Source organism: Theropithecus gelada, chromosome 11, assembly GCF_003255815.1.
Source record: "Theropithecus gelada isolate Dixy chromosome 11, Tgel_1.0, whole genome shotgun sequence".
Taxonomy (NCBI): domain Eukaryota; kingdom Metazoa; phylum Chordata; class Mammalia; order Primates; family Cercopithecidae; genus Theropithecus; species Theropithecus gelada.
Genome location: NC_037679.1, coordinates 114,733,582 through 114,877,760, shown reverse-complemented (window position 1 = coordinate 114,877,760; position 144,179 = coordinate 114,733,582). Strand labels below are relative to the sequence as shown.

Below are 144,179 nucleotides of genomic sequence, written 5' to 3'. Positions count from 1 at the left end.
GCAAGGTTCTTATAGCATTAACCCAATTTTAATTAAAAAAACATTAAAAGGTTATTTAAAGGTTTATGGAAATTATATCTTATGGTCAAAATAATTAAAATTTAATAGATTTGTTTATAAGATTTGAGAGACAGATTTAATTGGCCTTATGCAGTCTTACTTAGGGCTCACTGGGAAATTAAGTCTCCTCTCTCAAAAAATAAAGATTTTTGCCTTTTTTAAAAAAAAGTTGAGTTATCACTTTGACTAAATGATTTATTTTAAAATAACTTATGATCCTATATTGTCATATTAAATATTTTAAACTTCTGACATTTGACAGACTTTCCAAAATCAAATTGTAAAATTAGTACTTTGACTTCATATATTTATTAATAATAGGTCTCCTGAAGTCCAAAAGAGACATATTTGACTTATTTGGTATAGTAAAGTCATATAGGGAGCATTGTCAAATAAACAATGGTATTTAACCTTCTTTGGATTATATTATATTTATGTGAATGTGTTATTAGTATGTGTTTCAAAAATATATGCAATTCCTGTGATTCTAATATGTCTTAGTAGATGTTGTCAGTAGTAATTATGATTATTATGTAAAATTGCTGTATGCCACAGAAGAAACCAAATTTACTTGTCAATGGTGTCTTTAACCATGGCTGTACTAAGATTTTTTGTCATCCACAATTGTTGTTACACTTTAATCCTTTTATAGGACAGTTTGTAATCAGCTATAGAACTCTGAGGAGTACTCCTAAAAAATAAGTTTTTGATAAATTTAGATATAGCATCATTGGAATAGATAGGATAAATTCCAGGCCTCCCATGGAAAGTTCATATATTCGTAAGTCTTGGTGATCCAATATTGAGCAGAACATGGAGTTAACTGCATGGACCAAACTAATAGAAGATTGAAATAATCTTGTATAAAATTTTGTTTAAAACATTTGCTGATTGTTTTTATTTTTCAGAGTCAAGAAAACTTTCGTTTTAAGCTATTTATAGCTTTAACAATTTAATAAAGTGATTTCAGTAAATTTAGTAAAATTTGTTCTTATGAGCAAAATTTAAAATATAATTCCTTTCTCTCAACCTAATTTCTCAAAATTTGAAAACTATTTTGAGAGTATTCTTAATTTTGGCAATATAATTATTTGCATAAGTTTAATAAGAATATATTTCCTTTTATCACAGGACATAATTGGAGACACTAGTTATTTTACCAAGGCCTTGACTGGAATGACATTTTCCGATTGCCTTGAGAAAAGGAGGCTGACCTATAGAGCCAATAAAAGCCCCTTGGAAAAAGTAGCTCCATATCTTATCCTTTACAGGGTCATGACGTGTGGTAAGTAAAGAATATCACTTTTTGACTGGTGCAGGAACTCCAAGTTTTCTTGAGACCTCAGAAAGAGAAGAATTCACCCAATTCACATATATATCTGCAGGCACAGATAAATCCTTGTCTAGGCTTCAGGCATTTACAAAGGTCTAATCTTACATTTGTTGTGCAAAAAGTTCCAGCAAAGTCAATTCACAAAAAGAGAGACAGCCCCTATATGGCAAATGATTATTCTTGTTGTACTTTACACAAATAATTAAACCAAGTATAAAAGTACTAAAATTTATTTTACCAATAAATTGGTCCTACTATGATTTTCTGTTTAATAAAACTGGGGAATTGAGAGAAAAATTATGCTTTTATAAACTATAGTACCTGTTGTTTGATTCTAGTCTTGCCTAAGGTTTATCAGCTTTTATTATTTTCTACAATTTAGACTAAATTCTAAAATTTTTCCTGACTACAAGTCTCTAAATAATGTTTTCAATTTTTTCTTTCTTTTCTCCTTTCCTTTCATTTTCCTTATCCCCTTATTTTCCAATTTGAAATTACTAAATATTAAATTGTGATTTTCTTAAGCCAGGGGAACGCAAACTAAGCAACTTAAACTTCAGAAGAAAATAACAGAAATCTATTTATACACATAAACCATTTTCATACCTGCCTACTGACAATACTTCAGAGTAATATGGCCTACATCAGTTTTCCAGGATTGTTCTTTTTACTATGTGTTTGTCTCTCTTCCTCCTCCTATTTTTTTTTCTTTGCAGGAGATGAGATTTCACAATGAGCATTCCTAATAATATAGGATCTATTGGTCTAGGAATAAACCATCATAGCCATGAGAGATCAGACAAAATTCAAGACCAGGGAGTAACTTTCTTCTAAAATGCTTTCTTCAAAAGGTTTTAAAAGGAAAAAGGCAGGGGTGTGAAAAGAAAATAAAAACTTGAGACCCCAATTCACTACGACAAAAGAAACAAAATTAAGCTAAAAGCTGAGTTCTGCAAAAAGATGCCTTTCCTTAAGCAGACAGCTACAGATAAAAGGTTAAATCTTTCCACAGGTAGCTAGTCTATGTTCACCTTATCTTGTGTAAAGTGTCGATTTACCGAGCACAAGACATATAAACAATTGACCATTCCCTTACCTGCTAGTTTTTCTCTTGTGACATGTGTATTCAGTAATGTGACCATACATTCCCATTTTCTCCTCCAGCCTGCTTTTCCCCTTTAAGTATTTAAGCCCTCAAAATCACCTTTGGAGAAAGGCCCAGGCCTGTCTCCTGGGTGCATCCTTCACCTGGATAAGGTAAACTTCCAAATTGATTGAGACCTATATCAAGTATTTTTTGGTTTACAACCCAATCTCTGTGGCCCTATTCAACTGGATAGGACTACAACTGTAAGTAAATTTATATATATGTGTATGTGTATATATATATATATATATAAAATATATATTTTATATTTCATGTATATATAATATATATTTTATATTTTTTATATATATATCACTAAAAAGTGACTATGATTAGTTTCTTGATTTCTTCAAAGACTTCTCTGTGGGGATTAAAAGGCTTTGACATGGATTCCAGGGTTTTCAATTCAAAACAGAGGTGACTGTAGTCAAATAACTCTACTGAGTCTTGGTTTCTTCATTTAGCACTGTGCTTAGCAGTACTTTTTCCCTGTTTATGAAAATGCCAATATAATTTAACGCCTCATAATTTTGTGACAAAAGCAAAAGGCAGAATTATTACCTTTACCAATTTGCAAATGAAAAATTAAATGATCTTCCCAAGTCATCAACTAGATTTTTGGACTAGGTCTTTTGACTATTACAGATCTCTTTTCCATCAGCCTCCATTACATAGGTTATCAGAATTCATAACAATGCTGTTCTTTAACAAAAGAATATTTAAATAGATCAAGATTGTAAAGTGATTCACAAGATATTAATCTTCTAGAATTATAAGTCAATTCTAAGAAGATTTTTAGATGTTATTTATTGCATATCTTTTTTTCATTTTAATTACATTCATAAGTGTCTCTTGATCTATCAAGAACCAAAGGGAAGATACCAAAATATTTCTAAATGTTCCACATTAATAAACTCTTTGCTTTCCCTCTAAGACCTGGAACACAACAATAATGCCCACTGTCACCACTGTTATTTAACATAGTAGCGTTAACTACTAAAATAACATAGTTAACACTACTTATTATGTTAAATAACACTATGTTATTTAACATAGTTAACATAGTCCTAGTGTCGGATACAAAAGAAATTCCTCTTCAAAGGTTTGGCTTGTTCAGCTCTTTGTTCTTTGTTCCCTACTTCCAAGGCCAAACTAACTTCCTTATCCTTTGTGCCTCCCTGTCTTGGTTTCAGTAAACAACTTTCCTGCCAGTCCTTATCTACAGAGCACACATCTGTTACCCACTCTGTAAATTACCTCTCCCATTGCCACAACGCTTCCCTCCAAAACTGCCCTTCCTGCCAGTGTCACCGTATTCCTATACCTTTCAAGTTAGCCAGTCGGGTTCAACTTAGATTGTGCAGTCCAACTCCAGCCAGTGGAGGCAGGACACAGTAGCAGGGACAAACTACATAAGAAACTAAAACCCCTTCACTCCTTTGTTCAGTGTGCTCTCCTGGTGACCAAACTTGCAAGCAGCACCCTTCTGCAGAAGTAAATTTGCCTTACTGAGAAATCCTTTAAGTGCTTGTTTTCTTTGTGACTCCGAGCTCTACTTTCAACACGTAGCTAGAGCAATCAGACAAGAGAAGGAAGAAAAGGGCATCCAAATTGGAAAAGAAGTCATCAAATTACTCTTGTTTGTAGATTATATGATCCTATATTTGGAAAATCCTGAAGACTCCACAAAATTATTAGAACTGATAAACAAATTCAGTAAAGTTGCAGGATACAAAATCACCATACAAAACTCAGTAGCATTTCTAAATGCCAATAGTGAACAATGTGACAGAAAAATAAAAAAGCAATCTCATTTACAATAGCCACACATAAAATTAAATGTCTAGGTATTAATTTAACCAAAGAAGTGAAAAATCTCTATAATGAAAACTATAAAACATTCTTGAAAGAAATTGATGAAGACATCTAAAAATGGAAAAATATTCCATGTTCATGGTTTGGAAGAATGAATATTCTTCAAATGTCCATAATACCCAAAGCCATCTATGAATTCAATGCAATCCCTATCAAAATACCAATGACATTCTTCACAGAAATAGGAAAATCAATCCTAAAATTTATATGGAACCATAAAAGACACAGAATAGCCAGAGGTATCCTAAGCAAAAAGAACCAAACTGGAGGAATCACATTACCTGACTTCAAATTATACTACAGAGTGGCCAGGCACAGTGGCTCACGCCGGTAATCCCAGCACTTTGGGAAGCCAAGGCAAGCAGATCATGAGGTCAGGAGATCAAGACCATCCTGGCTAACACAGTGAAACCCCATCTCTACTAAAAATAAAAATTAAAAAAATTAGCTGGGCATGGTGGTGGCCACCTGTAGTCTCAGCCACTCAGGAGGCTGATGCAGGAGAATGGCATGAACCTAGCAGGTGGAGCTTGCAGTGAGCCAAGATTGTGCCACTGCACTCCAGTCTGGGCAACAGAATGAGACTCCGTCCCAAAAATATATATATATATACATACACACACACACACACACACACACACACACACACACACACTACAGAGTTACAGTAACCAAAACAGCAATGGTACTGGCATAAACAGACACAGAGACCAATGGATCAGAATAGAGAACCCAGAAACAAATTCACACACCTACAGTGAACTCATTTTTGACAAAGACGCCAGGAACATTCACTGGGGAAAAGACAGTCTCTTCAATAACTGGTGCTAGGATGAAACTAGACCCCTATTTCTAGCCATATGCAAAACGGATCAAAATGAATTAAAGATTTAAATCTAAAGACCTCAACCCATAAAACTACCTCAAGAAAATATTGGGGAAACTCTCCAGGACATTGGTCTGGGCAAAAATTTCTTTAGCAAATTTCTTACCCCAGAAACACAGGCAACCAAAGAAAAACTGACAAACGGGATTACATCTAGTTAAAAAGTTTCTGCATAGAAAAGGATACAATCAACAAAGTGAAGAGACAACCCACAGGGTAGGAGAAAATACTTGTAAACTACCCATCTGTCAAGGAATTAATCACCAGAATATCTAAGTAGCTCAAACAACTCTACAAGACAAAATCTAATAATCTGATCAAACGGTAGGCAAAACATTTCAATATACATCTCTCAAAAGAAGACATATAAATAAAACACAGGCAGAGGAAGAAGTGCTCAACATCACTGATCATCAGATAAATGCAAATAAATACTACAATGAGATATTATCTCACCCCCAGTTAAAATGGCTTATATATCAAAGACAGGCAATAACAAATGCTGGTCAGGTTGTGGAGTAAAGGGAATTCCTTGTACACTGTTGGTGGCAATATATATTAGTAGGACCACTATGAAGAACAGTTTGGAGGTTCCTCAAGAAACTAAAAATTGAGTTACCATGTGATAAAGCAATCCCACTCCTGGGTATATACCCAAAATAAAGGGAACAGTTTATCTAAGATTATCTGTACTTCCATGTTTGTTGCAGCACTGTTTACAATAGCCAAGACTTGGAAGCAATGTAAGTGTCCATCGACAGATGAATGCATAAAAAAAGTGGGACATACACACAATGGAGTACTACTCAGCTATAGAAAGAACGAAATCCAGTCATTTGCAACAAAATGAGTTGAACTGGAGATTATTATGTTAACTGAAATAAGCCAGGCACGAAAAGACAAACATTGCATGTTCTCACTTATTTGTGGAATCTAAACATCAAAACAATTGAATTCATGGACACAGTGAGTAGAAGGATGGTTACCAGAGGCTGGAAAGGGTGGTGTAGGTGTGGGGGTAGGGGGATGGGGATGATTCATGGGTACAAAAAATAGTTAAAAAGAATGAATAAGACCTACTATTTGATAGCACAAAGGGTGACTATAGTCAATTACCTAAAATAAGGTACCTTTTAAAATAATTTAAAGAGTATAGTTGTATGATGTGCAATTCAATGAATAAAGGCTTGAGGGAATGGATGCTGCATTCTTCCTTATGTGCTTATTTCACATTGCATGCCTGTACCAAAGCATCTCATGTACCCCATAAATGTATATATCTACTACAAACCCACAAAAATTAAAAATTAAAAAAGTAAATAAACTTTTATACATCAAAGAACTCTAGCAAAGAAATACCTCAATCAGATTAAAAACTGATTTAAATCAATATAGGGATTATTTTGTTAATATTTTAATGTATGCTTCAGTGGAAAAATTGTAATATGAGATATAATATTCTTTTTGACAATTAGTGGCCTTTCTATACATAAAAATTTTCCATTAACTTATTTTAGTTTGCAAATATAAAACCCATTCTACCTTGAATCCATTGCAGCGTCTTGTTTTCTTTTTCTCTGAAGATTCTGACTCTGCTGTTTTATTCAAATGTTGATGTTGGTCCATGATTAAACTACAGATACCATGTGAATGTTTTTAATTGTTGCTGATGCTTGGTTTGAAATGATCACCTGTTAAAAAAGAAAAAGTATAATTTATTTTACTTTAACAATATACAATTTAAAAATAGGAAAAGTCACAAGCTCAGTATCAACCAATCATTCTCTAATATTCATTCAGGGCCTGCTATTTCCTGACCACAGGATTAGGGCAATGCCGGACACAGAGGAGGAAAGACAGACACAAACTCAGAGCCTAAAGAGATCATAATTTACTTAGAAAAATAATTTTTATAGAGAGAAATTTGATTTGAAACAAGTAAATAATATAAAACCACACACTAGATTATATGAACAAAAATTTTAAATTATAGAAATTAAAATTTTTATATTTTCTACATAGCCAGATTATAAGATTTATGAAGGCACATTTATGTTTATGTTATCCTTATAAGTTTATAAAGTGACAGATGGTGTCTTGCACATAGTGGATACTCAAAATGGGTTGAAAAATAATGTAAATAATAATAATTAGGATAGCCTCTGTCAGTTTCATAGAGGAGATACCTATGGAACCAAGCTCAAAAAGCAGAAAAGTTTGGATTTGTTTAAAAGAGCAAAATGTATTCCAAGTATCTCTCAGAGAGACTTTGGCCATGCTTGACCTTACCATCATCATGATCTTACCATATTTGGGGTTTATCCATTTATTTTTCAAGAGAAAATACATGCATGTAGTTGAAAATCCAAAAAAAAAAAAAAAAAAGCAAAGAGTCTTCCTATAATCTTTGTCCCCTTATCCAGAAATCTGATATGCATTTTTTTTTTTTTGAGATGGAGTCTCACTCTGTCGCCCAGGCTGGAGCACACTGGCGTGATCTCGGCTCACTGCAAGCTCTGCCTCCTGGGTTCATGCCATTCTCCTGCCTCAGCCTTCCAAGTAGCTGGGACCACAGGCGCAGGCGCCTGCCACTATGCCTGGTTAATTTTTTTGTACTTTTAGAGACGGGGTTTCACTATGTTAGCCAGGAAGGTCTCGATCTCCTGACCTCGTGAGCCGCCCCTCTTGGCCTCCCAAAGTGCTGGGATTACAGGCGAGAGCCACCGTGTCCGGCCCTGATATGCATTTTTAAGTAAATACATAATATTTTCCCTTTTAATATAAATGTAAGTATACCAGTACCACTGCACTCTACCTTTTTATCTTCTGTATATACTTTATATTAATAAAAGTCCTCCTCATTTTGCTTATGGTAACAGGGTATTCTGTTCTTCATAATATATGTAACTAGTTCCATATTGATAACTATTTAGGTTATATCTAATTATTTCATATTAGAAAATGTTCTTAGTATGTTATATGTCATTTTATTTATGTGTGGTCATATCTGTAGGATACATTCCTACAAGTGAAGTTTTGAAGTGGAAGCATAAGAGAAATCATAAGTTTGAGAGTTATTAAGCCCCTATTTTAAAGACCAGTAAAATGAGTCAACTTTTTATGTCAGTTGATTCTTTTATATAGAACAGTGGATTATTTATAGAGGTTTAGAGATGTATTGTTGTTCATATATATGTGCATAACACATATTTATGTATATAAAGTATATAAGCAGATACATAACATAGATATGGGTATATGTTATGTATATAGCACATATATGTAGATATATGCTATGTAGTTGCTTATATAGATACCTTAGATATGTGAATATCTAAGTATGTAAATATCTAAGATATCTATATAAGTGTCCAATTTGTAATAGTATACTGATTATACAATACGTATGATATAGGTTATAGGTTATATGTACAATTGATTGTCACTTTCTGCAATAATTTTGTTCCATAAAGTTGCTGGGAACACTGAATTTGCAAATATTAATCTGTCATTCCTAGAAGAGATACAGGTTTAGTTGACTGTGCCTGGGGTCACAACATTTTCATCAACGGATCAATACATAACTTAATACAAAATGTCTTATGTATGCTTTTGTTTAAAGACACTTTAGTATACTGTTGATTCATTAACATTGAATTAGTGGCCAATAGCACTGTAGTTCATGCCTGGAGGAAACTTACATAGCATATGTACCTCTTAGTCAGGCACTCTTGGAGGAAGGAACATGGGACAACACTTCAGGGCTATGCTTGAGGCCAACTTAAAACAGTAAACTCAGCATCACAAAGCACAACCATGGAAACAATGTGGCGATAAATACACTGTGAAGTTTATAGTATGGGAGCTGAGACAGGAAGGCAGAGCTTCACTTTGTTCCACCTCAACCAAAACAGACCAACTCAAAATTTTTCACCACTCTGCTCATGCATGCCAATGATCACAAAAGCCCAGCAGTATTAATTTTGTTGTCACAAATAAATGTTAGTGTTTAGACAAATTTTCTAATATAGAATCTGTGAATAATGAAGATCTACTGCATATTTTATGCATTAATTTACTCAACAAGGGTTTATTGATTCTCTATTATAAATGTATAAAACCCATAATATATATCATGCATATTTAGTGAATAATGCATGAATATGGAAATAATAAATATCTAAAGATAATATCACTTATGTATATGTGACTGTATATAAATATACTCATGAATGCAGAAACCCACACCTATGTATCGCTAAGAGAAGTTCAATTAATCCACTTTTTGTATGTCTTTTGTAGGTGAGGTGAGGAAAAAATCAATAGTTTGGTGGTCTCAAGGTAATAAGCAGCCCCTTAATAAATTTACACCACTTTTTCCATGAATATCTCTTTCTGTTTTTTTTCCCTCATAATTTAAAAGTTGGAAGATACTTATTTTTTACCAATTAATTCTATAATTGCAAATCTTTTTGAATGACTTGCAAGATAGATAGTCTTCCTTCAGCTTTAGACTTTTCTTTTTCTTTATACTAAACAAATATTCTTGATGGCTTGAAGACTATTATCTCATCCCTCAAGCCTTGTTTCTTTCAACTGATTAACTTCTAGTTGTCCTGTCTTCCAGCTTGCTTTGTTTCCTATGCATATCATGTCCATTCTTGGAATCATTCATATATCCCTCTTACAACAAAAATAAAACTTACACTTCCTATTTGAGAGTCTTCACAGCCTAAATCAATCCTTGTTTTCAGTCCCATTCCCAATACAACCATAGGCACTTGCAGACTTATGGAACCACTGTCCCAAGAAGAAAGCTCTCTATCTTCATGTATATGTCTTCCATTCCTGGAATGTCCTTCCCTATCTCTTGGCTGTAATGTGGCTCCAAATCACACCACTTTAATGTTTCCCTATTTACCTCCGGTTGAAATAACCTCTCTCATCCTTCTGTACCACTGGAGAACATACCTGAATAATCATTACTTTTTTCTGTTATTTCCCTACTTTCCAAGACAACTATTACACACCTCTCTCTTTTATGTTCAGATAAAATACTTAGCCAGAAAAATAGGAAATGTGGGCACTTGGTTCCTCATCTCTCAGAAAGGTTAAATTGTATCAAGTAGGCCGAGCACAGTGGCTCACGCCTGTAATCCCAGCACTTTGGGAGGCCGAGGCGGGCAGATCACTTGAGGTTGGAAGTTCGAGACCAGCCTGACCAACATGGAAAAAACCCCGTTTCTACTAAAAATACAAAGTTAGCTGGGTGTGGTAGATTACACGCACATGCCTGTAATCCCAGCTACTCTGGAGGCTGAGGCAGGAGAATCACTTGAACCCACAAGGACTAGGTTGTGGTGAGCCGAGATTGCGCCATTGCACTCCAGCCTGGGCAACAAGAGCAAAACTGCTTCTCAAAAAAAAAGAAAAAAAGTATCAGGTAAGTACAAAGTACCTAGGAAACTGGAATATCAATTTAGTCTTGAATAAATACCACACTTTTTACTTCACTGTAGCATTTTAAGCCTTATTTAGAAGCATTTAATATATTTTGCTCTGAACATATTATTTCTGAATTCCAAATTATTGACATAAATAAATTTTGAGGACACAATATGTTTATAAGACAGAGCCACAGGCATTTGGATATAGCATTACAACTCTTCCCTGAACAGAACAGGTCAGTTCTTCACAGTTTGATTGGGCTGAAGTAGACGGCAGAATCTTACCAACCTCTGCTTATTTCTGTTAAGCTTTTCATATTTAAGGGATTATAGAAAACCAGTGCAGGTCAAGTGACCCAGTTTCTAGCATGTATCTATGGAACTGAGGTGGATAAAAGGGAAAATAGCATTTCTGAACTTCTTATATTGTTCAGAGGAGAGACTTTCTGCATCCCCACTTTACTTTCACAATAAAAACAATTGTGTTATCAGGGAAGCAACCTTCCTGAATGGGTGAAGGGGACCAATATTTACTGAGCTGTTGATTCTTTCCAAGAGCTGTGTTCAGAAGATTTTTTTTATCTTATTTGAACAGAGATAAAAAAGTTATCTAGGATATCTCTTTCCCCTCACCCTAAATCAAACTTGAGTTGAATGGAGGAAAGTGAGGGGATTAAGTGACTTTGAAACACATTTTCCACCCTCCACCCAACCACTCCGACTTATTCAGTTAAAGTGAAATCAAAGAAATAGAGAGCCTGGTATAGTAATTCTACACAGTTTATGCAAATAATTATCTTACAGTGTATCTTAAGAGAGTAACTACAAGTCCATCCTTTCAGACTTCATGTTTCATTTGTTTAGAAAGCAATAGAAATAGGACTTCAATCTTTATTTTTCACTTTATAAAGGTACGATTTACTCTAATTTATCTTTGAGTACATAAATCTGAGGCTCTTCTATTTCTGGAAGGGATAATTACTAGGCTTTTAGGGCTCAGAACACTAAGTGTGAAGAAGATGCAGAGCATAAAATTTGTAATATTTACCATAACTACCAAAACATTTTCACTGAAATTTGTTAAAATTTCTTACATAAAAGAAATGTTTTAGACAACCTCGACAGTTCTTACCTGGACTTTGAATGCTACAGCAACTGCAACAAGTCCATCCTTTTTCTGATGTTAAAGTCTCACTTTAAATGGTTAGTTGGCTTTTTGTTTGTTTGTTTTTATGAGTCCAATGATGATTAACCATCTTATTAGGTCAATGTCCTAGACAAATAGAAAAATATACCTAGCTAATTCTAGGAGTTCAATGCAGAAGCCTATCTTTTAAAGGTTATATCAATAATTTCTCAGAATGTACACATTATTTTATGTTAACATTAGAAAATAAATTATTTCTGGGAATGACTTATTTCTGATTCAATTAAGTTGGTTGCATAAGATTTTTTTTTCTTTAGAAATACAAATACAACACATTATCCAAAGTATTTAAAACTGTTCCAAATAAAAAATAAGTCAAGGCGATTTTTAAAAATATCCCTACAGGTTACATTAGCATTCAGAAAATAAAACATACCCTCTCTGCTTGTTACGTGTGTATGGATCTAATATGACATACAGGGACACTGGATATCTCACACGGAATACTAAATTGCCAATTAACTACAAGACTATTCTTCTAAATGACAAAAATCAAGACTGGTTTGTATGATATGTTCCTTACATCAAAGCTTAAAGGAAGAATGGTCTCCTTCTATTGACTTGGTTTTTAGAAAATGGAAGACCTTGACTCAGTTGAAACTTTTCTTAAGTAAAGATGAAGTCAAATTAATTAATTCAGTAACTCAAACATATTTGACTCCCTACTATATCCCAGGCATATGGCTGTGTTTTAGAAGTGTACCATAATAATATAAATAATAAACAGACTCTTCTCTCACATGAATATATATATACACACACACATGCATGAGTGTATGTATATATGTATGTATGTGTATGTGTGTATGTATAGAGCAAAGAGAGAATGCATGTATGAAAACATTGTTACCCCTTATCACTGACAGGACAGTTGTTGATACAGTTGCAGCAATATGTATTTAATTCTATATCACAGTTATTTGATAGATTAGGTTTTGGGTTTTTTTGTTTGTTTTTTTTTTTGTTTTTTTTTGAGATGGAGTCTCACTCTGTCGCCCAGGCTGGAGTACAGTGGCATGATCTCGGCTCACTGCAAGTTCTGCTTCCTGGGTTCATGCCATTCTCCTGCCTCAGCCTCCCGAGTAGCTAGGACTACAGGCGCCCACCACCAAGCCCGGGTAATTTTTTTGTATTTTTAGTGGAGATGGGGTTTCACCATGTTAGCCAGGATGGTCTCAATCTCCTGACCTTGGGATCCACCTGACTCAGCCTCCCAAAGGGCTGGGATTACAGGCGTGAGACCCACACCCGGCCTACATTAGTTATACACCTGGTTAATTCATGGAAGTATTAGAACAATGAAAGGAACCAGAGTGTGGAGGGAGAGAAGATTAGAAAATGTGGGGAACACTGAAATGTAGACCTGGGGCAGGGAAAATTAGAAGTAGTCTCCCGAACACGCCTCTGTTGAGTCAGAATCTACTGGGCAGCCTTTGTCAAAAGTGCCATCCAGCCCCACACCCAAGAGATTCTGACTCAGGAGTTTGGAGATTATGTTTTTAAATAAGCACTTAGAATAATTTTTACATACTGTCAGCTTTTGAGAACCCTTATAGCAGAGATACTAAACATTTATTATCAATTTTATGGCTTTTCTTTTATTCGGAGTAGGAAGACAGTTTGGGTGTTCTCATGCTAATGGTTTTCTCGTCACACATCCATTTCATTCAAGACACGTCAATTTCATTTGGGACAAATATATGCATAGAATGAAGATAAAACAGTACAAATTAACTGAGAAACTTACTAACTCCTAAACTAAAGCTATCAGTGGTAAAATTCTGGAATGTTTTCAGAAGTCGAAGAGCATTCTCTGTGCCCTTTCTCCTTCCTACGTAATTAGACTTTCCTTTTTGTAGGACTTGTGGAAAAAATAAGAGTGGTCAGAGGAAAGACATTGCAACACTTTTCTCAAGATAAATATTATGCTAACAGCCAGGGATCAATAGAACTCCAAATTTGCTTACAACTATCTGCTTATGTTTGTTGTTGCAATAATCATCACAGTTCTGATGAAATATTATGGGCTTTGAAGTTTGATAAACTTTGATAGCAATGTCTCTGCTACTTAACAGCAATATAAACTTCAGTAGGTTATTTCACCATTCTAAGCATCAATGCTTTCATCCATTAAGTGGGAAGGCTATAGTTGTGATAAGGATTTGCTCTCTGTAAACTGCCTCACCTAGTACCAGACACATTATAGATTCGATACCTAAATAGAGTCATTGTGTGGCGTTTGCATATTGTCAATTTTTAAAGCAGTTAACTCTTATTAAAAGAGTAAAAGTCAAGTCTCTGAGACATGTCCCCAGCAATTTTTCCTAATAGTTTTTAGTCTCAGACTCTCGGATAGGTACTGGGTGCATATCCCAAGAAGGAGACTTCAGGCTCAGAGCAGACCTGCCATTGCCTACCCACCTCACCTTCCTTAGCTGGTCAAGAGGTAATTACAGAAAGCTGCACTCCCTGGAAAGAACCCCTATGTCTCCATACCCACTAATGGTCAAAGTTCTGGCATCATTATGACTAATCTTACGGCAATTATCTCTCTTAATGGCAGTCACCACCGTAAGAAGGCAGGCGCCAGGTGCGGTGGCTCATGCCTGTAATTCCAGCACTTTGGGAGGCTGAGGCAGGTGGATTATGAGGTCAGGAGATTGAGACCATCCTGGCTAACACGGCGAAACCCTCTCTCTATTAAAAATACAAAAAAATTAGCCAGGCGTGGTGGCACGTGCCTGTAATCCCAGCTACTCAGAGCTACTCAGGAGGCTGAGGCAGGAGAATCGCTTGAACCTGGGAGGTGGAGGTTGCAGTGAGCCGAGATCGCACCACTGCACTCCAGCCTGGGTGACAGAATGAGCCTCCGTCTCAAAAAAAAAAGGAACTTCCTGATCACTCATCACCTCTTGTCTAATCCCAGCGTGGCTATGCACATTTTTGCTTTTGCCCCCATCTCCTATCTCTCTCCCAATCCTGAGCCAAAACTCTTTTCTTGAGCTTTCTGGAATGCATAACTAATAACAAATGAAATTCTCCATACTTTCAGCCTCTTGTAAGAATTCTTCTGTTTCTGTTTTTCCCTAACTCTAACTTGGCCCTTCGCTGCCTCTTCTGCAGCCGGGATAAATGTGGGTTGCTTTATGTTCCATATTGCTCCAAACCAGACGACTGGTTTCCAATTTGCCTTACTTTGCTACCTTCTTCTCATTTTCCCGCCCTTTAACCTCAGAATTTATAGTTTTGAATCTCATATCAAAAGATTCTACCATTTATTCTTCTTCTTGAGATCATGAACAAACCCTCAATCACTCTCACTCACTTCACAACAATTTTAGTGCTTGGTTCAAAGGAAATCTGTCAAAATATTACTTCTGTTTTAATTATTGGTGATTTCAATGATCATGAAAATAATCGTTTTAATTCTCTAACTTCTTGGTTTTCTTTTAACCTTCCCTTCTTCAATGATCTTACCTTCTACTTACTCCTATGTAATATGTAATAACAGCAAGCCCTCCTTAATATCAGTTTCAAGGAATGGAGCACTACTGCCTATCTTTCTAGCTCACACTCAGTAGTACCCTGGATACAACAATGCTTTCACTGACTAGTATCTATAATCCATAGGTTAATCTTACCACAGATTTCACTGTTTCTTATCTCATTCTGCCTGTTAACCCGCGGAGTGGATGGAGCTGAAGAAAATCCAGCAACCATGCTGACTTTAAATTTATTATCATAAAGCCAAAATTGACCTTTTATTTTGCCTAGAAGTCACAGTTGTTTTTTTTTTTTTTTTCCAATCCGTGTCATTCGTTTTCTGAGTAACTGTTTTGTACCTTCATATCGCTCCTCAAAATTCTAACATGTGGTTTCCTCTCTCCACCTTCAGCTGATGACCTATTTCACTGCCAAAAATAAAGAAGAAACCTTCCAAAAGCTCCTGGACCACATCTATACAGGCAAAGCTTCAGTACCACATGTTCCACCTTGATGAATGTCCATGTGTAAGCTAAGGCCAACCTACACTTGTGTATCAGATTGCCTCTTTTCTTTGTGTTGGCAAGGATATCACTTTCCCCTTTCTAAAGAAATATCCCCAGCAACAGGTTAGCACGCTGTCATTTTCCCGTCTCTCAACAACTCTCTTTGGCTTCCACTCTTTATATTGATATTGCCCAATTTCTGTGTAATTTTTACAGAAAAAAAAGTCTCATTTATAATTCTTGTTTTCAATCTCTCACCTCACATTCTCTCTTGAACACACACCTATCAGGTTTTTGCCCCCAACTTCCTAATAGAGTTATTCCTCCTAAGTCACAAGTTACCTAAATGCAACATGTAATTATCCTCATCTGATTTGAACTATTCACAGCATTTTTCAGAGCTGAGGATTCCCTCCCCTGGCAATACTTTCCAGGGCACTATTCTTTGTGGTTTGCCTCATCACTTTCACTGACTTCTCCATTTACGTGTCCTTTACTAATTTTTTTTTCTTTTTTCATTTCTTAGGCTTCTTAATTGAAGCATTTCAGTATTCAACTTTTGCGTGTATGTGTATGACCTTGTCTAGTCTCACGTCTTAAAATATCATCTCTACATTCATAATTGCAAAATTTGTATCTGTGGCCAAAGCGTTACTCCTGAACTTTAGATTTATTTCATCTCCTCACCAGTTCCCTGTATATCTGTAATAGGAATCTCATACTTAACATTTTCTGAACAGGTATCTTCATCTTCCTTTCTCAAACCTCTCCTCCTGGAATATCCTTATTTTAGTACAGGCAATTCTATCCTTCCAGTTGTACATACACATGCAAAATATTGAAATAATTCCTATTCCTCTGTTGGTCATGCTCATAGCAGGCTCAAATTTCAAATCATACCCAGAATCTGACTACTTTTCAACACCTCCACAAGTTTTACCCTGGTCCGAATTATTGCCATACCCTTAATAATTGTCTCCTGACCTCTCACAGCCCTGCTTCCCCAACCTCACTCCCCTGTGTAAATCTGAAAACAGCAGCCAGGGTCATCATGTCAAAACAAGTCATATCATGTCACTGCTTTGCTCAGAAACCCATCCCCTCCCCACCAGTGGCTACCCACATGGCTTAGCATAAAATCTAAAGAACAACCTGAAGGCCCTATAAAGTACACCTCCAATACTGAGCATCTTTGATCCTGTTGTTCTTTCTGTCTGAAATGTTCTTTCCCAATAGCTGCATAGTTCACTCCTTCACCATGTTCTAGTACCCACAAAAAAATGACACTTTCTCAGTGAGGATTTCTGTGACCATTTTTTAATAATTACTCCCTCTGACACTCAATATACCTCTCTAGCTACTTAAATTTTCTCATTATTTATCAGACTAAGATTTTTGCTCACACAGTTTGTTTATTGTCAGCCTTCATTTGCCTCAGCAGCTATAAATTTATACTACTGAGTAAGCTCTAGAAGTTCAAGGATGTGTTTTTCTCTTTTTGTGTTCATTGCTGTATCCTCTGTATCTAGAATAGTATCTATCCCCTAACAGATACTCAATAAATATTTTAAAGGAATATATAAATTAAATTTCCATTTTAAACAACTTAGAGCAACTAAGTGATATTAAAACCAAGATTTAATCTGGAATAATATTTAAAATGATAAGGAAGTTGGCTATAATTGTATATGACACAGTTATCCAATCATCAATGGTCATAATATTAAAAAGTTGAAAACAGTCAACAATTCATTTTGCTAAAGAGTCAGACATGATACTGATGCATACTACGTTAAGACACTCTCCAAGAAAATCCTATTCAAAATCTTCCAACGGCTTCCTAGCTCACTTAGAATAAATACCCAAGTCCTTTCTACATCCCAGAAGAATCTATGGAATCTTTTCCCCGGTTATCACTCTGACAACATTTTCTACAAATATTTCCTACTCAGACATTACTATCCAGTCACACAGACTTCCTTAATATTCTGTAAACATTTCATCTATATACTTGTCTCAAGTCCTTTTCACTTATTCTTCCTTCTACATGGACTATTTTGCCTCCAGATGTCCATTTTTCACTTCAATTATTTTTCTGCTTAACCATTGCTGCCTTGCAGATGCTTTCCCTGACCTATATAAAAATGTAATATTTGTAATTCTTTAATGTCTTGCCCTACTGCCCCCTCCATATGTCTTAAAATTACTTGATTTTATAAAATATGTTTGTATATTGTCTTTTCCCCAGTAAGTATAAGCAACAAAATGGCAGGAACTTCATCTTTTTTGTTCCATCATTTTCTAGTATAGTGCTTGTTGTATGATTGAAACAGCAGACATTTTGAATCAATGAGTCAGTTATGCCAGCTGCATGGATCCTGAACATGTCTGACACACAGAAAGAGATTAGCATCTCTCCTTGCTTCTTATACTTGAATGCTTTAGCCCTGTGGTCTTCAATGTGACACATGCATTCTCTCAGAGAAATGACAAGGCTTTCCAAAGGATGTGCAAGTACAGATAAAGTTTTAGAAAAAATTAACAGTTTCATGGAAGAACAATTTATATGCAGTAAAATGCACATACATAATGTATACCATTAACTGAGTTTTGACATATGCATTCAGTCATGAAACAAAGATAATTAAGATAATGATCACCCCAGAAGTTTTCTTCTGTCCCTTCCTACCACTACCCACCTCAGACTCGATCACTGATCTGCTTTTGTCACTATAGATTAATTTACATTTTAAAGAATTTTATATTAAGGTATGTCAAACAATAGGTACTCCTTTCTGCTTGACTGAACTTAACTACTTCCAGGTTCAACCATATTGTCGTAGATATAATATTTCATTCCCTTCAATGTTGATTAGTATTTTCTTTTTTTGTTGTTGTTTTGTTTTTTAGATGGAGTCTCCCTCTGTCTCCCAGACTGGAGTGCAGTGGTGGGATCGCAGATCACTGCAAGCTCCGCCTCCCAGGTTCACACCATTCTCCTGCCTCAGCCTCCAGAGTAGCTGGGACTACAGGCGCCTGCCACCAAGCCCGGCTAATTTTTTGTATTTTTAGTAGAGACGGGGTTTCCCCGTGTTAGCCAGGATGGTCTCCATCTCCTGACCTCGTGGTCTGCCCGCCTTGGCCTCCCAAATTGCTGGGATTACAGGCGTGAGCCACTGCAACCGGCCAGTTTTGCCCTGTTTTTATTGGTATGTTTGTCTTATTACTGAGCTGTGTTTTTTATATGTCTTCAAACAAGATGTTCGTTGAATGTATGTTTGCAAATATTTTCAAAAGCAAATGTTTAAAATTTAGAGCAAGTCCAACTTGTACATTTTATCTGTACAGTTTCCCTTTTGTATTCTCTGTAAGAGGGTTTTCACATAAGGTTTTCACTGCCAGAATGAAAGTGAATATGATTTTCCCATGTTGTTCTAGAGGTTTTATGTTTTACTTGTTACCTTTATGCTCCATTTTTAGTTAATTTTGGCAGAAGATATAAGGCAAGGGCCAAGGTTTTTTATTTGCCTATTGCCATCCAATTTTTTCAGCATTATTTGTTAAACTTGACTTGGAATTTTTGTAAAATAGCCATTAAACATAAATGTTTTGATCGTGTCCTAGACTCTCTATTCTGTTCCATTTACTAATTTGTTCAATTTTATGTCAATATTATTCTATTTTCATTAGTACAGATTGATAATAAGTGTTGGAATCAGATCCTGTATTTCTACTTTTAATCTACTTTTAAGGTAGATAATCACGTTGTATAAAAAGAGTTGTCCTTCTTTCTTTGTAATTTAGATATGTTTTACTCCTTGACTTATTGTGCTGTCCAGAACCACCAGTGCCATCTCCAGACTACCATATCTCAAAATAGAAGTGATGAGAGCAGACGTCCTTGCCTTGTTCCCAAACTTAAGGGAAGAAGTTTTCAGTCTTCCATAATGAAGTGTGATGCTAGCTATAGGGGTTTGTACATTCAGGTTAAGAAAGTACCCTTCTCTTTCAGTTTTATGGTAAGTTTTTGTTCACTTGCTTTTTTAAATCGTGAATGAAAGAATTAACATTTTAAAATCAATCAATTTAATTCACTGTATCAGCAGAATAATGGGAAAACCTTACACTTACATTATCTCAAAAGTTGTACAAAGAATATTTGATAAAATTTAACTACTCATGATGAAAACAATTGCAAACTATAAATAGAAACGAACTTCTTCTAGGAAGTGTATGGGGAAGTAGGAGATAAAGAGAGGTTGGTTAATGGATAGAAATATATAGCTTGATAGAAGAAAAAAGGCCTTGTGTTTGACAGATCTGTAGGGTGACTATAATTTACAAGAATCTGTTTTATATTTCAAAATAGTTAGAAGAGACTAATTCAAATGTTTCTAGCTTAAAGAAAAGACAAGTATTTAAGGTGACAGATATTCTAATTATACTGATTTTACCTTTACAAATTAAATGAATATATTAAATTATTACATGTACCCCAAATTTAAAAAAAAAAAACTTACTTAATGTGATAAAGGGTATCTACCAAAAAATACTACAGAATCATCATACTTCATTATATGTTTATTGATTATGAATGTCTTAATGAATAGAAAGAGAATGAAGGGCTCAATAGACTGGAGGTCCCATGAATTAGAAAGAAGAATATACTAAGATTCACTGAAAATAAGATGAACATAAAAATCTAAATGTATTCTTTTGGAGTAGTTTCAGGTGATGACAAATACCAAAAAGTGTCTACAGGATAGGCTGATTGAAGTAAAATAGAGGAGTAAATTTTTTTCTATTGAGCAACAAGGCATAGTCATTCTACTCGAGGTTGTCTCTATTGAGTCTTTAGGGCAGTGCTGGGCATAGCACTTTCAGAGATGATGAAAATGTAATATCAGTGTATTCTTAAATGCAGTAGCAACTAGCTTCATGTAGCTATTGAACACTTCAAATATGTCTAGGGTGACCAAGAAATTCAATTTTTAGTTTCATTTAATTTATTTAGTTTAGATTTAAGTAGCCACTTGTAGCTAGTGACTACCATGTAGCACAGCATAACTTCCGGCTATCAATTTCACCATGGCTGAGCTGGTAGAACATTTTCTTTCCCCAGAGTCCCGCAAAATTTCACTTAAACCATTTCTAAGTCTTTCACCTTTCACCTATATTTTTTCAAGTTCTGAAATACCAAGTCACTAGGCTGTTAGGAAATAGAGGGACTAGGCCATGCTCTATTACTTCTTTCTCTCATATTATTTCTTTCCTCTCTTTTGTTTTCTCTCTCCTTCATGTCCTGCTTTCAGGGTCAATCACCAAGCACGATGTCAAAAACATTACGATCATTCAATACAGTGTAGCTATTATAATAGTCTTTTTCTAATTATATACACTACCATCATGAGTATATTTTATGTAATTATTTCAATACATCTAGGATTACTTCTACAGTAAACTATCTTAAAACCAAAATTACTGATTCAAAGAGTATACAATTTTTTAAAATTTGCTTTTCAAATTGCTTTCCAGAAAGATTTTTATCAATAATAGTCTTTTAGACAAATTACACCTCTTAATTCCTATCTACTAGTCGTATATTTTTCTATTTTGAAAAATTACTTACAAAATGGAATCTACTATTGTTTTATTTTGCATTTATTTGATTATAGACCACATTCATGCTAGAACCAGTGACAGAGTCCTCTAGTATATTTTATATGATACAGAGTTTTCATCCTTCATCTGTTTCTACTTCTCTAGGGCATAAACTCAGAATACTTTTTGTTATATTCAAATGGCAGGAACATGTGTCTCCCTTGAATGGCACCAGCATGACATTGGTTTTCCCTAACAGAAATCCAAATTAATGCTCAGTTTTAAGATATTTGCTCAATAACACAGCAAACAAAATATTTTTTTTCTGGAAATTTCAACTTTCCTAGAGACTTAGGAAATTATTTGCTTCCACAGGAAATAGCCAAGACCAGGCACAATTACCCAGGTTTTCTTTGGATGACAGTATCCTCCTGCTCTCAACTCCTGATAATCAATTGTCTTGTGAGATTCCAGTTGTGACTATACTTTCTTGGATCACCTTGCCCGTTTTCCTCGGGCCTCTATCCATGTATTCTGTGTGGTATGAACTTTGTTAAGCCTTCTGATGTCCTCTCGGATACCTTGGATATCTGTAGCTTCTTAATATTTTTTAAAACACAACATTCTGGCTAGTTTTATCACTGATCCCAGAGGCTAGACCTACAGAGATCTGGTAGGTTTTGGAGTGAAGGAGAAGGCTTACATGGAAAAGAGCTGACATTATGCCTAGAAATCAGAAACAAATATAAAGATTCAAGTAGAAATTACCTGTAGAGTATTGATAATTGTGAAATTCTCCAACCAGTAGGTGGAAGCAGACTCCTATCTGTAGAGATGGAGAGTCCAAGCAGTTCGCACATCTGAGTATGCTAAGTCATTTAGCACTTGCAGCAAAGAAAACTTTCACTTGTCAGCAATCAGGAATCAGCTGTTTCTTGGGGAAATATTTATGCAACCACTAATCCCTACTCAAAGGAGATTAGGTGCCTAAACAAATTCAACTCATGCCTGAGCTATTGCAATATTTTCCCAGGCAACTCAGGTTAGAGGATATAAACCTAATAAATAAACTTTAAATCATCATCTTAGTAGGTGTTTAATGCTAACAAATTGTGTTACAAAGGTTCCCTGTTAAAATGAATGCTGTTATTGTCTCATCCTCCCCAAATACTGGTCCTATTTGTCTTAGAGTTAGGAAGAGAGGACTGGAATAGGAAGGATAAATTCTGCATACTAGCAGAAAAGGTAGTGAGCAGGATGACATACTTGATTGAGCAAAAAGGATGACATAACCTGTGAGGTCCATGAGGGCAAGAATGTATCTATGAGGTTGGCTTCAAAGGCTAACAAAATTCTAGATACCTGGGGCACAGTTATTAAATATTTGGTGAATAAAATGTTGAATGACAAACTAGAAGTATGCATGGCCTCTGTTCCCAGGATTTGACATATCAGAATATTCCCTTAAAAATTATGCCATGTGTGGTGGCTCACATTTATAATCACAGCACTTTAGGAGGCTGGGGCTGGCAGATCACTTGAGGTCAGGAGTTTGAGACCAGCCTGGCCAACATGATGAAACCCCATCTCTACTAAAAATACAAAAATTAGCCAGGTGTGGTGGTGCATGGCTGTAGTCCCAGCTACTAGAAAAGGAGGCTGAGGCAGGATAATCTCTTGAACTCAGAAGGCAGAGGTTTCAGTGAGCTGAGATGCACCAATGTACTCCAGCCTGGGCGACAGAGCGAGACTCTGTCTAAAAAAAATTAATAAAATAAAAATTATGCATTATATAAAAGAAAGGTGAAGAGCAGTGAAGATTGGTGGTATGGTAGGCCCAATCCCTGGAACCTGTGGATATTAATTTATATGGCAAAAGGAACGTTGCCGATGTGATTAAGCTAAGAATCTTAACATGGGGAGAGTACCCTGGATTATCTGGTTGGGCAAACTTCTATTTTATCATTCAACATTTTTTTTTAACATCCACAGGTTATAGCTCCAATCTGTGCAATGCACTTTGAAAATGGAGAAATGGAACACGTCAAGGAATACAGGAAACCTCTAGAAGCTGGAAAAAAGCCAGGAGACAGATTTCCCTCCCAGATCATCCAGAAGGAATGAACCATGCTAAAACCTTGACTTTAGCTCATTACAAAGGATTTCAAACTTATAGCCTCCGTAAGGGTAAGACAATACCTTTGTGTTATTTTAAGCCACCAAGTTTGTGACACTCCTACAGTAGCAGCAATAGGAAAATAATACAGATGGTAACTGGCTTCTTTGTCCCTAATCATCTCTCTTCCTTCACTAACTCCCACACTCCTATCTCTTTCAGAGACTGTCAATAGTGAAATATTGAATCAAGTCCCCCTGAATATTTTATACACCCTCTTATGAGATTAGAGTGTGTGATTACTGTTGTTATAATACAGGATTCAAGTCTAATAAGGTGGGCTCCAGGGACCTACACAACCAAGAACTGGTATTTCCACCATTAAAAAGTATTCTAAACTCTTTCCTTTTGTTATGATTATTATTATTCTAAGTTACTATGCTTTCTTTTGGTCTTGGTGTCCTTCAGAATGCACCTCACACAACTCTAACAACATGAGCATAATTGACCAATGGTCTCAAGCACATTTAATCCCATTTTGTTATTTCCTAATTCTTAGAGACCTAATATATTTGCTATCTTAAACAGAATCCAGTTTTATTTTTCATAGCACTTTATTCTGGAACTTTTCCTAGTCATCTAGACTATTGACCATAGTTCTGTTTAGCCCATTTTCTTCCAAGAAATTGAATATGTTTTGTTCACTGTCACTTCACACTGAGATTCTTCGCTACACTAGGGTATTATAATAATATTGTTCACTCAACCATAGATATTCTATTTTCCCACAGACTCTGGTTGCTTTTCTGCCCATCCTTGGTCACGCTGGAGATAAAGTTTGATGAATCTCCTTAGATGAGGAAGAAATTGTGTGGTGGTTCAGAACACAGACTCTGAATACAGATGGTCTGGGCTTAAATCCCAGGTCTTTCATTTATGAACTGTGTGACTTGGTCAAGTTACTAAATCAGTCTCAATTTTTCTATCTGTTGAATAGTAATAATAAAATATGAAATAAGAGGCTGGGCGCATTGGCTCATACCCAATCCCAGCACTTTGGGAGGCCAAGGTGGGCAGATCACAAGGTCAGGAGATAGAGACCATCCTGGCTAACACGGTGAAACCCCATCTCTACTAAAAATACAAAAAATTAGCCAGCCATGGTGGCACTCCCCTATAGTCCCACTTACTCAGGAGGCTGAGGCAGGAGAATTGCTTGAACCTGGGAGGTGGAGGTTGCAGTGAGCCGAGATCATGCCACTGCACTCCAGCCTGGGTGACAGAGTGAGACTCAGTTTGAAAAAAGAAAAAAGAAATAAGATTATTGTGAAGATTAAATAAGTGAGCTATTTAAAGCATTTAAAACAGTGCTGGTCACAAAAGATCACATACTTGATAATAGCTTTTGTATGAAAATCCAGAATACTCAAATTTATAGAGATGAAAAGTAGATTTGTGCTTGCCATGGGCTGGAAGAAGGAGAGAAAGGGAAATGACTATTAATGGGGACTGAGTTTCTTTTAGGAGTGATGAAATTATTCTAAAACGAGGTAGTGGTGATGGGTATACAATTCTGTGAATATATTAAAAACACCACTGAATTATATACCTTTGAAAGGTAAATTTTATCATAGGTAAAGTATATATCAACCAAAAAATAATGCTGGCCCCTTGTATTGTGGTTATTTTAAATTATTATTGAGATCAATGTTTCTAGTCATCCTCTTCAGGGCCTTCTTCAGAAGGAGGTGCTACATACTGAATTGCATTTCTCCAAATTCATATGTTGAAGCCCTCATCCTAAAGTGACTGTAATTAGAGACAGGGTCTTTAGAAAATAATTAAGATTAAATGAGCTTATGAGTATGCCCTTACCTGAAAGAACTGGTGGCCTTACAAGTAGAGAAAGGAAGTGCTCTCTCTTTCTTCCTCTGTCTCTCTCTTTCTCTCCACGTGATCACAACGAAAAGGCCATGTAACAACTCAGGGAGAAGGTAGCTGTCTCCAAGCTGAGAAGAGGGCACTTACCAGGAATTGTATCAGCTGTCACCTTCTTCTTGGACTTCTTAGCCTGCAGAATATGAGAAATAAATTTCTTGTTTAAGCCATCCAGTATTCGGTATTTTGTAACAGCAGCCTGAATACTTTAGTACATAGTTTGTTGCCATAGAATAGGGTGATGCTGCAACAGATACCTAAAAATGTGGAAGTGGCTTTGGGGACTAGGTGATGAGTAGAGCCTAGAAAATTTTGAAGTGGCACTAGAAAAAGCCGAGATTACCATGAAGTGATTGTTGGTAGTAATTTGGACAGTAACAGCAATTATGGTGAGGGTTCAAAAAGAAAAGAGGAGAGTTGAAGAGAAAGCCTACATATAATCGTAAACAAAATTTTGATAGAAGTACGAGCACGAAATGTCATTCTAGTAAGGTCTCATAAAGTAATGAAGATCAGATCATGTGATTGGAAAATGGAGAAAAGGGTTTTTTTGTGTGTGTGTTTTTTTTTTTTTTTTTTGGTTTGATGGAGTCTTGCTCTGTCACCCAGGCTGGAGTGCAGTGGTGTGATCTCGACTCACTGCAACCTCTGCCTCCCAGGTTCAAGCCATTCTCCTGCCTCAACCCCCCAAGTAGCTGGGACTACAGGTGCCTGCTACCACGCCCGGCTAATTTTTTTGTATTTTCAGTAGAGATGGGTTTCACCATGTTGGCCAGGATGGTCTCGATCTCCTGACCTTGTGATCCACCTGCCTCGGCCTCCTGAAGTTCTGGAATTACAGGAGTGTGCCACCACGCCCAGCCAAATGGTTCTTATATTGTGTCAGAAACACTGCCAACTGGGGCAAAGGAGAAAAAAAAATTGAACAGAATGAAAGAAGTATTTTGAACTTCTTAGATTCTATAGGGTAAGATTATAGAGTTATTTGGTTCAAAAAAGGCAAGAGTGACCCTAAAGGCAATTCAGAGATCATCAAGGATACCACTCCCAAAGCTGGCAGGGCTAGTTCCTCCTTAGATTCAAAGAGTGGGGTTTTCAAATCTCTTCAGTTTTAGAGGGTCAAAATGCCCCCACCTAGCACCTCAGGGTGGGGATATCCTTCCAGAGAGCCCTAGAAAGGCAGGTAATGCTGTTGTTCAAGTGGGCCTGGAGGGCAGAACACTGAACCACAGAAGATTATTTTTAAGCCTTCAGATCCAATGAAATTTACCTTGCTAGTTTTGGGGCTTGTTTAGGATTTGTCATCCTTTCTTCTAATTTCTTTCATTTGGAATGGGAATGTCTATCCTATGCCCATTCCACCACTGTATTTTGGAAGCTCATAATTTGTCTGACATTACAGGCTCAAAGCTGGATGGGAATTTGAGATATCTGTAATTCAGTAGAGATGTATTCTATCAGCAGCACAGAATCTCAGCCCAGGAGAATATCAATGAAAAGAGTTGAGCTGAGTAAAATATTTGAAGAGATTCATTCTGAGCCAAATATGAGTGATCGATGGCCCGTGACACAACCCTAGGAGATCCTGAGAACATGCATCCAAAGTGGTGGGGTTACAGCTTCGTTTTACAAATTTTAGGGAGCCATAAGACATCAATTATAACATGTAAGATTGGCCGGACGTGGTGACTCACGCCTGTAATCCCAGCACTTTGGGAGGCCGAGGAGGGCAGATCACAAGGTCAGGAGATCAAGAACATCCTGGATAACACAGTGAAACCCCATCTCTACTAAAAACACAAAAAGTTAGCCGGTCATGGTAGCAGGCACCTGTAGTCCCAGCTACTCAGGAGGCTGAGGTAGGAGGATGGCATGAACCCGGTAGGTGGAACTTGTAGTGAGTTGAGATCATGCCACTGAACTGTAGCCTGAGCAACAGAGTGAGACTCTGTCTCTTAAAAAAAAAAAAAAAAAAAAAAAAAAAAGGCAAGATTTACATTGGTTTGGTCCAGAAAAATGAGACAATTGGAAGTTGGGGCTTCCAGGTCACAGAAGATTCAAAGATTTTCTGATTGGCAATTGTTTGAAAGAGTTATTATCTAAAAAACCTGGAATCAGTAGAAAACAATGTCTGGGTTAAGATAAGGGGTTGTGGAGACCGAGATTTATCATGCAGATGAAGCTGTAGCAGGCTTCAGAGAGAATAGACTGAAAAGAGTTTCTTCTGTCAGTCTCAAGGTTTCTGTGTTGATGCTAATGCTGGTCAGCTGTGCTTGAATTCCAAAAGAGAGGAGAGTATAATGAGACATATCTGATCCCCACTTCCCATCATGGTCTGAGTTTTTCAAGTTAACTTTGGGATGCCCTTGGCTGAGAGGAGGGCTCCACTCAGTGGTTAGGGGGTAGGGAGATTAGAGTTTTACTTTTGGGTTATAAGAAAGTTCTGGGTTAGAGATGTCACTTTTAGCAGTCATCAACATATAAATAGTAAAAGAAATCTCTGAAGATAAAGTAAGTCTCCCAGGTGAGGGTATACATATGTATGTAAACACATGAAAATTCAGCAGATATGATAATGAAAAAAGACAGAGAAAAAACAGATTACAGTCACAGAAGCCAAGAGAGCAGGTAATATCAAGTTTAAAAAAAGAATGAAAAGGCCAGGTGCGGTGGCTCACGCCTGTAATTCCAGCACTTTGGGAGGCCAAGGTGGGCAGATCACAAGGTCAGGTAATGGAGACCATCCTGGCCAACACGGTGAAACCCCATCTCTACTAAAAATGCAAAAAAATTAGCCAGGCGTGATGGTGGGCACCTGTAGTCCCAGCTACTCAGGAGGCTGAGGCAAGAGAATGGCGTGAACCCAGGAGGCAGAGCTTGCAGTGAGCTGAGATTGCGCCACTGCACTCCAGCCTGGGCAACAGAGCAAGACTGCATCTCAAAAATTAAAAAAAAAAAAAAAAAAAAAAGAATTAAAGATAGTTCTGAAGAAAGATTGAAAAAATGAGGCCTAAAATTTATTTATTGAATAGGAAACTTCATTATCTGGAAATCAGATTACAGTGTTTTGTACAATTAACGTGTGTTGAGTTCAGGTAGACAGCGTGTCTTGGCTATCTCAGAATATGGCATACTAGAGTGCCACACCTCTTTTTTGTACATTAGCAGCTCTTGATACTCCTGGGTAGCCGAGAATTTCCAAAGAACTATAAAATGTTTTGATGTTAGCAGCTCTTGATACTCCTGGGTAGCCGAGAATTTCCAAAGAACTATAAAATGTTGGAGGCTGAATGTTAGAAAATACAATCTATTAAAGGATCTTATGTGTGGATCCACCTGAGTAGCCTCAGCAGTAAATTCAAATTAATTGTAAATAATACCTTAATAAGCCCTTTTTGTAGGAATCCGTCATGTAAAACTTATGAGTTAAAAGGTTGTTGCTGAAGTGGAGCAAGATGTGGAATAGAAGCCTGCACAGTCCATCCTCCTTGCTGGAACATTGCATTTTAAAACCTATCTGCACACACAAAAGCACCATCACAAGAACCAAAATTCAGGTGAGCAATCACAGTATCTGCTTTTAACTTTGTGTCATGGGAAGAGGCATTGAAGAGGGCAGGAGCAACAGTTTCAAATTGCCAATGCTACCCCGTCCACATTTCTGGCAGCAACCTGAGGGAAGCAGAGAGAACCTGTGCACCACGAGGAGGGAAAGAACAGCAACTGGGGGACTTTACATTAAACTCACTGCTGCTCTGTCACAGTGGAGAATAAAATCATGCTGAAATCAGCCTGCACCAATGCACAGAGGGAAAATTTGGACCAGTTCTAGCCAAAGGGGATTCAGCCATCCCAGCTGTTGGAAATTGAGTTACTCAGCAAGCCATGCTACCACAGAGTGAAGCGTTCTGAGATCCTAAGAAAACTTGAAAGGCAGCATAAGATACAAGGACTGCAATTTCTAGGCAACTCCTAGGGTTAGGCTGTGCTTAGAGTCAGTGAATTAGGTTGCCATATGACCTAGGTAGACACTAGCTGACACAGCTAAAGAAGGGCTTGCTCCATCCCTTCCCCAACTGCAGGCAGTGAAGCTCATAACAATAAAAGTGATTCCTTCCTCTTAAGGAGAAGAGAGTGAAAAGTAAAGAGGACTTTGTCTTGCATTTTGCACACCAGCTCAACCACAGTAGGATAAGGCACCAGGCAAAGCCATGAGGCCCCCATTCTATGCCCTGACATTTGTAGAGACATCCTGGGACAAAAGGGAACCAGATAACCTTGATGGGATGGACCCAGTCCTACCAGGAAAAATCACCCGCTGACTAAAATGCCCTTGGGCCATGAATAACCAGAAGCGATACTGAGGAAGTACACCACGGGCCTTGGGCTCTGAGATGTGCTGCCTTCAGGGGAGACCCAGCATATTCCCAGCTGTGGTGACCAAGATGAAGGACTCCTGCTGTTGAGGAAAGCAGGGGGAAAAGTAAATAGGCCTTCATCTTGCATTCTAGGACCAGCTCAGCCACAGAGGGATAGACCAACAAGCAGGCTCTTGGGGTCCCCAAGTACAGGCCTAGGCTCTTGGACAGCATTTCTGGACCTGCCTGGGCCAGAGGAGAGCCCATTGCCTTGAAGAATGAGACCTAGGGCTTGGCATTATTCACCACAAGCTGATGGAAGAACTCGTGGGCTTTAAGCAAACATGGGAGGTGGCCTAGGAGAAATCCCTGTAGACTAGCAGTGATGGTGGCCACAGGGAGAGGCAACTCTGCCTGTGGAAAGGAGAGAAGAGTGGAAAGGACTTTGTAGTGTGGTTTGAGTGCCAGTTTTGCTGCAGAAGAATAGAACATCAGGTAAATTACTAAGATTTTTTACTCCAATTCCTGACTCTCAAACAGCATCTCCAGACATGACCACAGCATTGGGTAACTCACCACCCTAAAGGAAAGGGCCTTGCACAAAGCCCACTGCTGTGCTGTCTTCAGGTCTGAATAGGCACAGTCCCAGTTGTGGCAACAGCATGCTTGCATCACCATAGCTTCAGTTCCAGGTGACTCAGCACAGAAAGAGAGACTCCATATGTTTGGGGGAAAGTAAAGGAAAAGAACAAGAGTCTCTGCCTGGTAATCCAGAAATTCTTCCAGATCTTATCCAAGGCTACCAAGGTGGTACCTCTCTGAGTCTGCAAACACCACAGTGTCATTGGGCTGGGGCGCAAGTCTGTTCAAACACCTAGAAAGCCTTCCCAAGAAGGACAGGCACAAACAAGCCCAGACTGTGAAGATTACAATAAATACCTAATTCTTCAATGCCCAGACATCAAAGAACACCTACAAGCATCAGTACCATCCAGAAAAACATAACCTCACCAAATCAACTAAATAAGACAGTAAGGACCAATCTTGAAGAAACATAGATAAATGACCTTTCAGGCAGAGAATTCAAAATAGCTGTTTAGAGGTAACTAAAAGACATTCAAGATAATACAGAGAATGAATTTAGAATTTTATCAGATACATTTAACAGAGATTGAAATAATTAAGAAGAATTAAGTAGAAATTATAGACATGAAAAAATGCAGCTGACATGCTGAAGAATGTACCAGTCTCTTAACAGCAGAATTGATCAAACTGAAGAAAGAATTCGTGAGCTAGAAAATAAGCTACTTGAAAATACATAATCAGAGGAGACAAAAAATAATGAGAAACAATGAAGCAAGCCTACAAGATCTAGAAAATAGCCCCAAAAGGATAAACCTAAGAGTTATTATCCTTAAAGAGGAGGTGGAGAAAGAGATAGAAGTAGAAAGTTTATTCAAAGGGAAAATATCAGAGAATTTTCCAAACATTGAGAAAGATATCAAAATACAAATACAAGAAGGTTATAGAACACCAAGCAGATTCAACCCAAAGAAGACTACCTCAAGGCATTTTATAAGCAAACTGTCAAAGGTCAAGGAAAAAGAAAGGATCCTAAAAGCATCAAGAGAAATGAAACAAATAACATACAACAGAGCTCCAATGTTTTGTTCAGCAGACTTTTCAGTGGAAACTTTACAGGTCAGGAGAGAATGGCATGATATACTTAAAGTGCTGAAAGAAAAAAAACTTTTACCTTAGAATAGTATATCCATTGAAAACACACTGTAAGTATGAAAAAACCCAAAGACCTTCCCAAGAAATGAAAGCTGAGGGATTTCATCAACACCAGACCTGTCCTACAAGAAATGCTAATAGGAGTTATTCATGGTAAAAGAAAAATGTGTCAATGAGCAAGAAGATATCATCAGAAGGTAAAAACTCACTGGTACTAGTTAACAGACAGAAAATCACAGATTAGTGTAACACTGTAATTGTGGTATGTAAGCTTCTCGACTTAAATAGAAAGACTAAATGATGAATGAATAAAAAATAACAACTACAACATTTCAACACGTAGTAACAAAAGACATAAAGAGAAACAACAAAATGTTAAAAATTGGGAAGACAAAGTTAAAGCGTAGAATTTTTATTAGTTTCCTCTCTACATGTTTGTTTGTTTAACTAATCAGTGTTATGTTTTCATCAGTTTAAATAATGGGTTATAAGATAGTATCTGTAAGCTTCATTGTAAACGCAAATGAAAAAAACATACAACAGATATGCAAAAAATAAAAAGCAAGAAATTAATGTGTACCACCAATGAAAATTACCTTTACTAAAAGGAAGACAGGAAGGAAGAAAAGAAGAAAGAGAAGACCACATAGCAATCAGAAAACAAATAATAAAATGATAGGAGTAAGTCCTTACTCATCAATAATAGCATTGAATGTAAATGAACTGAACTCTCCAATCAAAAAACATAAAGTGGCTGAATGGATGAAAGAACAATACCTAATGAACTGTGTCCTGCAGGAAATACACTTCACCTATGAAGATACACAAAGACTGAAAATAAAAGGGTAGAAAAAGATATTACATGTCAATGGAATCCAAAAAAAGAGCAGGATTATCTATACTTATGTCAGACAAAATAGATTTCAAGACAAGAACTGTAAGAAGAGACAAAGAAGGTAATTATGTAATAATAGGGGGGTTAAATAATAAGGGGGGTCAAAATAAGAAAAGACAAAGAAGGTAATTATGTAATAATAAGGGGGTCAATAAAGGGGTCAATTATGATTTTGCATAAATTAAAAATCATGCATATTTATGATTATAAATATATATGCACCAAACACTGAGGCATCCAAATCTATAAGTAAAATATTATTAGAGCTAAAGAGAGAGATAGACACCAATACAATAATAGCTGGAGACTTCAATGCCTCACTTTCAGCATTGGGCAGATCTCCCAGAAAGAAAATCAACAAAGAAATATTGGACTTAATCTGCACTATAGAATAAATGGAACTAGTAGACATTTAGAGAACATTTTATCCAAGGGCTGCAGAATACACATTATTTCTTCAAAACATGGTTCATTCTCAAGGATAGATTATCTGGTAGTTCACAAAACAAGTCTCAAAACATTCTGAAATTAAAATAATATCTAGCATCTTCTCTGTCCACCATGGAATAAAAGTAGAAATCAATAATAAGAGAAATTGTGGATATAATACAAACACATCAGAATTTTTTATAAATGCTTCTGAATGACCATGAGTCAACGAAGATATTAAGAAGGAAATTGAAAAATATCTTCAAACATATGATAATGGACAAACAGTATACCAAAACGTATAGGATACAGCAAAAGTAGGAGGAGAGGGAAATGTATAGCTATAAGTACTTACATCAAAAAAGAAGAAACCAGACAAACAAACAAACAAACATAAAGAAAGAAAAGAAAAGAAAGAAAGAAAGAAAGAAAGAAAGAAAGAAAGAAAGAAGGAAGGAAAGAAAGAGAAAGAAAGAAAGAGAGAGAAAGAAAGAAAGAAGGCCAATATCTCTGATGAATATTGACACAAATGTCATCAACTAAATACTAACAAAACAAATTCAACAATACATCAGAAAGACCATTCATCATGACCAAGTAGGGTTTATCCCTGGAAGGTAAGGATGGTTTCAACTTACTCAAATCAATTGATACATTATATCAACAGAAGGAAGCACAGAAAACATATCATTTTAAATGATGCTGAAAAAGCATTTATAAAGTTCAACATCCCTTCATGATAAAAAAAAAAAAAACCTCAAAAAACTGAGTATAGAAGGAATATACTTCAACACAATAAAAGTCATATATGATAGACCTACAGCTAGTATTGCACTATATGGGGAGCAACTAAGGCTTTTTCTCTTAGATCTGGAGCATGACAAGTATGCCAATATTCACCACTGTTATTCAACACAGTACAGATAGTCTTAGCTAGAAAAACCAGAAAACAGAAATAAACAGAGGGAGAGGGTATCCAAATTGGTAAAGAAGAAGTCAAACTTTCTTTGTTTGCAGATGATAATGATCTTATATTTGGAAAATCCTAAAGACTCCACCAAAAAACAACTATTAGAACTAATAAACAAATTCAGTAAAATTGCAGAATACAAAATTACCATACATAAATCACTACCATTTCTATATGCAAACAATGCACAATCTGAAAAAGAAATTTTTTAAAATTGCATTTAAAAATAGGCACAAATAAAATTAAATACCTAGGAATTGACAAAGTGAAAGATCTCTCCGATGAAAACTGTAAAACACTGATGAAAGAAATTGAAGAGGATACTAAAAAATGGAAAGATATTCCATGTCCATGGATTAAAAGAACCAATATTGTTAAAATGTTCCTACTATCCAAAACAATTTACAGATTCAATGCAATCTCTATCAAAATACCAATGACATTCCTCACAGAAATAGAAAAAACAATCCTAAAATATATTTGGATTCACAAAAGACATAGAATAGCCAAAGCATCCTGAGCAAAAAGAACACAACCAGAGGAATCACATTACTGACTTAAAACTATACTACAGAGATATAAGAAGCTAAACACCATGGTACAGGCATAAAAACAGATATAGAGATCAATGGAAAAGAATAGCGACCCCAGAAAAAATCCACACAGCTACAGTTAACTCATTTTTGACAAAGATGTTCTATTAGTTCATTTTCACACTGCTGATAAAGACATACCAGAGACTGGGTAATTTATACAGGAAAAAGGGTTTAATGGACTTACAGTTCCACATGGCAGGGGAGGCCTCATAATCATGGCAGAAGGCAAGCAGAAGCAAGTCACATCTTACATGGATGGTGGCCGGCAAAAAGAGAGAGCTTGTGCAGGGAAACTCCAATTTTTAAAACCATCAGATCTCGTGAGATTCATTCACCATCACAAGAAAAGCATGGGAGAGACCCACCCCCATGATTCAATCCAAAATGTCATCTGAGACTAGACAAGTTCCTTCCACCTATAAGCCAGTAAAATCCAAAGCAAGTTACTTACTTCCTAGATACAATGGGGGTAGAGGCATTGGGTAAGTACAGATGTGCCAAATGGGAGAGACTGACCAAAATCAAGGGGCTACAGGCCCCAGGCAAATCCAAAATCCAGTGGGGCAGTCAAATCTTAAAGCTTCAAAATGATATCTTTTGACACCCTGTCTCACATCCAGGTCATGCTGATGCAAGAGGTTGGTTCCTATGGTCTTGGGCAGCTCCGCCCCTATAATTTTGCAGGGTTTTCATGGGTTGGCATTGAGTGTCTGCAGCTTTTCCACGTGCACAGTGCAGCTGTTGGTGGATCTATCATTATGGGGCCTGGAGAATGGGAACCCTCTTCTCACAGCTCTACTAGGTGGTGTCCTAGTAGGGACTCTGTGTGAGGACTCCAACCCCACATTTTCCTTTCACACTGCCCTAGCAAAGGTTCTCCATGAGGGCCCTACCCCTGCAGCAAACTTCTGCATGGACATCCAGGTGTTTCCATAAATCTTCTGAAATCTAGGCAGGTTCCCCAAACCCCAATTCTTGACTTCTGTACACCTGCAGACTCAATACCATGTGAAAGCTGCCAAGGCTTGGAGATTGCACTCACACCCTCTGAAGCCATGGCCTAAGCTATCCCTTGGCCTCTTTAGTCATGGCTGGAGCATCTGGAGTACAGGGCATGAAGTCCCTGAACTGCACACAGCAGGGATGCCCTGGGCCCAGCCTATGAAACAATTTTTTCCTCCTAGGCTTCTGGGCCTGTGATGGGAGGAGCTACCTCAAAGGTCTCTGACATGCCCTTGAGACATTTCCCCATTTTTTTTCTTTTTTGGAGATTAACATTTGGCTCCTCATTATTTATGCAAATTTCTGCAGCTGGCTTGAATTTCTTCTCAGAAAATTGAATTTTCTTTTCTACTGCATTGTCAGGCTGCACATCTTCTGAACTTTTATGCTCTGTTTCCCTTTTGAAACTGAATGCCTTTAACAGCACCCAAGTCACCTATTGAATGCTTTGCTGCTTAGAAATTTCTCTGCCAGATACCCTAAATCATCTCTCTCAAGTTCAAAGTAGTACAAATCTCTAGGGCAGGAGCAAAATGCCACCAGTCTCTTTGCTAAAACATAACAAGAGTCACCTTTGCTCCAGTTCCCAAGAAGTTCCTCATCTCCATTTGAGACCACCTCAGCCTGAATTTCACTATCCATTTCATTATCAGCACTTTGGTCAAAGCCATTCAAGAAGTGTCTAGAGTATTCCAAACTTTCCCACCTTTTCCTGTCTTCTTCTGAGTCCTCCAAACTGTTCCATCCTCTGCCTGTTATCCAGTTCCAATGTCACTTCCACATATTCTGGTATCTTTTCAGCAGCGCCCCACTCTACTGGTACATCTTACTGTATTAGTCCATTTCATACTGCTCACAAAGACATACCTGAGACTTGGAAATTCATACAGGAAAAGGGGTTTAATGGACTTACAGTTCCACATGGCTGGGGAGGTTTTATAATCATGTTGGAAAGCAAGGAAAAGCAAGTCACATCTTAGATGGATGGTGGCAGACAAAAAGAGAGAGCTTGTGTAGGGAAACTCTGTTTTTAAAACCATCAGATCTCATGAAACTCATTCACCATCACAAGAATAGCAAGGCACAGACCCTTCCCCATGATTCAATCATTTCCCACTGGGTTTCTTCCACAACATGTAGGAATTATGGGAACTACAAGATGAGATCTGGGTGGAGACACAGAGCCAAAGCACATCAGATGCCATGGAAATACAATGGGGAAAAGACAGTCTTTTCAATAAACTGTGCTGGGAAACCTGGATATCCATAAGCAAAAGAATGAAACTGGATCTCCATCTCCCTCCTTATGCAAATATAAAATCAAAATGGATTAAAGATTTAAATCTAAGACCTTATACTACAAAACTAAGAACAGAAAACAGTGGGAAACTCTCTGGGACATTGGTCTGGTCAAAAATTTCTTGAGTAATACCCCTCAAGCACAGAAAACAAAAGCAAAAATGGACAAATGTGAACACATCAAGTTCAAAACTGTCTGCACATCAAAGGAAACAATCAACAACGTGAACAGTCAGCCCACAGAATGAGAGAAGCTATTTGCAAGATACTCATCTGACAAGGGATTAATACAATATATAAGGAGCTCAAATAACTCTATAGGAAAAAATCTAGTAATTTGTTTTACAAATAGGCAGATTTGAATAGACATTTCTCAAAAGAAGACATACAAATGGCACACAGGTATATGAAAAGGTGCTCAACATCACTGATCATCAGAGAAATGCAGATCAAAACTACAACAAGATATCACTTCACCCCCATTAAAATGGATTTTATTGAAAAGTTAGGCAATAACAAATGCCAGTGAGGATGTGGAGAAAAGGGAACCCTTATACACTATTGGTGAAACTGTAAATTAGTATAAACACTATGGAGAACAGATTGGCAGTTCCTTGGAACACTAAAAATAGAGCTAACATATGACCCAGTAATCCCACTGTTTGGCCTGTTATACCCCCAAAGAAAGTATATAGAAGAGATATCTGTATTCCCACGTTTGTTGTAGCACTGTTAACAACAGCCAAGATTTGGAAGCAACCCAAGTGTCCATCAGCCAATGAACGGATTAAACAAATGCGGTACTTATACACAATGGACTGCTATTCAAAAGAATACAAAAAGAATGAGATCCTATCATTTGCAATAACATGGATGAAACATGGATGAAATGAAAAGTCATTATATTATGTGACATAAGCTAGGCACAGAAAGACAAATATCACGTGTTCTCACTTATCTGTAGGATCTAAAAAATCAAAACCATTTGAACTGATGGAGATACAGAATAGAACGATGGTTACCAAAAGTTGGTGGGGAAGGGGGAGGGAAGGAGTGAGGTGGCAATGTTTAATGGTAGAAAAAAATAAAAAAATGAAGAAGACCTAGTGTTTGATAGCACAACAGGGGACTATAGTCAATAACAATTTAATTGTACATTTTTAAATAACTAATAGATTGTTTGTTAACACACAGGATAAATGTTTGAGAGGACAGCTGTTCCATTTTCCATGAGGTGATTATCATGCATTGTATGCCTGTACCAAAATATCTCACGTACCCCATAAATATATCTACCTACTATTTACCCACAAAAATTAAAAATACATTTTTAAAAACCAGTTTTTACCTTCTATTTTGTGACATCTATACACAATTTTAAGGGGTAAGTTGATTCTTTGTGTGTGTGTGCTTGTGTTGTATTTTTATATTTTTTATTGATACATCCTAACTGTATATATTTATGGCATATATATGATGTTTTCATACATGCATATCATGTGTAATTATCAAATCAGAGCATTTAGGATATTCATCACCTCAAACATTTATCATTCTTTGTGTTGAGAACATTTCAAATCTTCCTACTAGTTATTTTGAAACATAAAGTAAATTATTGTCAACCATAGTTGCCCCACTGTGCTATTCAACACAAACTATATCTGCATGCTTGCACCATTTACCAACCTTTCTTCAGACCCACCACTGCAAACCCTTCCAAAAGCCTCTAGTAACTACTAATATACTCTCTACCTTCATGAGATCAACTTTTCTAGCTCCCACATGAATGAAAACATGCGGTCTTTGTCTTTCTGGCCTGGCTTATTTTACTGACCATAAAGACCTTTAATTCCATTCATGTTCTGCCAATGGAAGATTTTCATTCTTTTTATGACTGAATACTACTCTATTGTGTACATACACATTTTCTTCATCCACTCGTTTGTTAATGGCCACTTAGGTTGATTCCATATCTTTGTTATTGTGAATTTAGTGCTGCAATAAAAATGGGGTACAGGTATACCTTTGATATGACTACTTAGTTTCCTTTGAATAAGTAGCCAGTAGTTGAATTGCTGGATCATATGGTAGTTCTAGTTTTAGTTTTCTTGAGGAAACTTCACACTGTTTCCATAACAGCTATACTATATTTATATTCCATTCCTACTAATAGTGTATAAAAGTTCCCTTTTCTTTGCATTCTCATCAGAATCTTTTACTTTGTTTCTTTTTAGTAATAGCCAGCCCACATGGGATAAGATGGTGTTTTTGTTGTTCTTCTTTTTATTACTGTTGAGTTGTTTGAATTTCTTGTGTATTCTGGATATTAGTCCCTTGTTGGATCAATAGTTTGCAAATATTTTTTCCATTCTATAGATTTTTTCTTCACTCTGTTGATTATTTTGCTGCAGAGAATCTTTTTAGTTTAATATAGTCTAGTTTGTGCCTCTTGTCTGTCTTTCCTTTTGTTGTTTTGTGTTTTTGAAGTTTTAGCCATAAAATCATTGCCTAGAGCAATGTCCTGAAGCACTTCCTCTACATTTCCTTGAAGATGTTTTATAGCTTTGGGTCTTATATTTAAGTTAAGTCTTTAATACATTTAGTGTTGATTTTTGTATATGGTGAGAAAATTGGGTCTAGTTTTATTCTTCTGTATATGGGAAATCCAGTTTCACCATTACCATTTATTGAGGGGTACCGTTTCCACAGTGTATGTTCTTGGCACTCAAAAATCAGTTGGCTGTAACTATGTGGGTTTATTTATAGATTCTCTATTCTGTTCCATTGGCCTATGTGTCTGTTTTTTATAATACCACGCTGTTTTGACTACTATAGCTTTGTAGTATAATTTGAAGTCAAGTAGTGTGGTGCCTCAGCTCTGTCCTTTGTGCTCAGGATTGCTTTGGTTATGTGGTATCTTTAATGGTGCCACAGGAATTTTAGAATCTTTTTCTATCTCTATGAAGAATGTTATTTAGGGATTACATTGGATCTGTAGATTGAATTGGATAGTAATGTCCAATATTAAGCCTTGGGATGTATTTCCATTTGTATCCTCTTCATTTCTTTTGTGGTTTTCTTTGAAGAGGTCTTTACCTCCATGGTTACATTTACTTCTACAGTAGTTATTTTTTGTTGTTGTTGTAGCAATTGTAAATGTAGTTGTTGTCTTGATTTATTTTCCAGCTAGTTTGTTCCTGATATATACAAATGCTACTGACTTTTGCATGTTGATTTTATGCCTAGGAACTTTAGTAAATTTGTTTTATTAGTTATAAGAGTTTTTTGTGGAATCTTTAGGGTTCTCTATATATAAGATCATGCCATCTGCAAAGAGTGATCATTTGACTTCCTCTTTTTGAATTTTCATGTCTTTTATTTCATTTTCTTTCCTAACTGCTCTGGTTAGAACGTCCAGTCATTACTATATTGAATGGGAGTCTTGAAATTAGACATTCTTATCTTCCAGTGCTTAGACGAAAGGCTTTCTGCTATTCTCCATTCTGTATGATGTTAGCTCTGGGTTTGTCATATATGGCATTTATTATGCTGAAATATGTTCCTTCAGTGCCTAATTTGTTGAGGTTTTATCATGAGAAGGATGTTTAATTTTATCAAATACTTTTCTGCATCTATTGAGATGATCATTTAGTTTTTGTTTTTTGTTCTGTTGATGTGATGTATCACAATTATTGATTGGCATATGTTGAATCATCCTTGCATCTCTGGGACAAATCCCACATGATTATGGTGTGTTATCTTTTTGATGGGCTTTTGAATTCAATGGACAAGTATTTTGTTAAAGACTTTTTTGTCTGTGTTCATCAGGGATAGTTTTGTGTAGTTTGTTTTTGTTGTTTTTTGTGCTCGTGTGTGGTTTTCAAATGTGAGTAATGTTAGCCTTATAGAATTACTCAGTAGGAATTCCCTCATCAATGTTTTTTGAAATACTGTGAGAAGAATTCCTTTTATTTCTTTACAACAGTGTGAAAAATAGCTGTTATTTATTAATTGCTATAAGTTGACCTGTCTTAGCACTGCTTTTGCTGTATCTCATAGATTTTTGTATGTTGTGTTTTCATTTTTCTTTCAATAATTTGTTTTAAATTTTCTTCTTAATTTCTTCACTGACCTAATGATCAGTCAGGAGGATGTTTCTTAATTTACATGTGTTTGTACAGTTTCTAAACTTCCTCTTGTTATTAATTTACACTTCTAGTTCATTATGTCCTGAGAACATACTTGATAAGATTTTGATTTTTAAAAGTATGTTGAAACTTGTTTGATGGACTAACATATAGTCTATCCTAGAGAATGTTTCATGTGCTAATGAGAATAATGTGTATTCAGCAGCTGCTGGAAATAATGTTCTTTAAATGTCTGTTAGGTCCATTTGGTCGGTAGTGCAGATTAAGCCTGATGTTTCCTAGTCGAATTTCTGTCTAGATGATCTATCAAATTGCTTAAAGTGGGTTATTGAAGTGTCCAGCTATTACTGCATTGAGGTCTGTCTCTCTTTTTAGCTGTAATAATATTTATATATCTGGGTGTTCTAGTGTTGGGGGCATATATATTTATGATTGGTATATTCTCTTGCTGAATTGAGCCCTTTATCGTAAAATAATGACCCTTTTTGTTTTCTTTTATATTTTTATTTTATTTTATTTTTGCTTAAAGTCTTTTTGTCTTATATAAACATAGCTACTACTGCATGTCTTTGGTTTCTGCTTCATTGGAATATTTTTTCTGTCTTTTTTCTTTTCTTTTTTGAGACGTAGTCTTGCTCTGTCACCAGGCTGGAGTGCAGTGGCGCGATCTTGGCTCACTGCAACCTCTGCCTCCCGGTTCAAGTGATTCTCCTACCTCAGCCACCCAAGCAGCTGGGACTGCAGGCACCACACCCAGCTAATTTTTGTATTTTTAGTAGAGATGGGGTTTCACCATATTGGCCAGGATGGTCTCGATCTCTTAACCTTGTGATCCGCCCTTGTTGGCCTCTCAAAGTGCTGGGATTACAGGCGTGAGCCACCACCCTTGGCTGGAAACTTTTTTAAAAAAGAGACAGTGTCCTGCTCTGTTGCCCAGTCTAGAGTGCAGTGGCATGATTATAGCTCACTGTAACCTCGAACCCCTGGCCTTCAGTGATTGATCCTTCCACCTCAGCCTCACAAAATGTTAGAATTACAGACATGAGCAACCATGCCCAACCTTGGTACTACTAGAACCTGAAAAAATAATCTTGAATATATCCAGAAGAAATAAATATGAATGAATATATTTAAGAAACTTTTGAATCATTCAAAGGAGGATACGAGCTGCCAGAAATTAAAATGTATTTTTATAATTTACATATGTAATTCTTACATGGTATAACCATGGTCAGAAATAGGCATATTGTTGAGATTCATAAGTCTCCAAACACTCATAATATAGTAGTTCTTAAGTAAAGAAAACAGGGATTTTTCAATAATCAGATCTGGGACAAATGGCCAACCATCATCCAAATAATGTTTCCTTATTTCAAAATAGAATGTCAAAATAAATCCATGTGTATTAAACATCTTAATTTTAGAAATTATATCATAAAATGCAGATAAATGTAGGTAATTATCCATCTAAAGGTAAGAAAACAATTTTAAGCACATATGCAAATATAAAATCTGTTTAAAAAGGAGATATAAAATTATATAAACATTATTAAAAACTGTGAGTCAAAATTACATAAAATAAAATTTTAAATTAAGCTTCAAATTGGAAAACATCATTATGATACATGGGACCTGCCAAAGGCTAATATCATTGATAAGATAAATACTCAAATAAAAATATTTTAAAAGACAGTGAACTTATTTATCAAAAAAGTAGATATGACCAGTGCACTAATAAAAGTTCAAACTCACTATTCACAAATTGTGTATTTGTGCAAATACACAATTTCATGTATTTTCATGCAAATACATGAAAAGTAAAACATTGAAATGCTATTTTTAACTTATAAATCCGTAACTTGGTGAAAGTTTAGGAGAAGCTAATCTTTTAAATGCTGTTTGTGTTATACTTTATTACCATTCCTTTCTTGAATGCTGTTGGTTAATCTGTTTGAAACAGTGTCTCCAGGAATCCATTTTAAAGAAATAAATGAAGATAGGAAAAAAGGCAAGTGCATAAAATATTCTTTGTAGTTTGTTTATATAGCCAATAGAAAACATATAAAGTAGAAATAATTTATTAATAATTTAGTTCTTAGATTCTTGATTATATTATCAAAAAATCTTGGCATTGTGGGTAAAAAAGGAGACAGGAAGTAAAATACTTAAGACTTTTAATCTTATACAAAGGGAATCAATAGTATTTATTATTCAATTCTTGGTATTTCTAAGTAGAGATAGTTATTGTTAAGACAGATTTTTATAATTTGTGGGTCATTAATTACAAAATAATTTTCAGTTTGCTAAAATACTTCCACATTTCTAGTAAAAAGATAAAAAGTAATAATATAGTACATTTAGCATATGAAAGAATAAAAGAAAAACCATAATGAAACATTTACAAAGTAATAAACAATAAAACAGAAGTAAAGGCAAACATCTGATATGACAATTAAACTTCTTTAATAATAGAGAAAATTTTAGATAAAGATAAAATCAAACTTCTTGCTGTTAAAAAATAACTAACCATGAACAAAACACAGAAAAATTTAAAAAGTAAAGGGAGGACCAAAGATACATAGAATTTAAAAAATTAAGAATAACAACAGTTTTTAAAATCAAATCTATACATAATATGATAGTTACAAGACATAATATTAAATTCTACAAATAAAAATAACTTTTTAATGGAAACAATTCACAAAACTCGATTATATTGGAAAATTTTAGCATATTACTACTCTCAAGAGAGAAAACAGAAAAGAATATAAGTACCAAATATGCAAATAGTATAATTAGATTTGATAAATATATTTCCATTATTTTCCTCTATGATAAGAGAAATACTTTTTCTTCAAAATCCAAAACATTTTTACAAATTGATGATTTTAAAAGGCAAATTTAAATTAAAATATCCAAGCACAAGAAAATTTTTAAATATTCTCCTTCTAGAGTAAATAGAAATTTTCAATCAAATAGAAAATCAAGAACCCATTTGTAAACAATTCAAGAAACATCATTGCTGCTATAGCATGTTTAACCTTATGAATCATAAAGCTGCACATTGCAGCAAATTAATGTTTGAATTACTAAACTAGAGAATACAGTTACAAGCCTACAAACCAATCATTTAGGAAAATAGTTTTTAAAGTATGTCTAAAGAAAATAGAAGAAAGAGAGTAACAAAATTAAACAAAAAATTAATCAATTAGGTAGCAAGGAAACAATTTAAAAGCCATTTCTTTGAAAAATTCAATGAAATAAGTAATTGACAAGCATAATGCACAAAAGACAAACTCAATACACCAAATTAGGAATAAAGAAGCACCATAATAAGAAATACTAAGTTTGGATGCTCCAAGTTTATAAAGCTAAAATTATTTTTTTGTAAATCTAAATTTTTGGCCAGCACGGTGCCTCATCCTTGTAATCTCAGCACTTTGGGAGGCTGAGGCGGGCCAGATCACAAGGTCAGGAGATCAAGACCATCCTGACTAACACGGTGAAACCCCATCTCTACTAAAAATACAAAAAATTAGCTGGGTGTGGGGGCGGGTGCCTGTAACCCCAGCTACTTGGGAGGCTGAGGCAGGAGAATGACGTTAACCTAGGAGGCAGAGCTTGCAGTGAGCCGAGATAGCACCACTGTATTCCAGCTTGGGTGACAGAGCAAAACTCCGTCTCAAAAAAAAAAAAAATATATATATATATATATATATATATATATGTAAATTTTTCTAGAAAAAGTACAAATTTTCAAAGTTAAATTAATAAGCATATACTTTTGAAAAACCATAATGACCAATCAAAAGCTTTTCAAAGTATTATTTTTCAAAAAGACTAAGACATTCTTTCCAACATAAAAGGAACAGATAATTCTTATGCTATAAAAATTGTTCCAAGATATTAATTAAGTAGTTTTCTAGTTAATTTTATAAAGCTGTATAATCCTGATATCAGAATTTGACAAAGATGGCAAAATACAAAAAAGGATGAAATTGTATTTTTAAATATATTTTATTGAAAATTATGTTCAAGACTTGTTATAGAAAAATGGATTCAATGCCAAAGAAGTGTGAGATAATCATCCCCTGTAGAAGTTCAACAATGTACACCATCATATTGAAGAATCTATGATTCTGCAGTTATAAGTGTTATTAACTCAACATATTCCAAAATTATTTGGACAGAAAACGTATTTTTATATTACACTTACTAATATTTAAATGTTATATGTCTCTAATGCCTGATACGTAGTAGGTCCTCAATAAATTTTAGTTTGTTTGTTTGTTTGTTTGTTTTACCCTCTCTCATTCTGTTTTCAAGTGCTGAGCTTTCACACCTTGGAAAGTGAATGGCATTGATCTTCATGGTGACTATTCAGGCCTTTCCTAGATTAGTATGACTGACTACAGAGCTGACTAAAAATGTTATTCTCGACAATGTAAAAGTAAAGGTACAGCTAGCATAAAGAGGGAGATAGAAGAGAATTTGAAGACCTGGAGAAAAGTTAGGAAGTTCTAAGTTCTTCATTTTGCAAAATGCACATAGTGACCTGTGTACTTAGTGACCTTACTATGTACAGAGAACAGAAGAACAACGGAGGATTTATGAGTGACATTAGTACCAATCTATCAGAGTAGACAGTCAACAGACATTGGCCAAAGTTGGTAAATCAAGACTAGTCATATGAGCATACATTTAAAGATATGAAAGTGACCTTCGAAAAACCAACAAACAAGCCAGGCACAGTGACTCACACCTGTCCTCCTAACTATTTAGGGGGCTAAGGCAGGTGCATGGCTTGAGCCCAGGAGTTCAGAGGCAACATAGTGAGACCTTTGTTTCTAAAAATAATAATTTAAAAAAAAAAAAAGAAAAGAAACAGGAAAAGAAAAGCCCACAACCGAAACTAGTGAGTAGTTAGTTGTTGCCTTTGAGGAATAGAAGTCAAGGTGGGGTAGAGGGCTATTACTTCTCATTTCAAATTTTTTTCATTTTTTAAACCATGTATATGTTTTAGTGTGTTAAAACTTTTCTAATAGCGATGTCCAAATTTTGATTTTTAGCAGAGTTAGTGAAAGCCAGTGATTTAGGGTATAGATTAATGAAGGCACAACATGGCTTTTTGAACCTGATAACCTTCAGTTTAAGTCTTGGCTCTACCAACTGCTAAAACTGATTGGCTTTGGACAAACCACTAACTCTTTAAGACTCAGTTTGTTTCTCTGAAAATGTCAGTAATAATACCTTACACATAAAGCTATTTTAATCTTTAAAACTGAGAATATCTAAGGCATTTAGCACACATACAGAGGGTACTTAATATAAATTGTTTCATTTAATATAATAGTGAATATGTTATTATCAAGTATGTGTCAATTCTCAAGTATATGTCTCAAGTATATGTCAACTTATCTCTTGAATCTCTCTTTATGCACAAGTATAGGTATAGGTATGTAATATTTAAGTGTAAATTCTATAAATTCTATAAATACTAATGGTCCAGCAGTTTTTAGAGGCTTCAGAATGTTTGTTTTTTGTTTGTAGTAGGAATCATGATGTAATGAAAGAACCCAGTATTGGCTTTCACACACCCACATTGGGAAAGTCATTTAATCCAATTTAAGTCACTCCCCCTATAAAATGACATTGCTGGAGCTTTACCTGTAGGAAGGTTATAGTGAATCAGATGTTCAGTGGGGATGCTGGTCACCTCTAGGGCCCATGGCTGCAGAATAAGAGAATAATGTTGCCCATTAAACTTGGAGAAATTGTAGGATCCTACACATCAATTACAGCTCTACCTCAAAAGTTTGGTCTTGGAACTGAGGGAATTTCCTTGACTTCTGAAATGGAGCTTGGTTTGTTGAAAAAAAAGAAACAAACTAATCGTGCTTTCTGAGGCATAACAAGTCTGCTTACCTCTGCCAAATGAGTTTACTTATCTAAAATATGAGCATTCCTCTTAGTAAATTCAATTTCCTGCTAAATGATACCCTCATTTGTTATACAGCTGAGTTTAATATGTGTAATTCCACTGTAAAATTAATGGTTGTGCATAAAAATATGCTTCCTTTAAACTGACCTTCAGTTCTTTCATAAAAATATCATTGTTTATTCATCCTTTGTGTTGTTTTTTATTTTTCAAGTTATTCAAGAATAAATTGGAAACTATTCTGTTTGGAAATTTACTTGCAAAGAAGTTAGTTTTCAAGGTATTGTGACAAAAAGCCTTGAAAAATAACGAGGATGTAGGAGGCAGGATTAAGACTTTGAAGTTTAATTATATCTCTACAAAGAAAACTCTTGGCAAGTGTACTCACTCACCCATTCAGTAAATATTTATATGGGTAAGATTCATACAGGGATGACAAAAAGGATTCTTGCTCATAAGCTAGCAGGGGAGCAGCAGGTCTGAAGTAGGCCTGCTGGAAACGAAAGTGTAAATAAAAATTTAAAAGTCTTTATTTTCAAAAATAGCAAAATACAAAACAATTGAACATCACCAATTCAAATAAATTGACAAAGTTAATATACATTTAGAGAACATTTCCTTCTTTCTCCAATTCCAAATTTTCCATCTCCTTTTTTCCCATTAGTATTTGCAAGATTGATATAAAATTAAAAGAATGCAAATGATTTTGGTTGTACTGTATGATCACTTCACCTGAAGGAGCAGTGGCTTGCACCTGTAGTCCTAGTCCTAGCTACTGGGGAGACTGAAGCACGTGCATCGGTAGAGCGCAGGAATTGGAAGGCAACATAATGGGGCAACGTGAATGAGGCCCCCATATTTTTGAGCTGGGCCTTCTTGTTGAATTTAGGCTTCAAGAAATGCCTCAAACCGACTGCTCTGGTTGGAGTGTTCTGTTGACTCGTGCTGATTGTTCTAAAGGCTACTAAAATTGTGTTGCAATTCCAAGTTTCCATAATTCTAAAGGATTATCTTTGATCATCAGACTTAAATGTTTTGGGCTTCTTTGTTAGCACTACAGTATTTCAAAATATAAATCAACAACATTTGGAGAAAACAATATGCTAAAGAAATTATTTGTGTGGTTTATAGTAGTTGTTGATGACCTGCATGGTACTGAAATACGCAATGAAGACAACTATAGGAGCAAACTGATTCAGTGAAATAAAATAATGCAGAGACATTACAAATGACAGTAGCAGTTTAGTGTAACATTATAGGGTCATGTTGGTATGGTGGAAAGATAACTTCAGATTCAACCTGGTTTTAATCCTCTCTGTGCCCCTCCAAGGTTAAGCAATGTATCTAACCTCTCTCAGCCTGTTTCATTGCAAAACGGGGATTCAGATACTAAGAGTGCTATACAGATTAAGTAACACAATTTTTGGCGTGGCTGGTACATAGCAGAATTATGGGTTCCCATTGTAACCTTGAAAATCTCCTAAGCAAGGGTCCTCCTGTGCATTTGAAGGACTCTGTGGCCTCACTTAGGCTGCAGTGTCCTTCAGGTTATCTTTTCTAACCCAACTTTTCCTTTCATCTAGTCTTCTCCGGATTGTACCGGACTAACAGAATGCGGACAGAATTGGATGGTGAGCCAGTAGTAGCTGAACAGGATACCTCACCAGGGTGGTCTCTGTCTTAAGTCTGCTTTTCTTGGAAGGATTAAGCCTTTCTTTACAGCTATGGTGGAGGAGGAAACATATAGTACATAATAGAGCTAAAGATTAAAGATTTTTGACTGCTGAACCTACCAGCCCCCATCAGAAGAGCACCAGGAAGTCAGGAAAGAAGAAACTCTTGGCCGGGCGCGGCGGCTCACGCCTGTAATCTCAGCACTTTGGGAGGCCGACGTGGGCGGATCACGAGGTCAGAAAGTCGAGACCATCATGGCTAATACGGTGAAACCCCATCTCTACTAAAAATACAAAAAAATTAACCGGGCTTGGTGGCGGGCGCCTGTAGTGCCAGCTACTCTGGAGGCCAAGGCAGGAGAATGGCGGGAACCCGGGAGGCGGAGCTTGCAGTGAGCCGAGATCGCGCCACTGCACTCCAGCCTGAGCGACAGAGCGAGACTCTGTCTGAAAAAAAAAAAAAAAGAAAAAAAAACTCTTGGCTTGACTTTTTCAGTTGCAGAGAAACTGGGCTATCTGGCAAGCTGTCCCCGTGGCAACTCCCTGCGCAGGAGTCCCTCGGCCCTGTGATGCGGGCAGGTGGAGCACCAAAAGGTACCACACTCAGACTTCCTATCACTCATTCATCACTCTCTATTCCTGTTGTAACACCTACATTTATTGTAGACGTTCAGAAATTCACCTTTCAAACATGTTTTAGGAACACGTCATGTATATAAGTAGGAAGTTGCTTACATATATTAAATTAGGGGCAGCATTATATTTTACAATAGTTTTAAATTCACTGAATTCATAAAAGAACAATAAGGCATGTTAACATCAATTTTATTACTTTACAACCGTAGTCACTTATAGCGCCACACAAAAAGCACATGTAAATGAATAGTAGGAGAGCTATTAATTCCAAATTCTAATCCCCAATATAATTTGCTGCTATACATTTCTATATAAATTACTGTATTTCAAAGAAAAGGAGATGCTTAAAATGAAATCTTCCTCTCCATGTTCTGCTCCATCCTAAGTTCATTATTAAAATACACAGATGAAGACAGCTATGGGAGAAAATACTATAGAAGTAATACTTGAAGGAGCCCAAAGTATGAGTTAATTTTTAGCAGTATTTTCGTACTCTAGACACATGACACAGTTCAGAAATTACTTTGAATATAACCATGTGTGACAATAGAGACAATTGTTCTTCTAGAAGTACAGCTAATATATATCAATAAGCACAAGGCAAAATAAAGTGAAATAAGTAAATGATATAAAAAATTCATATAAATTAAAAAGTTCAAAATTAGTTTTATCATCTGCATCTTCCATTATATGTTTCAGTATATTTGTTATCAGTTATATTATCTAATGCCTAGGGCCAAAAACAAAGTAGACATTTTTTGAAAGGAGAAAGAAATTACAAATTTAGAGCTCTTTTGATTACAATTTATTTGTTTGCAAAATGTCCACCAATTAGAACACATGACTTCCAGTTATCATGTTTCTAAAGTTGAGTTTCCTTGCCTGGCCAGTATTTGGGTTGTAGCAGATGATCACTTGTAGTGCAATTTTCCTTTTGGAATCTTGTAGACACCATTGTTCTTTCTCTCTTCGTTATAAAACTTCTGTGTTTTGAAACATAATTTTTCTTTAAAATGAAAAGTACTGCAATGCTTAGGAAAATTGACACTGTGCCCAGTATCACAGTTAGTCCCAGATATATATGTCTAGAAGAAGAGAGAATCTCTGTTAGAATTATTGCAACTACCCAACTTCAGAGAAAATTTAAAAGGTAGGTAATAATATCATTCTGATGCTTTTCTTTAAGAATGCAGATTTGGTGGTTTATATAAAAGACGATTTTATGAATACTGACAGACCGTTGAAGGCAGTTTATAAAATAAAGCAATGTCTTAGTAGCACCATCATTTTCAGTTACTACTAATTACATAATCAGTTTTATCCTTTCTGTAAATTATTTCCTTAGACCAGGTAACCATATCCCTGTTTGCCTAGAACAGCCCCGGTTTATGCTGGTGTTGGCCCAGTGTAATTTTCATAGTGCTCCTTTTCACATTCAAAAGTACCCAGTTTTGAATGATAAATTATGTGGCTACCCTATCCTCAGACCTTTCCCAACTTCATTTCTTTGGAAAACTTGCATGAAGCAATGCTAAGGGGAACTGGAGCTCTGAGTAAAGCAGAGTGATTTCAGAATAAACCAGTTATTTAAATCAGTTTATTTCATGAGAAACCTATAGTTCTATGCTTTGTCAGAAGATGCTAAGATATGGAAGGGCAGGTTGCATGTCTCATTCTGGTTACCTTGAAAACATACTCTCAATCTCTGATTGAGTTGCATTGTCTCTACATTACAGTTAATACAGCCTTAGCAAAAATGTGAGGAAATCCTAAACTATACTCACAGATTGGGTCCCTTTCAAAAACCAAAATAAATTTCACGCATAGCATCAAAACCTATTAACTCAAACAGATTTATTTGAAATGGTGTACCCAATTCACATCCAACTAAGATGGTTCAGTACCAGGTTTATTTCTCTAGAAAATGCTCAGCTTGTAAGTCTTTTAAACAATCTTCCTTGCTTTTAAGCCATTGAAGCATTGCTTTAAGCAATAAGGGACTAAATGTTTGATGAGCTGAACTGAATGACACCATAGTGAAAAAGCCATGCCACCCAACCCCCATATACACTCACCCACACAGAGAAAACCTTTTACTTTTGTGCATTTCAAGTACGAGAATAATTGAACATCAGTTTGGCAATAAAAGCCGGACAGATTTAGAGCCAAATCCAACTCTTGCCCAGGGGGATTATATCTGACGTAAGTGGTACAGTTTGGCTCAGTTTGAAAAAGAATAAAATCAAACCCAAAATGTGACCTAAATTTAAATGCCTCTGAATTTCAGGGAAATACTTGCCCATTTGTGTGCATAAACTTTCAAAATTCTACTCTATTCTGGACATTTTTGTCATATTTTAAAAATGATTACTCATTTAAAATGGGAGTCAAGGTAATGAATAGGGACAAAAATCAAAGATCTAATCAAATAATAATATAATTATTCTATGATTACAGATCACACTTTTTGATTAGACTATTCTTTACCTTACAAGCAGTGAAATGACATGAAAACTTGTTAGTGTCAGTGGCATTGTGTAAATCTGGGATGCTGTAGCAGTGAGATGCGGGAATGCTTTTGATTTGGTACCTGAAGACATTTGAATCATATAATCTGCATGATCCTCTACTTCCACATCTTTTAAATCCCCATTTGAGGCATGAAGTATCAATCAAAACTCCAAAATATACTGGAGCTGGGATTCCTGCTGTGAGGAAAACAACTGCTGTTAAAAAACATATGCACATCTTTTTGTCTATGAATGATTATCTGAAACCACTTACTTTAATTTAATTACTGTTTTGGAGATGAAAGGCCATCAATTACATGCTGAAATCTCCAAAACCTCTCTCTAATCCAGTCTTTTCTCATAAGCTCCAGAATCATGCAGTAACTGCCATTTATTTTTCTCCAGAAGCATGTCACTCAGGTACTTCAAACTCAACATGAGCTCAACTTCTTCCCCTACAGACCTGTCCCTTTATCAGTGGAAGCCCAGTCATTAAAGCAGACTTGGGAGTCATCATTGAGCCTTCTTTCTCTCCTCTGTCTGGCTATCACTATATTTAATTTATCCCTCAAACATACCAATTCTACCTACTAGGTATATCTTAAACAGTTTCTCTTCTTTCCATTCCCACTGCCACTCCTTCTACCCTAACATAAAGCAACAGCCAATTCATGATTTCTTGGCTTCCTTCATTAACCTTCTCGAATCTAACCATCATACAGAGATTGCATCACTGAATTAAGTAGGTGACTTCCCAAGACATCGCTTCCAAAAGAAGAGTAGTTAACTGAACACTGGGTTATTCTACTTTTGTGGCCTCGCTTTGGGCAAGATTGTTGTCTTATATTTCAGAATGCAATTTTCTTGGATTTCTTTCAGTGACTAAAATGTTCTCTCTTCTTGTCTCAATGCCTTGTGTAGTTTCCTTTATCCCAAGCAATACTTTTCTCTTCTTTACCTTCTTAATACACACTCACTTTTAAAATCTCAGTTTGAACGTTTTCCTTCATGGTAGGTTATTTTGATGAACTAAACTTGTTTTACATCTCATAAAACTTTTAATACTCCTGTAATAGCTTGTCGAATTGCCTTCTCTGCTAGACTATAAGCTCACCGTGGTAGGAAACCTGTCCTTCTTTTTCAAGCTATAAACCCTCAGAAAATGTTCAGAATTTAATCCCTCCTTAAGAGAAAAGGTATCTCTAGTGTACAAATATTAATGAAAGTATCTTAAGTAGTTGTTCATAGCTCAGGGTATATTTTATGTGTTCTAAATTGGTGGTTCATTAACATCTGTTATTTAGTTCTCTTAAGAACTATATTGTCTGGCAGTTCATGGTCATAGTTGGCTGGAGTTGAGCAGGAGCTGCCTCCATGCCTCACTCCTCACCCGCTGCCTACACTTGGAGTCCACCGCGAGTCCATACAGCTTTCTCTCTGCCTACATCACTCATTTCCATCAACAGCCTGCTTGTTTCTGGCATTTGAGTTTTAACCTTTTTATATGTTTTCTTCGGTTATAAAATTGCTTTGTAGGTTTATATTGAATAAAATAATCTCACTAAATTTTTTAAATCATCTAATAATATTTATGACACTTCTAAATTCCAGAGATTATCCATTTGTTATTTGAAAACAAATGAAAATATTTAAAAATATTTTCTGGCCAGGCGCAGTAGCTCATGCCTATAATCCCAGCACTTTGGGAGGCCACTTTGGGAGGGTGGATCACGAGGTCAGGATAGAGACCATCCTGGCTAACATGGTGAAACCCCATCTCTACTAAAAATACAAAAAAAAATTAGCCGGGTGTGGTGGCGGGTGGGTGTACTCCCAGCTACTCAGGAGGCTGAGGCAGGAGAATGGTGTGAACCTGGGAGGCAGAGCTTGCAGTGAGCAGAGAGCGCACCACTGTGCTCCAGCCTGGGCAACTGAGCAAGACCCCATCTCAAAAAAAAAAAAAAGAATATATATATACACAAACACACACACACATATTTATGTAAAGGTTTACCTAAACTTTGCAAATACTCATGTAAAAATTGATTCAATCCAGACTCATGGGTGGCTGCCAAAGTTTTGAGTGAAAGATTTTTGGGAAACAGAATGGTGACATAATCTCGAAGTGTCAAATTATAGATAACTTATTAACTGCAGAAGGATTGTTACAATGGAGAAAACTGGTGGACACCACCTTCACCAAGGGACCAAAATTAAAATCCCAGTGATGGCATAAACTGAACTGATGTGCTTCCTGATGTGATTTACTAAGCATCATGCAAATCATCTGTGTAGTATTGCCACCAACAATATTTTACCTGGACATGCTCAAAAGCAAACACATCCAATAGGTGGGATATTTTACAAAACAACTGGCTTTGCCTCTTGAAAAAAAAATGTAAATGTTGCAAAAGAACAAAAAAATAAGAATGAGGAATTTTTGGAGATAAAAAAGGTAACTAAACACAATATGTGGTCTTTGATTTTGGATCAAAAGAGATAATAAAACACTATAGAAGACACTATTGTTATAATGAAAGAAATTTGAATGAGGAATTATATTAGACAGAGTAGCATATCAATGTTGAATTTCTGAAGTGTGATAATGGTATTGTGGTTATACAGGACGACAGACGTGCTCTTGTAGAAGAATACAAGTCGAGGACTTTAGGACTGAAGTGTCAGCATGTTCACTACTTATTTTCAAATGATTCAGCAAAATATTTGTATGCTCAGAGAAACAGAGGAGAGAGATTTCTGGTTTTTGGACACAGTTGATAAATCCCAGTAAGAGTTTTACAATTATTCATTGTCATTTAAATTTTTGTTTTGTAGATTTGAAATTTTCACAACAAATGGGAGAGAAAGAAAGAGGGAAGTGAAACCTATGGATTAAAAAAGATTCTAGCAATATATCACCTAAATGCAATTGTGGACCTTGTTTGGTTCTTGATTGAAACGTGCATGTATAAAGAAACATCAGATACTTTAAAGAATTTGAGCAGTAATTGGGTATTTGCTAATATTAAGAAGTTATTTTTTAAGATGCAAGAATCACCAGATTAAAACAAGTCATTATGGTTTTGATTAGAAGAGCACACCAAACATGTTATAGAAGAAATGCAGTAGTCTGAGACTTACTTCAAAATAAGCTAGTTGGGGTAAGTACTTAGGCACACAGATGTCCTAAGATGAGCTGTGTGTTGATAACTGTTGAAATTGGGTAATGGATAAATGGGAGTTCATTGCTATCTTTGCTGTATACAAACAAAGTTCTTGCTATCTTTGTATATGTTTCCATTTTAAATAACAAATGATTGTAGGAATATCTAATTTAATCTATTTTGCATGAAACCCCATGAACAAGAAGAGCAGAAAATTTATCTAGCATTCAGTTTGGATTATTTGGTGCCTCAAAAACCAACCAAATAGATGATTTACCACTTAAAAACTTCTGGTGATAACCAATTTTACATTACCTTTAATGATGTGAAGACAAGCCAAAAGATTCAAATGTTCGCCGTTTTCTATACATGGTTTAAGATTATTGTAATAGAACATTTTCAAAGATTCACAAAAGCAGAGAGAATGATATAATTAATCCTCATGTACCATCATAGCTTTGACAATTATTAATGTTTTGCCATTGCTGTTTCCTCTCTCTCTCCACTCTGAAGTCTTTTTTTTTTTTTTTTTTTTTGAGACAGAGTCTGCCTCTGTCACCCAAGCTGGAGTACAGTGGCACAATCTCAGCTCACTGCAACCTCTGCCTCTTGGGTTCAAGCAATTCTTGTGACTCAGACTCCCTGAGTATCTCGGACCACAAGCGTGCGCCACCATGCCAGGCTAATTTTTGTATTTTTAGTAGAGATTAGGGTTTAGCTATGTTGAAACCAGGCTGGTCTCGAACTCCTGGCTTCAAGAGATCCACCCGCTTCAGCCTCCCAAAGTGCTGGGATTGTAGGCATGAACAACTGTGTCCAGCCTGAACTCTTGTTTTAATATTTTAAAGGCTATCTGAGACACCATGTCATTTCAATTATGTATATTTCAGCATGCATCTCTACTGATGACATTTTTTAAAAATGTGACTGCTATGTCATTCTCACACCTAACACGTTTTGTAATACTTTCATAGTTTTATATAAAATGTAGTACATATTCAAGTTTTTGGATTGTCTCCAAGGATTTTTTTAATTCATTTGTTTTTATAAGGATCCAAACCAAATAAATACATTACATTTAGTTGATGACTCTTTATAGCAATATACACTCTTCACTTTTTTTTTCTTACTAATGGTTTTTGAAGAAAAGACACCACCAAGTCCTATAGGATATGCCACAGTCTGGATTTCATTGCTTCTTTATAACATTATTTAATTTATTCCCCTATCACCCATCTTTCCTAGAATCTGGTAGTTAAGTCTTGTTAGATTCAGGTTCAATTTACTTCAGGCAAACGTACTGTGTATTTTTTTATTCTGTCCCAGTTAGAAGGCACATGCAACTTAGTTGCCACTCTTAGTAATGCTAAGATGGGCATGAAGTTCAGACTAGGCCAGTCTGATCCCTCCATTATGAAGTTGTTCATCAACTTTCATCTAAAGCTTTTAACTATTTTTAAGGCCACAAGACAGGATTTTTTTTTTTTTAATCTATACTTCTTCAGAAAGTATTTTTGGGTTTTTCTCTAAAAAGGTATTTTCCTTAATTGACTAATTTGGATACTTTGACATACAGTTAATAGAAGAAAGGCAGGATAAATCATTTTTTTCTCCTTTATTTATCAATTTTCAGAATAATGACTTGATGTCCTGATATTCTCCAAATTTTAAAAATATCATTATAAACTCATGTGTTTTAATATATTCTATGTATTTCAATAAACTGCAGCCATTATTGTTACTACTGCTACAACTATTTTGAGTTTCAATTTATCTCACCTTGAGGCCAATCTCCTCAAATTGGTTCTGTTCCCTTGTGATATATCCTTCTTAGGCTGTGATAGCGCATTCATTTTCTAGTATAAAAAGATGTCCCATAACCATCTTATGCATTTTCTACCCTAGGCCTTGAACCAGTCATTTCTCCAAGGTGCCATATCTTTTACTGTGAGATTATATTTAGATATCACAGATTTAAGTGTTGTGGTGTTCATTTCTTCTGGGTTTCAAAGTTTCCAAAGTTTTCAGGAGATGGAGCTATAAAATACACATTATTTTAAAATAAAAATATGTGAGTTCAAATTTAAGAATGAGATTTATTTAATTTTTTTTTTTTTTTTTAGATGGAGTCTTGCTCTGTCACCCAGGCTGGAGTGCAGTGGCATGATCTTGGCTCACTGCAACTTCTGCCTCCTGGGTTCAAGCGATTCTCCTGCCTCAGCCTCCCTAGTAGCTGGGATTGCAGGCACGCGCCACCACGCCCAGCTAATTTTTGTATTTTTAGTAGAGATGGGGTTTCACCATGTTGGCCAGGCTGATCCGAACTCTCGACCTCAGTTGATCTGCCTGCCTCAGCCTCCCAAAGTGCTGGGATTACAGGCGTTAGCCACCACACCCGGCCTTTAAATTTTTTAATTTTATTCTTGTATCACTTTTCTGTTTTACTAAAAATATTGATTCCAAGTAATCTTAACATATTTCAATTGCTTTATCTTAAAAATATAATAGTTTCAACATAAAAATATTGATATTAGTACTAATAATAACTACAAATCCAGTTAATCTATGAGGATTTGGTAAAAACTTTTATCTTTTAAGGCATTTAAAGTTTTTCATGTATGCTTATTTAACCAACATATGCTTACGTTAAATAGTTTCAGTTTAATATTTGGTTATTTTAAATTTTATTTTCCGTTATATTAAAACTTTGTATAATTTTGATTAAACAATTACATAAAAAGTTACATTTACAAAGTCTTACTTCCATCCTGAACTTTATCCCTCTTCCCTTTCTTCTCCTACAGGTATAACCATTTTTTAAAATTTGTTTTTAGTTTATGCTTTCATTTTTTTTAATAAAAAAGAGCAAAATGCCTTTGCACATGCATATAATGTTTACACGGTTCCACACATAACACCAAAAACATCATACAATAAAAATTGTTCTCCATTTTGCTTCTTTTTACTTAATACGATATAGTAGAGATCGGTTGGTAACATTAGATAGATTTTCCCCATTCATCCTTACAGCTCTGTTATGTGTGTGTACTACAGTTTATTCAACCAATCTCCTACCGATGGACATTTAGGTCACTTCCAGTTTTTTGTTATTATAAAAAGTCACAATTATTGCACCTATTCATAATGATTAAATTTATTTTATAATTTTTGCTAGCAAATTTTTGGTATAATTCTTAGAAGTAAAGATATTAGGTTAAAAGGTAAATATATATATATATATATATGTAATTTTACCTGTTATTGCCCAATAAAGAACATCATTTTCCCAACAGCAATGTGTAGGCATAATCTATTTTTCCATACATTGCAAACAAAATTTGGCAATTTGTCAACCTGATAAGAAAGGTGGTTCTAACTTGGCTCTTTTTATGAGTGGATTTGAGCATCTTTCTATATATTAAATGGCAATTACATTTATTTTTCCATGAAAAATTCACATCTTTGGCTCGTTTTCCTACTTTGTTGCTTGTTTTCTTCTCAAAACTTAGGAGTTTTCTTTATAATAGGAATATTAGGCAATTGTCTGTTACATAAATTGCAAGTTCGTCATTTGCCATTTGACTTTGCTTATGATACTTTTGCCAATTTCAAATATTATTTTTGTCAAATCAATTTTGTAAACCATTTGTTTATGTTGGAACAATTTTTGCTCTGTAGGCTCCATCTGTATTCCCAAAGACAGGTAGATATGGGGACCAATTCTTGCCAGGCATATACTACAGGCTCAATATATGACACTTTTCTAGCTAATACCTATTTTCATATTGTAGAATTAGGGCTAGTCATGATGCCACATAACCCTATTTTTGTTTCTTTTTCAATGTTGTCAGGATTCTATTATCTTGCTATGCAACCATTTTACAGCAATATCTATGTAAACCAAATTTAATTTCAGATTTGTAAAGCTTTGAGTTTGTTCTTGTTTCTGGGTTGTTCCTTTCTGACAAATGGCAGTGAAATATTCAAAATTATTTTATTTTATTCTTTAATATATAAACTCTTTAAGGATAAAACTTTAAGGATAAAAACCTTATTTGTCTCATTCACTGTTTAAGGATAAAACTCTTTAACAATAAAACTGTTTAAGGATAAAACTCTTTGAGGATACAAACTTTGTCTCATTCACTGTTTCCTATGGGTTTTAACCAATATATATTTAAAAATTTGGTAGTCACAAAAAACATTTCAATTGCAATTTAAAGTATGACCTACTCAAATTTATTTGCTTGGTTTAAATAATACCTTATCTTTCTCCCTAATGACATAAGGGATAAGCATTGAGAGTAACTCAAAATAATTATTTCCATTTTAAGAATTGAAAAAATTATATTAAGGCTTCAGCCTTTCTTACTCATTAATTTCTGAGAGCTGTCTTGTAAAAGCCATGGGTTTTCTGAGAACACACAAGTGCTAGAAAAGGTAAGATTGTTAAACAAAAATTGTGATTAATTATTATTAATCTCACAAAATCTCTGTTATATCTGGAGCACAAAATAGGCAATACATTTCTGTAACAAAAGAAGAAAGGAGTCAAGAAAAGGAGGAAGGGAATAAATAAATGAAGAAAGAAATAAAAAGGACTATGAACTTTGCTACCTACAACATATATTTATGCATGGCAATTCTGTAAAAATATTTAGAAAAGTCTTCAAAATACACTTACGGTGGCTACCATAAATTAAAGCATAGGTTAACTTACCAAGAACTCTTATTGATAATGTGTAGATACCCAAGGCAAAAGACTTAAGCTGTGGCTTAATACACCTAAAATCAACAAAAGCACCATTACAAGAAATATATAATCCATTAAAGCAAATAGAAATTTGAATGATAATCTGCCTAACATGCATGAAATCATGTTAGAATTCAAGTGCCATTTATGTTGAACCCATTGTTGTGCTAACATAGGGAGGGCAAAATATGTAAAAGCCATATTCCATTTCACGCAATGATATAAGAAGTTTATAATTAATATTTCTAGAAACTAAATCACCCATACATGCCATATTCATATGGTGCTGATAAAGTCAAAATTTAAGTTTAATCACCAAAATAGCAAAGATTCAGAATAAAACTCAAATTTCTAAGAAATTGTTAGAATTTGAAGCAACAATAAATAATTAATAGCCTACAATTTTTATGGTTTTTTGTCTAAAAGCACAGGGCCAAATTGATCAGAGTTGATATAATCACTGTGGCATGCTAAAAAGTTGTTGCTAAATAGAGGGAATTTTAAAAAATCAGAAAAGTGCAAAACACCTAAATAATAAGTGTCATTAATCTGACTGTAAAGCTTAAACTGATTGGCCTATGAAATTTAATAGTAATAGTCATGGTGATATATAAAATAACTGCTGAGTGTTAACCATGGTATTAACTACTTCTTACATATTATATCTTTTAATTTCTGTTTAAAAGAGGCAAAAAAAAAAAAAGACACGCCTTTTCTTCTGACATCAAAATTCACAATAGTTAATATGACGGACTAGTGGTTAGAAAGATGCTTTCTGTGGTAAGTAACCTGATTCTACACTTGGCACAATATAAGAAGATGTTGAAGAAGTAGCCACAATGTTCTGGAAAGTCTAGGACAATGTTTTGCCATTTTGTCAAACTCAGGCTGCCATTTGTAAATGTAACTATCTCATGTTCTCCATGCTGTATTTCCCATGATTTGATGAAAGCTGTTTTGAGAATAGCAGATTTGTGGTTAATAAGTTCTATTTTCTGTTTGTCATTTCTAAACAATTTCCATGATAAAAACTGTGGGAAATAAAAAAATGTACACAATACTTTGCTTAGTCTTACTTTAGGAAAAAAATTAGTATTCATCCTTAAATATATGAATTAATTTGAAAATCACCCAGTCCATCTCATAAATATATAGAAACATTTGCAAAGCTAAAGCTAGCTCAATTAGGTTGAAAATATTATAACTGAGGCTCCTGTTTTCAAAACTATTTACAATTTGGATTCATATAATTTTTACAGATGTATGATAGCATAATCAGTAAAAAAAAAATTCGAGCACAAATTCTGCTTTAATATAAGAAAAACATTATAGGGAATTTGAATGGAAATATAAATACAGGAACAAGGAAATATGTAGTGCTTGTCACTATTAAAGTAGTTATACAATTCTCACTCAGGTGATGTTGGTTAACAAATCACTATGTTTTAGATCCCATTAATTACATTAGAAAGTGACTTACATTTAAAACCGTTATTTTTAAAATAGAAATATTTATAATATACCAGAAATCAATTTACTTACTATTTAAACTTATGATAAAGATTTTATGTGTCAAATTATAAATATGCAAGAAGCTACATACTGTTACAAATTTTTTTAGGGTTTTATAAGCAAAAATGGTTGAAGTCATTGATATGGTCTGGCTTTGTGTTCCCACCCAAATCTCATCTTGAATTGCAATCCAAATTTTAATCCCCGCATGTTGGGAGAGGGACCTCTTTGGAGGTGATTGGCTCATGGGTGTGGCTCCTCCATGATGTTCTTGTGATAGTGAGTTCTCACAAGATCTGATGGTGTTGTAAGAGGTTCTTCCCTCTTCACTCTGTACTTCTCTCTCCTGTGCCTTGTGAGGAAGGACTTGTTTCCCCTCCCCTGACTATTGTAAGTTTCCTAAGGCCTCTCCAGCCATGCGGAACTGTGAGACAATTAAACCTCTTTCCTTTATAAATTACCCCATCTCAGGTATTTCTTTATATCAGTGTGAAAATGTAATAATACAGTCATTAACATCATGGATTAGGAGCCTCAATTTACCCAAAAGCCATGAAATCCCCCACAGATAATTCTAGTCATGGCAAAAATATACAGATAAAGCAATATATAGATATATATAATAAATTCTAATATTATTGTATTAGATGAGCCTTAAAATATTTTATAAATTGTATTTCCCATGATTCGGTGAAAGTATATTTAATCTAAAACGCATGTTACCTATGCTAATTAATATTATCACCAGCGTTAGAAGTTGGATACTACATTTATTAAGCAATTCTAGTGATGTAGGCACTAACATTGCCTCCTAGACCAATAGTTTGCAAACATTTTTAACCAAGAAAACTTCTATTCAGCCACATTTTTGTATAAATACCCAAAGTGCAATAACATATAAAAGTGAAACAAGGATATGGGACAAGTTTCTTGAAAAAAACTAAGAGGAATCATAACGATTCCACAGAAAAAAATTTAAATCATTGCTCGAGATGATTGTGTCTTATATTAAAGTTAGAATAGGGAGAATCAGTGCTCACCTCAGAAGTAATATGTATCCAGGTATGCCACCTAGGGATAAAGTATAGGATGTGATGACTGAAATTACAAGGAAATACAGAAACATTTGGGGACATCCATTGTCTTTCTGACATCTTCCCACTATGCCTGAGGAATTTCCGGATTTAGAAGCTGCAATTCCCACACATGTGCAGTTGTAAAATATCTGTAACACAATAGGGAAAAGTCCAATTATTTCAGTAACATTTAAATAAAATTAAAGATAGTCACTTTAAAAATTTTTACAGCACCATAGCCATGCGTTACATAAACAATGAGGAAATATTCTTTTATTTTTCTGTTTTAGAGTATATTGAGCAAAGCAAAATCTATACAGATACAACATTTCATTATCTAAATAGCAGATGGTTGATCTACAAACTACTAATCCTATACAACAATCTCAAAGCAAATCCTGCCTAATCTAACCATACCTTACCTCCTTCACTACTACTTCCAATTCTAAGTAACCATTATTTCTTGCCTAGATTGCTACAATGCTCCCTTTATGCTCAACTCGTTTCCACTCTTACCATGCCTACTGGCCCTGCTATTTTCTCTGCCCAGGCAGCTCTTCTCCTTGGTGATTACACAGCTGGCATCCATACCTTAGTTCTCTTTACAGAGGTTTTAATAGAGAACTTCCATGACTACCCATTAAAAAAAACAAAAACAAACAAACAAAAAACTCCCATCTCTCCATTTTCTTATTCTAATTTACATCTTTTTTTACAGGGCTTCTTGCTGCCTATCAGGATATCCTATATTTACTTATTTTTAAAATATACTTTCCCAACAGAATGTAACCTCTATGAAAGCAGAAACTGCTGCTTTGTTATTATGCAACCAGGGAATGGAATAGGCTCTCATCTTAGGCATTTGACAAAACTTGGTTAAGTAAATGGGCACAATTTGAGGATATGACATAATTTACAGTGGCTATGAGAAAAAAATGATTCTGGTGCATAAAACTAAACTAAATTTTGACTGAAGAGAGACAATTTGTATAACCCAATAGTTTATTATTGAGTAAACTCAATAGTTTATTTCTGTAAATTTTATTTATGAATGTGTACATATAATGTTATCATTTTAATCACAAAAGAGTTTGTGAGTTTTTAGACAATAAATAAAGCTGGAATTTCCTTTTCTAAAATAGTAGTAATATAGATTTTTTGTAATGTCAAGTTGAAACCTTTGAATCTTAATTCTGGTTGCCCACTAGGTAGATGAGTTAAGCAAGTCCTTTGTATCTCAGTGCCTCAGTTCTCATATGAAGAAAATACTGAAAATAATGCAAATTATTTTAGGACCATGAGATTTGAATGTAATTTTGTTCTTAGAACACCAATCTTTAGCCCTTCCTTATAATGTCTTTTATAAATGGTAGCTCTCATTACGAAAAGCCTTCATGCAGCTGTGAGCAAAAATAACAGTAGCTGAAAGAAAAATAACAAAGAAAGAAAGCAAAGACAGGAAGAAAAGAGAAGCATGAAAACGTATTTCAGATGAGTAGGTAGTCTTATTCATCGTTGCTAGAAACCAATCCTTTCTGCTCTAAATAAGTCAAAATAATAATACAATGAACAGAGTCAATCAACAAACATAGCTGTATATCTGTGGATATACAGCCTAAGCATTCATATCTAATATGTAAATAAATGAAATATATGTGTGGTCTAATTTTCTGCCCTCTAGGATTGTCAAATAAAGGCATATGTAAATAAATGAAATAGGATTTGTAAATACATGAAATATATGTATGGTCTAATTTTCTGCCCTCTAGGATTGTCAAATAAAGGCATATGTAAATAAATGAAGTAGGATTTGTAAATACATGAAATATATGTATGGTCTAATTTTCTGCCCTCTAGGATTGTCAAAGAAAGGCAAATTTAATCAGTCACAAATAGGAAGCAGTCTCAAAGAGCAAGGATAAGGAAGAGTCTGGGACAAGAATGGAAAGGTGTGCTTAGAAGAATGAATCTGTTAACGATTTAAGTACTTTATATCCTTCACAATTGCTGTCTGCTAAGGATTGAATATTTGTCCAAAGTTCGTATGTTGAAATCCTAACCTTCAATGTGATGGTATTTGGAGTACAGCGTTTAGGAGGTAATTAGTTCATGAAGGTGGAGTCCTCATGAATGTGATTTTAGTGCCCTTATAGAAAGAGACAGGAGACCTGTCTCTCCCTGCCTGCTCTCTGCCATGTCAGGATAGAAGGTGAAGATGGCCATCTACAAACCAGAAAGCGGGTCCTCGCCAGGCACCATATCTGCTGGCACCTTGATCTTGGGCTTCCCATCATCCAGAACTATGAGAAATAAATGTTTGAAGCCACCCATTCTATGGTATATTTGTTATAGCAGCCTGGACTGACTAAAACAGATTCCTACCTATATTTCCTACCTCTTCTCCCTCTCCTGCCCTATGGAAACCTTCCATTCCAGCCCACCTGCCCTTTCATTATTATACAAATTGGCTTGATTTTCCAAACAAAGTTGTCCTAGAACCATCAATCTCCTCATAATCAGATCCCTGACCCCAAGGTCTAGAATCTCTGGACCTAAGCCTCCTAATACTGGCATCTATTTGTCCATCCCCAAAAACCTCCAAGGACCACTGGTCTTGGGGTCAGAAGACAGGGACCTGAAAGCGTATCTTATATGATCATATGACAGACATTCTCATTCAGGGCTAACACTTCTTAAAAGCAAAATGAGAGAAATAGACTACATAATTACAAAAGCTCTTCCACCCTATTTCGTGACTCTAATTCTCACTCACTCCAACTTTTTCAGCAACTCCAGTACTACTAGGAATAGTTATAACATTTTATTTTTCTACATAAAAGGACCAGGCAGCAGAGGGGTAAGCCTCCCACTAGTAGTTGTCTGCTGTGAGCCCCCATAGAGTTTTGTTGTTTATTTTGTAACAGGACCATCGCCATATACTTGAGAGGTGATTTCTTACAATATTTTTCCCACTCCTGTTGGAGGTTTGACAACCAGCAAGACAAGCTGAAACATATGTGATTCCATTTTCACCACACATGGGTTCCCATTTTGTCTCTGAACATTTGCATCTTGAGTTGCAATCTGAAAAGAGAGCTCGTTCATGATAAGAGACAGGTTTGGTTCTGAAAAGAAATATAACAATATAAAATATTACCTCTTGGCAGGTAGCACCCGAATATTTTCAAAAAAATCAATGTTCTTGGGTGATATAAATGATACTACCAACAAAATTTGCCTTTTAGAAACACAGTGGTCATCAGAAATGCCAGCTTCTGGTCATGAAATGTAAGTTTACTAATAAAAAACTTTCTTTTGAAAGTTATCTTTAGAGGTTTACAAATTCACATGATGTCCAATTCTTAGCTTATAGGTTTTAGTCTACTGTCCCTAGGATCGTCTAATATATTTCTGTGCAAAAGTGTACAAAAATAGCTAACAAGGTAGAAAAGTAAAATTTTAGAGCAATTTATGACATTACTTAAATGCATCACAGGTGGTGTGTGTGTGTGTGTGTGTGCAAATTTCATTCAGAATTGTTGTCTAAGTGTGAGTGCAATGGCTGTTGCTAATGGTCCAGTAAAAGCAAAAATAGCCAATCAGTTATCAGGTAATTCTCTTTTGGTGTTTACAGGAGTTACATGTCCTCTTGCATATGTGTTACCAATAAGTGCATTCCCAGTTCATTCAACCTTTCTCCCGTGTGTAGTGCTCTTTCTTAGAGAAGAAAGAGCAGTGTGTAGTGCTCTTTCTTAGCTGATAGCATCCTTTCTTGCTCAAATTCACAAGTAAGTTCAATGACTTACACATTTATTTGTTCATAAAATTTTACTGGAAGCCTACTAAGTGCTAGCTCTGGGAGAATAGGAGATAGTTACAAATATTAATGAGACAAAATTTGTCCCCTTTCAATGGACTTTTTTGAGTTATTACACAAAATTTTGATTGCATTCTTTCTTTTCTCCTTCATTTTTTTTTGTTCTCTGCCATTTGCTCTTATATTTACCCTTCATCTCTCCCAGTATTCTCTCTCCCTCACTTTTTTTTTCTGTCACATGAATGGCCTAATCCTTCTGCTGTTATCCTTTTTATTATTCATATCCCTCTATTCTTCTCAAAGGGAACTTTTGCAATGGTAAGTCATTTCTATCTGCACCATATATGCCATTCATTGGTCCACCATACTTCATTCTTTCTGCTCCTTAGTTTCAAATGTGTTTATTTATTTGTTTATTCCTCCTCTTCCCCCCACCATTATTTAAAAAAAAAAATATTTGAGGAGCTTAAACAAACAAGAAATACACTGAAATATACAATCAACAGAGGTAGGAACTACTTTTTTATTCACTCCCATATCTCCAGAACCAAGAATAATTCCTGTCACACAGCTAGCTAAGAAACAAAACTTCTAGTAAGTTAGTCAATTAAAAAAAAAGATACTTTATTTTGGAGAGAGAAATTAATCACTTGGGATTCTGCCTCTGAGAAGTATTGTCATTAATGATGGCAACCATAATTTCTTAATCAATATAATACTCCGTCTAGTAGAGCTGGTATGATGAATTCTGTCACCTCAAAAGTACAAACCAAAGACCTCTGAGATGTCTCCAAATAGTGTGAAAGGGTACTGAACTAGGCCTTCCGAGATGTGCTATAGGAATATTTAATCCTACTCCCTTCCATAAAATTTTAATTGTTAACTGAGACTGTTTGTAATATCTGAAAGTATAAAACTTGCTCAAATTCACACTGCTTGCTAGTGACAAACCTGGAAACAGAACCCTGCAAGCCCTCTTGATTCTAAATTCTTATGTCACATCAGAGTTATCTTCGTTATTGCAGAAGAGAGATTTCCTCCATTATCATATCTAAGGCTTGTCTTCAGTTTTCCTGTTGACTATCCAGGTCAAGACAGCTTTTGGAATAATGCAACATGGAAAAACCCATGGGAACCATTTTATATTTTATAAAGAAAAATATTTTATATTATTGAGAGTAAGTTTAATTTATCACCAGGAGCAGGAATCAACGGCATACATGTTTTCTGAAGGATGTGCTGACAGTAGATTTGTAATTTAGAATTTTAATTATAAGAAGAGTTTTGACAAATATGCCAGAATGTTTATATCCAAATGAGATTTTCTTTCAAAATAGTTATTTTGAAAGATGAGAGCTTTTCCTTAAAGGTTAAATATTTGACCTTGTTAAGAATATTCTCAAAAATATACAAAGAAATTTCAAAAGAAGAGCCTTAGAATATTTTAAACAACAATAGCATTACTGCAATAGTTATAGTCTTTCAAGGTGACTGCTTTGAAGAGGCTAGTACTCACTCAATGAAAATGTTACCTTTTATTTCTTTAAAATATTTAATCTTTGATTATGTAGGAATACTTTTAATGGGAATCTCAAAGTTTACTTTTGTTGTCTGCTTTGTGTTTACTTTTGGCTTAGAAATTATAATGTAGAAAGAACGTTCTACTTTGAGTCATGCCTGTGGTCAAGTCCCAGATCCATGCAGTTGCCTTTAAACAAGGATAACAAAACTAACCTCATCAAGGTGTTCTGAGGATAGAAATGAGATCATGAAAGTTAAGGTGTTTTGGAAATCACAAACTATAAAGTCCTCAACAACTGTCCCTCTACTGTGAGGATTTCTGGGACAGTTAAAGATGGCGCTGGGCTTCTGCTGTCTCCAAATGGAAGAATCTTCTTCCATTTCATGGTTACAACTAACTTTCTTAATCCACATCACTGACTTTCACTAAGGCAGCACTACACTCAGCTGAGTCTAACAATGTGGCTGTGATAACTCCCAGAAGCCATAACTTATGAACTTTGCATTAACCAATTTTCCTGAACATTGTAGATGGCCAAAACTATAACAGGTGCTCATTTAGCAGCAGGTGAAATCAGGTTAATAAAGGTGATGGAAGTTGGAACATAGAGACAAGACAGATAAGCAGTGAAGCAAGAGTAGGAAGGGAGATGGACAGCAGGCTGTAAGCAAGAAGCCACAGAATAGGCAGGAAACAGAATATAGTGTCAGGAGTGTTTGCCTTTGAGCCACAGGCAGAGTTTCAGGTGGCTAGGCAGATACAGTTGGAGAGGCCTTCCTGGCACAGGATGGAGGCTTGATATTTTTTTAGAAAACAAATAATGCATAGATAGGTGACATGATGAAGAAAGTTACCTCTGGAAAATCACATTAAGTAGTAGAGTGATGGGAAAGACTCTCAATGGGCAAGGGCAATATAGTCCCTACAAGATCTAACCTTGTATTGAGAGAGACTCGGGAAACCAAGCAATGTAATCACCCACCTCATACAAGATGACAGGCCTGAGGGCATCACTAAATATTCTCCTGGCCAATTGCAAGACACTCAGCTAAAGAGAACTTTTATGGGGAGCACTGGGTTGAAGGACAGACACTCTTTCTTGAAACTTTACATGATTCAAGCACAACAGCAACTATGGAGGATTGCAAAGAGGTAACTCCAGTTCCTCAGATGTCCAAAGGAGAAAAAAACTATTGTTTCCATGAATGGCACATTTATTTTGTGTCAGGCAAGTAGTATTCACTTTCATGTATGTCAGCTTGCTTAAACCTTACAAAGGTTTAAAAGGTAGTTATTCTGTTTTTAAGATGGGAAAATTGAAGTTGGATTAGTTTAAACCATATGTACACCATTTCATTAAGAATAGACAGAGGCATGATTCAAGGTTTGTATTTCCACTATCATGTTGTTTTTCTAAATTAATCAGGTTGGTTCTCTAGTTTAAAATATGGGTTTAGCAATTTTTGTGTTTCTCTAAAATCAAAGGAGATGACAAATTCTGGTGACAATAACAGATTCTAAATATTGTCAGTTATTCCATAGTTGTGATGTTTAAAAATCAAATTCCTTTTTGCAGCTCCACCAATAATTGATTTAGTTAAACAAACCAATATCCTCAAACTATTTAATGAGGGAACATACCCTTGGTAGGAGACAGTGAGTCCTGCCACATCAGAATTTTCACAGCCCAGTGCAAACAGGGAAAGGAATAGGAGGTAACCAAAGACAGATGATCCCAAGTAGAGTTTTGCAGCTCCACACACACTGATTCTGAATTTTTTCATAGCTATCCCCCCAGAGAATATTCCAAGGGCCACTGCTGGAATGTTGATGAGCCCTGAGAAATGAGAAAAATATATCATTTGTGAATCTCTAAAAAAGATCTGAGTGCACTAACACAAACTTTCTAAAGACTATTTTGTCACTTTAAATTATAGAAATATTCAGTCACTATCATCTACTGACATATACAAAGGGTGTATGATGAGTGTCTAGGTTATAGATTAATGGTGGTACAACTGTACAGTCTCAGGTTCTGTCTAGCACAATGTCTAGCACAGAGTATTAAATTAATAAATACCAAATGAATCAATAAATCTTTCTGGTCTTTCTGGTCCAATTCCAGCATTAACAAGTACAATTAGGTGCCCATTAATGTTCTTTAACATTGTATATAAAAAATAACAGGCACATAGAATATAGAAAATTTTTTTTTTTAAGTCTTGGTTTCTATTTTCTGCCTCCCACCCTGGCAAAATTTGTTTTTGTTGAGCCAGCTTCTTAGCTTTGAGTGTGGTATCCTTCCTAATAACAACCACTACCACCTATATTTATTTGCTTATAATGTACCAGTCACTGAACTGAGCATTTGATATGTTAATATTATCACATTGAATTTTCACCACAACCTTAAGAGTAGGCATATTATTAGCTTCACTTCAGAGAGCTATTTGTTCACAGTCACAGTTAGTAAGTGGGCAAAGCAGCTTTGAATGCAGAGAGTCTGATGTCAAGTCCTACGCTTTCAATCACTGCTATGTTGCCTCTCCTTCAGGGGTTTGGGAAATAGTATCCTTGATAAATAGATGTATGTTATCTTTTTTGATAGATGTGCAACCTCACTAGTAATCTAATAACTGTGAGCTGTAAACAATACTAGGAAGAGGTTCAACTTAGTAGTTAAGAGCTTAGACTCTGGAATCCCAGCTGCCTGGGTTTAGATCTCAGTTCCACCGCTGCACAGCTGTGCAACTGCAGGTAATTCTTTGAATGTCTCTAAACCTGTCTCCTCACCTACAATATGGAGGTAATAATAGCATTGTAGAGGTAACTAAATTCCATTATTTATGAAGAGTTATCAGCACAACGTTTAGCACAAAAATATCATGCAATTGATTTCTATCCATTCGATTTACGAAGATGAAAATATTGGAGGTGGGGTGGGGAATGGAACCCTTGTATTGCAAAAGACTTGGGAAAAGAGGCACTTTGGTGCCATATGTTGGATTGTAAATGGTGTAACTCTAAAGAAGAACAATCTGGCACTCAACAATAAATAAATTCTCTGCTAATTAGAATTTATTTCTCATATTGTCTACCTATCAGTCATTGATGTCCACGTTTTCTTGAGGTTTTGAGATAATCCATCTCTTTCAAATAATGAAAGGGCTAAAGTTTACATGTACTCTAGTCAACAGATAAGGTTCAAAGACAAAATCAGCATTTGCTGTAGTAAAAAATAATCTCAAGAACACAAGTCTGACTTACAACCCAATGTGAAATTGTAAAATAAAAATGAAAACACTGACATCTAGTGATAATGACATGCAAATTTTCTTCTTTCTTTCCCTTTTTTTGTTCTTTTTAAGTTTATACATTTAGTTTCTTAACAAAACATCATAGAACCCCAAATATCAACATACAATGGTCTTTGGCTTGCTATTACATTATTTAAAAAAATATATTGTGGGAGATCAGTCAGAGTGGCAGAAGAAATTATAGGAATAGAAAGAAGCAGACCCTCTTGGAAGACCGAGCGTGGTTTGCATAACTTCAGATAGTTTGGCTGAAGGCAGCCAGATTCTCTTTTCAGGAACCAGATAGCTTAGGGCGCAGATACAAAGGAATATAGGGGAGTTTATCTAAATAGCTTATTTACTCATGTGGTCCTAAAATCAACCTTTGATCGCGGGCAGGATGGCCATCTCCGGGGTGGGGGGCAACCAGGTTAATTACCCACAGGCGTGTTGACTCAAAGCCTTTGCCAATTAAATCTGTGCTAAACAAATGCAAGTGTTACCAGCTTGGAGGGGCAGCAAACTCTCTTGGGCCCCTAGTGCCGGCAGCCCCCTGGCCCACTGTTATAGTGATTATCTGTGTCTGAGTACGTGTCTCAGCTGTCATGCAGCTGGGGACTGCAGGACCGACCCCTGCAAAATATTCCTAACATGTACAGATGATAACAAAGGGACATTTTGATTCATCTGTTTTTATTTGACCATAGGTTGTATAAGTTAACATTTAAATTATCATATTAGAAATCAGCCCACCTTAAAGGGGGCATGATCATTAAGTTAGCCAAATGAAAAAGAGAAGAAATGCTAACTTTTGCTTTTCCATCTGAACTGAGGTTCCTGGGTATGGTAAAGCAGCAGAGATGAAAATCTGGAAACCTTAACAGCCAAAAGTCAACTTAGAGGCACCTGATTACTATTTTAAAAACAATGAATAGATTATAGAAAATATATCAACAAACCCAGTTATTTAGGGCCCAATTAATTAATGTTAATGTTTTCTCCTAAATTTTCTGATTTTTTTAAATGTGGAAGTAGATAAAATTAGTTTTCCCTTTGTTTCAGGTTTCATCTTCCTTCTCCCGAAGTAAGTGCTGCTATGAATTTGATATATATCCTCGAAGTGCCTACTTTTACACACACACATACATGCAATGAATATATAAAACATAGTACCTGACTATGAATGCCTTCCACAAAGCCAAAGCTGACACAAACAACAGAGTCCTACATTTTCACTCTCAATTCCGTCTCCAAATTGGTTTATGAAAAAAGCATCTTCTGAAAACCAAACTCCAAACTGAAACCTTCAGAGCATCTTTCTAGCATTTTATTTTATTTTGTAAAGTACCAATTGAACCTGGTACTTAAGGAGTAATAACACAAGGTGTAGCCTTGTCTGTAGCTATGTGCCATGTTGGATTCCATTGACATCCCCCACCCCCAGCAGCCTAGAATAGCCTGAGAACTGAAATGAGATAATCCTAGGGACATCTGCACCCTCAGTATAAATTATTAAAAATCAGGAATATCCTTTCCTGATTTACCTCTTTTTGGTGGACAGTGTTTCCTTGAAACTTCCAGAATATTTCTTGACTCCAGATCCTTCCGCACAAGATATTTGCTTTGTCTGATATAAACCTCTACCCTCTTTCTTACATTTTCATCTTTTAATACTTTCTTATCCTTTTCTCTTGATTTAGGTATCATCATCTTCTGCTTGAGAATTCTTCCTGGCTCCAAGATTAGGTTTGTTCTCCCGAGTACTCTGAGCTTCCCCCAAGTAAAGGTCCTCCTCACAGGTTCCACCAGTCATATGGGGCTTCCAGGAGACACACTTGGCACCAGGGCTCACAACTTGGTCATCAGAACCTCATTTTCTCGCTCATCAGGTGTTCCTTGTGCAGGGGCCCATAGGCAGCAGACTTGGTGCTTTAACAATTACCTGCTAGTTTTTTCAATTCATGTATCCCAACCTCCAACCAAACCCTCAAAGAAAGAATGGTGAATTGAACTGAATCCCATGTTCCTTCAATGGTTTCCAATAAAATGTGCTAAATGAATAAACCTTAGTGTATTAATATATAGCATTCTCTTGATATCTTACTCTCCTATTTCAAGATAACTAAATTATAACACAATTCCAAAAAACATTAGTACATTTCAAATATAATGTTGGTTTGATTCTCCCTTTCAAATTTCACAGGATGTATTAAGTTGTCCATGGTGGGTCAAGTTGATAACAAATTTTCTTTACATCATATAAGATGTGTTTCTTCCCTCCCCAGGCTTCTCTTTCATTTTAGGTATTTTTAAATCATTTAGTGAGATAGAAATTAAACTTTGATTTATTCTCCACCCATAACATAAAATGTGTTGATTGAAAAATTTTTACCATCTACCATTAAGGAAGTATTCAAAATGGAAATATTAATTTACACTAGTGTCTAAAATTTGTTTCAATTTATTTTCTGTGTTTTCTTTTGAATTCAACATGCATATTTACCCAAATATCAGAAAAACTTAGAGAAATTTAAAAGCGAATTTATTATTATATTGCTATATTTTATTACATAATTATTATTGTTTTAGCACACTCATCAGGTTAAAGATCTTATTCCTTGAGACTGATGTAAAAAGGAGTTATAAGGGATGTGTAAAATGTTTGACTAGATTACAGTAGACTAGGAACTAGAAACTTTGATTTCCATACCGATGCCTTGGATTGAAATAGTTATGAGTTATAATAATAGTACTTGGAGATGTTTTAGAATTTCTATCCTAGTAAACTTCATGTTATATCCTGGACTTTCACAAAAATAATAATGTTTTTTATAAGCAACTGTCCTTCAAATAATTCTCTTAATTTTTTCTTACTTGTCTGTGTAACACCTCCAAAAATTGACAGTGATAATCATTGTCATAAATGATAGTTGATATATCTTGTCTACTAGAGGTCTACAAAAGGCATTCTAAGAAATTAAGCAAAAATGACTAAATTATTACAGTCTCTGTATTGAGAAGGAAAAGATAAGATCATTTGTATGTAACTTAATATTTATAGGAGAAGCTTAAATTGAAATAAAGTCACACACCTACAACTATTTCATCTTCAACAAAGCTGACAAAAACAAGAAATGGAAAAAGGACTCTGTGTTCAATAAATGGTACTGTGATAACTGACTAGTCATATGCAAAAGAATGAAACTGGACCCCTTCTTATCATCATATATAAAAATTAACTCAACATGGATTAAAGACTTATGGGTAAGAGTCTAAACTATAAAAATCCTGAAGAAAGCCTAGTAAATACCCTTCTCAGTATCACACTTGGCAAACAATTTATGTCCTTGTCCTCAAAAGCAACTGCAACAAAACCAAAAATTGGTAAGTTAAACTAAAGAGCTCTGCACAGCAAGAGACACCATCAAGGAAGTAAACAGAAATTCTACAGAATGGGAGAAAATATTCATGAACTATGCATTTGATGAAGATCTAATATCCAGACTTAAAACAACAAGAAAATAGCATATAACTCCAAGTACAGACACTTCACAAAAGAAAATATGTGGCTGGGTGTGGTGGCTCATGCCTGTAATCCCAGCACTTTGGGAGACCGAGGCGGGCGGATCATGAGGTCAGGAGATCGACACCATCCTGGCTAACACGGTGAAACCCCGTCTCTACTAAAAATACAAAAAATTAGCCAGGCGTGGTGGCGGGCACCTGTAGTCCCAGCTACTCAGGAGGCTGAGGCAGGAGAATGGCGTGAACCCGGGAGGCGGAACTTGCAGTGAGCTGAGATAGCGCCACTGCACTCCAGCCTGGGCAACAGAGAGAAAGAGACTCCGTCTCAAAACAAACAAACAAACAAAAACCCAAAAAACAAACAAACAAACAAAAAAATATGTAAGCAGCCAACAGAGATATGAAGAAATGCTCTTCAGAAATAATCATCACAGAAATGCAAATAAAAACCACAATGAGAAACCATCTCACACCAATCAAAATGGCTTTTGTTAAAAAGTCAAAAAATAACAGATGTTGGTGAGGCTGAGGAGAAAAGGGGATACTTGCACATTTTTTGGTGGGAATGTAAATCAGTCCAGCTATTTTGGAGAGCAGTTTGGGTATTTCTCAAATAAGAGTTGAACTAACATTTGACCTAGCAATCCATCAATGGGTATAAATCGAAAAGAAAATAAAGTATTCTATCAAAAGGACACATGCACCCATATGTTCATCACAGCTCTATTCACAAGAGCAAAAATGTGGAATCAGTCACCCATCAACAATGGATTGAATAAAGAAAATGTGGTACATATACACCACGGAATATTATGCAATCATAGAAAGAATGAAATCATGCCCTTTGCAGCAACACAGATGGAGCTGGAGGCCATTATCCTAAGTGAACTAACTCCGAAACAGAAAACCAAATACTACATGTTCTCACATATCAATGGGAGCTAAATATTGAACACACATGGACATAAAGTTGGGAACAATAGACACTGGGAACTACTAGAGAGGGAAAGAAAGGAGAAGAGAAAGATTGAAAAGTTACCCATGCTCAGTACCTGGGCAACAGGTTCAGCCATACCCTAAACCTCAGCATTATGCAATATAGATTTGTAACAAACCTGCACTGTACATGTACTCCCTATTCCAAAAAGAAAGTTGAAAAATAAAAATAAATAAATAAATGACAAAAGAAAAAATGCAAATCTAGCTGTCTATCCAAATTTCTTTCGTTAAAAATCTTTTTAAAATTCCACAAACTTTAAAAAGCCAAATCATTTCACAATATGCTTCCCAGCCTTTGAATTTAAATTTTATTGTCATTTATTTTCCTTTAGTATTTTTTCTACAAAGTTAAAGTAATTAGCATGAGAAAAAATGCTATCTCTAAATTTTAGAAAGAATGTGGCTAACGTTTAAAAACATGTACAGCAAGGCTAAGTTATCATTGTAACAGTTGGCCCTTGAACATGTCAGGAAATTTCTGTTTATTCTCCCCTCCATGGTATATCAAATGTCTTCTCTCAAATAAGTAAAGGAAGTGTGCTTTTTTGTGTCTATCTCATATTTTATTGCAGGAAGATCATTATTCCATAGCTCAAGTTAAAAAAAAAATTAAGAAAAAAAGAGGTTAAAGAAGAAAGACAGAAATAATATTTATTGAATGAGAGATATATGCATTTACCATGCATTTTATCTGTATACTTTCATCTTTATTTCAACCTAGTGATATATTTATTTTCACCATTGTACAAATATAATCAAGGTAAGAGTGAGAGGATATTGAATAATTGGCCCGCTTACCCTTAGTCGGCTGCACCCCATACTTACTAATGTGAAACCAAGATGATCTCAGGAACAATCCTAGCTATAATGATGTGAAATTGTTAAATACTATTACTTATCTCTCACAAAAGTATTTGAATTATCTGTAGACATGACATGTCAGAAACTTTGAAGAATAGAGTTTTAGGTAAATGCAAATTAAACCACCATGAAATACCACAACCCACCCATAAGAATGGTTACAATGAAAAGAATTAACAATTCCAAGTGTTGATAAGGATATGGGGCAACTGGAATGCTCTTACATTTCTAATAGGAGTATAAATTTGCACAACTTCCTTGTGTTTTGGTAATATCTACTCTATTTAAACACATATTCTCCCTCTGACTTAGCAACTGCATTTAGCAATATAATATATATTATATATATTATATTATCTATTATAATACTATAAATAACTCTTAGCTAAAAGCAGAAAACAACACAAATGTCCATTGCACTCCAGGGTATAGCCATGAAAAATGAGCATAGTGGCCCACCAATAAACATGCGGAATGTTGTTTTCTGCTTTTAACTATTATAAATATATTATTTATAATAGCATTATTATTACACATTATAGTATATGTAATATACTATATGTAATACCATATATTATTACTATATTACTATAGTATTACCATATATTTATATATTATATTATATATATTATATATAATATACTATAAATTATAATAGTGTATATAATACTATCTTATTATATAGTGTAATATGCTATAATACATTATAAATAATATATTATATATTATATTAACATATTAAAATGCATAATATTTTATTTGTATTTTTTCTGCCTTTATATTTAAAATACTATTATAAATAATAATTATAATATGATTTATAATACTATTATAAATAATTGTTATAAAAATAGTTATAATAATTATAAAAATAATTATAATAATTATTTTATATATTATATATAATAGTTATAGATCATATTATATATTATATTTATTTTATATAATTTATTATTATATATTATAACATATAATATATACAATATATAATTAATAAATATTACATAATTAATATATATTACATGGTTTAAATATATATTTTATAATGTAATCATTTATAATACTATCATAAATTTATAATATAATCTATACATATACATATAAAATCATAATTTCTAATGCTATTATAAATAATTGTATGTATAATTATTTTCATAATACATAAAATTGTATATTTTTAATAATACATATTATTATATTACCTATTATAGTATTATAAATAACTATTAGTTAAAAGCAGAAAACAACAGAAATGTCCATCAACTATAAAATGAATAAACAAACTGTGGTATATTTATGTAATAGGCTATGACATAGCATGAAAAAGAATATACCACTGCTATATACAATAGAAAATAATCTCATAGATTTCACTTCAGTTGAAAAAAGCTAGACACAAAAGAGTATATAATATACTATTTAATTTATATGAATTTCAAAAACAGGCAAGGATAGTCTATGATAATATAGTTTAGGATAGTTATTAGCTTTGGGGAAAAGTATTGACTGATAGGAGATTTAAGCTTTCTGGGGAGCTAAAATATTCTATATATTCTGAATGCTGGATGTGACACACGCACACATATATATATACACACACATACATATATATATATATATCCATCTGAACTGTTTAAGGTCTGTAGACTTAACTCTTGATAAGTTATATCTCAGTATACACATAAAAATGAAATAAAATAAAGTCTTTCTTAAACTTTAAATCCTCATCTATTCATGTTAAAATCAATATAAAGCATTGATTAGCATGCATGGGGTATTGGAGAAAAAAGCCACAAAATATTTCTTTAGTAATAAAATTAGTAATAAATAAGCCAATAAGAAATAAAATTAATTTGAACCAATTGATGTTAAAAGTAAAAATGTTCAGTGATGTAACCTTAACATCAAGAATTTTGGAGAAAAATCTTTTAAACTAAGAGTCAATTATATTAGCATGTGCTATGTGCCCATTACCAAGATTATCATAGAAAAATTATATCTCCTAAAATACATTTGGCTGTTTGTTTTTTTTTTTTTCTCCTTCCAGGTCTCTTTCAGAGGTAGAAATATAAAGTGATTTTTTACAATACTAAGAGAAAATTATTTTTTACCACTGGAGTCTCCTATCATAAAGGAGTATGTCCCAAGAAATATGCCTTGAAACAGTAACATTAAATGATATCTTCGTGGATTAAAGAAATGAATCTAGATTTTTTTTTTTTATATCTAATTACTTCCACAGTGGTAGTCATCATGTATTTGTAGGTTCTGGTTTCTCTTCTTTCATTTCTTCATACTTTTCTATCTTTTTATTGACCATGTTGCTAGAAACACAACCCTTTGAACTAACCCAGTTGCCAGGAGTCAGAAAAGTTTTTTGACTATGAAAACACAAGCTTTGTTTTGGAATGAACATCTTTTAACCTATCTCATTGTCCATTTTCTATAATCCTGGAAACTGTTCATGTAAAATGGTCACTGTTTTGAGGCTTTCACTACACTTAAAAGACAAATATCCAGTATTATTAACAAATTCCTCATAAAATGCATGTTTCGTCTCAATGATATCACTTCAAGAACTGCGTGCTCTCTAGGTTACTTACCCACAGATGCGAATAATTCTTGCTACAAAATTCTTGCTACTTTTTGAGCTCATCTAAAATGTCATAAATTACCTAAATCTTGGAACGATCTTCTGTAAGATTCCCGAGTTAATCAGGTACATCTAAGAGAGTCCCTCTGAGGAAGCATGAAAGGCAGATGAGCCTACCGATCACAAAGTTGGCCCTGGAGGATGACTGTCCATACTGCTGCTCAATGTACTTTGGTTTGTATGTCACCATGCCGAACAGAGAATTGAACTGAACAGTGCTTGTACATAAATAGAGGAAGTATACTGGATTTCCGAAAAGATTCTTCAATGATGGAAGAAAATCTATAAAACAAAAATAACATAGACTAATTAAAGTTGCTGTCATGCATGGAAGAAGAGGTAGCCGTGGTGGCAGGACTTTCCATTGTCACAGAGTATGGGAGTAGTCACAGCTTGGCACACACATACACTATGTATAGTAAGCCACTGGCATGCATTAAGCCTGCGATCTGGCTAGGTTCAAATCCAGACATAGGCACTCATTTCTACAGATGTGCAGTATAGGTTATATTAAAGGTAAGAGTCAGAAAAGAACAGATTCCTCCAACTGATGTGGGCAAAAGATGAAAAGGATGAGAATACTCCCTCATCATCCAGTTGGGAGTCACAGGCAGGACATAAAGACCTTCACTTTTCTCGTCTCTATTCCTCAAACTTATCTTGTGGTCAAAGAGAAAGAAATATGAGAGTTATCTCCATTTAATATGTGAATTTTAGTGTGAGAAATGAGCATTGATCTTTTCCCTTTTTCCTATTATGTAGACTACCAATTAGACATGTGAAGAGTTTCTGCAAATGTAACTATTGCTTGAAGGGACACGAAGAGGGGCTGCTCATTTCCATGAAGGGGGTTCATTAGAACACTAGGTTTTTGCCTACAGAACACTCACCCCTCTGATCATTGGTGACAGACATGCATTGATACACATCTCTCAAATGAATAGATCTTATCTGTAGAAAGGCTGCCAACCCTGAAGATTAAGCCTTTTATTTTCTGTATACACAGTTACAGGAAGCAGCAATCCTACAGACAACTGTAGGATCTAAACTGAGGAGATGTGAGAGGGTGCGGACATCAGCAGGAAAGGCTGTCAAGCCTTTGGTCTTTGGTCGTGTACTGCAATCAGTTGTTCAGTAATAAAGCTGACATCAGTTTCCAGTTTTGCTTCTGATATGGTTTCTCAATTTTTTTAATACATGAAGGGAAGTGAAGGATATAATTTATAAATCTCCTTAAGTCCCAACAGAAAAATGAAAATACTTCAAAATCGAGAATTTTACTTACCTCTTGCCATTTCCATTATTTTTGCATTTTCTCCCTGGGGTGTTTGGTAGTCTGTGTGATCATCTCTAATAAACTTGGATTTCTCAGAGGAAGAATTAGAATCCTCTCTACTTTGGGATCTTGGTAAACTCTTTGGTAAATACCAGAAAGGCACAGCTGCAAGAAGACTTATGATTCCTGCTATTAGATAGCCAAGCCACCAGGCTCCTACCCACTGGGGATCTTTTGGGGTAATGGTTATGTGATCTGAAAGACAGAGGGGATGGCTAAGTAATACAAACAGCAAAGCTAATATGTTAAAATAATCTACTTAAAAATAAATTATTGCAAAACTCTATAACATCATAAAAATACCTAATAATTCATCTATGCTATTTTTTTTTTGATCTGGATATTATCACAGGCATACCTTGGAGATTTTGCAGGTTCAACTCCAGACCACCACAATGAAGTGAATCTCACAATAGAGAGTCACATGAATTTTTTTGTTTCCCAGGGCATACAAAAGTTATGTTTAACTACACTGTAGTCTATTAAGTATGCAATAACATTATGTCTGAAAAATGTACATACCTTCATTTAAAAAAATGTTATTGCTAAAAAATGCTAATGATCATTTGAGCCTTCAGTGAATAGCCATCTCAATGTTGATGGCTGCTGACTAAAGAGGGCAGTGGTTGTCAGAGGTTGAGATGACTGTGGCAATGTATGAACATAAAAAAATGATGAAGTTTGTCACATAGATCAACTCTTTCCTTCATGAAAGTTTTCTCTGTAGTATGCAACGCTATTTGATAGCATTTTACCCACAGTCAAACGTCTTTCAAAATTGGAGTCAGTCCTCTCAAACCCTGCCACTGCTTTATCAACTAAGTTTCTGTAATTTACTAAATCTTTTGTTGTCATTTCAGTAACGTACACAGCATCTTCATCAGGAGTGGATTCCACCTCAAGAAGCCATTCACTTTGCTCATCCACAAGAAGCAACCCCTCATCTGTTCAAGCTTTATCACGAGATTGCAGCAATTCAGTCACATCTTCAAGCTTCATTTCTAATTATAGTTGTCTTGCTATTTCTACCACATATGCACTTACTTTCTCCACTAAAGTGTTAAACACCTCAAAGTCATCCAGGAGGGTTGAAATCAATTACTCTCACACTCTTGCTAATGTGGATATTTTGACATCCTCCTATGAATTACAAATGCTTTTAATGGCATCTAAAATGGTGAATCCTTTCCAGAAGATTTTAAATTTACTTTGTCTAAATTCATTAGAAATCACTATGGATTGTAGCTATAGCTTTGTGAAATATGTTTCTTAAATAATAAGACTTGAAAGTCAAAATTACTCCTTGATCCATGGGGTAGAAAATGGATGGTATGTTAGCAGCCATGAAAACATTTATCTATTTGTACAACTCTGTCAGAGTTCTTGGGTGACTAGGTACATTGTCAATGAGCAGCAATATTTTGAAAGGAATCTTTTTTATAATTCTGAGCAGTAGATCTCAACAGTGGGCTTCAAATAGTTAGTAAACTATGCTACAAAAAGATGTGCTGTCATCCAGCACATCTTTATTGATCTAGTTGTAGAGCACAGGAAGAGTCTATGTGTAGGAATTTCAGAGTGTTAAATGAGCATTGGCTTCAACTTAAAGTCACCAGTGGCCTTAGCCCCCCAACAAGAGAATCACCCTGCCCTTTGAAGCTTTAAAGTCAGGATTGACTTCTCCCCTATGGCTGTGAAAGCCCTAGATGGCATCTTCTTCCAGTAGAAGCCTATTTCATCTAGGATGAAAATCTGTTATTTAGCATAGCCACTTTCATCAATAATCCTAGTTAAATATTCTGGGTAACTTTCTGCAGCTTCTCCACCAGCACTTGCTGTTTCACCTTGCACTTTTGTGTTACGGAGACAGCTTCTTTCCTAAAACCTCATGAACCTATCTCCGCCAGCTTCAAACTTTTCTTCTGCAGCTTCCTCATCTCTCTCAGCCTTCATAGAATTAAAGAGGGTTAGGCCTTATTCTGAATTAGGTTTTGGCCTAAGGGAATGTTGTGGCTGGTTTAATCCTCTCTCCAGACTACTAAAACTTTATCTCAATAAGGCTGTTTCACTTTCTTATCCTTCATGTGTTTGCTGGAGTATCACTTTTGTAATTTCCTGCCAGAATTTACATTCACAACTTGGGTAACTGTTTGGTGCAAGAGGCCTAGATTTTTGCCTGTCTTGGCATTCAACATACCTTCCTCATTAAGCCTAATCTTTTCCAGTTTTTGTTTTAAAGTGAGAGACATGCAACTCTTCCTTTCACTTGAACACCTAGAGGTCATTGTAGGGTTACTAATTGGCCTAATTTCAATATTATTGTGTCTCAGGGCATAGGGAAGTCCAAAAAGAGAGACAGGGGAATGGCCAGTGGAGCAGTCAGAACACATGCAACATTTATCAATTAAATTTGCTGTCTTATATGGGCACAATTGTGGTGCCCCAAAACAATTACAATAATAACATCAAATATCACGATCACAGATCTCCATAATGGGTATCATAATAATAATAATGATAATAAATAACAATAAAAGCTTGCGATATTAGGAGAATTACCAAAATGTGACACGGAGACACAAAGTAAACACATGCTGTTGGAAAAATGGTGCCTATAGACTTGCTCAACACAGGGTTGCCACAAACCTTAAATTTACTTTATGACATTTGCAAAATGCCATAAAGTAAAGCACAGTAAAACAAGCTACGTCTGTATTATCTCTGTTATTGAAGGAAAGAGAGTGCTTTTTGGAGCAAGATACTTGCTTTTGTTCATTAGATTAAAAATAAAGAGTCTAAATTCTGGAAGAGGCCTTATGATTTTCTTTTTTTCTTTTTTGAGATGGAGTCTCGCTCTGTCGCCCAGGCTGGAGTGCAGTGGCGCCATCTCGGCTCACTGTAAGCTCCGCCTCTCGGGTTCACACCATTCTCCTGGCTCAGCCTCCCGAGTAGCTGGGACTACAGGCGCCCGCCACCACGCCCGGCTAATTTTTTTGTATTTTTAGTAGAGATGGGGTTTCACCGTGTTAGCCAGGATGTTCTCGATCTCCTGACCTTGTGATCCGCCCGCCTCGGCCTCCCAAAGTGCTGGGATTACAGGCTTGAGCCACCGCGCCCGGCCTGCCTCATGATTTTCAAACCGTGCTCTCAGGTTCTGCAGAGAGACCCCTGGTAAAAGGAAGGCAACCCATGGGGAGAACTTTGAAGGCTCAAAACCTCACGTGGTGGCTCCTCTATATCAGCACCACTTTCATTTGATTTGCATATTGAATATCTGTGTGAGATTTTACTCGAAGAGTTATGCCCTGCACCCTCCAGTCCAAACCCCGTGGAAACCTCTCACTATGATACTAAATTTGAGATTCATTCAAATCAGTGGAATATTTTTTAATAAATGGTGGTTAATACTACTTCAGAGCTATTCTGGATACGAAGCGGTATTTGTATGTGTAACCAAAACTTTAGTATTTTATTCGTCGTAAAAACTTTGTTTTTGAAATCATTTCTGATTTGCCTAAAAATAAGTATTGACAGGTTTTTGAATCAAAGCAAGTGGGTGTTGTTTTCTTCCTAGGCAAGAACCTAGAAAACATTTCATTATATTCTATCATAACATTCTGTGAGAACAAAATAAACACAGGTCCCTTGAGAAGCAGGCTCAACTGCCACTGAATTATACTGGATAAAATGCTTATACTAGGTTATTACTGCATGTGAATTGCTTCCCCTTAACAATTTTCCTCTGTGCTGCTCATTGCATCTATACTTTCTTGTCTTTAAAATCCATCAGTGGATTTTAAACTTTGTGAAGTCAAGGAACTCAACTGATTTGTTCAGAGCTGTAGAATAGCACCTGGCATAAAGTAAATGCAAAATAATTGGACGGGAACTAATGAATGAGTAAATAACATTTTTGAAGCTTGCCTTGTAGTTTATTTGATTTAAATGCAAGAATTTTGCTTTCTGTTTTAACATGCGAAACTTCAAAATGCAATTCCACATTTGTTTTTTAAGTGAAACTTGTTTAGTTTGTAACGGATCTCTTGGAATTCTTTAAAAAAAACTGACAAGTGCCATCTATTTCTAGAGGGTGCATCTCACAGAGATAGAAACAAATTATTTGCTATGAAAAGATCAGTGTCCCCTCTGCCATTTATTTCCTACACAAGCAATATCCCAGAAGAAAAGCCAGTCTTGCTCGATAATATGCTATAATATGTTTCCACCTAAAAATGACTTGTAGAGTAAAAACAAAAAGAAGGGCTGTTTGGTTGCCAGTAGACTTTAAATCCTTGGTCTTTCTGTCAAGTCCCCAAATACATTATTAATTGACGTAACTGTAATAAATGTTGACACACCTGAAGCCAACAAGAACGAACAAGTAGCTACAGTTTTCAGTCTTAACTATGCTGGAATGCATTTAAACTGACAAATCAGATGTGAAAAAGGATACATCTTAATAACAAATCATTGGTCATCCAGTTCTAATCATCACCTATTTTTTGTATTCCATTTATTAATCTGTGTAACTATATTAATAATAAATTTTTAGTTTATGAAAGATTATGACTGCCATTTTATAAAAAGGCAATTTGATAATTTCCACACCGTTCCCATTAAAAAGTTACAGTAACTAAAATAAATGAATAAATAAAAAATAAACTCCCTTACCTAGGTTTACAAAGCCAATGTCAACATATAGTTTGGCACATAATGAGCCTAGCAGGAAACCAAAAATTGGTCCTATAATTGCAACCGTCTGCACACACCCTGCACCAATAAAAGAAAAGGAAGAAAAAAGCTGTCATTTCTTTACTTTGATAAATTAATACAATTTTAAACAAGAAATGTGAGATCCAGTCAGTAGCTCAAAATGTTTTAGCTCATTTGCATGTGTTTAGTCAACTTTAAAACCACATTGAATCAGAAAATAATCCTTCACTGCTTTGGGAGAAGAATGAACAATTTTAAGGCATTAAGTATGTCTTAGTAAGAAAATAACATTAATACTCTGAGGAAGTTAACTTTCCAAAATGGAACAAACTGTATTTCCTAGGATTAGATTGCCCATTGATAAAAATTGGAATTGTATTAATTTTGATAGTTTGTCAAAAACATTTTACATTCAGTTAAGCGTAAGACTTGTCTTGACATTCAAATGGATTTCTTCCACTTTAGTAAAAAATTGCATCCATTCACTCCGAGATTCTGTGGGATCATTAGTGAGAGCAGGACCTATGCAGATCCCCAGATCCAGCTAACAAAGGTACTAGGATTTGGAGCAGGAAAAGTGCTCTCTGGAACCCTCTTGACCATTCAGGTCAACCTTCATAGATAGGTGGAACAGATGGCCTAAAGGACACCATTTCTAATAACCAGAAAGGTACTTCTTCCCTTCCAAACATCTCCAATCTGTCTTTCATTTCACCACAAGGTTTAAAACACACATATTCATGGGAGATTAAGTTAACTGGAAGAGTAAACAGCAGTTACTAGATACTTTTTACCAGAGGGAAAAGAGAACAAGCCCTGAGTTCCTAGAGAAGAAGGGGACACCTACGCACCTGTATGCTTTTCCTGGCTGTGACCTTTCCTCCAGTCTCCAGAGTAATTGCCTAGTGCAGGTGATGAAGTGTTTGTTGCAGTTCCAGTTCCTGATTTTACTGGAGTTTTCTGTTAGAATAAGAGCTGTGATCTTAACTATAGCCTATCTGGGTGTAACCAGCACCCCTTGGAGTCCTGCAGAGCATAGCCCGGGCAAGATTATCAGTGGACCTAGCTGTAGCATCCCCTCAATGAATTTAAATCTTGCCTTTCTGTCCCTGAACGTGAGACCTTTAAAAGATCAGAATTTCAAGAAATCAAGACTGATGTGTGTCAACACCATAGGAAAGGGTACAATAAAAATTTAAAAAGGAGAGACTGACGTGTGTTTCTAGCTTAATATTAAGACATCAGAGGAAACCAAAAAATGCTGTGTAGATGCATCTTACCTTAGGAGTTTGCCTCTGCTATATTATTTTGGTTTTTGAGATTTTTAGCTACTGGTCTATTTACTGGAATGTGTTCCAGAGATGAGGTAGCCTCATGCCTTGCTTCTATTTTTTTTTTTTTTTAATAATTCTCTTTATCCATTTCTACCTGCTTTTGAGATCTCAAGATTTCTCGTTGTCTATCCCTCATAGCTTAAAATAATTAGGGCTCATCAAATGGAAAGCAGTTTCTAGGGCTCAAGAAACAAACTTTTAAGTAAACTAAAATACCTAAATGCTTTAGCTGTATAGTTAACCCACTAAAAATCACCTATGAAACCTGAAGCCCACGAAGCTTCACAAGGTCATACATCATTGCAGTTGAGCTCACAGTTATTTTCTTTTAATCTGATGCTCCCTTTCTAATGCAATATGTCCCTCTAACTGTGGCGTCTTCATCATCCAAATCTTAAGTGTGCACTTCAGAAATGTGTGAGCTAAACAAAGGAGTTGGATATGAAGTATACAAAGCTTCCACATTTAATCTAGCATAGAGTGGAATTCAGAAAACTAGACACCCTTCTTCCCAAGAAGCTAAGTGAAGCAATATGTCAGTATTACCAATATAGAAAGCTGCATTGTCTTCACTGGCAAAATCATCCAGGTAGGCAATGCCCAGAGGCTGAATGGGAGTTTCTCCTATTCCGCGAAGAAGATTGCCCAGGAAAACATAAATCCACATGGAAGAGCTAGTGTCCACTTCACATTCTTGAAAGAAAGGCAAACCAGAGGATTGAAAATAGATCACTTTAAAAATTAAATATTTATTCTGCATTTGTACATTTCTACAATATATCTTAAACTGAACTAGAACGCAGGAGTTTTTGTGCAATAGTCATAATTTGATGGGAGTTTGGTCAAGTTCTAAAAATGTTTTATATCTTCAACCTTTTAGGCAGAGTAAATCTCCGAGAGACTTCACCGAGGAACTCTACTGCTTCTTGCTCCTCATCCCTTTACTTTTTATTCTCTCCTTTCCATTTCATTCCTGCCCTGAGCTATCTGAGTTCCCACACTACAATGACATTCAATATCTATCTGGCGCAAAACAGAAAATTTGGAACAAAGTCTTTCTCACCTTAATTTTTAGTTCTGTTTTTCAGCAGAAATCACTAGTAATCTTATCGTTCCCTCAGTTTTATCTGAAATTCGAATTTTTATATGGTTGATATTCCAACATTTTGGCAGTATTGCCTACATTTTATATTTGTTTGTTAGTGAATAACCATTTTTAGGACTCTAGAAACAAATTTACATAAAAATGATAAATCCCTATACTTTAGCAGTATAGTTATTCCAACAAAAACGTTTTGACAGCATTTTTAGAGTAAAATTCAATGCTAACCATTTTAAAATGCTTTTGTAAAACTCATGTCTTAATATGATCATGTGCACTAGGATAATTACCCTCATATCATAAATGAAACATAGCTTTGAAGGTTTAGGTGTTTTAATAAAATTGATAATGTTAACAACCTCCAACAATCATCACTGCTGAATGTTCTTTCTCTGCCACGTGCTGAACTAACTGGTTTGCAGGCATTTTTTAATTGAATCTTCCTAACAATCCTATGAAGTAGGAGTTATCTTTACCTGTTAATAACTCTTAAAGTAATTTTTGGCTGTGAAGAATAGATTATGCGAAGATCCAAGGTGAACACCTTTGGGCAAGTGAATCAGACTGCATAATTAACAGAAAAGACTCCTTTGCACTCATGTGGATTCTATCTGACTCTGCTTCTTCTAGAAAAGTTCAAATGACCATGGAATTTTCACTTGTCTGGATTTCTATTCTGCTTCCAAAAATACTATATGAATTCGTTTTCTAAAATTAACTCTAATGTATATTCTAGCCCTAGCAATTGTATAATTCTAAGAAGCTTGTTGGTAGGAGAGTCTTGTAGTAGAGAAGTGTAGACATCTTAGGTGTGTGCTTTTTAATACAGTAACCATAAGCCACACGTGGCTATTAAAATTGAAATTAAATAAAATTAAAATTCAGTTTTTCTGTCACACTAGCTGTATTTCAAATACCCAACAGTCGCCTGCAGCTAGGGGCTACTGTATTGGACAGCAAAGATATAAGACATTCCCATTATCACAGATAGTTCTGTGGACAGCTCTGCTGTAGAGTGTTGTAGGGGAGATGAGGATTGTATGTGGAGCACTTTTGAGAAGATCCTTATTATCAGCTTTAGGGTGAGCCTTGTGTCCACTATGCTTAAGGAAACAGACGTTAAGGGAACAGGACCTCACCTGAAGGAAAGAAAATAATTGTCTGTTTTTCTCTGTATCTGTCTGCTAACTTGTCCTTTTATTAAAAACATTTTAATTACTGAGTCTCTGTTTCACCTTTCACCTTTTTTACATTACAGGTTTAACTATTTCCTAACTAGTTGTGCTGTCATTATATCATGTCTCTTTCAAAACAAACCACCTTCCCTGACTGTACATTGTATACAGATGAAACTGCAAGCCCTTAAGTCAGCTCCCTGCCTTCTTATTTGAACCTAAGCCATATTTATTATCCGTTACATTTTTACATAAACAAGGATGCTGTTCTTGTCCATTGATTTGAATGCATCCTCCTGAACATATCTATTACCCCCTTTCCTATTCTCCTCTTTGTCTAGAATGTGTTCTTTCTTTTGATACAGCAGGAGAGGGTAAATTTTTTACATTTCTGTGCTCTTCCCTTCCTTCTCCTTCCACATTTCCATATGTTTTTAGTCCTTTGTCCCCTCCCTTCATTCAAACAGACAGGGTTCATTGCCCAGAAAAAAAAGACATCTCAACAGAAAGTACTAATGAGAATATTAGGGGAGTGAAAAGGTCTTGTGGAATAGATAAGAGATTTGGATGGATCACAGGTACATATTAATTTTAAAAAGGCTTCCATTCTGCCTGTATACAGTGTGGTTCCTCCGGTTAGGAGTAGGGGGTGAAATCGGGAGGTGGCAGGGAAGGATTGTGGAGCATATTGATGCTGAAGGGAAGCTGAAGGGAGAAGAGGGGATTTGCTCTCCCTGCCTGCACTGAGTCCTAGAGACACAGTAAACACCTGTGGATAAATTCATGGCTACTCTGAGTAAGGAAAACCTGTGTTACCTTGGCCAGGTGAAGCCCAGGCAGGAGGCAAGACTCTATTTCAGTCTGGTTCAGATCCCTGCCTTTGACTCACGGGACTTCCGGTGTCGACAGTGATATAGAAGAGAGTATCCTTATGTTCCCAAGGGTGTCTCAGACAAAGCATTGCTGTGCCGTATGCATCAGCCATCTAGAACACTAGACGCTTTGATAAAATTCCTGCATCCTAGCTCAGGTGAAAAATATAATTATTCCCATGTATCTAAGATGGCCACTTCCGCACTAGAGAGAGCTGCTGTGAGAAAAAAAAGTATGAACATGGACATAAGATAGCCCATGGTGACAAGTATGACCAAATATTGTGACCACAAGGGTTTTAGATATCTAAGCTGGCAGGGAACTGATAACACCAGGAGCTCCCCCGACAGGTGTCCATTTTACTCTTATGTAAGCTCCCTAGATTGTAAATAACCCCTGGGGACAAAAAGGGAGGTTAGGGACAAATTGAGATTACATTTTTTGTCAGAATTACATTTGTACTTCTGACAAAAAGTAGCTGAACACAGAAATTAAATTGACTTATGGGAAAAATTTTATTTCTTTCATAGCTGAGCAATGGATTGAGAGTTGTATGTGCTAAACTAGCTTCACCCTGCTTTCAAGACCCACTTATTCAGAAGCATTGAAAGACTTTCCCAGGCACTATCAATTAATGCTCCTTTTTTTCCAAAAGATTTGATCATCTGGTATATTTTCTTAGGATCTAATCAAACATTGCTTTATATTCTAGGAATTTTTATGGCATTGTGATATCTCAATTTAAGTAGTAAAGCTTTTGGAAGCAAAAATCATAGATACTTTTGTCCATCCTAAAGCACATATAAAGTCTTTTTTTAAAAAGCTTGCTTAGTCAAGTCAAAAAAATGATCTTACCGTTACTTATTTTGGATTTTGATTTTTCCATCACTGAAACTGGTAATTGACTGCTTGACTCTAGGAGACATGGAGAGATGCTGAGAGTAGAATTGGAGGAAGGAGAATATATTTCATATTTGTACCTGTATAAGAAGAATGTTTTCTTCATGATAGACTCATTAACATCATACTAAGAATATTATACGTATACTCTATGAATCGTTAGGGTGCCAGGTTGAGCTTGCAGCTGTCTCTGAATCTAATTCACCAAACCAAGCCAGCATTTAACAGCAGATTTTGCTGAAGAGGTAGCCAGAAGATCTAGCTCATAGACTCGACACCAAGCTTGTCCTACCCGCGGTCTGTGGGCCGCATGTGGCCCAAGATGGCCTTGAATGCAGCCCAACATGAATTCATAAACTTTCTAAAAACATTATGAATTTTTTTTTTGCAATCTTTTTAGCTCATCAACTATTGTTAGTGTATTTTAAGTATGGCCCAAGACAATTCTTCTTCTTCCAATGTGGCCCAGGGAAGCCAAAATTTGGACACCCGTGCTTTGCACCATACCTGGGCCAGTCAATTAATGACACAAAATAAAAGTAAAAAGTACTCATAGAGGCTCATCTTAAAGCAAACTAATGACTATAAATCACCTCCCCCCAGGTGAAAAAGTATTCGACTTGATAAAAGCATGATTTTTTTCTGAGTCAGAGAAAGAGCCATAATTAAACAATGTATGCCATGAGCATACTTTAAAGTTGTAAATGTAGTCGAATTACAAGGCTGATTCTGGAGAATGGAAAATGACACACTTTGTACCCTTTATCCTGATGATATTCTGCTTTTTCTCTGCTGGTTACTAGTATAGCAACAAGTTACTTACTTATTTATTTATTTATTTTTTTAAGACACGGAGTCTTCCTCTGTCGCCCAGGCTGGAGTGCAGTGGCAGGATCACTGCTCACTGCAAGCTCCGCCTCCTGGGTTCACGCCATTCTCCTGCCTCAGCCTCCCGAGTATCTGAGACTACAGGCACCCACCACCATGCTCGGCTAACTTTTTGTATTTTTAGTACAGACAGGGTTTCACCGTGTTGGTCAGAATGGTCTTGATCTCCTGACCTCGGTCTCCCAAAGTGCTGGAATTACAGGCGTGAGCCACCGTGCCCGGCCACAAGTTACTTCTAATTCCACCCGTTCCCCTGTTTATAAGGTTATGATAGCAGCTGGGATAAAGGGCCATTGCTTAGTGGGCGGCCTGTGATAATGCTAATCTACAATCCCCCAGTTCTACTCTTGCACTCAAATTACCCTTCATATGCCACATTCTCCACACTCTTTGTACCCCTTGGGGGAGAGGTATCTGGTAAGAAAACATCCCAGTATCATCTTGATTCTCATTTTATTCAGGCACTATTTGGCCAAAGGCTAGTATTCATAGGAATATGCACTGGCATATTAATAGTAAAGAACAGTTTGTTCAGCATAGTAAAGAAAAGATGTATTGCATTATTAAAATACTCAAGTTGATAAACAGGTTACCTTAAATCTGTTTTGTGCAGTCTACACTTCAATGGGTTGATGAACCCCACTGAAAATGTAAGAACATTTTTGTATGTATGTTTTTATGTGAATGCTTAAGAGAAGAGGGTTACAGGTTTTATAATTTTATCAAAGGTTCCCTGACCATAGTAGGTTAAGAATCACTCAATGAGGTTGACTGTTTTCGATTCTTAAGTACACATGAAACATTTACCATTGAAATCATGGTAAATATAATTTTATTTTGTTAATAATTACAGAGAAACTATTGACTGTTATGATGCTTCAAGACTATTGAAGTAAGTACGGATGGTGATCATGGAGTATTTTGAAAAATTTTCATTATTTTAACTCAGTTCCTGCTGACAACAGGTTACTGTTGCAAGTATCATAATTATTTTGATTTCAAATAACTGGTACCTTATCTAAGTGCCATTTTTGTTACTAACTGCTATCTGTGATACTCTAAAAAAATTAACGTTTAGGTTTTAATTGACTTAGTTGTAAAATGAGAGTTATGGATGTGGTCTGTACCTTAACTCTGTTGAAGAAGAGACAAAGGTGTAATTATGTAAATCTGGGACTAATATTATAAATGCTTTCATATTAGGGGCTTTAGCTTTAGCTCCGACCTGCATTCAAATCCTGACTGATGCACTCTTGACTTTGATGTAGGAAATTTTACAGTAGCCTCCTAAATAGTCTGCCTGCTTCCAAGCTTGCCCACCAGAGTCAATTCTCCAAGCAGCAGTCAGTGTGATCCTTTAAAAATATAAGTAAGATCATGTCACTCTGCTTAAAGCCTTCTCACAACTTCGCATCTCATTCAGAGGACAAACTAAATACTTGTACTTGTCTTAACCTTACGACTCAAAGGATGGTCTGCAGACCAGCAACATCAGCTGAATCTCAGCACCAACCCCAGGGCCATTGAATCACAATCTGCAGTTTACCAAGAGCCTCAGGTGATTCAAATGCCCATCAAAGTGAGAAACAACGTTGACATATTCTCTCATTCCCTTTTACTTCTCAGCATTCATCTTCTGTGCTTTCCCCGTGGTCATTGCCTTTTAGCCACACAGGCCTCCTTGCAGGTCATCCATGCGCCACACTTCCTCCTACTAAAGAAACTTTGCCTTCACTGTTCACTCAGGCTAGAAGTCTTCTTCCCCAGATATCCACATGACTGTCCTCTTTACTATTATCAGGTCTTCTTCAAATATCATGAACTCTGTGAGCCATACGTTGACTACCCTACTTGATACTGCAACCACCCCCAACCCACCACACATACTCCTTATGTGTCTTTACTGGGTTATTTTCCTCTGTAGTTCTTACCATTCTCTGACATACTGTATTTATCTGTTTATTTTCTGTCTCCTCCTCAGAAGATCTATGAGGGCAGGGATTATTTTGTCACTACTCTTTCTTGACCACCTAGAAAAATTATATATATATATGTGTGTGTATATATATATATTTGAAATGTATATATATGTGAAATATATATATGTGTGTATATATGTGTGAAATATGTGTGTATATATATATTTCACATATATATATGTATACTTGCTAAATTAATAAGTTAAATGAGCTAACACATAAAACTAAACAGCCTATTAGGAATAGGCCCTCAATAGTTGCTATCCATGATTAATAGCTTTTGTTGGACATCAAGGATATTTCTGTAAAGGAGACAGAGCACAGTTATCTCTTAGAGAACAAAAATCACATTTTGGATAAGTACCCAGTTAGTGACTAATGTTGTGTAAAGATGGAAAGAAATTAGAGTGATAGTCCTCAGTAGAGAGCAAGCCTCATGAAGGAAGAATTGTGTGTGTGTTTGTTCTATTTTGTTTTCTCACAGAAATAGCTCCATTACCTGCCATTGTACCTGGCAAGTATATTAAATAATAAATAAACAAATATATCCTCTAGCATATCAAAAATGTTGGATAAGAATCTGTCTCTGTCCCTTTGATATCCTTTGTCAACACTAGCCTGTCTGGTTGTCCGACCTTCTTTTTAATACATTTTTTCCTCTGATTTTCTTATATGGGTATTCGATATTTGTCACTAACTTAAAGTAATGAAATCATCTGTATACAGCAGCTTTAAGACAAAACCATTGCTGGTTAAAACCAGGTGGCTTAATTAGCTAAAAGGATTGATAACAGACAACAATGATGACACAGCTACTAGTTAGGCTGGTAACCTTTATAAGCATTTTACCTGTGTCATCTCACTTAATATTTGCAATGGCATTATGAGCTAGGAATTATTTTTAATACCTGTTTTAAGATGCAGAAAGTGAGACCTAGAAAAATTAAGTAATGTAGCCATTGTCACATGGAAGAGCTACTGATCCACTGTAGAGTGATTTAAGTCTAGAGTAATGGATTTATCTATCCTATGTGACTACTTTCACGTTTTTAATTGTTTCAGTAGTGGAACTACTTTTCCCCCTGAGTAAACTGTCACATAGAGGCTCAATGAATTGGCAGATAACAGCAACTAAGATCAAGCAGGAATTAGGCAGGTTGGAGACGCATTTTTCTCATTCTTCTTTCCCATTCTTTCTACAGGCTGAACACATATAACATTTCTGTGGAATCTCAATGATCAAGGAAACTTCTGACCTAGGGAAGGAGGTTGTCCAAAGAGCAGGCAGAAGCCCCAAACCACAGAACCCCCCCAACTGAAAATTTAGGGTCCCAGGAATTCACCCCAATGGGTAGAAAATTCTCAAAGAATTCTGGGCCCTACCTTGATAGATTGGCTAGGGAGGTCAAAATCTGACTGTACTTATATAAGTGGTCTAGAAATTCAAGAAAAGGTTCAGACTAGATCATTTCTAAGTCTCTCCAGCTTTAAACTGTCCTGATACAATGATCTAGAGTGGACAATAAAGTATCACTTGAAATATAATTTTCTAAAATATTCTCTTACTTTGAAACCTTTTGGTAGTTATTTCCTTTATCAGCAATAGATAAACACAGAGAAAGGCAGTGACATGGGTATATATGCAGACTGCTGCTTGATAAGTCAACTGACCTGTTTTAGGGTTCTGGTTCCATAATTACAAGACACCTAAATTTACAAAAGTCATAAAACTCTTCAAGTCATGGTGTCTGGTCCTTAGCTCTAAAGTAAAAAAGATAAACTATGTTCTCTTACCCCACAGGTTACTATAAGGGTAAAAATGATATAGGTAAAAATCTTCGGAACTACTAAAGTCATGTGCATGTATTAACAAAAGTACCAAAAGTAGGCTTTAGGGTTAGAGGATACAGACACCCCGCTTCCACTGATAAAGGTCTAAGAGATACTGTTGAGACACTGAATAGTTGTTTGAGTTGATAATATATCCCTGAGTTAATTATCTACCAGCCAGTGTTCCCTAATCCAGAATTTATTATCTGTAGTGTTCATTAATTACCTATTTGACATTTACCACATGTTAATTTATTTTCAGTTACATATTTTGCCTCCACAGCTCAATTAAAGCATTTGACTCAAAGCATAGTTGGTAAAATCTTTCTTTAATCTTGTTGATGTCAATATACAGTAATCTATCAGTTTTTTTACAGTTTATTGTCAGAAGAAAAATTATAAAATTGTTCTGAAATTTTATCCAAAGAGAATGTAATAAAAGTAAGACAAAGTTATCATGCATTAAGCTTAAATTTACATAATTAATTGTCATCATAAAAAGGAGAAATGCAGTTGTTTGGAAAGGCAAGGAAAAGATGATTGCTTTAGACTTACTGCTCCATGAAGAACTGAGGCATTGCAATGAGCAATGTTCCAACTCCCATTATTAGACACCCTGCTCCAATTATTTTTGGCCTGTGAAGTTTGGCTCCAAAGTAGCTAACAAATGTTATAACTAAGAGATTCCCTTTGAGGAAAAGAATAAAACATCATAAATTAGAGAACTTAGAAAGAAGTCAACAGCATAACTGAATGAATGTATATAGCAGATCAAGCAATGTTTTCTTTTGACTAAGCCATCTCTGCATCATTTAATTTTTTTCCTTTAATCCGATATGACTCTTGAAATTCTCATGTTCATTACTTCAATCACCTCATCCCTTTATCGAAATATTTTAATTCAATCCTTCTACCTCACTTCACCCAACCTAATTATTCTAATTATTTGTCCTTGTAAAATATTTTATCAGTAAGTCAAATTCTAGAAGGTTTCCTTTAGTTTCTCTCTTAAATATTTTTTAGTAATTTTGAAGTAAACTTCATATTTTTTCTTTATTCATTAAAATTTCTGTGAAAACTTCTATTAGTGTTCTAACTGCTTGTGAACTACATTACAAATTATTTAGCTGATATCCTTTATAGAAAAATTAAACACGACTGTACTTCACTTTAAATGAAATAAAATGATGAAACACATTTACACAAATGATATTTTATGATTTGTTAATAAACTTTGTACAAAAAGATTAAGACTCAAAATAGAAATAAAAATTATTCCACATAGGCAACTTCAGGTATACATCAATTATATAACTACAACATATGTCTATAACACAAATTTTATGAAATACAAAATCTCCATAAAATATGCCCATCTATCTCTTTTGTGAAAAATGGTTTAAAACTCTTGGGGTTTTTTTGAAAATAGAAATTATGGTTTCCCAAAATGTCTCTACTGAAGCACGTGATACATTACTTTTAGTTGATGATGGTGATAAGTGATTAAACACGCTTCAAGTAATATCTCTCAGGCTTTGCTATGCATAAAAATACTGAAAGGAAATGGTTAAGCAAATGGAAACTTGTTAAAAATGCAGATTCTTGGCAAATACCAAATGTTTCTGAGTCCATGGCTCTGGGGTCAGGCCAAGAAATCTGCATTTCTAATACTAACTCCAGTGTGTTGATGGAGATGATTCCTAGAACATGCTTTGATAAACATTGTTAAGGTTTTAGACTTCAAGGGACTTTAAAGCTTTAGCTGTATTTATTTGAGATATTTAGTTTTTAAGATGTACAGTGCTAGATAGAGTAAGATCTTAACAATTTCCCAGCAATTGATTGTGATGGCTAATACGTGGCCTTGCTTTGAAGTCCTCCTCATTTCCAATTTTGGGGCAAAAGCATGTTTCCCTATATCTGTAAGCAATCATCTAATTTAGTACTGTTCACTCACATTGCCAGCTTTAGTAAATTGGAAATAAAGCAGTAATTTTTGTGGGCTTGAGGATAATAAGAGTGATAGTGAGAAACATGACTTGAACAGTGGTCCTAGTCTTTATGGCTCCAAGAAGAATTAAGCTCTTCTTAATGTTCATATTAAAAAACTAATAACTGAGCACAAGATTTCTCATTTGAAATTTAAGAATTTAGTAGAAGACATTGTACATCATATTATTTTGATAATCTATCTATATGTTTGTTAATTTACCACAATAAACAAACCAATAGAAAATGAAAGTTGACTGTGACTTTATAGGCAATTCTCTCCTATTCTCGCCTACACTTCACCAACACCACACAATAAAGGACTCCTGTTTACAGGCTATTTCTGTGTTATGTTAATGGGCATATCATATACAAGACAATATGAGTTCAGTATCTGTAATATATATATATACACACACACATATATATATATACACACATACACACTGTATCTATCAAAGTTTTTGCTTCCTTAATATCTTTTCTGAGATCTCAGGAGATACACTTGGAATGTAAATGATGATACAAAATCTTTAAAAAATGAAATTGGATATAAAAATTTTTCCGTATCTACCATCATTAGCCTCTCACAAAAAAACAGGTACAGAAAGTTTTAGAAATATGTCTTACCAAACTTGAAAGTAACATATTCTTGCTCTCTTCTCTCTTTTTCTCTCTATGCACACACATGCACGCGCGCACACACACACACACACACTCTTCAGATAACAGAAAAGAAAGAAAGCTATTCAATTCATCTTGTAAGGCTACTATTTTCTTAAAACCAAAACTGGTCAAGGATAATATAAGAAAAGACAATTAGAGCCTAAACTTGGTTATGAAGATAGATGTAAAAATCCTAAACAAAATATTAGCAAACTGAATAGTATATAAAAATAAAAATATCCTAACCAAGCGCAATTTATTATACTAGTACAAGAGTAACACCAAGTAAAAATAAATTATTAATTAAATCACTATATAACAAATGGAAGGGGAATAATTCCATAGTTAACTTAATAGACATCGTAAAAGTACTAAATAAAATTAACCATTCATTTATGGTAGGAAAAACAAATCTAAGCACACCAGCTTTTAAAGTGTATCTATCAAAACCACAAAGCAAGCATATTGCTTAATGCTAAAATTTTAAAAGTATTTGCATCAAGGTCAAACAGAAGAGAAAGATGTCCATTGTAAATGCTTCTCTTCAACATAGTACTGAGGCTAATGTAATAAGGTAATAACAACAACAACAACAACAACAAAAAACAGATCTAAGAGTTGCAAAGAAAGATACGAAATTATATTTTGTTTCAGACAATTTGTCCAGAAAACTCTACAGTTTCCATGGAAAATCAATTAAAACTAACAGAATTTCAACAAAGTTGCCACATACAAATAACATAAAGATGGAGGATGATGTTGGTTCCAGAACCTTGGAAGGAAGGAATGCAAAAAGAGGCAAAAGAAATAAATTAAGATTATGTTCAGGAAAGTCATTTGTCTGGAAATTTATGTAATTCAAATAATTAGGGCAAACCTGTGATGTTTGGGATGAAGGTTTTCAATGGAAGTAAGAGAACTTTTAAGCCATTTTAAGGCAACTGATCCAATAAAGAATTTATATACGTAGAATAGTCTAGAAGAATTAATGTGAATTTGGAGTCATGGGTTTCTGCTACTTCTGGTGAAAACTTAGTACTCTCTATCGACTTTTCTCTCAAGTTGCATCGGAACCTGGGACCCCAAACAAAGCTTTGGACCAAATCATTTATATGACTCTTCAGCTCTGAAATATTTTTATATAATAATCTAGAGTGAGAAAAACATCAAAACATCATGATATGTAATGTTTTGCCTGCTCATATCTGCTCTATTCTTTTATCTGCACCAGTTACCTCTTTCTCCTTGTTTCCTCTCATGATATAATGTGTCAGCCTTTACCTTGATTCTCTTTGGCCCTTCATTCAGCGCAGGGCCATCAGTAGAACAGGGCTCAAGGAATAAATCAACCATCTGGGCCAATCTAAGCAAATTACATAAAAGATTGATGTGATCAGATGTTTCGGAAACCTGCTACACAAAGTGTGATCAACTGACTAGAAGCATCAGCATCATTTAGGAGTTTATTAGAAATTCAGAATTTTTTTCTGTTCCTACCGAATCAGGTTTTAAAAAAGATTTTTAAAAGATTGCCCAGTAATTTGTGTGGACATTAAAATTTGATTGGCACTAAGAAATGTCATTCTGGAAGGATGACAAAAGATGAATTTGGGAAGCAAATGCCTGAAGGCAAAAGGTTACTTACTCATTTTATTTTTTCTGTGATATTCAGAGTGAGAACCAAAACACATAGTATGTACAAAAAGAAATAAATTGTTAAGGGGTTGAAAAATATGTATTCACTGTTCTGAAAGTTCACCAGGTAAAGTTAAAATTGGAGCAGTTAGAGGTTTTACTCTAGCGTATATCTGAATCTAAACAAGCCTTAAGGACCAGAGAGGGTACTGTTTTGTTTATTTCAACAAAAAATTAAAGCCTTTTAGTTTATCAATTCAGGAAGCAGACTAACTAGGATTATCCTCTTTAAATTACTTCTAAAACAGTGACTCAAATTACTCGGTCTTTTTAATTTCTAAGGAGTCTATAGTCAATTGCTAACCAAAGACACCTGAGATTTGAATTTTTATTGCCTGCTCGAATCTTGTGCTCTGGGTAATAGAATTCCTTTATTCTTCTTTCTTGGCCACTGGGTGGAAAAATCCCTTTTATGATGTAACTTCTTTCATCATTGCAGTAAATTCTTGTAGAGCGCATTTGGATTATTCCACATCTCTAAAATTGAATCATAGGGCTCCCAGGGTGTATTGCTCTTCTGTAAAGACACTTCTACATATTTATAACTCAAAATACCAATTAGCATCTCACCCTCTTCGCCAAGAAAGTCACTTACTCTGATGTGGAACTCTGAATTGTGTGAACCATACAATACCGAACACCTTGGGAGAAAAATTTACTGTTGATTTCTCTGAGAAAATTGCCTCTCCTGTAGAATAAGATCATGGCAAATTCTGTCCCCCCAAAAAAAGATTTTATGAATAGAATCAGATCCCAGCAGACAACAGAATGCAGAAGATGTCCTGTAGCGACGCCTATAAGATCTTGGGCTTAAAATTAAAGTCAGGCATCTGTAATACCTACCGATTTCAAAACTACCATCAATAACTCCCACCAGTGAAGAAGGGATATCAAACCTTCTCTCTATCTGAGTGATGGTGCTCTTCAGATAGCCTTCTGCCAATGCTTTGGCAAAGTAAACAAAAGACAAGGCACCCAAGAACACCTGGAAAATATGACAGGTCACACTTAGTCTGACTCCAGCTTGACACACAGTTGGAAACTAAGTAAACAGACAAACAAATACAAAACAAACAACAAAGAACAATGTATGATATCAACTTTATTCTCGCTGAAATTCAAACACTGATCAAGGTTTCCACCAGCCTTAAGCACATGTACATTTTCAAAAGTTCAAATTCTCTTGGAATTTAAAATATATATTTGATTTTTATGCGAAATGTGTATTGAATTCCCTTTGTCTTCTTCCACTCTGGTCCAGAGGGGCACTCAAAGGAGTCTTACATCAAAGAGTCAGTGTATGGTGAGATATTCATTGGTAAGAAAGTAAATGAAACCATAAGCCACACAACTGACATCCTATAACACATCCAGCATTTGAGAGTATGTATTTCACAGGGTGGTGCGTGCACCAGCAGGGAACATAATGTAGACTGAAAAAGTGCAACTATTATTCCTTGTGTTTATGTTTATGCTTATTACATTCATAGTCCAATATTTTTCTCAATGGAAAACATGTCTTTGATATCCAGCTTATATATTTTGCTAGACATGGAACTGTGACAGAACATTCATAGGGAAGGTTAGCATTTATATGAAAAAAACAGATTTGTTGAGCGAATATTTGTATAAAGAAAGAATAGGAGCACACAAAGCTGCATTAAAAAGCAGCTTTTCTCCTTACTCTGTAACATTATTCCCATTTTTATTTGCAAAATGGGAGTAACGTGATGTTTCACAGATTAAATGTTATATCTGTGCTTGGCGTAATATCTGGCACATGGCAGAAGTTCAATAAATAGTAGTTTCTACTATTTCTGTCTTTTCTGTTTAGGAGGGGCATTTAAATGAGCCCTGGAAAGTAATTTAACCCACATGGTCAGGTCCAGAGATTGCTTGCACCACCTGGCAAGGTGTGGTTTTAGTAAATTGCATCTAAGATCGTTTTTTAAAAAGGAGAAAACAATGCTCATTCTAACTTCATATAGAAGATATCTGGACAGAAAACTAAGAACATCAACCCTATTTACTTCTTGGTTGCTCTACCTTTAGTTCACCACAGCATGGTTGCTTTTCCTCTGAGGAGGGATATTCTGTTTTAAAAGAAGGCCTTCCAACAGGTTGCACTGAAGTTTTGCAGAATAACTGGATATTTTCTTTGGATGAAGTGTCCATTATAAACACATTCCTTGACTCTGATCTGTCAAAGTTAGTTTTTAAAGTAAAAATAAATAAATAAATAAATAAATACTACACAATTTATTAAAGTTTTTTATTCAACAGTATACCACAATTCTATGGACCCAATTTAAAGTGAATCTACCTTTTGTTGTCACAGTAAGTTGGCAAATGTTTTCAATTAAAATCAACCAGGATATCTGATTAACTAATCCTGCTATTGGAACTCTGTAGCCAGCATTCTTTCTCAATCCCTCCAGTTTAAGCCTCATTATGGCAAAGAATAAATTTAAGTGTTGCCTTTGGAATAAATAATGAGGCAGAATTTTGCTAACTTTGTGGTCTTGCCAGTTTAAACTAGGAGCAAGCAGGAAAGGGAGAAGAGGAATTCAACTATTTGAATATTGATTCATTAGAATAAAGTCTTTAAAGCCTTTAAATCTGTCTTCATAGCAAAACAAATAGAAAAGTTTTACATTCATTATAGATCCTTATACCACCTTATGATTCCTGTAGCACCCAAAGTGAGCCTTAAAATGGGACAAAAGAGAAGAGGTCCAATTTGTGTATTGTTTTTGTTTGACAAATAAGGGAGCAACATGATTTGTGCCTCAGGCTTAGATTGAATTCAGGTGAAAGAACAGTCTTTGATCAGTCTTAAAAAAGACAGCCTTGCTTCCCATGCTCAATTTCCCACCGCCCCTCACAGGACGGGATCACACATTGAACCTATTTTCTCCCTGTTCACATCAATATTTACATATCCTGTGCCCCTACTTCTTTAGGATTCCACATGGCTCAGTGCCTGCCTGCTAATCTAACCTAAATCAAGGAATTCAACAAAGTAATTTCTCAGTCTCCCTAATATTGTCAGATGATACAATTGTACATTAATAGAGAACTTCTATATCCACATCATAGAAGTGGAATAATATTATTCCTAAAGGAATAATGTTATGAGTCAAATTTCGTGTATTGTGGCAGAAATTTATTCTGACTATGTGTATATCACCTTGACTTTATGCAATGCTTGTTTTGTGTTTACTAAACCTCATCCAACATCATTTCAATTCATACTTTCTCAAACTGAAAAATCAAGTAATAGTAGTATAAACGGTTTGCTTTGTGTTAATAATAAGAAGGTAAAACATCAGAGGACTTCAACAATTTAAAAGTTAAGTAGATTCCTCCAGGGAGTGGGAAATGAGTAAAGAAAGGATGAGGCAAAGGTCTGGTTTCAAAAAAATTATTATTAGGCTTTTAGATTCATTTTATAAGCATGCATAACTTTAATTTTTTAATTGAAAAAGAAGAGTGAAACAGAAAAATTTAAAAACAAAAAATAAGCAAAACAAAGAGCTAATAACGCTAATCAAGACAAAAAACAAAGATACAAATACATATTAATGAGATAAAACAGATATTTAGGAGTATAAAACATAAGAAGATGCATCAAATGTAGAAGTAAGTTTAATATCTTGACTTAATGGTTAAGTTTCTAGCAAATACTCATTACCTTTATTGATAAAAACCAGAAGAGAAAATAGTCAGGAAAGACATTATCAAAAATACTCTGAAACTATTCCCTAAACAAAGATACTAAGGATAGATGATGTACCAGAAGTGCTTTATCAAGGGATATTCTTTGAGGAAAGATAGCAGATAATGGAAACAGATAATCTTTGTCTCCATTAGTTTGACAAAACTAAAATTATCTTGGTAACAAAACAGCACAAAGATAGCACAGTAAGGAAAACTTCAGATCAAGCCCACAGATTACAAAAACTCTAAGTAAAATGCTAGCAAATCCAAATTAACTCTTGTTCTATGGTTAGAATTATTTTAGAAGATGAAACAATTGGTTAATTACAGGAAATTTATTCACGTAAATTACCACATGAATAATTCAAAATAAAAAATAGAATTTCAGTACATGAAAAACATGTTGATAAAATTCAGCATCTATTACTGATTTAAAAAACAAAGTTTAAGAAATGAAGAATATAGAGATTCTTCCTTACCAGTATCTGATACCAAAGGCCAACTTCCTATATCTACTGAGTCACTAGGACTACTTTTCTAGAACAATATTTTGCCAGGACAAGGAAAACAGGGTTTGGGAAACACAGAGCTATACAATGACAATGTTAAATAGATATCTTTACTACAAAACTATGAGTAAAAACATTGCCAAGCAAGAGATATACAAACCAGAAAGGTTTTAAAATAAGAAATGGATAATTACTAAATTTATGGCTTAAATTGCAATCTTCTTCAAACAATTAAATTATATAATTTAAATTGGCCTTCTGTTTTGGGGATTCAGATATCATATTATTTCTCATCAGTCATAATATTAAAGCCAGTGGCCAGAAAATACAAATAAATTGTTTAATAATAAAATATGCTATCACTTATCCTAAATTTATCTTTAAAAGATCCAAAGTGTTACATCTAGAATGCTAATGCCAAAGAGAAAAAATAATTATGTTAAAAACACTACTGAAAAACTTGAGACACTATAGGACATTTTAAGTTATCTAATATATGGAGGTATTGACAGAAAAATCACTGTAACTGAAATTCAAAAGTGATAACGAAAGATAAATATAGTCATCTCAGTTCACTTTGTGTTAGGGCAAAATAGTATCCAGCTTAAACTATTGGCACTACATAGCTTTACTGAAGTGTCTTGATGGCTAATGCGCAAATTATTGCAAGTGTAGTATGTTCCAAGGAGGCTACAGTTCATCTCCTGTAAAAAGAGAGGGAAGGAAGCTCAATGACATGAATGGAAAGATCCTTGGGGCCTGAAGGCTCTCTCTCTTCATTTGCAACTGCAGAAGTAGAGCAAGAGTACACAGTTATTCAGAATGATTTGCATTTGGCAAATCCTTAATTGATCTCTGGCCACTTGAATAGATTCTTCCAGGAAAAGACATATGACAGTTTTCATCCAATACCCTGGGTTTGGAGCATAACTTATTCTGGAGGCCAAAGAAAAACAAGCCAAGCAGTTTCTCTTCCTTTAGTTCAAAAACATTGAATAATCTATCCTCATGAGTTTCAAAATCAACCCTTCGAATTTTAAATATAGAGAGCAAGTGGCTTATGAAGATTGTAGTTGGATCCCACAGATGTACTCAACCCCTCCGCTCTGCAACTGATTCGGACTCTGTCCAGCAATCGGTCCCCAAGGACTGCCACAGAGAAAGTCCTAAAGGCAACCAAGCTCCTCCCTGTCTTCTCTTGGCCATCTCCCATGAGGAAAACCTCTGTCCGGGCTTGACTTCTGGGCACCAGGTTGCCTCCCTTCAGACGAGCTAAAAAATAGCCTCATGGCAGTTGCTGGAGAGGAGTGTGTGTTGTTTAAAAACTAATTTCCCAAACAATACAAATTATTTGTGTCCGATTCAGATTTAATAAGTACTATTTTTGTGTTGGGTGATGTATGTACTTTTTGTAATCCTTAAAACAACCCAACAAGCATAGTATTAGAATTCCATTGTTTAAATTAGATGGCCCAAAGCAATTAAGTGACTTGTCAAAAGCTAAACAACTTACAAGCATGAGATTCAAAATTTGAACTCAAATTTGAGTTTATCTGATTTCCTTAACCAATCTTCTGTCTTATTTCCATCAAACTAACAAGGGGATCATCATCTTTCATTGATAATTTTTATGGATAAAACATAAATAGCACATAAATTAAGGGTTAATCTCCCATAAGAATCTGATGTATTAGTCACAAAATATAAAATGAGAGAACCAAGTCTTACCTGGAGGTAGAGATCAAAGATAGCCAGTTCCTTTCAATGTGCTCAGCAAGAAGATGGACCACACACCACAGGCTGAAAGAGGAAACTGAGGTAAACTCCACAGCAATTTTGAACAATTTTGCCAGGTGGGGAGAGCGTGGGTGAACACAGGCAGAGCAGATTAGGGGAAAGAAAAGATGAAGGGCATGGTCTCACCCCTGAGCAATCTCTTCTCTTTCCTCTTTCCTCCTGGCCTCTTTTTTCTGGCAGTCAGCAGAGAATTGGCCACGCTGGCAAGGCCACTGACGTGCATCTCAGCTCCCAGGGCACAGAAAGAGCTGAAGCTTTTGAGCCATTTCTTTGCAATTTGCTGCAAGTTTAAGGCCACACGTGATAAAGCTTTCTTTATGGGAGAGAGTGAATAAAAGAAAAGACCACTTGTGATCTTACTTGCTGATTCCCAGAAAACACAACTCCGCAGGGGGCAGAGGGTAAGGGAACAGAAGCCAGAGGAGGGCGGAAGTTTATACCAGAGACCTCTCCTCCTTCCAAAAAGTTTTTAAGCCAACTATTCCTTAGGGACATCACTGGGATCCTTGTGTTTTCTTTGTTTGTTTGTTTTTGTTTTGTTTTGTCTTTAATGGTTCTTGGGCTAATTTGCTACATGGTTTTCTTTTCCATTGGTATTCTAGACTCTTTAGGGACGAAGTATCAGGTCACATCAAAGCTCTGCAGTGCTCTGTACAGAAAGAGTTAATTCTCAGAGACATGATCAATTGCTCATATTTACAATTTCTATGAGTTTTGAAAACAGAAAAAAAAAAACACACATTGAATTTTTGGCATTGTTTATTCTGCCTAATTCCAAGCATAAAGAAATCCTTGCACTGAGAAAGTCTACAATTCTAATAAATTCTTTTTCCAAGAGAAAAACTTTAGAGGATCTTAAGCAGTATTAGTTTGCATTTGTTTTCTACCAACAAATAAATTTGCTACAAGAATTATCCAAGATTCACCCTACTCTTAAGTGGCTGAGACTCTGGGATGGTCACTTAATTTTACTGAGTCTTAACTTCTTCCTTTGTAAAGCAGAATGTTTTTGTTTAAAAAAAACAGTTTTATAGGGTTGTTTTAAGGATTAAATCATGTAATGTATTCAAAAGCACGTTGCAAGAAAATGACTGCAAGGTATCATCATTTTATATATATATAGAGAGATATATATTTGGTTCACATAATGGTCAGGATAGTTAATCAATATTATTCAAGCACATTTTACTACAAAAGAAAGAAAAGAAAAATGGGTTTATCTTAAACCTTGCAATGAAGCAATGGTGTTTTCAGACTCTGAAAGGCCAAATATTTCACTTTAACAATCAAACCAGACTTTTCCATTGGAAATAGTGAGCAAACATCCGAATACATTGAGTGTTAGTCTAGACTTCTCAGTGTCTAACAGGTGTCCAGGCCACTGTTTTATTAAAGAGGAGATAATATTTACCAACCCAAAGGGCATAATTTTCCTCACCAAGAAATGAAATTCTCCCCTGAGAATGTAATTTGGTCTATTCCCAACTGGCTCAATTTCACTCTCCAACATGATTCCTTTTCTTATTTCCAGAGTCCACAGTTAATGTTACTGTTTTGAATGCACATAATTTTTACACTTATTCAGACCTTCTTATATGCACCTTTGCATTCGATTGTGGCCTACTTTAGCCTTTCATTCCCATTTCCAAACTCTAGACCAGGGGGTTAACAAACATCTATAAAGGGACAAATAATAAACATTTTAGGCTTTGTAGGACCATGTGATCTCTATCACAACCACCCACCTCTGCCATTGTGGTGTTAAATTAACCACAGACAACATAAAAATGAAAGCATTTCCTAAGACTGCAGTAACAAAGTACCACAAGCTGTGTGACCTTAAATGGAACTTTATTGTCTCACACTTTTGAAGGCCAGAAATCCAGGTGTCAGCAGAGCCATGCTCCCTCTGAGACTTGTAGGGAAGAATCCTCCTTACCTCTTCCACCTTCTGGTGTTTGCTGACAGCCTGAATTCCTTGTTTTATAGGTATATCACTCCAACAGCTGCTTCTGTTACCACACGGCCATCTTCTCCCTTTATGTCTCTTTCTTCTGTTCTTAAAAAGACACTAGTCATCTTTGACTAAGGCCCACCCTAATGACCTCATCTTAACTTGATAAGGTCTGCAAAGACTCTCTTTTCAGAAAAGGTCACATTCACAGGTACAGGGGGTCAGGACTTGCTCATATCTTTTTGGGAGATACAATTCAAGCCAGGACACTCATATTCTCATTTTCCTCCTTACTTGAATTTTTTCCTGCAATTATTTTACTCATTTCCTTCTGTATAACCTAAATTCTTCTGTTTCTCTTTCAATTTATTGATCTTCCCAGGCAAACCTCACCTCAGTTGAATCCACTTTCTTTCTCCTTAGTATTTCCATCCGCACTGTTTTAAATGAATGATTGAAGAACAACTGAGTAACATGACCTTAGGGCTTATTTTATATTTATAACCACTAAACTCACTGAGTCATAGAGGCATTGCTAGACATAATACCTTTTAATGACCCAATCACTTTACCTCTCTCAAATCTTCATTTCTGTTTGCACCCTGATTATTAGCTGATGATCTTGTCTAGGAAATTCACTAAAAAAACCCCAGAAATATTGGGAGAAATATTACACTCTGTCCTCATGACATCTACTCTCTACCCAAATGTACATTGCTATTAGCTGTCTTCCTTCCTGCTCCTACAGTCCATGTTTCTAAGCCCACATTTTAGTCATATTCCTTGTATATATTTCCTCTCCTCCAGTTCATTTTTCACCAACTCTAATCAGTTTTTTCGTTTACCACTCCAATGCAAATATTTTCATCAATAACATTAAAGGCATTCACAGTAATAAATCCAGTGATCAATATCCAGACCTCCTTTTAATTGATGTATTAGCAGAATTATATGTCATTAATGTGCCCTTCTCTTGGATACATTTTATTCACTTGGTTTCACCACACTCCCCTGGTTTTCCTCCTACTTCAGTGGTCATGTGCTCTTAGTCTTCATTGCTGGAGTGTTCCAAAATTCAATCTGTAGAATATCTTCTTTTGCTGTCTATATTTACTTCCTTAATGACCTTATCTGGTGTCATGGCTTTAAATGTAATCTATAATACAAGATCCAGTGAGGTTAGGCAATATGTTGTATACCCAAATTTGAGTTAAGAGTTTTTCAGTCTGGAAACATGTATACATATATACAGTAGATACACACACACACACACACACATACACAGAGAGAGAGAGAGAGAGAGATAGATATCTATGTGTGTGTGTGTATTAGCACTCTCCACTGAAAAGGTCTAGAAACAATGATCAACTAAGTAGCAATCAGTGCAACTAGCACCATAAATAAAGGCACCATGGGTCCTTGGTAAGTGACTAATACCAGCTGTAAAGACATAAGATGGGCCTGGAATATCTTGTCATAAAAAGGAGCTAGGATGCCTTGAAGAATACATTGTGCCAATAGGAGTCAGAAGCCAGCCTGAACAGGCTCCTGCTAATCAAATATAGGAAAGTTTGAGCATCAGTAAGAATGACTGTAATGGTTGAAACATATAAAATAGTAATGGTTGAAACATTATTTTAATAAAATTTATGTTAAAAAAACACTATAAAAACATCACATGGTCATTTTGGAATAATTCTAAACACAACTTAAATATTAATATATTTAAACATATTAATATTTATATATTTATATTATATATTATATAAATATTAATATATTTAAAATTAGCAGTATTTAGGGAGAAATTGTGTGTTTATCCTAGCTTTCCTATTCCATTCTTTCCTTAGAGTTATTACAGAGTAAAGATAAATTTCTCTTCATAGAATTCCAACTAATAAAAAAAGGATGAGAGAATAAGAATATTATAATTTTCTTTTCTTTCTTAGGGTAATTAATATTTATTGAAATGTAATTCAATCTTAAAGTATCCTGAAAGGATTTTGGTAAGGTTTTGAAGTTTTACTGAAATAATACCAGTGCAACCTTGGTTCAGTCCAACAAATAGTCTGAAAATAAAGACTATTCTCCAGAGATGACAAATTTATTTGTAGAACAGTTTTAATAAAAACAAGATTAAAAATACAAAATCCTTAAACTTATTTGAGTCAAATGCAACAGTTAAAGGAAAAAATGTAGAAAATATACTATAATTTTCAATCGCTTTTAGATTGGTAGAACTCTAATGGGTTTTATTTGCACAGCTTGGTTTTTGTGTCACAGTAGAGAAATTGAGAAAGTAGTTATTGTATAGGGATAATTCTTAACGGTTTTGAAAAATTTCTGTTAATATGATCAGTTCAGACCCTCTCTGTAAAGTTTTTATAATTCTATATTATATGTAAGTAGATTAATTTCTAGTAAGAATTAAGCTATTACATATTTAAATTTATAATTTTAATTTTTATTTAAGATTCAGAGAGTATATATGCAGATTTTTTACATGGGTATATTGTGAGACACTGAGTTTTGGGGTAAAAATGATTCCATCCACTAGATAATGAGCATGGTACCCAATAGGTAGTTTTGCAGCCCTTGCCTTTCTCCTCCATCTCCCCCTCAAGTAATGTGTCATGTCTATTGTTCCCATTTTTATGTCCATGTGTACTTAATGTTTAGCCCCACTTATAGGTGAGAATAGTGTAATTTTCAAATCCCTAATGAATTAATTAATTTAGCAAAAGGCGATCAATAACCAATAATATCACCAAAAATCTCAAGCCATTTTGAACATACTGGTGGAAGTTAAAAGCTTGAAACACCACCTTTGAAATAGTCCTCCTTTTTACTTCCACAGAAAACTAATCTTATCGAATCTCAGATTAGATTTAAATACCAGTACATAAGAAATATAGGGAAGAGAAGAAGACGCTAAATGACACTGCAAAAGATACAATTAGCAAAATTGAAAGTAAAGAATCTCTTTAGGACAAATAACTCAATATTTTTTCCAACCAAAAAATGCAAGGAGAAAAGGAGATGAGGGAGAAATTTTATATTTTAACTTAAGAAATGAACTCACCAATTACAATGTATGGACTTTGTACACCTATTCAAAGAGAAACAAACTATAACAAGACTTCTTTGTAATCTTCTTAGAAGTTTTATAACCTCAGAAATGAGAACACTGTGGATATTTGTTGTATTGAGTAATTTGTGTTAGTTTTTTTTAGACATGATAATGGTAGTGTCATTGTTTTAGAGGTAAATATAGCATTGCTTTTTTTTTTTTTTTTTTACAAATCATTTACTAATAAAAGGATATATTTATATTTTCAAGATAATTTAGAGGAGATGCACCAAATATTAGGAGGTATATATGGAACAGATTGGCTGTATATTAATTGTTTGAGCTAGGTGATAGGCATCTGGTGTTTACTCTACTATTCTCTCTGGTTTGAATACATTTGAAAATTTTCATATTGAGTTTTAAATAAATGATACAGAGACAGATATATATATGTGTGTGTATGTGTGTGTGTGTATATATATATGTAAATAGATTAAAAAGTGTTACTGGATAAATTCCAAATTTCTTTCTATATTTGGCTACGAAGCCATTGTTGATATAAAAACTTTTGTTTTCTACTATCCATTCCATGTTTTCATTGCCGTCTGCTAGGACTTCTCTTGGTGGAACATTTTTACTGACAGGATGACCTGCAAGTTATTTCTTGCCAGGTCAATTTTCTTCGTAGTTCTGTTTTTGTTTGGTGACTCCAGTGTCCCACTATACTTACTATGTAACCTGGAAGCATTAAGGGCTCCATGGAGAATTCTTTGTGTTCCAAACACAATCTTTCTTGCCACTATTTTGTATCAGAAACCATACTTCAGCCTGGTAAATTGGGATCAATCACTTCCTCCTCTGATGGTTCAGTAATATGAGACAACAAAATATCCAAATAGTAGCCTTGGTTCCAGGGTACCATTACTATTACCATTGTGTATTCTGGTGAAAGTCTCCCTTACTTGGAAATTATTTCATCTGGACAAGCTGAATCAAAAATTTTAGAGATAGAAAGCACCCCCAAACCTGCTGAATCACATGGGGTAGAATTTATAGACTTGGGGGTGACCTGTAAAGCTGGACTAAGTGTGAATTGGTGTGAACAAGGACACATTAATCTGATGTCTGAGGCTTCCTATTTTAGGTAATGATCATAGTAATCCCTCTCCTCTGACCTGGATGTTAGTCTCCATTAGAACTTACCCATTATGACCCCTCACACCATGTAATTTAAATTTTCCTTCCTTAAGACTTGTTTTGAGAATATTTAATTGAAGGATGACGTTAAAGGTTCAGACTAGACTGCCAAGCAATCATCTCCCTTCCACTCAGAGCCATGGCATGACTGTAAGAGGAAAATCCTGAGAGAGGAGTGAAATACACACCTGAAGAAGAGATAGTCAAACTCGTCTTCTTGTGCTGTGTATAGTTGGAAGTGTGTGTGTGTGTGTGAGAGAGAGAGAGAGAAAGTATATGTATATAGAAAGTGTGCATTAACTCAACTGATGTATTTGCCCGAGGTAAATAAATATAAATGATAAGTGGAAGGTTCCTTTTGGAGCAGGAAGCTGGAGAGGGTAGTTTCAGGCCAGAGCAAAGGGAGATTTGAAAACACCAGGCTAAGGAGTTGGGATTTGATATCACAGGTAATGGGGAAATAATAGGTGTAGATTGAAGAATCAGTTCCTTAGGAAACTTAGCTAGAAATACAACTGTCTATTTTATAGGACTCTAAAGCCGAATGCCAGAAATGTGGATATTTTGGCTTCGGTGCTATTTGATTAAAGAAAGGACACAACTTAGTTGCAGAAAGTTAGATGATGACTAAATGTGGCTATGAATTCATTAGTGATAGTGAGAAAGATGTGACCGTGAGAATATAAGCCCCATAAGGTTCTTTGGAGACTGTAGGAAGGTCAGGAGATGTCTGTCTCACCTACAGTTAGGTACCACACCACCGTATTTACATATAAGAGGAAAGGATGCCTTCAGAGGACTGGAGGAAGTGGATTGTACAAATACTACATAAATCATAATACCACAGAATTATTTTTATATTATACATTATCTTCACTCATAACATCGACAGATAATCTATGACATAATTTTAATAATTTCGAGTATATATTTACTATAATATTTATATATTATATATATAAAACCAAGAGGCACTTCCAGTAATTTTGGCAAAAAGGGAGCATCAACATAGTATCTAAGCTAAAAAATAATAAAAATAAACACAATTGATATAGTTTTTTCTGTACAGATTCTACTTTTTACAAACATTTCTCAGCCACTAAGTCAGTCGCTTAACAATACTTGTGATGGGATGATACTAAGTATTGCTATGTATATTAAATGGAAGGTACAGGCGAAAGGATAAGATTTATTTCAATTGCAAAATGATTACTTAAGTTCAAAAGCCTCACTCTTGTTGTTTTAGAAGTTGAAAAATTTGGCAAAGTTATTAGTTAGTAAACATATTCAGGTTCAGGTCAGTTGAGAATGGTAAGAATTACATTGTTAAAAATTGTCATGTACAAATGACATTCCTACAGTGTCACTTTGGTTGGCAGTTATTTGAAAATATTGCTTTTCAGAAACAGTAAATTCAGCTAATTAAATACTCTCTGGTTTACAAATATCCTTCAAGGTCAATTTTTGGGCCATATTTATTAAAACTTGCCAATGTCATTTTTTTTTTTCCTGTCAGGAAGAGGTAATGACTGGTCAGAACAAATGCCTGCAGAAATCAGAACACATTTTAATACCAAAATGCAAATCAAATTATTCAAACCAACCAAAACCCAAAACATTCTAAATTTAGATTAAAGTTCCTTCAGTCACATATCCTAATATATTATAGACAACCAGGGAGAATCTCACTTTTATAATTTTGCATTGAGAGCTTCTGAATATTTATAAAAGCACCAATTTTCATTTTATGACTTGCATGATAGAAATCTTGAGGAAGAAATATCAGGGGTTGGGTGGGTTCAGTGATATTTATTACCAATGCTTATCAACTAACAGATTGTCCTTGTTGGAACAAAAATGGTATGCATTCTTCTGTGACAATATATTAAGACATAAACTGACAGTCATAAGTGAAAAAAACACCAGTTAAGCAAACATAATATGCTAAAATTCCCATGCAAATATTTTACAGAGTATAAAAAATTTAGTGATTTTTTAAGCTGATGAATATGTATTAAGTAAAGCCATTAAAACTTCACTAACAGGTAATATATAGATATGTTAGAATTATTAAAGTTAGCGATACTACAATACTAAATTATACTTATAGTTAAAATGAAATCTCTGATATAAGATGGAGTTTTGGACCCGTAATCAGTTGGGAATTTTAAAAAGAAAAGGGACAGGGAAACTGCTATCAACCAACACTTTATATACACAAATAACTATTTATTGAAGTATATATACTTCAAACAACTATTTTTAATTTCACATTTAACATCTGAGTATTTTGCCTTTTTAGGGAGTAAAACTACTGGAAAGAAAATTTTTCTCTTCAAAAGTTATTCAAGTAGCAGTTTTCAAACTAATTCAAGGGCTAATTCACATTTGGAAACATGTATAAGTGCTCCTTGTCATACAGAAAGTAATGGTTGAACCGTGTATTCACAAGTCATTTCACTCCAGAGTAACTAAATTGGTTTGTATCAAAGATGGAGGGGTGTCCTGGATACCCTGCAAATTTGACGTAGTGTTCACTTCCAATCCACAGCTCTGCTTTTTTTGCTTCTTAGTACCATCGGTTTTACAAGGAAAGCAGGCTTGAGGAACTAGAACTTAAGTTGAAGGCCGTTCTTTCTTTTTATTATGGCAGAGGAGAATTTCTGCTTATTTTTTTGGTTACTAATATTGAGTAAGAGGAGTATAATTGAAGTGAAGCCATGCTTTCCTCCTATGAGTTTGTCTTTGTTTTTTCTTCATCTGGTTTTTGTTTTGAAACAGGAAAGGAAAATTATCCTGCTGTACTTTAATTTGAAATAGGAACTTTCAATGACACTGAAATATTAAACCATTAAGGCTTACAAAGTTTTGTTATTAGTTTTTTATTAATGAATTTCAAATTCTAACCTACTATCTGATCATGCTGGGCAGATTAATGCAGTGGCTGTTGTTTATTGACTGGTCAGTGTTTCATCTGTGAAAGTCAAGATGAATAAGGTTTAATTTTTCATAGTAGGACAGATAAATATTTGGCCTTTTGTGTTAGAACTTAGTAAAATAAAATATACATTAATAGAACATTTATAACAACACAAAACATAATAAATTGCTGGATAATACACTCCTTTGTCTTATGAAAACTCAGAAGATCTCAGACTATAATTTGTACAAAGTTAAATTACTGACACTAATTTTTATCTAATGTATTTGAATAATTCATAAAACATTTCCCCCATGAGGCTCGTAGAATATTAGAAAAAAAGAATTAAATCTTCTTTCTAGTTTTCTGTTATATGATACTAGTTCTTATTATATCAAAATATTCAGCCTCTGATTATATGAAAATAATCAGTAGTTTACAGTTCTGATTATATGAAAATACTCAGTACCATGGAATGTCGTTTTGTGGGTTTCATTTTAATGGAAAAATTTTAAAATTAAATAACTTTCAAGAAAAGAAATCAAATTTAAACATTCTTGAGAGTACTTACCTATGGTGATTTATTATTACTCTTTGAAGCATTTTTGGTTACACTGAATTATTTGCATAATTAAAGAACCACTTCTTAATGCGAAGCAATGAGGAAATCATTGCTTCATTGTCAGAATATGAACATGTTCAACATTTTTATCTGTTAGGAGAAGGCTTTTCTTCTGTGCTCCACAACTTTTCAAGGAAGCAGAAACCCAAGGATACCAATGTGTGTCAAGGCAATCAACCTTTAAAACATGTGGAGAAAAACTAGCTGTCCCTAGAAAGAAAATGTGGATTCCTTCTAGAGTCTTACACATATGTCAAAAGCCAATTTTGTTTTCCATTTATACATAATTCCATATAGTGTATTTTATGGTCTTACCTACACTAGTTGATACTAGGTCAGTATTTTTGAATCAGCAGGTGAACATTGAGTTCCACTATGGAAATGAAGCCTTAATCTTCAGCAGTTTTGTGTCTTCAAACATATTTTGCTGAATTTTTTTTTTTTTTTTCTGAGGCAAAGTTTAACTCTCGTTGCCCAGCCTGGAGTGCAATGGTGTGATCTCAGCTCACCATAACCTCTGCCTCCCAGGTTCAAGCGATTATCCTGCCTCGGCCTCCCAGGTAGTTGGGATTACACGCGTGCACCACCATGCCCGGATAATTTTGTATTTTTAGTAAAGACAGGGTTTCTCCATGTTGGTCAGGCTGGTGTCGAACTCCCAACCTCAGGTGATCCACCCGCCTTGGCCTCCCAAAGTGCTGGGATTACAGGCGTGAGCCACCGCGCCCGGACCAAAAACGTTCATTTTATTTCACCATTGTTAGCCTGCTGTTAGAATGATTTGCTAGTGGGAACACAAAGAGCAATTCAAGTTAGGTAAAAGCACCATTAGGTAAGGTAAAAGCAACATTTATTTTAACAAATACAATGTGTAGGCAATAACACACATTGCCTAACATCCATGGTGCATAACATAGACTGGGAAACATGTTACTGTTCTCTGAGCATGGTTCATTGGTGTGAAACATACAAATAAGTATGGAAATCTCAATTTAAGTTATATGTAGTTTTAGCTTAACTCATTGTTTGTAGTGTAATTCATTCCCAATAAGAATTTGAGTATCTTCCAGATGAACAAATTGATGTGTGAATAAAGGACCTAAAACTGATATATTTCTTAAAAAGAACAATTTAATTTTGGAATATTCTTTACCTAAAATTTCTGATTTCTTAATCTTAAAATTGAATTTTGTTGAAGATTTAAAAAATGGACTGACAATATCAGCAAATTCATAAAGACACAAATGACCTAGGACAATGGTCATAAAATGTGTTGCTGCTTGTTCGATCAATGAAATAAACACAGTTTCGTTTCAAAGTACATAAATATTTTAGCTTTCAATTATCTGGAATTGAGCTATTAGCATTTGAACTTTTATTGATATTTCTTCCACACATTAGCTAATAATCGCTAAATAAGGGGGATCTTGTTGGTGTTTCTAGACTATGAAAGTTCATAGAACTTTGTTTTATTGGCGTGTTCTAACAGTCTGAAAGGCAGTTGATTTGCAAATGGCATATAAGTCAGCAAAGGCATTAAACTAGAATCAGGGTTAGGATGACAGAAGAGGACAAGACCCTTATTGAGGTTTCCATTATTATTTTAGAAGTACTATAAATGACGAGGACAATGGAGAGCCCCTTACTGACATGGAAGCACCAAGAATACCTCCCACAGTAGAATATAAATGATTTTTAGATTATTCACTTCTCATTAATCAAGATTTGATAATCACACAATTAGTTCACTTTTATAAATTAATAATTTCAAACTTTAGACTTTATTTATAATGATAATTTTTATATTTTTATTACTTAGAAAATAATTTATATTTTTCCATCATTTAAACAAAGAGTAGGCCTGAGTCTCATGCCTTTTGCACAGCTTTTACCTTCAAAGAAAGTTCTCTGGGTAAGATAGGCAGGGAATATGGGGAAACTGCAAATTAACAATCTACATACATCTAATATGAACAGTCTGTAAGATATTCCTTTGCTTTAGTTTAACTGGGATTGCAACGGTAAGATTTGTTCTGGTATTCAACCAAAATAGACAGAATTTGGTATTCTGTTTTTAGGAAGTAAATACTTTCTTGAACATAATATGAGAAAATTTCTTCGTTCATCAGATGAAGACTAATATAGATATATCCCTGTACAGAGCTACTGTCTTCATCTTTTATTGAGAGCCAAACCAGGTCTTATACAAATGACAAAAAATATTACAGCTAACAAAAGCAAAAGTGGTGCTTTTATCAAGGAAACCAATATTTTAAAGGTTAATTTAGATATATAACTGGAAAGACGTTTATTAGCATGCTGAAAATAACACTGATGACACTCAGAATATACCTGGTTTTTACTTAACAGAGAACCATGGCATCCAGGTAACCAGTTCCAACTTTTCCTACCATTGATTTTATGGTTTTCTAAACAATTATCTTTTTCCCTAGGTGGGCTAGAAACTCTTTCATTTGAAAGACCTGAGTTTATTTAATGGCACCTATAAATAGGCTCATATAAAAATGTAGTAAATTGCAACAAATACATTGGCACCACAGGAAGTAAGCTCTGGATTTGGATGTGAACATAATAATATTGCTGTCACCTAAACGGGGGAGAACTCTACTGGCAGAAAATGTCCCTTAGCATCCTTTGAGATGTACTGGGTGTGTACGAAAGTCACATACTTGGTGGATCTTCATCCCTTTATTTATCCCAATTGACTTCTAGCTGTAATAGTAATTTATTTTTAAAGAAAAATGTATCAATCTTCCTGGATTGATGAACACAGTTCTGGAATGAAGATGTTCTAATTGCTTTGGCCACTATTATTCCTCTTATTTCCTGTACCTTAAAACAAAACAAACAAAACCAGGCAGTTTGCTGAGACTTCCACTGTAGTAGCCAAGATGCCCTGCTAATTGGACTATACAGCTTTGATGAAACTGCCAACAGACTGTGATGGGCTTCCAACTGTCCTGCCAGTCCACTCACTCCAAACGTAGCTTTATGTTCAATTAATATTTATGTTAGAGATGGACAGGCTTTGGAAGATGGGAAAATATTGGCTTTGTTAAGTAATTAGACACAAGGGGTATGAGAAGATAAATGCTTTTCTCCCCCTTCTCTTAATTGCAATGAAAGGAAAATAGTTAAATTCACTGGCAAAATTTGACTCATAGTAATTTTTGCAAACATAGAGACACACAGGCAAAACTAAGGAAATGAAAACAATTAGGTAAGTTCTAAAAAATGAAGACCTGGTGTTAATTCAGAAATCTACTGAAATATATTTTAATTATTTAGGTAGAGGCTGCATCCACTTGATCCTTTTTACATTTTCCTACTTATTGGAGAATTTGCCTTGAAACCATGAATATTTTTTGTTGTATTATCTTTGCCTTATTTTTTAAAATGCCGTGAATTACTGTAAAATAATGCTTCGAAAGGGGAGAGTACAATATCCATTTATGAGAAATAAAAGTATTTTTAATGTAAACATTCCTTTCTACTACGTCAGAGAAAATAAAAACTGGAAATCACAATCGAGGTTTACATAGAAGCTAAGATTGTTTAGATAATGAGTAGGTCTATATATAGTACTGAAGGAAGAATCATAACCAAACAGTGTTGGAAAGAAATGGACACCAACTATAAAAATATGGTATTGGCTAACAGTCTTTCATCTGGGAGATATGGACCCAGAATTCATTCAGTTAGCAAAAGTTACTAGTGAAAAAAACATTCTTTGCAGCATCCTCATTTAATTGGCGCAAAAAAAAAAAAAAACTATATCAGATTATCATTTAAATTATAATAGGTAGATGATTGGCTGTCCATCGACCTCCATGCAAATGAATCATCATTCTCTTACTGGGCTTGGAGAGAACTACAATGTATAAAAATGGTGATTAAAGTATAACTTTATAAAAATGTTTCCCTTTTCCTTTTTTAAAAAAAGAGTTTACTATCTACAGAAACAAAAAAATCTTCATATTTACATCAAGATAACTATCATGACATATATAATAATACGAAATAAAATATTGAAAGTGAGTATCAACTTTTTAAATAGAGGTTTGGCTCACAGCATAAACAAGTGTAGATAACAAACAAACCAAAACAAAACAAACAAAAAGACTTTCAATAATAACCCGATCCTCAAACAATCTCTCTATAATCTCCCCTGCCAGAAGAAGCATGACTGACAATGGGCCAGATTGCCGATGGAGGCTACCCCGACAAAATGACTGACAATGGGCCAGATTGCCGATGGAGGCTACCCGGACAAACAGCGTGTGGATACCACAACAGGGGTTGTCAGCGGGACCTTTGCCCCTGAAAGACAAACTACAACAGTTGCCAAGAATCAGGCTTTTCCTACATCAACACAAAAACCCTGGGTTGAAATAATCTCCTTCCTCTCTTGCTATATAACCCAGAGTGATTTTTCTGTTTCCTTTTCTTCCTCTACCACACGTTTTGCAGCAAATTAAGAAGACACAGGCGATCACACTGAAGTACAATTTCCCAAGCCTTCTCTGGCATCATTTAGAATTCTAACCTGACTGAAAGACCTGACTCCAGCTCTTTCCTAGGTGTTTATGGATAAAGAATGCCATCCCCTTAAATGGTGATTTGATCTCAGTTGAGTGACATCCATAATCACAGACAGCTCCTATACATTCATTAGGCAAGTAGACTGGAAAATGCCTCGGTCTTCCAGGTTTGAGGCTGGTGATAGAGCTCCTTCAAGTGGTGCATAACAGTAATGTAATACCAAACATGTGGCCCTCTCACCCAGCCCTTCAGTGCCCTCCAACTGCAAAAGGCCCTTTATTTGAAGCTAAATGGAGGAGGGCATTTGGAATGGCTGCCTCCCAAAGACACTCCACAGTGAACTTCCTTCTGTTTGTTCACATGTACTCAGTCATTTGCTACAGCTATTCTATGAGTTACTGAAACCACAAAAATCTCTTTACATATGCACACACATGCACACAAGCACCCTTTCAAACCGTTCCCTTCTGTCTCTCTTTCACACACACACACACACACACACACACACACACACACACACACAGTGTTGGCAGGATGTATCAGAATTCAAATAATGCTCTGGAACTTTCATCCCTCAGTACTAAGAGCAAAAGCTGCTTAGTTGGTAACCTACATTTCCTGCACTGTTTCCTTGCTAAGCCACACCATCTCCTTTGTGATTTGGTTTCCTTTATGATTTATTATATCACAGTGACCACTATATATCTTAATATAAATGTTACTAAATTGTGGAGCCAGCAATCCTGGCCTTCAGTGTGTATGTGTGTGCGTGCATGGGTGTGAATATGTTTTACATGTATCTATGTGGGAGCTTATATACACACACACATATATATTCCCTCCTTAAAAAATCCTTAGAAGCTGGTGTTGCAATGTGAAAGCTTCTTTGAGCAAAGAGTTTTTAACATGTACCTCACTGTAAAAATATACACACAAAAGGCGAAGAATCCCAAAATGCAATAGCCATTTGCCCAACTTCTCAAATTTCTACAGTGTTGTGTCTAAATGTTGTGCTGGCTTGAAGAGAGTCTTTGACAAGTCAATCTGTTTGGAAACACAGCCCATTCTATCCATTGTCACTGGTCTGGCTTTGGGGTTGGTATCTCCTCCCCTCTTGGTTTCCCTTTCTCTTCTTCTTCTTCCTTGATAGCCTGGATCTGTTCTGAAGAGTGCGATTGAGGGGTCGGGTCCAGGGATTGATTTTCAACACCTGCCAACCGTTGCTCCTCTTCAATGACTTTCTTCCACATCTTGTGGTTCTGTAAGAGGTGCTGAGTTATTTGGCAGTAGATTTTTCTCCTTTTGAAAGTCTTCTTTTCTAAAATAAATAAAATAAAATGCACTAAATTAGACTACTTAGTTGTGTGCTGAGCACACAAATGTTGTATCTTTTAAGATAATTAAGAGGAGGTAATCCATAACCTTGGTTTGTATATTATAATAATGCAGTTTTGGAGAATGGGGAAGAAAGAGGAAAATGGCAATAATCATTAAAATATCACTCACAAATAACTAGGGATGGTATTTAATATTTGGCAATGTCCAGAGCAAGATTCTGCTTTTATCTTGGTATTATTCTCCTTACATTCAGGCTCCCAAGGCTTTTTACATAGATCATTGAAATAACTTCTTGCTATGTCTGTCTCTGTCAGTCAATTTAATTCACAAACATCTACAAGACTGATATATTTAAAGATGGTTCTGATGTTCCTCATCTGCTTCATGTGGACTAAATAATTAATTTCAGGCTGGGCGCAGTGGCTCAGGCCTGTAATCCCAGCACTTTGGGAGGCTGAGGCGGGCGGATCATGAGGTCAGGAGATTAAGACCATACTGGCTAACACGGTGAAACCTCATCTCTACTAAAAATACAAAAAATTAGCTGGGTGTGGTGGCGGGCACCTGTAGTCCCAGGTACTCGGGAGGCTGAGGCAGGAGAATGGCGTGAACCCGGGAGGTGGAGCTTGCAGTGAGCTAAGATTGCGCCACTGCACTCCAGCCTGGGAAGACAGCAAGACTCCATCTCAAAAACTAAACTAAACTAAAATAAAATAAAAAAAAATAATTTCAAAATGTAGTTAACTATACTTTACCCTGCTTTTTTAATTTTTAAAACATCTACACTTAACTCATATTTTCAAGCTGGTACTACCTATCCTGAAATGTTCTTTGCAACCACTGAGAGTATATATCCATTCATTTTTCAAAGACTCCATCAGATTTCACTGAATTCTTCTAAGAAATAATCTCTTTCTTCTAAATTTCTATGTTACTCCATATATGCCTCCTAGAGTATATACTGTTTCTGTTTTTATTTTTTCCCTTTTGTTCTCCTTATTATCTCTTCTTTTGGTAACTGTGCATCCAAAATCATTTAGAGAGAACTTTTCTCCCTCCCTTCAATTATGCGGTTCTAGAAAAGGTTTTTAAATTCTACTTCCTCACTCACAACCGGTCTACAAAATTGTATCACAGTGACTGGTCAATAGTTGCGTGGGTGACCCAAGTTGGGCCTGAGTCCTTCCTTGAGATATTTCCCATTTGCACATAATGAATGTGGGTTTGAGAGGTGTAATTGGAGATCCTTTCTCCTTTGCCTATGCATCTGGAATGAAGTGAACTTACAGCTGGCTATAGTTCCAGCCTCATGAAGAAAGCAAAGCTGAAAGAACAAGCTGTTAGGCAGGTGAGGCAGAGACAAAAGCAAGAACAAATAAGCACTGATAATAGCCAACATCATGTTTACATGAACCAATAATGTTCACTTTTTGTATATCCTCATTCCATTGGAATTTTATAACTTGTAACAACAAAAAAAGTTCTACCTTAGTATACCTCCTTTAAGAAACTAATCTTGGGCCAGGCGCGGTGGCTCATGGCTGTAATCCCAGCACTTTGGGAGGTCGAGGCGGGCGGATCATGAGGTCATGAGATCGAGACCATCCTGGCTAACACAGTAAAACCCCGTCTCCACTAAAAATACAAAAAATTAGCCAAGCGTGGTGGCAGGCACCTGTAGCCCCAGCTACTCAGGAGGCTGAGGCAGGAGAATGGTGTGAACCCGGGAGGCGGAGCTTGCAGTGAGCCAAGATCGGCCACTGCACTCCAGCCTGGGCGACAGAGTGAGACTCCGTCTCAAAAAAAAAAAAAAGACACTTATCTTGGCATCTTCAAGATGGTAGGCTAGAGACATCTGGTACTTGCCTCCTCCACAGAGAAGAACCAATGGACTGAGTAGGTAATCAGACTTATCATCTAAAATATAATTTTGAATTCAACAGAGAAATGACAGGAAATACCTAAGATAAGGAAGAAGAAAAACAATTCGTAATATGAATGAGAAATTTACTAAAGAGACAGGTATCAAGAAAAGAAAAAAGAGGAACCAAAGAGAAACTCTGGAATGAAGAATTCATTGAAAGAAATACATATACATTCAAAAGTTTTAACAATAGACTAGATCAAGTTGAAAAAAGAATCAGAATTTGAAGATGGGTCTTTTGACATAACCCAGTCAGATGAACATTAAAAACATAAAAAATAATAATAATAATGAACAAAGCTTGCATAACATATTTGAATTTTCAGTGTCCCAGAAGGTGAAAAGAAAATGAAAGGGACAGAAAACCTGTTTAACAAAATTATAGGTCAAAACTTCCCAACTCTAACAAACAGAGATTTAGACATCTAGATGCAGGAAGCTCAGAGAAACTCATAAAAATACAATTCAAGGTCTTCTCCATGGTGCACTGTAGTCAAACTGTCAAAAGTCAAAGACACAGAGAGTTCTAAAAACAGTAAAAGAAAAGTATCTGGTAACTTATAAGGAAACTTCCATCAGACTAACAGATTTCTCAGCAGAAATCTTTCAGGCCAGAAGATAATGGGATAATATATTCAAACTGCTGAAAGAAAAAACCATAAACCCAGCCAAGTTATCCTTCATAAATGAAGGAAAAATAAAGTCTTTTTTCACAGAAGCAAAACTCAGAGAATTAATCACCACTAGACCAGCACTACAAGAAATACCTAAGGGAGGCCTACAAGTGAAAGCAAAAGGATGGTATCTATCATTATGAAAACACTTGAAAGTGTAAAACCCACTGGTGGAACAAACATGAATAAGGAAATGAAAGGAATCAAATGTTACCACTACAGAAAACTACCCAACTGCAATGATAAACAATGAGAGAGAGAGAAAGGAACAAAAGATATACATAACAATTATAAATCAATTAACAAAATGACAGGAATAAGGACTCATATATCGATAATCACCTTGAGTGTAAACAGACTAAGATTTCCACTTACAAGACACAGAATGGGTGAATTGATTAAAAAACATGACTTAATTATGTGCTAAGAAACTCATCTCTCCTGTAGACAGATACAGACTAGAAGTAAAAGAAAATACAGATATAGACTAGAAGTAAAAGAAAAAATATACTTCATGCAAACAAAAACAAAAAACAATCAAGAGTAGCTATACTTATGTTAGATGAAACAGAAATTAAGTCAAAACAGTAAAAAGTGGACATAGTCATTATATAATGAAAAAGAGATCAATTCAGTAAGAAGATAAAACAGTTCTAAACATATATGCACTAACACCAGAGCACCCAGATACTAAATCTGATCTTAGCCAAGAGGCCAAGAAGCAATATCACACCCAGATATATGCAAAGCAAATATTAATAGATCGAGAGAGAGAGAGAGAGAGAGAGAGAGAGACACTTCAACACAAAAATAGTTGAGGACTTCAACATCCCACTCTCAGAACTAGACAGGTCATCTAGACAGAAACTTAATAAATAAACATTGGATTTAAACTGCATTTTAGACCAATGGACCTAACAGATATTTACAGAACATTTTGTTGAACAGCTACAGAATACTCATTGTTAGCACATGGAATTATTCTCCAGGATAGACCAGATGTTAGGACACAAAACAAGTCTCAACACATTTTAAAAAAATCTAAATCATATCAAGTTTCTTGTTAGACCACAATGAATAAAACTAGAAATCAGTAACAAGACAAACTTTGGAAACTATATAAATACACGAAAATTAGAAAATTTGTTCCTGAATGACCTTTCGGTTAAAGAGATAATTAAGGAATAAATCAATAAATTTCTTGAAACAAATGAAAATGGAAACAACACAAAGTAGTAGTCAAAGGGAAGTTTAACACAATAAATACCAACAACAAAAAACTAAAAATATTTCAAATAAGCAACCCAATAATGCACCTCAAGGAACTTGAAAAGCAAGAACTAATTAGGCCATGAATTAGTAGAATAAAAGAAATAATAAAGATAAGAAGAGAACTGAATACAATAGAAAATTAAAGACACAATGTATCTAGGAAACAAAAAGTAGGTTTTTTGAAAAGATAAACAAAATGAGTAAGTCACTAGGTAGACTAACCAAGAAAAAAGAGAAGGCCTCCAAAACTAAAATCAGAAATGAAAAAGGAGACATTATAACGGATACCATAGAAATACAAAAGATTATCAGAGATTATTATCAACAAGTATGTATTAGCAAACTAGAAAACCTAGATGAAATAGATAAATTCCTGGAAACATATGCCAAAATTGAATCAGGAAGAAATAGAAAACCTGAACAGACCAATAATAAGTAATCACATTAAATCAACAATAAAGACTCCCAACAAAAAAAAGTCTACTACTGGATGACTTTGCATAAAAATGCTTTTTCTTCATCTATCCTCTCAATAGATGCAGAAAAAACATTTGATAAAATTCAACATCACTTTACGATAAAAACTAAAAATACTAGGAAGGAACATGCCTCAGCATAATAAACACCACACATAATAAAACCACAGCTAATATCTGAATGTGGAAAGTTGAAAGCCTTTCCTCTAAGAACTGGAAAAGGACAAGATGCTCACTATCACTGTTGCTATTCAAAATTATACTAGAAGCCCTACTCGGAGCAATCAGGCATCCAAATTGGAAAAGAGGAAGTTAAATTGTCCCTCTTTGTAGATGATATAGTCCTATATCTAGAAAAACCTAGACTCCACCAAAAAACACTTAGATCTGATAAATACATTGAGTAAAGTTGCAGGATACAAAAATTAATATACAAAAATCAGTAGTATTTCTATACACCAATGATGAACTAGCTGACAAAGAAATTAAGAAGGCAATCCCTTTTACAATAGCTAAAAAATAATTAGAAATAAATTTAACCAAGGTAGATAAAGACCTCTACATGGAAAACTACAAAAATCTGATGAAACATGTTGAAGACAACACAAACAAATGCAAAGACATTCCATGATCATGGATCTGAAGTATTAACATTTTTAAAATGACTGTTCTACCCAAGCAATGTATAGATTAAATGCAATCTTTATTTAAAAAAAAAAGACCAACACATTATTCAAAAAAACAGGAAAAACAATTATAAAACTTCTATGGAACCAAAAAAGAGCTTGAATAGCCAAAACAATCCTGAACAAAAAGAACAAAGATGCAGGCATCACACTACCTGACTTCAAAATATACCACAAGGGTATAGTAAACAAAACAGCATGGTGTTGGTATAAAAACGGACACATAGACCAAGAAAACAGAGACTCCAGAAATAAATGCATGTACTTATAGCCAACTGATTTATGACAAAGGTGCCAAGAATATATATTGAAGAAAGGACATATTTTTTATTAAGTGGTGCTGGGTAAATTGGATATTCACATGCAGAAGAATGAAACTAGACTCCATTTCTCACCATATACAAAAATGAGCTCAAGACCGATTAAAGACTTAAGTAAGGCCAAAACTAAAAAATGGTTAGAAGACAACATAAGGGAGATTCTATAGGACATTGACCTAAGCAAAGATTTTATGATTAAGACCTCAAAAACCCAGGCAAATAAAACAAATATAGACAAATGGGACTAAACTAAACACTAAAACCCTCTGTACAGCAAAGGAATCAACACAGTGAAGAGAAAATCTATAGAATGGAAGAAAATATATGCAAATTTTTCTTACAACAAGAGACTAATATCCAGAATATACAAGAAAATCAAACAACAATTAAAAAACAAAAACAAAAAATTCTATTAAAAAGTAGGCAAAGACACGAATAGACATTTCTCAAAAGAAGACATAAAAATGGTCAACAGGTATATGAAAAAATGCTCAACATCACTAATCACCAGGAAAATGCAAATCAAAACCACAATGAGATATCATCTTACCCCAGTTAGAATGGCTATTAGTAAAAACAAAAAAAACAACAGATGCTGGCAAGAATGTGGCAAAAAGGGAACTCATAACACTGTAGGAATATAAGTTAGTATAGCCACTATGGAAAACAGTATGCAGATTTCTCAAAACCTCAAAAGAGAACTACCGTATGATCTAGCAACCCCACTACTGGGCATTTATCAAAAGGAAAAGAAATTAGTATATTAAAAAGATAATTGCACCCCCATATTTATTGCAGCAGTCTTCACAATAGCAAAGGTATGGAATCAACCTAAGTGTCCATCAGCTGATGAATGGATAAAGAAAATGTGGTATACATACACAATGGAATAATATTCAGACATAAAAAGAATAAAATCATGTCATTTGCAGCATCATTAATGGAACAGGAGATCATTACGTGAAATGAAATAAACCTAGAAAAGAAAGACAAATATCTCATGTTCTCACTCTTATGTGGGAGCTAGAAAAGTTGATCTCATGGAAGTGAGAGTAGAATGACAGACACCAGAGGCTGAGAAGGGTATATGGTTGGGGGTTAGGAGGAATGAAGAGGTACTGATTAATTAGTACAGACATACTAGTTAGAATAAATAAGTTCTTATCTTCGATAGCAGAGTAAGGTGACTACTGTTAATAATGTATTGCATACTTCAAAATAGTGAGAAGACGGGACTTCCCAACACATAGAAATGATAAATATGGTCGGGTGCAGTGGCTCCGGGCTCATGCCTGTAATCCCAGCACTTTGGGAGGCCGGGGCGGGTGGATCACCTGAGGTCGGGAGTTCAAGACCAGCCTGACCAACACAGAGAAACTCCATTGCTACTAAAAATACAAAAATTGGCTGGGCATGGTGGCATATGCCTGTCCTAGCTACCTGGGGGGCTGAGGCAGGAGAATCACTTCAATCCAGGAGGTGGAGCATGCGGTGAGCCGAGAATGCACCACTGCACTCCAGCCTGGGCAACAGAGTGAGGGATACTCTAAATATGCTGATTTAATCATTACACATTCCATGTATGTGACAAAATATCACATGTGCCCCACATAAATACGTACAAATATGTATTGATTAAAAATACAAAAAGTTGCTTATAAGACAGGGAAATGCAAATGAAAACTATGCCTACTTAGAATAGCTAAAATGAAAATGATTCTAAAAAATCAAGTGTAGACAAGGAATTTAACAATTAGAAATAATATATTGCTTATAGGAATATACATTTTTACATCTACTTTGGAAAATTATTCAGTTCTGTCTATTAATCTGAATAAATGAGTACCCTACTTAAAAAATAAAAACTCAAATCTTATTCTCATATATTCCAAACAGTTTCTCTTCTAGACTATAGGGTCTTTGAGGGAGCCTTGGACACACCTGTACAGATCTGACACATCAGCAAATATGCATTTAAAAAAGAAATACATTTTCTTTGACCAAATCATTCAGAGTTTTCAACATGGAAATATTAACAATAATTTTCACAGGATTATATCCTTTGACTGAGGAAAAATAATAAACCCAATTTAAACAGAAAAAAGTACAAGATATTTTAAAGAAGACTGTTTAATCAGCATTCACTATTTAGGCTTCTAATTCCTTATTTATTTATGAATCACCTGGTATGTACCAAATGTTGTCCTCAGTTCTAGTGACCCTCTAACAGACAAGATAAATATGATGCTTGCCAGCAGCAGGCTTTTACTCTCGTGGAAAGATAGTGAACAAGCAGGCACAATAATACTGAGTCTTAAGGAGTCTTTGAAAGTCAGCAGAAAGGGAAGGAAATGGCTCAGTTGGTACAATATTGTATGAAGGTGGTGGCTGGATTAGGACGGGGTAATGAAAATGAAGAAAAGTCAATAAATATGAGATATATTTGTATGGTAGAATCAACAGGACTTGGCAACTGATTAGAGGTAGGCAATTAAGAGGGAGGAATCAGAGACAACCCTGTTTTCTGACCTGAGCAGTTGAGCATGTTGGTAAGATGCACTGAGAAAGGGAAGGTTGAATGAGGTGTAGATTTGAAGGTGTATTAGTCCATTTCACACTGCTGATAAAGACATACCTGAGACTGGGTAATTTTTAAAGAAAAAAAGAGGTTTAATGGACTAAGAGTTCTACTTGGCTGGGGAGGTCTCACAAAGACGGCAGAAGGCAAAAGGCATGTCTTACATGGTATCAGGCAAAAAGAGAATGAGAGAGCCAAGCGAAAGAGGAAACCTCTTATAAAATCATCAGATCCATGACTTATTCACTACCAGGAGAACAATATGGGGGAAACTGCCCTCATGATTCAAGTGTCTCCCACTGGGTCCTTTCCACAACACATGAGAGTTATTGGAGCTACAATTCAAAATTAGATTTGGGTGAGGACACAGCCAAACCATATCAGAAGAAAATGAATAGAGGTATTCTGAACATGAGGTGTCTGGAAGACCTCTAAGTAGAGAGGTAAAGTAGGCAGCTGGTAGAGAGCTTAGAAGAGAGGTCTGTTCTCTTCCAAGAAACCAGAATATCATGTAACTCTCAGTACCGTCATCTAAGTGACGACTTTAGACTTGAGCCAAGAGTTCAGAAGTTCAGCTAAGATCCTCCCATTAGACTGAATTTCCCTGGTGTATTAGTCCATTCTCATGCTGCTATAAAAAACTGCCCAAGACTGGGTAATTTATAAAGGAAAGAGGTTTAATTGACTCACAGTTCCACAGGGCTGGGGAGGCCTCAGGAAACTTATAATCATGGTGGAAGGGGAAGCAAACATGTCCTTATTCACATGATGGCAGGAAGAGAGAAGTGCCAAGCAAAGGGGGAAAAGCCCCTTTTAACCTTTAGATCTCATAAGAACTCATTATCACAAGAACAGCATGACAATAACCACCCCCATGATTCAATTATCTCCGATTGGGTCCCTCCCACAACACATGGGGATTATGGAAACTACAATTCAAGATGAGATTTGGGTGGCAACATAGCCAAATCATATTATTCTGCCCCTTACCCCTCCCAAAACTAATATTCCCACATTTTAAAACACAAGCTTGCCTTTCCAAAAGTCCCCCAAAGTCTTAACTCATTCCAGCATTAACCCAAAGTCCAAGTCCAAGGTCTCATCTGAGACAAGCCCAGTCATTTCTGCCTATAAACCTGCAAAATCAAAAGCAAATTAGTTACTTCCCAGATACAATGGTGGTACAGGCATTGGGTAAATACAGTAATTCCAAATGGGAGAAATCTGCCAAAACAAAGGGGCTACAGGCCCCATATAAGTCTAAAATTCAATAGGGCAGTCATTATACCTTAAAGTTCAAAAATGATCTATTTTGACTCCATGTCTCACATCCAGGTCAAACTGATGCAAGAGGTGTGCTCCCACAGCCTTGGACAGCTTTGCCCCTGTGGCTTTGCAGGGTACAGCACCTCCCCTCCAGCTGCTTTCACAGGCTGGCATTGATGGCCTGTGGCTTTTCCAGGTGTACAGTGCAAGCTGTTGGTGGATCTACCATTCTGGGATCTGGAGGACAATGGCCCTCTTCTTACAGCTCCACCAGGCAGTGCACCAGTGGGAACTCTGTGTGGTGGCTCCAACCCCACATTTCTCTTCCATACTGCCCTAGCAGAGGTTGTCCATGAGGGCTCTGCCCCTGTAGCAAACTTCTGCTGGAACATCCAGGCATTTCCATACATCCTCTCTAATCTAGGTGGAGGTTCCTAGACCTCAATACCTGTCTTTTGAACACCACAGACCTAACATGATGTGGAAGTTGCCAATGCTTGGGGATTGCACCCTCTGAAGCCATGAACTGAGCTGTACATTGGCCCCTTTTCATCATGGCTGAAGCAGCTGGGACTCATGGCACCAAGTCCCTATGCTGCACACAGCAGAGGGTCTGGGACCCGGCCTGTAAAGTCATTTTTTCCTCCTAGGCCTCTGGGTCTATGATAGGAGGGGCTGCTGCTAAGGTCTCTGACATGCCCTGGAGACATTTTCTCCATTGTCTTGGAGATGAACATTTTGCTCCTTGTTACTTATGCAAATTTTCTACAGCCAACTTGAGTTTCTCCTAAAAAAAGGGTTTTTCTTTCCTATCACATCCTCAGGCTGCAAATTTTCTGAATTTTTATGCTCAGCTTCCCTGTTAAACCTAAGTTCCAATTCCAAACCATGTCTTTCTGAATACATAAAACTGAATGCTTTTAATAGCACCAAAGTCACCTCTTGAGTGCTTTGCTGCTTAGAGATGTCTTTGGCCAGATACCCTAAATCATCTCTCTCAAGTTCAAAGTTTCACAGATCTCTAGGACTGGGGAAAAATGCCACCAGTCTCTTTGCTAAAACAAAGGGACTACAGGCCCCATGCAAGTCTAAAATTCAATAGGGCAGTCATTAAACCTTGAAGTTCAAAACTGGCCATGAATCATAGCCAAGTCAAAATGATGCAAGAGGTGTGCTCCCACAGCCTTGGGCAGCTTTGCCCCTGTGACTTTGCAGGGTAAGCAAAGCAGGAGTGACTTTTACTCTAGTTCTCAACAAGTTCCTCATCTTCATCTGAGACCACCTCAGCCTGGACTTTATTGTCCATATCACTATCAGCATTTTGGTCAGTGCCATTCAACAAGTCTCTAGAAGTTCCAAACTTTCCCACATCTTCCTGTCTTCTGAGTCCTCTGTATTAGTCCATTTTCACGCTGCTGATAAAGACATACCCAAGATTGGGCAATTTACAAAAGAAAGAATTTTACTGGACTTACAGTTTCACATGGCTGGAGAGACCTGACAATCATGGTGGAAGGCAAGGAGGAGCATCCTATAGTCTTGCGCAGCTCTGCCCCTGTGGCTTTACAGGGTACAGCCTCCCTCCTGGCTGCTTTCATGGGCTGTCATTGAGTGTCTGTGGGCTTTTTCAGGCACACAGTGCAAGCTGTTGGTGGATCTTCCATTCCGGGGTCTGGAGGATAGTGGCTGTCTTCTCACAGTTCCACTAGGCACTGCCCCCGTAGTAACTCTGTGTGGTAGCTCTGACCCTATACTTCCCTTCTGCACTGCCCTAGCAGAGGTTCTCCATGAGAGCCCCACCCCTGCAGCAAACTTCTGCCTGAACATCCAAGAATTTCCATACATCCTCTGAAATCTAGGTGGAGGTTCCCAAACCTCAATTCTTGACTTCTGTGTATTCACAGGCTCAACACCATGTGGAAGGTGCCAAGGCTTGAGGCTTCCATCCTCTCAAGCAACATCCCAAGCTGTACCTTGGCCTCTTTCAGTGACAACTGGAGCGGCTGGGATGCAGGGAACCAAGTCCCTAGGCTGCACACTGATCGGGGACCCTGAACCCAGCCCATGAAATCACTTTTTCCTGCTAGGCCCCCAGGCCTGTGATAGGAGGGGCTGCCATGAAGACCTCTGACATATACTGGAGACATTTTCCTCATTGTCTTGGGGATCAACATTTGGCTCCTCATTACTTATGTAAATTTCTGCAGCTGGCTTGCATTTATCCTCAGAAAATGGGATTTTCTTTTCTATTGCATTGCCAGATGGCAAATTTTCTGAATTTTTATGTTCTGCTTCCCTTATAAAATGGAATGCCTTTAAGAGAAGCACCCAAGTCGCCTTTGAATGCTTTGCTGCTTAGAAATTTCTTTCACCAGATACCCTAACTCATCTCTCTCAAGTTCAAAGTTCCACAAATCTCTAGGGCAGGGGGATAATGCTGCCAGTCTCTTTGCTAAAATAGAACAAGTGTCACATTTGCTCCAGTTTCTCAACAAATTCCTCATCTCTATCTGAGACCACCTCAGCCTGGACTTTATTGTGCATATCACTATCAGCATTTTTTGTCAAAGCCATTCAACAAGTCTCCAGAAAATTCCAAACTTTCCCACATTTTCTTGTTTTCTTCTGAGCCCTCCAAACTGTTCCAACCTCTTCCTGTTACCCAGTTTCAAAGTCATTTCCATATTTGTGATTATCTTTTCAGCAGCATCCCACTTTACCAGTACCAATTTACTGTATTCGTCCATTTTCATGCATCTGACAAAGACATACCCGAGACTGGGCAATTTACAAAGGAAAGAGATTTAATGGAGAACTCACAGTTCCATGTTGCTGGGGAAGCCTCACAATCAAGGGGAAAGGCAAGGAGAAGCAAGTCCTATCTTACATGGATGGCAACATCCAAAAAGAACTTGTGCAAGGGAACTCCTCTTTTTAAAACCATTAGATCTTGTGAGACTTATTCACTATTACAAGAACAGCACAGAAAAGACTTGCCACCATGATGCAATTACCTCCCACCAGGTCCCTCCACAACACATGGGAATTCAAGATTAGACTTAGGTGGAGACACAGCCAAACCATATTACCCTCCAATCTCTAGGAAGTTCCAAACTTTCCTTCATTTTTCTGTCTTCTTCTGAGCCCTCCAAACTGTTCCAACCTCTGCCTGTTACTCTGTTCCAAAGTTGCTTCCACATTTTTGGATATCTTTACAGCAGCACCCCACTTCTGGTACCAACTTACTGGATTAGTCCATTTCACACTGCTATAAAGAATGCCCGAGACTGGGTAATTCAGAAAGAAAAGAGATTTAATTGACTCAGGGCTATGGAGGCCTCAGGAAATTATAATCATGGTGGAAGGGGAAGTAAGCATCCTTCTTCACTTGGTGGCACAGAGAAGTGCCAGGGAAAGGGGGAAAAGCCCCTTATAAAACCAGCAGATCTTGTAAGAACTCACTCACTATCATGAGAACAGTAGCATGGGGGTAACTCCCCCTATGGTTCGATTACCTCCCACCAGGTCCCTCCCATGACACATGGGGATTATGGGAACTACAATTCAAGATGAGAGTTGGGTGGGGACACAGCCAAACCATATCACCTGGTATATAGGCTTTTCTCTTTTCTTTTGTGTATATATAATATCTGTGGAGACCTAGACTTTAGTAAAGCATTCGGTAAAAGTTTACTAAATGAGTAATTTTCTTTCTAGTTTTTGTTCCACATTTCCAGGTAAATGATGAAGTATTGATAAGTGGTAAAATAAAACCAATATGAAAAAGTGGTCTACAGGAAATCCTGATCTAATTGAGACTGCATTAAAGAGTTAATAGTTCAAGCTGGCTATGGTGGATCATGCTGCCTGTAATCTTAGCTACTTGGGAGGCTGAAGCAGGAAGATCACTTGAGGTCAGGGGTTCAAAACCAGCCTGGGAAACATAGTGAGGCCCTGTCTCTACAGAAATAAATGAAGTGAGACTGCTGTCTCTACAAAAGTAAATAAACAATTTTTAAAAAAGTACAAGTTAGCAGTAAGATCAAAAGGGATATTTGGGTCTACTTAATGAGGTAGATATGACTTACTTTGGGAGCAAGAAAAAAAGAAGAAAAGTATTAATAGCACAATAATGAAACAAAAAAACAAAGCCAATTTCTATAGGTGACAAACTTGGAGGTCATCTACCAACATCTTTGTGGAAGTGCTAGTCATTCTTTTAACAGTTTTATTACAATGCACTGCAGAAATTTCTTGTACTCTACAGAACAACAAAATTAATTTTTAAAACATAGTGCAGAAAAAGGACATTAAATTATCTTGAATTAGTTTTGAACCATACGGACACAGAATGACAATTATTAAATTGAATGAGTGCCGAGGGAAATGAACACAGGCAGAGTCAAAAGGAAAAAAATATATTTATGATATTCATCATTTCTGCATGAGATAAACTCAAACTAACTGGCAAATACTTTCCAGGATACTTTGGAAACAAAGATCAATTAAGTTCAGAGCTTGCCTTAAAGGAGCTTATACTCTCTCTGTAAGAGAGCGCACCAAGAATACAAAAACTGAAATACAAGTGCTATGTTTTATGACAGATATATTCTTGTGACCAAGACAGGCTTGCCATTTCTCTCAGTTTGACTCAATTTTAGACTTCTAGACTACAGGACCCTGACAACCTCCCTCTTGTCAGAGCATTTACTTTAGAAAACCTGAAACAGCAAATTATTTCTCTCTCCCTCTGGAATATAGGTAAATCTTCTCCCAGCCTCTAACTAGCTTTACAATCTTACAAAATAAAATTTAAATTTTAAAATTTAAAAAAGATTTCAATGAAGGAAGGAAGGATGGAAGGAAAAAAGAAAGGTAGGCGAGCAGGCAGGCCCATCTCCTAGTCTCTGTGGGGAGGGAGGAGCCTAACTTTAGTAAGTACCAATTAACAGGTGACTTAATCATACTAGCCAAAGCTCCCATAACGTCTTCCAGCACTTTTTCACTAGCTTACAGCAGCATTTAACAATTCTCCCGCCTTTTGCTTCAACAGAGTTCAATCTGTCTCCCCTATTACAAGAGTCTTGAATAAAGCCTTCGTTGCCATTTTTAACAAATGTCTGGTGCAATTTATCTTTGATACATCAAACCATGTCAACACAAAAGACTCAAACTGTGGAAAATTAGGTATAATTTTTTTAAAGGACCTGGTACCTGGGCTGGATGTAAGTAATGAGAATTAAATACACTGGATGAAAAGGGGCTAGCAGTATTCCAAGCAAAGTTTGAAGAACTGGGCCACAGGCAAAAGTGTATGGGCCACAGGCTATGACTCCTTATATCAGTTCTTCCATTTGAAAGCTTCCTAACAAGGGCAGTAGATATAATTGCAATTTAAATAAATTTGAATTCTTTCTATGAAAGTCAATAAAATACATTAATACATCAGATTTTTTAAAAGCAAATTAAAAATTACTCTTCTACCTCTACTTGTCTATTCCTACTTTGTTTTTGTTATAAATCAAATTCCGTTGAGAAATTTTTAAATGTTAATATACTTTTTAACCTAATCGTTTGAATCAAGAGAGTTGCAGAGGACCCCTGTGTGATGGACAGGTTTGAATCACGGTTGCAGCAAACACTCTTCAGTTCAAGGTGATTATTTCATCTTAAAGTTATACACATTGATGGAAGTGCATTCATAGGGAAGAAGCTAATAAAAGCTCAATTTTCCTCTTATTCCCTTCCAGGGCAGTCCCCCTGAGAGTAGCCGTCCTCTTATTAATACTGTTAAATGTTAGCAATAAACCTCTCTGGAATTATACTGAATAAGAAGGTGACGTAGAAGAAAGTTTGTACCAAATAAATTTGCGTAGATTAGAGTCCGCAGGTGGTCTAAAACATGCCTGTATTGGGAGCCAAATTGTTCAGTACTGGAACCTTTTGAAAGGAGAACAAAGAGCCTTTCATTACTCAAATTCTAAATGCAGCTTAGTACTTCATTAGAAACCTCTTAGTTCGCTGTAGGAATCTTTCAGATTTAATTATAAGGTGGGATAAAAACCTTCTTTTCCTAGGATACCATATTGAATCATTTTATTTTGTGTTTCCTGGGACATCTCCAAGTTTTACAAACTACAGAACATATCTGTGCATATTTATTTTTTTCTGAAACCTAAGTATTAGGCAAAGTCAAGGTAACCATTTTAGCCAATATGAATTCTGAAATTAAAATTACTAAGAGCCAAAAGCATTGAAGTCAAAAATTAAGAAACCTAGGTTCCCTTTCTGGTTCTACAACCTTGCGATGTTATTTAAATTTCTGAGCCTTAGTTTAATCTTTTGTAAAGTGAGGCAGCTAAACTGACAAGCATCGATTCCCCCTTCATTTCTAAAGTTCCGTTACTCTACGTGGCCAATATTTAGTAAATACTAATGTTGCTCCATATTTACCATTTTCTTGGTTGAAAAGAAATACTTTAAAGATATTATTTCCAAAGCTACATATCAAATCATTGTGGATGGGATATTTTTAAATTGTAATATAATGTGGTCAGTTAACTTTTGGAAGGCACGAGCAAACAGAACCCCAAAAACTCTCATTCCTGCTTTAGTGAACTTGATAAAAATGGGAAGGCATAACAACCCAACCCTTCAGAACAGAAAGAAATGCAATATGTGGTTGTAGCATTTGCTGCTAAAGGCTAGGTTGACAAGTTGAGCCTGTTAAATCTTCTGGCCTGGGTCCTTCAATTCCCAATGCCTGGATCTATGTGTCCGTATTTTCTATGTGTCCGTATTTTCCATGTGTTTGAGTTCAAATAGCAGTAAGTCAGGGCCCCTGGGAACAAAGCTTTTCCAGAGACTAAGCCGACAATACCTTCATTCAGTGGAAAAACTGTCTTATTCTTAGTAAGACAGCAAACTACCTGGCTCTTCGAAATGAAAACAAATGAAAAGAGAAAACTAATACATGTTTATTGAGTGAAAAAAATGAATGAATAACCTATGAAATCCAAGTCTTGGCTTCTAGCTCTGAATCCCATGATCAGTACAAACTTTCTAATGGAAGTCTTTTTATTTGCATCAGATAAATAAAATATAATTACTCTGACAGTAGCATATTGAAGAAAAACAACTTTTATTTTCCCCCATTCTACAAAAAATAATTAACAGGCCAGATCTGACCTAAAGTTCAATTTGCAAAATTCTACCTCATAAGTTCATAATTGATAATGACTTCTTTATGTCTGCTTATGTGTGCCTACAACAAGGTGCTTTATATGAGAGCAAAATGGATCAGTATAAGGTTAATCTGCTTACAAGATGGTTGGAATGAACCAAGTTGTGCATTATCCTGACTGTGATAAAAATAGGCACAAAATGATCAGAATGTCTTTCATTGGTTGTATTTTTGGTAAGAACTTTAAGAATATTAAGATTGTACTTTATCTGTAAAGGTAAACAGAAATCACATACTATGTTCTTACAAACACAGGAACAGTATTTGTGTAATGTCATTGTAAGGGTCATGGATTTTTACTAATTATGCTATTAGTCACTGTTTGTTTCATGACAGGATAAATAGGAGAGTAGCTTTAGAGGCATAAATAAAAATGATTTGATCGTCGATTAAGCTAAATAGGTTAGATTGGCCACATGATGCACTCCAGGCAATTACCAGATGTGATAGGTTGTCATTGTCACTGTTGCTACTGCCCTGGTCCAAAGTCACAGTCATCTCTCACTTGGATAATTTCAGTGGTCTCCTAACTGATCCCCCTATGTCTATCCTTGCTCCCTTCCCAATCCCAAGCATATTCTCAATAGAGCAGCTGAAGCAGTCCAGTTAAAATGTAAGTTGAGTCTACTAACGCTTCTGTTCAAAAACACTGACGATTTCCCATCTTACTCAGAGTAAAAGCCACAACTCTTACCGTGACCTATAGAGTCCTATCTTCCAAGCTTGTCCAGGCTGACTTATTTGTTGTTGCTGTTCTTCTGTGTTGTTTTGTTTTAGGCTTTCAGCACCTGAAACCATGGTTTTTAGTTTCTGTCTCTAGTGATAAGCAGAACAGAGGGATGAGGAAGGGGCTTTACTGGCCCAACCAGAAACAGAAACTAAGAACCCATGACTGTATTCTCTCCCTTGGACAGCTTGGTTCCCGACTGCCTCCGTCCTGCTGCTCCGGCTATCCCAGTTCTCCTGCTGCTCCCTGAACACCCCACCCAATGTGCACCTCCGGACGTTTGCACAGGTTGCTTTCTTCTCTCTTTGGAATCCTCTTTCCACATACAGCCCCAGGGAGCACTCCCTTACTTCTTGCAGGTCTTTTCTTTTTATTTTTACAAATCTTTCCCTTGTTTACATCTTTCCTATCACTGGTTATCTTACCTAAAATTTTAACCTATCTCTATAATATTTTATATCTCCCTCCTTTTATTTTCACTCTCATATTTCTCAGTATTTATCACTACAGTAAATAATACTGTATCTAACACACTATAGATATACTCACTTGTTTTGCTTATTGTCTACTGATCCCACTAGAATGTATTTCTATAAGGGCAAGGATTTTTTTTTTTTTTGGTCTTTTTTCCCCACAGCTCTATCTCTAGTACCTAGAAGGATGCCTGACACAGAGCAGGTGCTCAATAAATGTCTGTTGAATGAACAAATGAATACTACCACCTATCTCTTCACATGGAGTTCCCCTAACCAAGCCAATAAAAACCTATGATTGGTCTTCATGGTAACTGAAACTCTTTCACTTTTAAATCACTAAGATAACGTGAAGTGGCCGGGCGAGGTGGCTCACACTTGTAATCCCAGCACTTTGGGAGGTCAAGGCTGGTGGATCACAAGGTCAGGAGATTGAGACCATTGGGCTAACGTGGTGAAACCTCGTCTCTACTAAGAATACAAAAAAAAAAAAAAATAGCCCGGTGTAGCGTCAGGCACCTGTAGTCACAGCTACTTGGGAGGCTGAGGCAGGAGAATGGTGTGAACCTGGGAGGTGGAGCTTGCAGTGGGCCGAGATGGCGCCACTGCACTCCAGCCTGGGCGACAGAGTGAGACTCCATCTCAAAAAAAAAAAACCGAAGAAAAACCCCAAAAAGCAGTTACCCTGAAGAATAGGCTTCAAATCCTTTTTTTTTTTTTTTTTTTTTTTTAACTTCATGATGGAGAAGATATCTTTGTATCATCTTTCTACCATATGTGTTATTATTATAGATTCTGTAGTCTGGAATTTCTATTATTATGATATTGGCGAAGGGAGCTACCTGTAATCAAACTCGGCAAATGATGTGTAGACCTGGAGTATTGTATTTCATGAGAAGCATAACATTCATCTAAAGTAAGAAAGCAATCCCAGGGAAAACACATTAGAACTAGGTTTTAGAACTTACTTGGAGATTCATTATTTTCACAGGTTTCCTCTTCATTTGGTGCTGCTGCTTCTTCCTCCTCTTCTTCTGGGTCATCGGTATCTCCTGACTCATCGCTGTCTTCCACCCATTTTCCTGGCATTAGTCCTGCTGAATCATAGGAGTTGCACAGAGGCCCCACAATGTGAGAGATGAAGGATTCCTGAAGGTTGGCTAACTGAGGAGCAGCACGATCCATGAAGGGGCTTATGGGTAACCCAAGGCTGGCCTCTTCATCGCCCTAGAAATAAAACGCAAGCGAGGTCAACATTCACCTGGCGTCTGATATTTGTAAATATGCAAAACCCCAGGCATTAATGTACAAATTTCTTTACTTGACTCCTAAAGGATCCTACCTCAATTGCTAAGATTCCTATAGAAACACTGTTGCTAATTAGTACTTTTGTGATCTTGAGGTTTTTGATTTTTATCAAGGAGAAATACAGAAAGTCTAAATTCTAATGTATAAGTAGATGATATTTTTATCACACAAGTCAGTGTCTCACATTTATATGAAAATATAAATGCATTAAAATGCAATGGTGAGGCTGGGCGCGGTGGCTCACGCCTGTAATCCCAGCACTTTGGGAGGCCGAGGTGGGAAAATCACAAGGTCAGGAGTTTGAGACCAGCCTGACCAACATGGTGAAACCCCATCTCTATTAAAAATACAAAAAATTAGCGGGGCGTAGTGGCAGGCACCTGTAATCCCAGCTACTCGGGAGGCTTAGGCAGGAGAATCACTTGAACCCAGGAGGTGGAGGTTGCAGGGAGCTGAGACTACACCATTGCACTACAGAGTGACAGAGTGAGACTGTCTCAAAACAAAACAAAAAAAATGCAATAGTGAGAAGAATTCTTTAAAAATATGTAAATGTAGACTATTTTCCTTTTTTGTTGTGGCTTCCAGAAAGCTTTAAAGAATTTATTGCTCAATTCAAGGGGTTACCTTATCCCAGATTTTGTTTGAATTTTTAATGTACCTCCTGTGATTGTGTGGTTTCTGATATTATTATTTATCTATATGTTTAATAATATTACCGTACAAATGTTTTACTTTGAAGTGCTTCAAATGTTTCTGAGGAAAACAGGGAGATTTTTAACCAGCAGTTATCTAGCAAAATTAAAAACATCCCAAAATATGAGCAACAATTACGCCTAAGAAGTGGTATTATTATACATGAATTTTCCCTTTAATTTACATTTTTCTGCATTTCCATATTTCAGGAATGATTATGAATTAATCCCATTCTTAGGAAGGGCAATACATTATTTTTTAAAAACACAAACCTTTCATTCTATATATGAATCCTACCTATAGTAACCATAAAATTTCATTCTAATCTGTTTAAGTATGTCCAATGACAGTCAATTTATTATCATTAATAAGGCGTCTCAGCCTAATTTTGGACAGCTTTAGCAATATAAATTTCTTTCTGACATTGACCTGAACTCTACCTCCCAATAACTTCTATAGACTGGTATATTCATACCTTTTTTAGGGCAGTAGAGAGGGATCTAACTTTTTTTATGAATCAGATCCTGTGCTAAGTATGTTACATAATTTATCTTCTTTAATCTCCACAGCAATGTTATGATTAACCTATTTCTAAATTAGTATGTCACTCCTTTAAATATCTGAACACAGTTATATTTCCCCAAGAGTAAATATCTTCATTTTTTTCATGTGCTTTTCTGTCACTTATCCCTGTCCTTTATGCATGCTCCTTCACCTCCACATTATTTTTAAGAGTGGTTCACAGTACCAAACAGGAAGGTTCAAGTGCATTCTGATTGGTGTAGGCTAATGTCAGAAGGATCAACCCCGGCTTATGTAATTGTGGTAGCTTTTTGAGTAGTCTGTTAACTCTCACATTATCATGTCAAATGAAAAGCCTATTTCTTTTTAGCTTTTTCATATAATGCTGTTAATAATTTTTTTACAAAAGTGAAGTTAATCTAATATGCAGATACATTTGAACTACCATATACATATACATATAAACTATTCCATATCCATATATGTTTAAACTACCTTCTATGATAATACATAATTTTTTAGGAAAGCAAGTGAAATTAATGTGATATGCATATACATTTAAACTACCATATACATATAAGCTACTCCATATACATTTAAACTACATTCTATGATAATAAATATATCTATAAAGAGCAGTATTTCAAGGATCTTCCTAACGTCTGACTTCCACTATCTCAGTATCTTCTTCCCCCGCAAATGCTTGCAAGTAACTTTATCATAGAGTTCTACGATTATATTTTAGTCCAATTTTTACACGTCACTTTTTATCTCCTGATCAAAATTGACCAGTGCAATTTCTGATAAAAATATGAATATAAAATAGAGTGATCACACTTTCATAGCTGTTAGAAGCTTTCAGCAATTCATGAGCAACCTGTAAGTATAGATTAAGCTATATTAAACAGTTGTCAGTTACCTGTTCATAGAATTCATTGACAATACCATCTGTCCACTGAAGATGGAGTTCTTTACATTTAGCTGGACCATTGATATCAGCCAACTTTATACACATTTGACAAACCAGTAGACGATCATTTTCATTGGTCCAATCTATTCCAACATCATCATTTACCTATTTGAGAGACAAAGTTAAAATATGTTTTGCTTTGATAAAAACAAAAGTTGAACAGAAAACAATAGAACATTTATTGTCTTCATATTATACAGGGATCATAATACCAAATAACTGGGAACCTGTAGCTACTTAAAAATGTTATTGGCCTGTGTAAATTAATGGTAAAAAAAGTTCATGAAAAAGTAAAATAATGAATTATGGATAAAATAATAATAATGGGTGACAGGGTGAGTGTAGTCAAAAATAATTTAATTATACATTTTAAAATAACTAAAAGAGTATAACTGGATTGTTTGTAACACAATGGATAAATATTTGAGGTGACAGATACCCCATTTACTCTGTTGTGATTATTACACATTATATGAATTTATTAATGTAACCCATAAATATATACACCTACTATGTACCTACAAAAATGAAAATTAAAAAAATCATTAATTATTGAATTAGCAACAAATGCTTTTTAAAACTGGCATATATAATCAATTACTTTTCTTTTTTTGAGACAGAGTCTTGCTCTGTCTCTCAGGCTGGAGTGTCGTGGTGCAGTCTTGGCTCACTGCAACCTCCACCTCCCGGGTTCAAGCAATCTTCCTGCCTCAGGCCCCCAAGTAGGTAGGACTACAGGCGTGCGCCACCACACCTGGCCAATTTTGTACTTTCAGTAGGGATGGTGTTTCGCCATATTAGCCAGACTGGTCTCGAACTCCTGGCCTCAAGTGATCCACCCACCTTGGCCTCCCAAAGTGTTGAGATGACAGGCGTGAGCCATTGCGCTTGGCCTTATTATCAATGACTATTAAAATAATATAGTTACAGTTCATAAAAAATTGTCATAACTTAATATTTGGGCATTTACTCTTGAGGTATAAAATTGTGCTTCAAGATTTTGATCTGTACTGCTGCCAGATAATTTATATAAATATACCATAGAGATGAGAACAAATTAAATCAATCAAAAACCACAATGACAGAAAGTGTTATTTCTCTGTGGTACAAAGCATAATCCATAGACGAAGCATCTCAGCTTCTTGGGCATCTAGATTCAGATCAACACCTATATGTCTGCTTCTGGTTAAACATTTTATTGTATTCCATTTTCACATTTGACATATGAGAGTTGATAGTAACATGTTTTGTTCAACAGTTTACTTCCATGATATCTTTCAATGTGTCTATAAAATGAAGACTGGTGTAGCCAGGCATGGTGCCTCACACCTGTAATCCCAGCACTTTGGGAGGCCAAGGCAGGCAGATCACGAGGTCAGGAGTTTGAGACTAGCCTGGCCAACATGGTGGAACTCCATCTCCACTGAAAAAAAAAATACAAAAATTAACCAGGTGTGGTGGCATTAGCCTGTAGTCCCAGCTACTTGGCAGTCTGAGGCAGGAGAATTGCTTGAACTCAGGAGGCGGAGGTTGCAGTGAGCCAAGATCGTGCCACTGCACTCCAGCCTGGGCAACAGAGCAAGACTCTGTCTCAAAAAAAAAAAAAAAAAAATTGAAGACTGGTCCAGCTCTATTTACCTTGCCATTAAATTTGGCTACGAAGTCAAAGTGTTTCTTCAGGTCAGTGGCCAAAATTGCTTCAATGACAAGGAAACGGAAATGCTTAAATTCCACATGGTCAAGGTTAACTAAGAAGTTATACTCTGGCCGGGACATGAAAAGATTCCATGCAGCAGCTGCGTGATGATTCTCCAAAACTGAACGATCGTTATATAGCACCGCCTACGAAAATAAGAGAGTTAAGAGTTTAACTTTTTAAGAAAAAAAATCATAAAAATCATGAGCA

At 35.7% G+C, this 144,179-nt stretch overlaps 3 protein-coding genes across 6 annotated transcripts in view; all 3 read right to left on the bottom strand.

Moving 5' to 3' along the window:
* SLCO1B3 (solute carrier organic anion transporter family member 1B3) overlaps window positions 1-11,941 on the bottom strand; it is a 112,894-nt gene extending 100,953 nt beyond the window's left edge. The window contains exons 1-2 of the mRNA XM_025401663.1: window positions 11,881-11,941; window positions 6,844-6,992 (exon numbers count right to left, since the gene is read on the bottom strand). Of these exons, the coding sequence (XP_025257448.1) occupies window positions 6,844-6,927 (84 nt within the window). The 5' untranslated portion in view covers window positions 6,928-6,992; window positions 11,881-11,941. The remainder of the gene's footprint in view (window positions 1-6,843; window positions 6,993-11,880) is intronic.
* A 37,339-nt stretch (window positions 11,942-49,280) lies between these two features.
* SLCO1C1 (solute carrier organic anion transporter family member 1C1) lies at window positions 49,281-105,858 on the bottom strand. Of its 4 annotated transcripts, XM_025402337.1 has the most exons (16): window positions 105,601-105,858; window positions 105,406-105,477; window positions 101,495-101,648; window positions 100,292-100,433; window positions 95,654-95,786; window positions 90,357-90,481; window positions 86,898-87,044; window positions 84,976-85,074; window positions 80,254-80,499; window positions 79,086-79,250; window positions 69,276-69,471; window positions 65,255-65,420; window positions 62,260-62,444; window positions 59,675-59,739; window positions 51,768-51,988; window positions 49,281-50,365 (listed from the first exon to the last, which is right to left on the bottom strand). In XM_025402337.1, exons 3-16 carry the CDS (start codon window positions 101,621-101,623, stop codon window positions 50,192-50,194), a joined length of 2,193 nt encoding a protein of 730 aa, XP_025258122.1. In that variant the 5' UTR covers window positions 101,624-101,648; window positions 105,406-105,477; window positions 105,601-105,858; the 3' UTR covers window positions 49,281-50,191. The 4 variants fall into 4 exon arrangements, with proteins under 4 accessions (XP_025258122.1, XP_025258124.1, XP_025258123.1 ...); XM_025402339.1 differs by lacking the exon at window positions 86,898-87,044 and having other exon boundaries at window positions 51,871-51,988; XM_025402338.1 differs by lacking the exon at window positions 105,601-105,858 and having other exon boundaries at window positions 105,406-105,577.
* A 14,601-nt stretch (window positions 105,859-120,459) lies between these two features.
* The window catches only part of PDE3A (phosphodiesterase 3A), a 302,847-nt gene continuing 279,127 nt past the window's right edge, over window positions 120,460-144,179 (bottom strand). The window contains exons 13-16 of the mRNA XM_025403467.1: window positions 143,912-144,115; window positions 142,223-142,378; window positions 139,746-140,004; window positions 120,460-121,118 (exon numbers count right to left, since the gene is read on the bottom strand). Coding sequence (XP_025259252.1) covers window positions 120,877-121,118; window positions 139,746-140,004; window positions 142,223-142,378; window positions 143,912-144,115 — 861 coding nt within the window. The 3' untranslated portion in view covers window positions 120,460-120,876. The remainder of the gene's footprint in view (window positions 121,119-139,745; window positions 140,005-142,222; window positions 142,379-143,911; window positions 144,116-144,179) is intronic.

What these genes read in the sequence shown, in the direction of transcription:
- SLCO1C1 (XM_025402337.1), bottom strand. Translation starts at nt 101,623, where the DNA reads ATGGACACTTCATCCAAAGAAAATATCCAGTTATTCTGCAAAACTTCA. An exon ending in AATAATGGAAATGGCAAGAG is followed by an intron (nt 79,251 to 80,253) that starts GTAAGTAAAATT and finishes TTTGTTTTATAG; the next exon opens with ATTTTCTTCCATCATTGAAG. An exon ending in CAGGGCCAACTTTGTGATCG is followed by an intron (nt 69,472 to 79,085) that starts GTAGGCTCATCT and finishes CTCATTTCTCAG; the next exon opens with GGCTCATCAACATTCCAGCA.